General features: G+C 41.2%; 1 protein-coding gene across 1 annotated transcript; it reads right to left on the reverse strand.

The window, feature by feature from the left end:
- Window positions 1-3,311: 3,311 nt before the first annotated feature.
- LOC140194723 (neurexophilin-1) lies at window positions 3,312-97,500 on the reverse strand. Its single transcript, XM_072251983.1, has 2 exons — window positions 97,169-97,500; window positions 3,312-5,093 (listed from the first exon to the last, which is right to left on the reverse strand). Exons 1-2 carry the CDS (start codon window positions 97,220-97,222, stop codon window positions 4,332-4,334), a joined length of 816 nt encoding a protein of 271 aa, XP_072108084.1. The 5' UTR covers window positions 97,223-97,500; the 3' UTR covers window positions 3,312-4,331.
- Between the last annotated feature and the right edge of the window lie 46,679 nt (window positions 97,501-144,179).

Here is a 144,179-nt window from a genome sequence, read left to right on the forward strand (position 1 = left end):
CATTAACGGAAGTTAGAGAAATCAATGTTCATGCCATCAGATTGGAGGCTACCCAGACGGAATATAAGATGTTATTCCTCCAACCTGAGTGTGGCTTCATCTTGACAGTAGAGGAGGCCATGGATTAACATATCAGGATAGTGCACCATCACTACACTGGCTGTAGACTGTTCATGTGCGTTCCCTTACCACAGGTAGATTCTGTACCTCTACAATGACCTACAGTATCAGCACTTGAGCTGAGGATTCTGTATGGAATAAAGAGATAATGGTTCCTTCCTTCATTAATTTGCCAGCTTTGACTATCCAGAATAAAAAATGATGTGTGGTGGAGAAGGGGGGAAAGATACTTACCCTGCCTGCACTTGTAAATCAGAAGAGATTGTACATAAAACTGTGATGGGATGTGTATTATGAGAAGGAAAATGTGATAATTCTTTTATCTTTGATAGCTTGAGCCTCACCGCAGGCTCTACAAGGGTTGGTCGGACTGTGGTCATCACCATTAGCTTTGATGAGGGTTCCAAACTGCGTCAATGCCCTCCACCAGTCATTATTTTCTCTTGTTTTCTCCTGAGGGAGAGAGAAAACTGGGTCATCAGATATTGACCAGCTGATTGGATGATGTAGCTTTGAGAGTGGAATGGTTTGGCAGTATGCACCAGTTATGAAATGCCGGTGGAATGTCGCTGCATTGCTGGATGAGTCAAGCAACATGATGCGCGTGTATTCTAACCAACAGAAATTGGTGGTAGCTCAGTAAACATGATATAGTTCATGAGCCGTGTCCAAGGCCAGCAGTGTAGTTGGTAGCAAGTGAAATTTAAAAGTGCATTCATCAATTTTGGCCACTCTTCTTAGGGATTTACCCTTTTGTCATTGCATCATATCCCTGGAGCTGGAATCTCCTGTACACTTTTATCAATGTCTTTGTATCCAGAGGACCACTAGTCCCCTGTGAATACAAGGCATTTCTGTTATTTTGTATTCCTTCTAGCTCAGTACCTGATAACCTTGAAACTCAGTCTCCCCTACGTTATGCCATTTCTCAATGTTTATTTCACATGTGTCAGCACTTGCACCCCTCCCTTCTGTAGGAAGCAAATGTACATTTTAGCTGGGGATAGTCATTATGACTTTGCTTCTCCTTCTGCTGGGACTCAATATTCAGCAGCGTGCGAAACACCATCTGGAAAAAATGAAGTCAGAGGGAAATGATTCCTTGCATTTCAAGCAATGGGAATGCGAGAAACTAGCTTCTTAATCCCCTCAGTTATTTTCAAGGCTGTCAAAAGAGCCGCCCTTCTATCTTCAGCAGAGATATAAGATAGCAGTCCAGAACAGGAAGGTGATTTTTACCCATCCGGGTGCTGCATGTCAACTTTCCTGTTTATGTGAATATTTAAAAATATGCTTATAAAGGCAAAGTAGAAATTAAAAGTAATTGTAAGGACTATTTCACTGGAATTTCTGTTTTTCTCTGATTTTTACCTTCAAGCTTCATCAGTAAATTATTGGATAACATCAGATGAATTTTGTACGGTTGCTATTGACTTCAATGGTATTGTAAAAATACCTAAACCTTTAAGACTAACTGGGCTAAATCTCAAAAATATACAGTCAAATGAAATAATTAAATAAAAATGCTGCGGCATTTCTAACAGCTCTTTGTTGTTAGAATGGTAGATTGATTATTTAATTGCTAGTAGAGATCAATTGGAGTCTAATAAATTAACTGAGGTGCCTGCCATGTCACAAGCCTTCAGAAACAAGTTTCCTGAGCATGACGATCGGAATAACTCTCTGCAGTATATTTGTATCTAATTGTTATAATGTAGTGCTATCAACAATGTGATCCAATAGCAATGACACCTTCAACCTCTCAAAGTCTGTTCATGTATACAAGGCTCCTCAAGAGAATATCAGCTATTTCCCTGAAGTACTTCTGAGGAAGGTTGTTGATAACCCTGCAGACAACCAAGGAAGTTGAAATTCTCTCAGGGAGATATGAGGCAAGCATTTTATTGCTTTTAGGCGATTGCCCAATTCTGTATGTGTATGTGTATATATATACATATACACACATACACACACATGCGTACTGTATACTCCCCCGGACCACCCCCCCCCCCCCCGCCACACTCTCTCTCTCTCTCTCTCTCTCTCTCTCTCTCTCTCTCTCTCTCTCTCTCTCTGTCTCTCTCTGTCTCTCTCTCTCTCTCTCTCTCTCTCTCTCTCTCTCTCTCAGTGACCGCTTTATTAGATACACCAGTACATTAATACAAACGTCTAACCTGCCAGTCATGGGGCAGAAACTCATTGCATAAAGGGATGCAGACATAACCAGAGGGTTCAGATCAAACAGAATGCGGAAGAAATGGGATCTTCTTTACTTTAACCATGGAATGATTGTTGGTGCCACATGGGATGATTTGAGTATGTCAGAAACTGCTGATCTCCTGGGATTTTCATGCACAAAGTTTACAGAGAATGGTGTGAAAAACAAAAAAAAACAGCCAGTGAGCAGCAGTTCAGTGGGTGAAAATACCTTGTTAATGAGAGAGGTCAGAGGAGAATGGCCAGACTGGTTCAAGCTGGCAGTAAAGTGACAGTGACTCATATAACAATGCTGTACAACAGTATTGTGGAAAAGAACATCTCTGAATGCACAACACATCTAACCCTGAAGTGGTTGGGCTACCTCAGCGGTCGACCACAGACGTACAGAAATATGCTCAGTGGCCAGTTTAGGTACTTCCTATCCCAAATAAAATGGCTACTGAGTGTGAGTGGGTAATCTACACATTATTCTTCATTACAAATCCTTTATTTTTGATGTTTCCAGTGTGTAATATGAACTATTGTGATATCTTAAGCAGGAGTAACAGCCTTCAGACAACTTCTGATGCCTAGTAACTGCAAATTTCATGTTTCATAGTATATCAAATATTGCACTGAGGATGGAGCCACAGAGTGACATAAAAAGCTGACTCATCTGAATACTAATGCCTTTGAAATGTTTTCCCCATTGTACAGTTTAGGTAGGCAATGTATTAAAGGGGAATCACTCATAACAATTTATATAAATTATTAAATATTAGAAACAACTAATTAATTTATAAGCAGAAGCCAAACTATACCTGATGAAATTATAAAAATAACTTATTATGGAATTAAAAGTTCAATTGGTGTGCAGAACATTCTGTCAAGACTTTACACTTGGTTTATACTATAATCTGTGATTCCATACCTCGCTCATACTTTGACAAATTTTGCATTCAGTCAGAACAATTGATATCAAATTGGCTGCCTAGTTTACACTTTCCTGATATTTATTTCCATTTAAATCAAAGAAGATATATGATGTAAAATGCACAGCCAGCTTACAATCATAACAGTCACTCAACTCTTTTACCTGAGCTTCTTTACCGATATTACACCTTTATAAAAGGCCAGTCATCATATTTCTTTCTGAAGTTTGATAGGATGTTTGATTACTATGATAATGATTGGACCCCATTTTGGTACTTAAACAATTAATGTTCGGTTTTAATTGTTGTGTTCAGTGGAACTGCAAGTGTTACAATACTCTATTCTTATTGTCTGCTGTTCAGCCTGTGTCTGAAGAAAAAGCTGAGTTCAAATTAGTCAACTTTGTCAGCAGTTGTATATAATTGCCAAATACTGAGGGTGCTGCAACTGACACGGAGGGTGCATCACCACTCAAACAAAATTCATTGTAAGTAATTATATCAGCAGCAATATTAAATTTTTGGTTTGTGGAAGTTTGTTGCTGTTTGGGTGTCCACCTCATTCAGCAAGATTCAGCCAGGTAAAACCCTGTAGCAAAAAAAAAATCATATCCACACATTCATCAATTAAAAGAAGAACTCCCTGGAAAAGTAGCAAATATTGTTAATGTGACATAACTAGGGTGTATCCACATTTTCAAACTGAAATCTATTAGTATTTTATTCCTATTTACATACCATCTTTCAGAAATAAAATACTTTAATACAGACAATGAGTAATATGGCATATGTATACCTCTTAAATTGTTTCTTCACCAGTTACATTAATTTTAATAATTGCTTCTTTGTACATGAGTTTCTTGTAAGCTATAACTGCTACACAAATAAAAGATTATTTTTCATTGCATTTGCTCTTTAAACCCATAAACAAGCAAGAGAGACGGTTATACATTAATGTTCATAGGTAGGTCAAATAACACTGGTTAACTATATACAGTACAAACCATTCATACAAATGAAGACAAAGATATAGAATTCATTGCAGTAACATAATTACAGTAACCGTTTTATTAGACACACTCAGCCAGAGGGGAAATAAGGAGTGTCACTGTGGTAATTGTAATCGGGACACACCTTCTGCACTAGTTTGTAATCTGTACTGTAGAATGAAATATAAATACATATGACTTTAAAAGGTTTGGAGCAGAGCCATGACACGTGGCTTTGGGTCTGCTCCTGGTAACAAGTTTTCGATGGATCATAGTTACAAAGTGTAGTCTTCTTCGCCTTGTCTACTTTCTCGTACTCAATGCGGCAGTTAAATGTCTTTGAATCTTTGGCATCAATCACCGTCTGTTGAGCCAAGTCAAATTCCACAATTTTTGTAGGGGGCACCAGGCTGACGGAGACATTCCCCTGGCCAGTGGAATTGTGGCGGAAGTAGACGCTGAAAGTACCATTCCCATGGTCCACTATTTTGCCAGTGATGAGTAAGTTTAGCTTGACAGTTTTGATGTTAGAATGAAAGTCTCCCCAGCCGAACATTTTCTTGAACTTTCCTGTTTTTACTATAGGGCGTCTCTTAGCACGAGGGTGGGGCTCCTTCTGATCTGAGGCATTTCGTAACCAATCCCAAATATCCTGGTCCGAATAAGGTACTGGAGTTTCATAGTGCAGGTCCACAGCAGTAGCATTCTCTTTGCCAGATAATGTCTGTGAAAGCAGGCGACTGATAGACAGATCCTTGCTACTTTCTGTCCATATGTGCTTTTGTGTGTTCTTAGGGCTGCCAGTTTTTAGAAGTTCTGATTTCTGAGGGTTATTTCCATGAACACATATTACCTATAATTATGAAAAAAAGAGTTAACAATGAATTTTTGTTTCAAACACATCCAAAATATGAGCAGATAATCTCACTTGCTATGCTGATAATATTATTTTACACAAGATGGTAATGACAAAAGGGTTTGCATTTCAAATAGAACTTGAACATTTTAAATAAATACATTAAACTAGTTTAAATATAATGCAGTTCTCTGTAGTGCATTGATTTTTCAAACCAAATATTGTAAGATTCCATCTTACAGAGCAGTCCAAACAAACAATGAGATAAAAACGCTGTTTTACTGATGAATGAATATAGGCACAGGAATATGACAAACACTTTCCCATTTACATTTGCACTTGCAACAAGTGTATAGTCATTAGCAAGCACTTCATTTAACGATAGCAGTTTGAGCAGATGGTAGAGCTGCCCATCAGACAAAGAGAGTGAGCCCTCAATCTTTTGACTCAAATGTGGTGACCAGACCTAAAGAAGTCCTAAACATTTGCTGAGTTAACAACGTCTTGTCTTGATTAATAATCAGCACAAGATAATATATTGCCCAGTTGAATTCAAACCAGCATGTTCCACTACGGGGATAAGCAACTGCTAGTCACATCCAGCTGAGAAAAATAGTGCCGCAGGAACAAATTATTGAGACCATGATATTTCTCATTCCACCCCACCGACAACCTGATCCAATCTCCATCTTCAAAACTATCACACCACTTGACATTCTAAAGCCAAAACCAAATAAAACTCATTCACATGTTGAACTAATTCAAATTGTGGCCTGTGATATGTGAATATCTGCCTGCTGGGACTTACATTAATAAATGTGTCTTTAACATTTGATAATTGTTCACCAAGCATTGGCAAACATACTATAGAAAGCAGGACACATGAGGAGATATTAGTGCAGATGACCATATGCTTGCTCAAAAGGTTGATTTTAAGGATCTTGAAGAGAAAAAAATGAGATTGAGTTTGGGGTCCATACCACTGATGCATCTTTGCAATGGCATAACGGCTAAATTCAGTGACCCCCAAAATTACACAATTAAAATTGTTGACAGCCCTACTCAAAGATGTCACTAACTGTGACTAGGTCTTAGAATAATACAGCACAATACAGGCCCTTTGACACACAATGCTGTGCCGAACATGTAGTTACTTTAGAAATTACCTAGGGTTACCCATAGCCCTCAATTTGTCTAAGCTCCATGTACCTATCCAGGAGTCTCTTAAAAGACCCTATCGTATCTGCCCCCACCACCATCACTAGCAGCCCATTCCACGCACTCACCACTCTCTGCGTAAAAAAAAACTTACCCCTGACATCTCCTCTGTACCTGCTTCCAAGCAAATTAAAACTGTGCCCTCTCATGATAGCCACTTCAGCCCTGGGAAAAAGTCTCTGACTATCCACACGATCAATGCCTCTCATCATCTTATACACCTCTATCAGGTCACCTCTCATCCTCTTTCACTCCAAGGAGAAAAGTCCAAATTCACTCAACCTATTCTCATAAGGCATGCTCCCCAATCCAGGCAACATACTTATAAATCTCCTCTGCACCCTTTCTAGTTTCCATATCCTTCCTGTAGTGAAGTGACCAGAACTGAGCACAGTACTCCAAGTGTGGTCTGGCCAGGGTCCTATATAGCTGCAACATTACCTCTCAGCTCTTAAACTCAATCCCATGGTTAATGAAAGTGTGTATGCCTTCTTAACCACAGAATCAACCTGCACAGCAGCTTTGAGTGTCCTATGGACTCAGACCCCAAGATCCCTCTGATCCTCCCCACTGTCAAGAGTCTTACCATTAATACTATATTCTGCCATCATATTTGACCTACCAAAATGAACCACCTCACACTTATCTGGGTTGAACTCCATCTACCACTTCTCAGCCCAGATTTGCGTTCTATCAATGTCCCGCTGTAACCTCTGACCACCCTCCACACTATCCACAACACCCCCAATCTTTGTGGCATCAGCAAATTTATGAATCCATCCCTCCACTTACTCATCCAGATAATTTATAAAGATCACGAACAGAAGGGGTCCCAGAACAGATCCCTGTGGCACCCCACTGGTGACCGACCTCCATGCAGAATGTGACCCGTCTACAACCACTCTTTGCCTTCTGTGGGCAAGCTAATTATGGATCCACAAAACAAGGTCCCCTTGGATCCCATGCCTCCTTACTTTCTCAATAAGCCTTGTATGGGGTACCTTATCAAATGCCTTGCTAAAATCCATATACACTACATCTACCGCTCTACTTTCATCAACGTGTTTAGTCACATCCTCAAGAAACTCAATCAGGCTCGTAAGGCACAACCTGCCTTTGACAAAGCCATGCTGACTATTTCTAATCAAATTATACCTCTCTAAATGTTCATAAATCCCGCCTCTCAGGATCTTTTCCATCAACTTACCAACCACTGATGTAAGACTCAGTGGTCTATAATTTCCCAGGCTATCTCTACTCCCTTTTTTGAATAAGGGAACAACATCTGCAACCCTCCAATCCTCCAGAAGCTCCTCCGTCCCCATTGAGGATGCAAAGATCATTACCAGAGGCTCAGCAATCTCCTCCCTCGCCTCCCACAGTAGCCTGGGGTACATCTCATCCGGTCCTGGAGACTTATCCAACCTGATGCTTCTAAAAGCTTCAGCACGTCCTCTTCCTTAATGTCTATATGCTCAAGCTTTTCAATCTACTATAAGGCATCCCTACAATCGCCAAGATCCTTTTCCATAGTGAATACTGAAGCGAAGTATTCATTAAGCACCGCAGCTATCTCCTCAGGTTCCATGCACACTTATCCAGTGTCACACTTGATTGGTTCTATTCCCTCATGTCTTATCCTCTTGCTCTTCACATACTTGTAGAATCCTGGGGTTTTCTTTAATCCTGTTCGCCAAGGCCTTCTCATGGCCCCTTCTGGCTCTCCTAATTTCATTCTTAAGCTCCTTCCTGCTAGCCTTATAATCATCTAGATCTCTATCATTACCTAGTTTTTTTCACCTTTCATAAGCTTTTCTTTTCTTCCTGACTAGATTTTCAACAGCCTTTGTACACCACGTTTCCTTTACCCTCCCATCCTTTCCCTGTCTCATTGAAACGTACCTATGCAGAACACCATGCCAATATCCCCTGAACATTTGCCACATTTCTACTGTATATTTCCTTAAGAACATCTATTCCCAATTTATGTTTCCAAGTTCCTGCCTGATAGCTTTATATTTCCCCTTACTCCAATTAAATGCTTTCCTAACTTGTCTGTTCCTATCCCTCTCCAATACTATGGTAAAGGAGATAGAATTGTGATCACTATCTCCAAAATGCTCTCCCATTGAGAAACCTGACACCTGACCAGGTTCATTTCCCAATACCAGATCAAGTACAGCCTCTCCTCTTCTAGGCTTATCTAATATTGTGTCAGGAAACCTTCCTGAACACACCTAACAAATTATACCCCATCTAAACCTCTTAGTCTAGGGAGACGCCAATCAATATTTGGGAAATTAAAATCTCCCACCACAACAACCCTGTTATTGTCACACCTTTCTAGAATCTGTCCCCCTATCTGCTCCTCGATGTCCCTGTTACCATTGGGTGGTTTAAAAAACACCTAGTCACGTGATTGACCCCTTCTTGTTTCTAACTTCCACCTACAGAGACTCAGTAGACAATCCCTCCATGACTTCCTCCTTTTCAGCAGCCGTGACACTATCTCTGATCAGCAGTGCCACGCCCCCACCTCTTTGACCTCCCTCCCTGTCCTTTCTGAAACATCTAAATCCTGGCACTCTAAGTAACTATTCCTGCCCGAGCCATCCAAGTCTCTGTAATGGCCACAACATCATAGCTTCAAGTGCTGATCCACACTCTAAGCTCATCTGCTTTGTTCATGATGCTTCTTGCATTAAAATAGATACATCTCAAATCATCGGTCTAAGTGTATCCTTTCTCTATCACCTGCCTATCCTCCCTCTCGCACTGTCTCCAAGCTTTCTATGTATGCGAGCCAACCACCCCTTCCTCCACTTCTTCAGTTTAGTTCCCAGCCATTCTGGTTTGAACCCTAACCTCTCCCCAATAGCCTTAGCAAACCTCCCTGCCAGGATACTTCCGTCTAATTGTTAAGGGTCTTATTGTACTTTCTCTACAGGTCATGACTGCCCCAAAAGAGGTCCCAATGATCCAGAAATCTGAATCCCTGCCCCCTGCTCCAATCCCTCAGGCATGCATTTATCCTCCACCTCATTCTATTCCTATACTCACTGTCAAATGGCACAGGCAGTAATCCTGAGATTACTACCTTTGAGGTCCTGCTTCTCAACTTCTTTCCTAACTCCCTATAATCTGTTTTCAGGAACTCCTCCATTTTCTTACCTGTGTCATTGGTACCAGTATGTACCACGACCTCTGGCTGTTCACCTTCCCACTTCAGGATATCGTGGACGCAATCAGAAACATCCCGGACCCTGGCACCTGGGAGGCAAACTACCATCTGCGTTTCTTTCCTGCGTGCACAGAATTGTCTGTCTGACCCCCTAATTATAGAGTCCCCCATTACTGCTGCCTTCTTCCTTTCCCTACCCTTCTGTGCCACAGGGCCAGACTCTGTGCCAGAGGCTCAGCCACTGTTGCTTCCCCCAGGTAGGCCATTCCCCCCCCGACAGTACTCAAGCAGGAGTACTTATTGTTAATGTTGCAGGTAGGATTACGAAGATGATAACTTTAGAATTGTTCACTGGGATTGTGGTGAGACTAGTTGCTTTCTTGATAGGTGAGCTCAGAGGGACTTTCTTCATCATTCAGTATTTCAATGTTTTATTGTACAAAAATCACACAATTATTCTGATTCAATCTAAAAATGAGAGAGCAAGATTTACTTTCATTGAATTTTTTTGCCTTGTGATTAGCACCATGATCATATGGACACCAAAATAACCCCAAATTCATTTCATCTACTACCAAGTGAAATTAAATAAGGATCTGCCAACATAACTTGCTCTATTCATTGGCAGCTTGTAATGTATTGCTGTAACATTGCCAACCTCTTTCAAAATGAGGGCAAACCCCCTAAAGGCAGCAGTGTCTGAAGATTGGAGCAATGGAACGCACAGTAGAATCTACAATAATCTGCCACACCACATGTAATTTTAAAAGAAAATTTTTGGAATAAAGAAAGACTGACTACTTGAGATTGTCTCTGGATACTGCCCACAACAATTTGAAATGTAGTTCATCACCTCTCTCCAGAAACCCATGCAACTGGCTCCTGACTTATTTTTGTTGTTTGATGGTGTTGCCTGATAAAATGTTTTCAAGACTCATTCATTCTTCTGTAAAAGCACAATATGTCATAGTGGTAATTATAAAGCATCTTTCATGTCCATGCTGACAAGTAGGCACCTATCCGTTTCCACCATGGGTACAACTCTCCTCATCCTTGAGGACATCTGCAAAATGCAATATCTCAGGAAGGTGGCATCCATCATCACGGACGCCCACCATTGGGGCTGTTTAAGTTTTTTACCTTCTTAATGTTGCCATTACTCCATTGAGAGTAGGAGAGATTCAAACAAGAGGACATGAGTTGAGAGTTAAAGGGCAAAAGTTTAGGGGTAACTTGAGGGGGAACTTCTTTTACTCAGAGAGTGGTAGCTGTGTGAAACGAGCTTCCAGCAGAAGTGGTTGAGGCAGGTTTGATATTGTCATTTAAAGTTAAATTGGGTAGATATATGGACAGGAAAGGAATGGAGGGTTATGGGCTGAGTGCAGGTCGGTGGGACTAGGTGAGAGTAAGCGTTCGGCACGGACTGGAAGGGCCGAGATGGCCTGTTTTTGTGCTGTAATTGTTATACGGTTATATGGTTATCTCCCCCAAATGTCCCTCCTCCCAGAGTTCTTGATTTCCCAATGCTACTAAAGGAAAAGGATGACAGAACCAAAGCTTAGGAAGCTTTCTTGGGAAGCTACCACTAATAACGGAAAGTGGATCTCCCCACTGCAAGCACTTCTGTTCTCTAAAACGTCTGCCATATTTAATGTATTTGTAGCAATATCTAGCAGGAGAGACAGCACAGTGATGAATCAATGTGATGTCACAATTGATGGACATTTTGGGTGGGAGAACTTCGGGACAGTAGTAAATGGCTCATTGGACAACATCCTTCACTCCTTTTCTCTTAAATTTATCACAATGCAGAACAACTTGCTGCTGCTTTCAGAATCCATGTTGGGTTACACACATTAGTAAATGTAATATATATATATCCCATGTCAGGTTCAAAAGCCTTACACAACTCACGAACAGCAAAAGAAAATAAAGAAGTATCAACACTTTTTGTTTTATTACATTCAAGTGAAACATAATTGAAAATATGAGATTAAACTGCTCATTGGTCACTCTGTTAAAAGGACAGTTGACTTCTCAACTTTCATTAGATGATTGATTTTGTTAGTAACTTAGTAGAAACATCAGCCACATAAAAATTGGTGCACTATGAATGTCTGACACTAGATGGCAAAAGAACATTTACAAATAATGTATATAAAAATACTAAACCAACGTACTGCAACTATTTTAATAATAGATCTACTACACTAATAATCAGTCATTTTGATTTGCTAAGTTCAATATCAGTCTCTTGTGAATGGAACATGAAAATATAAATGAACAATTGGTTGATGTTTGAAAATATCACAATTCCAACAGCATTGACAAAACCCTTAAGAGTGCAAAGAAACATGCTCTTGAAGTTATAAGGAGTTACAAAAGATTAGAATGGAGTTAGAGACAGCCTCGAAAACAATGGAGAGGGAATTAGCAGCCGCATTATACCTTACAATAATGCGGATGTGGTAGCGAAGGGAGGGGAAGCAGATAATGCAGCAGAAGGAAGGATTTACCTGAGTAATTAAAACAAAGCTTTCTGAAAGGTTTGCAGAATGTCAATAGACAGCTGGACGATATTGAAGAACAAGAGCACCATTGTCAAGGGAGGAGCTACTCCCTTGGTAAATACAAACGTATTTTTTTTAATCCTGAGAATGATTTTCTTATTCTTCAATATCCCCACTGACTTCGGTTAATCTCCTGCTCATGATCACTGTGGAGTGGAGGAAGAGTATTCAGAATGGTACTGGTCCCCTCCTTCTGGTTACCATATAGTCTTCCCTCAGTCAATGCCTCAGTGCTCCTCACTGTTCAACTGCACTTGTTCCGTAACAGTATCACTATATTCTGCATATAGTCCTGATGAAGGGTCTCAGCCCAAAACGTTGTCTATTAATTCCCCAGATTCTGCCTGTCTTGCTGAGCTCCTAAACTAAGTTTTCACTACATTCCCATACTTGTGACAATAACAAACCAATACCAATAATATATCAAGAAGCAGTAAAAGTAGCAAGGGTCCTCAGGATACATTGTGGGTGAGAGACTTCAGTGACCAACATCTACACTAGCTTGGTAACTTCTCCATTAACTGAACTTGAGCCGTAAGTCTGAATAAACTACTTAGACTGCTCTTCCCTATCTTCCCTTGGCAGGTGCATCTCTTGATGATGGCATTTGTAGAAGTGACCACTACATAAATCTTGTAGAGACAAATTCCATCTTCAGACTGGGGACACCCTCTATTGGGTTAAATAGCTCTAAGTTATACTAGATGGGATAGACTCAGACCAAATCTGACATCACAAAACCAGGCATTCATGAAGCATTTTGGACCATCAGCAACAGCAGAAATGTTCACTAACAAGGTATGTAATTCTATGATCAGCCATATCCTTATGGTACTGCTAGTATTATGCCATACATTGAACCCAGTTCAACGAGCAGAGCAGAAGACAAACCAGGAACACTAGCAGTCATATCTAAAAAAAAGGTGTCAATCTTGTGAAGCTCCAAGATGGAGAAGGTGAGTGCAATTCAGCAAAAACAGAATGCAACAGACTAAAGCAGAAAATGCTAGAAACACTTGGCAAATTTTCCTGCCTCTAAAGAAAGAGAAACTGAATTAAAATTTCAAGAGTGAGACCTTTCATCAGAATGGGTTACTTCAGACTTTCATCATCTTCTGTGTTGTTTTTGGATTTTCAAGAAATAGACAGAAATCTCACAACCAATGGATTAGATCAAATCTCTGCAGTCCTAGCACATTTAGACAAAAATGGTGGTGGAGAACTAAGAATCTAATAGGAGGAGGATGCTCCAATAACATCCTCATCATCAATGATGGCAGGGCCTACCACGTAACAAAAACTAGGCTGAAACATTCATAATTGTGTCCAACCAGAAGTGCCTATCAGCTGACTTATTTATGCCAGCTTGTGAGGTCAGCACCATTGCAGATGCCATTCTTCAGCCAATTTCAAGTGATACCAAGAAACTGTTGAGAGTACTAGATAAAACAGAGGCTATCAAATCGGAAAACTACCTCAACTGTGGTACTAAGGATCTGTGCTGCTCCTCTGGTAGTGCTGTTTACAGTGTTGTTACAATTCTGGCATCTACCCAGCAATGTGTAAAGTTACCTTGCTATGACTTATGTACAAATCTGTGCTGGACAATTGCTGTCCAATCAATCTACTCACAATCATTAGCAAAACAATGGACAGTGTCGTTGACTGCTAGCAACAGGCATATAGACACCGATACCCTGCTCACTGCTCAGTCAAAGCTTCATCAAAACCATTTGACTTGGAATCTCATCAGAGCCTTAGACCAAATGTGGAACCAAGAGCTGAATTCCAGAGGTGAGATGAGGTGAGAGTGACTGCCCTTGACATCAAGACATAACTTGAAAGAAAGTGGCTTCAAGCAACCCTAATAAATGGTCAATGGGCATCAAGGGAATTAAATCCCAATGGTTAGAGCTTTATCTCACAAAGAGTGATGGTTACTGTCAATAGATATCAATCATCCCCTGAGACATCGTCACAGGATAGTATTCTAGACCTGCTTACCTTCAGTTACCAGATGAACGCCTTTCCTTCAATAATTTGTCACGATGTTCCCCGGTGATTGCATTATGTTCTAGCCTAGTCACAATACCTCACCATATACACAAAATTACGTCATGTGTACGTAGTAATTAACATTCATGCCACTAAACTGTCAGGCAAAGATTATCTCCGAGAGAGTCAAATAAGATTCAATGGCACCAAGATAGTACATATTGCAATGAAAAAGAAAGGCTGTCATAAATGATTGAAAGAAGATCATTATTCCTGGAGGTCAATGCTGAGTAGAGATCGGGGATCGGGCATATAAATGTTGTGACTGCAAGAACATGAAGAGATTGGGGTGTCTGAAATCTGAAGTGAGCAATTCACCTCCTGACAACCCAGATCTTATCCACCACCCACAATGCACAAGTCGTAATGGAATTCTCTCCACTTACCTGGATAACTGTAGATCCAACAACCCTTAAGAAGCTTGACACCATGCATGACACTTCAGACCACTCAATTGGTGCACCCTTCACCAATGTAAGCAATAATTCCTTCCATCACTGAGGGCGCAGTGGCTACAGTGTGTGGTGTCTACAAAATGCATGGCACTGCATGTCCCAAACCCACGATCACCACCACAAGGAAGGAGAATCACACCAGGCACAAGGGAACACCACTACCTGCAGGTTATCCTCCATGTCACACATCATACTGACTTGGTATATCACTGTTTCCTCATTCTTGCTGGATCTAACGACTGGAACTTCCTCCCTAATAATATTGAGGAAGTATCTAAACCAGGACTGCAGACGTTTAAGCAGACAGTTCACCCCCACCTTCTCAGGGGCACTTCAAAACAAGCATTGAATGTTGACCTCAGCTGAAGGGAGTCAATGTTGACCAGCGATGGAAGGTCATGGACATAAATACTGCAAGAACAGGTGACAAAGCTGGGGATCCTGAGGTGAGTAATTCGCCTGATGAAAACCCAAGTACTCTTCACCATCTACAAGCAACAAGTCAGGTGTATGACAGAATAACCTTCAGTTGCCTGGATGACTGCAGCTCCAATATCTCTTAAGAAGCACAATGCTATCCTTGACACTGCAGCCAACTTGTATTTAAAAAAATGCATCCAGTTTTGAAGCCTCTGAAATGTTAAAATTTGTTCTACTGAATTAAAAAACCAGACTTTGCTGCAATAACCAGGCTTTTGTACCTCGTTGCCGATAGTAGCAATGAAAAGAAGGCATGTCCTGGGTGATTTGGGAGCTTAGTGATGGATTTCACAATATACCAATAAAATAACATTCATCATATTAACTTCTAATGTTCTCCACTATTTTGCCAAAATATGAAACAGGCTAATGTTTCCAGTGGGGATAGGAATCAGAGTTTACTTTAGAATCTCACAACCTCACTTCAAACAATTTTGCTCAGTAATTCTATCAGCCACATACTATGATTAAAAATCAGAACAGAATGCCTCTTTTGTTTGTGTAATTAACATGAAACTTTTTGTCTTAAGATGAATGCTACCCATTTACAATTATTGCAGATTAAAACCAACAGTAGGCGGTTTGAATTATAATATCATACTGGTGTTCTGCAATAAAAGAGTAATGAAAGCAATTTGGAGAATGGATTTTACACAATGCAAGAGCTAAATGCATCAACACTCTACCACAAAACCTTTTCCTCTCTCAGGAAATTGTAGTTCATTACCTAATTTAGTGCACCACAGTGAGACATTTACCTTCTTTGGATTTCCTGCAGTGTCCTAGAACTGCAGTATGTTAGATGAGTGACTTCACCAAATATCCATTTGACTACAGAAAATTTTAAAATAATTAAAAATTATTGAAGTTAAACCACTGACATTCCAACAGGGGTTTAAGCACAGTGCACTGGATGAAGATTCAAAGTACATTTATTATCAAAATATATTTGCAGTATACAACCCTGAAATTTATCTTCCCAACAGACAGCCATGAAACAAAGAACTAGGGAACCCATTTGAAGAAAAAAGCATCACCCTCCACTTTCTTAAGCGCAAACAAAAATTGCACAAACTGCAACAAACAAAATGAGTGAAAACACAAGATCAAAAGGTATATTTCAGTTCTGCTCAGTATCCATTATCTACAGGCCACCCTGATTCAAAATTGCCCAAATTAACAATAAAAAAAGAGCCACCAGAAACCAGAACATCTGATAAGCCACGTTAATTTAAAAGCTGATAGAAAGATCGTGAATTTGGTTATTTGTAACTTTTTATACAAATCTCCAACAATAGAGTTATAGAGTAATACAGCTTGAAAACAAGCCCTTTGGCCCAATTCATCCATGATGATCATAATGCCCATCAACCTTGTCCCATTCACCCAACTTTCCACCCATGTCCTTCTGAACCCCTCCGATCCATTCAAATATCTTTTGAATATTGTTATTGTACCTGTATATATAAATAAAATTCCACACTTCTGACTAGAGTACCAAATGAGACTTCCTTCACCATCAAAATGCTATTTGTCCTGTCCTTTGTTGGTGAGTTTGGTGGGTATCTATTGTACAAGGACACCTACAGTGAGATCATACGAGAATCTGCAGATGCTGGAAACCTAGAGTAACACACATACATAATGCTGGAAAAATTCAGCAGCTCAGGTAGCCAAAATGGAAGGAAATGAACAATTAATATATGGGCTGAGACCCTTCATTGGGACTGGAAAGAAAGAAAACAGAAGCTGGAATAAAATGATGGGAAGAGGGGGAAGAGCATGGGCTGCCAGGTGATAGGTACATCCACTTGAGAGGGGCAAGGTAGGTAGATGAGATGAGGGAAGTGGAGCTGGGAGTAGGAATGATGTGAGAAGCTGAGAGTGGGTCATTGGAAGAAGCAAAAGGCTGAAGCAGAAGGATTCTGATAGGAGAGGACAATAAGATCTGAAGTGAAGGAAGTGGGGAACCAAAGGGAGGGAAGTGTGGATAATGGGCAGGTCATGGGGGTGGTGCAGGGGAATTAGAAAGGGTGAAGGGGCCAGAGGAATAAGGGAAAACAAATGCGGAGGGACGACAGGGGAGGAGAAGTTACCAGCAGTTAAAGAAGTCAGATCTTGTAAATACAATGTTTTTGGAGGAGCAGAAATCTCAGCAGCATTAAATAGAACCCTTGATGTCCACACTGCATAAGTAACAGAAAAGATCTAAGAAGCTGCTTTTACAGTCTGCTTTCGGCTGTAACAAGATCCTCTCTAAAAGACAATCTTATTCCTGGAGCAGTTTTCTTTTCAAAAGTAATAATTTTTAAATGATTTAGTTCCATGGCAACCTCCTTGCAATTTCTACTGATTAGTAGCCGTTGACAATTCCATGGGCTTACAGTTTGTTTTGGCTGGTCACAAGTGTTGGGATATCACTCACTAAGGGACATGTGCAGAGTCTGACCTGCCACACATCACAACTGTGCAAACACTGCAATGAGAACACCCAAATCCCATCACTGTTGAAACGGAGCACGTTCTGTGAAGGGGTTTGGGAAATTAAAATCTGGAGATAACATAAATGTCTTCTCACTCTCACCTGCTGTTGCAAAAGAATATATGAAACATAGGGGCTGATTGTATCCGTCCAGGAAAAAAAATGATGTCAGTCCTGCTGTCAATCGGATTTATTTCATGTCAAACTCATTGGCTTGATAATTTATGTACAAGCCGTTGATTACTTTCTTGGATTAACTAATAACCAGTATGCCTATTTAAGATTTTGCTTTATAAATGAGCATGGAACATTTTTGCAGTATATTTTCATATATTGATGAGCCACAAAATACAGCTGACAAGTTAAGACTACAAAGGAAAGATGAGGAAGTATTTGCTCTCATAATCTATTGCTGTAGCTCAATAGCAACTAGCAACTCTGAAGAGTTCTGCTGCTTGTCACCTTGAAGAAAGAGAGGAAGAACAGAAATTAACCCTCTAGCTGTAATGCAAGATTGTGATCAATACTTCCACTGCATCACTGTATTGGAAGCTTTCTTGTTAAATCATGGGTCATATTTTATGGATTAAGGATTATTTTGCAATATATGAACTATGTAGGCTAACTAAATCCTTATCTGTTGTACATCTACTTTGAGTTGAGCAGAAAAAGATGATGTAACGTCACTTAAAGCTGTGATAGTACTACACAGAAATGTGACCTATTAAAATTAAATTTAATAAGTATGATCTTATTATATAATCTGTGTGGTCCAGGTAATTACACAAGGGCACAATTAGAACCAGATCTTTGGAATATCTGGTGAAAAACCTTATGACTGTTCAAAAATGTCTGACGTATTTTCACAGAGCCATTTTACTGTCGTAATACTTTTTAGTTTGTCATTAAGTTATGGATGTGTATCGGCACATTACAATCTCAGTTTAGGGGACCAATCCAAAATGGAACCTGGAAGAGTTAGAAATTTGTACAGAACAAAGGAGAAGCTGCATCGTGGGGCAGCGATGGTGAATCATAGGGAGTTACTCCTTCCAAGCGATAAGAAAGGAAAAGCAGGACATTAGAGAGAGCTTATAGATTCACAGTAGGAAACACCCAAGCAAACTAAGCATATATGTAGCCTAATGCATCACAAAGGTATCCTCTCTAACCTATTCTGTATAGTCATTTCCTTCATTGCATTTTTTCACATCCCCACATAATATCCATAGAAACCATAGAAAAACTACAGCACAGAAACAGGCCTTTTGGCCCTTCTTGGCTGTGCTGAACCATTTTCTGCCTAGTCCCACTGACCTGCACACGGACCATATCCCTCCATACACCTCCCATCCATGTATCTGTCCAATTTACTCTTAAATGTTAAAAAAGAACCCGCATTTACCACCTCGTCTGGCAGCTCATTCCACACTCCCACCACTCTCTGTGTGAAGAAGCCCCCCCTAATGTTCCCTTTAAACTTTTCCCCCTTCAGCCTTAACCCATGTCCTCTGGTTTTTTTCTCCCCTTGCCTCAGTGGAAAAAGCCTGCTTGCATTCACTCTATCTATACCCATCATAATTTTATATACCTCTATCAAATCTCCCCTCATTCTTCTACGCTCCAGGGAATAAAGTCCTAACCTATTCAACCTTTCTCTGTAACTGAGTTTCTCAAGTCCCGGCAACTTCCTTGTAAACCTTCTCTGCACTCTTTCAACCTTATTAATACCCTTCCTGTAATTTGGTGACCAAAACGGAACACAATACTCCAGATTCGGCCTCACCAATGCCTTATACAACCTCATCATAAAATTCCAGCTCTTATACTATTAATAATGTACCAAGAGCTCTCTTTACGACCCTATCTACCGGTGACAACACTTTTAGGGAATTTTGTATCTGTATTCCCAGATCCCTGTTCTACTGCACTCCTCAGTGCCTTACCATTTACCCTGTATGTTCTACCTTGGTTTGTCCTTTCAAAGTGCAATACCTCACACTTGTCTGTATTAAACTCCATCTGCTATTTTTCAGCCCATTTTTCCAACTGGTCCAAATCCATCTGCCAGCTTTGAAAACCTTCCTCACTGTCCACTACACCTCCAATCTTTGTATCATCAGCAAATTTTCTGATCCAATTTACCATATTACCATCCAGATCATTGATATAGATGACAAATATCAATGGACCCAGCACTGATCCCTGTGGCACACCACTAGTCACAGGCCTCCACTCTGAGAAGCAATCCTCTACTACCACTCTTTGGCTTGTTCCATTCAGCCAATGTCTAATCCAATTTACCACCTCTCCATGTATACCTAGCGACTGAATTTTCCTAACTAACCTTCCCATGTGGGACCTTGTCAAAGGCCTTACTGAAGTCCATGTAGACAACATCCACTGCCTTCCCTTCATCCATTTTCCTGGTAACCTCCTCGAAAAACTCCAATAGATTGGTCAAACATGACCTACCACGCACAAAGCCATGTTGACTCTCCCTAATAAGTCCCTGTCTATCCAAATGCTTGTAGATTCTGTTTCTTAGTACTCCCTCCAATAACTTACCCACTACCGACGTTAAACTCACCGGCCTATAATTTCCTGGATTACTTTTCGATCCTTTTTTAAACAACGGAACAACATGAGCCATTCTCCAATTCTCTGGCACCTCACCCGTAGACACCGACATCTTAAGTATATCTGCCAGGACCCCTGCAATTTCAACACTAGCCTCCTACTTTGCTACTTCATTGCTACATCTGCCCCTTTGGATCGCACTTCCTCATAAATACTTTCAGAATATGCACTGTAACCAGCATGTGCCATCGTAATCATCGCTTAGTATTTGCTTCGCCATTTACAGAGGAGGTAGAGGCACCACGACGTTGACATCTGTGACTTATAAATGGGAATATTTGACCATGCAACCACCTGGTGACCAGAATAAATATCAGCATGTCACGTGATATAAATTTAGCAGAACATGTACTATAATCATCTTCATAATGCCAAGTTACTGTATAGAGTACCATTCGTCATTTGTTAGCATCAATTCATATTTTCTTTACCTGGATTTAATAAAGTGATTCCTCAGAGAATCCAATATCTATATACAAGACTCATACATGCCATGTACCAGAAATATTGTGGTCCATTGCACAGTTCTTTTAGTTGTCAACTTCTGGCTTACAATTCAAAAGAGAACACTAGGGAAGGCAGAGAAGACAAAGGCAACTCTGGGAATAAGAATGGAAAATGCTAAAAATACTCAGCAACTTTAGCAGCATCTCTAGAAGGAGACAGAGTCAGCATTTCAGATTGAAGATCTTTCATCAGATTTCCGGCATCTGCAGTTATTTGATTTTCAATTACTCTGGAAAGCTAGTTGGGCGCAGATGCAGATACACAAGGATATCAACATAAAGAGTAAATATGAAGGGGGGCAGAAGATAGCAAAGACAATAAACAAATGAACCAATGCACGCCTTGCCCACGCCCATGTAAACTTGGATACGCTCACATCTGCTGCCACAAAGAGGCTGACAGACATCTTAGCCATGAATTTATAGCAGACCACTGATCTATGCTGAGCAGTACGCCAACAGTGCTAGAATGAAGTTTTGGTTTGTGAGGAGGATTATTATAGAGACGTAGAGTAAGACACAGAAATAGGCTCTTCAACCTATTAAACCTGCATCAACCATTGGTCATTTTAACCTAATCCCATTTTTTATTCTCCTCACATTTGTTTTAACATTACACACTTCAAACGTGCACAGCACAGTAAGCTCAATTTACAGTGGCCAAGTATCCTCTCAGTAGGATTCTATCAAGCAAAGATTATTGGCCAAAAGCAATGCTGGATTCGAGCCAGGGATCTCAGCATCAGCACAGTGGGGCAGATGGCTGAGCTGCTGCTTCAAAGCTCCAGAGAACCAGATTAAATCCTGACTGTGTAGAGTTTGCATATTTTCCCTAGGAATGCATGGGTTTCATCGAGGCATTCTAGTTTCCTCCCACATTTCAAACGTATGCTGGTTAGTAGGTTAGGGAGTTAATATGCTCAAAATGCCAGTTGATCACAAACACCGTTTGACAATCAGTTTGTTCTGACATTATCATATTTAATTTTCTTCAACTCCACAATTCATTAGGCACTATTTCCTCTTTGAAGAGATATCTACACCCACTGGGAATTTCAATATGTTCCTCCATCCACTTTCCCAGTGGAATTCTCCAGAGAACTAGATTTATCTTGACTGTGTGTAGTTTCCATAACTTTACTCAGGCCACATGAGTTTCATCCAGGGACTCTGGTTTGCTCCCACTTCTCAAATACATCCTGGTTAGTAGGTTAATTGAACACTGAAAATTGACCTCGGTATGTAGGAGTGGTAGAATCTAGAAAAAGTTGATGAAAACGTTAGGAGAATAAAAAAGAGACTTATGAAGAACTGTTTGATGGTCAGTTTTATGACATAGAGATTATACCATGAAAGAGCAGCTTCAGAAATGCAGCACTGTGGGATAATTCCAATTATTGATTGCTTTTATTTCAGGCAGATAAATGTTATTGTCACTTTATTGCATTTTAAGGATGCATAAGAGACACCTAATTTACAAGGATTAATGTACAATTATTAGATTTTAGTTTTAGAATAACAAATCTTTTCATGGAAGTTCAAGATCTCATTATCATACCTTCTTCCACAAATCTGAGAGCTTTGGATTGAAACAAAGAAAAGTCTGCACTGTAAATAGATGAAATAAATCCTGGAACAAGATTTGTGCCAAACGCTGCTTTGAGAATTAAACCATTTTCTTTTTCAGAGATAATTTGCAGAACTCCAGTAATTTTCTCACTGTAAATCAATGAATATTGGTCCGAGGGAACTTGCCAGTAATAAAGATGCCCTGAAACCATCCTTCTGCAAGCTGAAATAGCTACCCAGACTATAATAATAGATGGTCCTGAAGCTGTGTGATGCTGCAATTTTGCATGTCAGAGATTCCTATATTAGAAAATTATATTAGCATCTTCTGTCCAACTTGTCTGTTCTCATAGTTCAGCTCAGGAATTGCAAAATTAAAAGGAAATTCTATTTGGGGAAACAAAGGATGAAATGTGCTTTGTTACCACCTCCCATCTATGCTTCACACTCTATTGTGATCTTAATGAGCAGTCCACTGTGTCAGAATGCATGAGCCTACATATCTACTCATCAACAGGATCTCTTGCAAGCCATCATCACCTGTTTGCTGCCAAACTCAGTTTAGATACTACACTATCTCTCGACTGCAGTCATTTCCACAGCCAGAAGCCAAATGCTAAATAATAGATATTTGTTCTATCTTGGATTTTGTGCCATTAAGTATATTCCATCTTACAACTAAAATGAAATCAGTACATTTCTTATATTCAAGCCACAATTTCAGAAAGCCCAAGACTTGTGAGGAGTTCTTTTTTCATAGGTAGTTTCAGAAACTCAGTCCAGTATGATCTAAATAATGGCAGTCATAATCTAAATAATACCAGCAGACAATATTTTTAATATTGAATGCAATCAGTAGTCTCCCCAACATCAAAGTTTTCATCACTGAAGTGTTGAGAACAAGTGACCTACGCACTTTAAAGAATGAATTGTGCTAAGCAGATTTTAGTAGAGTTTGATTGGCTGAAACTCAATCAATATTTTCCATATGGTGTAAGTATCCCTGGTAGGAAAATGCACAAGACAGGGTGGTATTGAGTAGAAGAACAAATGGACAGAAGACTTGCAAAGAGTAATAGCCAAAAGAACTGGCAGACAGGAGAAGTTGTTATGCTTAAAATGCTAGTCGGCCACCATCACTGATCGACAATCAATTTCTTCTGACATTTCTTCTGACTATTTCCCCTTTGACGTGATATTTGCACCCACTGAGGTGTTCAACATGATCCAACACCCACTTTCACCGTGGAACTGTTCTTCCAGAAGTGTTGGGAAATGTTTATCTACATGTGTTCCTGTTTTGATTTGAAACAGAAAGTGCTGGCTCTACTCAACAGGTCAGGCAGCATCTGTGGAAAGAGAAACAGTGTTAATGTTCAGGTCCAGGACGATGCCTCGAAAATGGGAACAATGAAGTACAAGTAAGGTTTTTAAGTATAAAGAAAGTGAGAGAGGGAAGAATAGAACAAAGGGAATATCTCTGACAGGGGGAGCCCAAGTGCATTACATATCAGAATTGGTCATGCGCAATGTATTGTTGCAACAAATCTAAAACCCATCTCATCCCTTAGGTAAGAAACAGATTACTCTTTGTTTACAGATGTCCATAAATTGATTTTCTCATAATTTCAAAAATACACAAGAATCACTTGATACGGTAACCAAACATCCACAGCCTTTTAATAAGTAGAATCAAAAGCACGTCTAACTGATAAGAATGAACAAAAGGTGGAAACAGAAAGGGACCTAGCAAATTCACAGTCTGAGTCCATAGAAGAGCATAAGCCAAGTTGTTATAAAGACACTGTCATCAATATTCTGAAACAACAAAGATCAGGTGCAACTTGCAGCTTCCCTCCACCTCATGTAACTACTCTTTAGGACAGTAAATTGCCCAAAAGCAACTGATATCAATGCAAACTTCATGCGCCTTTGCAATAACAGGAACTGCCAAGGAGTTAGAAATAAACTGCACTCTCTACTTATATGTGCTTCATACTTTTCTTTTAAATCTCCAATACTTTGATCTTTCTGAGTCCATTCAAGGAGCTCCAAATATTTTCCCAATTTTTGTGCACCCCTGTGACATGCCCCCTTAAATGTCTTTAAGTTCCACTTCCATGCAAAATTCTTCATTGATTCATTGAGGTTATTTAAGGATCTGTCTAAATTGTAGCTAGACTAGGGAACAAAACGTGGTTAAGCCAAATTATGTACAATCGGATTCAGGAGGTTACTAATTCAGGTCCATGTTCAATACATGCACTCCAGAAGGAGACCATAAATTATGTTGTCTCTGCCCTGTAATACATCATTTAATAAAGTGATTGTCCCATCCTCAAACATTTCAAACTGTTGTATGATCTCTTTCTAACATTCTTCATTGCGATTGCCAATGGATGTTAATCCTTTCTTCTGTAGATTTCTCAGGGGGCCATTTCTCCTATCTCCTCTTCCCTATCAATGTAGACTTCCAGCTGTATTTAAATGATATTATGATTCTGGGAAACAATGCCAAAGTTAGCAAGCAATTCACCTTGGCACCAACAGAAACCCCTGAACTCCAAATTGGCACTAGAGGTACACAGGTGTAATTGTGGGGGAAATTGTATAGGATGTTGGCAACAGCTTTAGTGTTTAAATTTTTAAATGATTAAAATTCACACACAATAAGGACCTCACAACAATCTCAATCAATAAAAAATGGTCCTATATATGTGTGTGTGTGTGTGTGTGTGTGTGTGTGTGTGTGTGTGTGTGTGTGTGTGTTCTAGGTAACCAAGTTTCCAGGGAATGGTACAGAATATATGGAAGGGCATATTGGTTTCAAGGGATTTCCGCCAACCAGTTGCTCCCAGACACAGCTGCATTAGGTAACACTCCCCTGGCATGATTGAGAGAAGGAGCAGAAAGCAGCTGGTACAAAGAAGGAGGGAGAGACAGGCTGTCAGCAGAATACTGCTATGCTTCCTATTTGGAATCAGCAAAGTCAATTCATTACTAATCCCAATCCTTGGAACTACTTTTGGTATCTATTGAACAAAGACACTTTAAAATATTAATGTTGGAGAATGGTTGGTTAAAATGGGTAGGTGTGATTCATATGAATCTCCTGGATTGGGTAAAGGTCCGTATCATCACTAATGCTATTATTTTTGCCTCCAAGAAGGTTGAGCAACATGGTTAACTCTGAAGCTAATGGTCACTGCACCTCAAACTACCTCAGATGCTTGAAAATAGTTTCCACCTCAAGTAGTATGTAACGAACACCTGTGGAAGAAGATTTCCAGGCTGCTAGTGACGTTCTTTTCAAACCACAGAGAAATCCACTTCTCATTCCTTCAACTGAATTATGTTTGGAATGTCTTCAGTTCCAGTTTAACATGAGAAAGCTTTTGTCACCCTATTGTTAAATAAAAAAATTCTCCTTGTGACCAAATGGTTTTATGTTCAAATGCTTTTTGAATACGTTGATCAGCTCTTCAAATGGCTTGTCTTCAGGCTGGTCAGGAGCAATGAAATGTTTACTATATGTTGCAAGATTACAGACAGTGTACAGAAGTATTCACTTTTAAGCAACTATTACAATTTCATTTTCCTTTCTTTGAACACATTTAGTTCGGTGCAACCCCACTTGATGCCCTCTGGCTTTCCCAACTAATTCTAGCATGATATATTTTTAGACCATTACATAAAACAAAGATACTCAGTGTTTAATTTCTTTGACAATATGCTGTTTATTTCCCCTTCCGCCAATATTATAGTCAAATCTGTAGCAGATAACATTGCATAACACATCCCTCATCAGCACTATATTAACTAGATAACTATGACTGTGAAACAGGTACTAAATGTTTACACATGCATGAATGCTATGACATGGATTATTATACTGTACATGCGTCCAATGTCCTACTTAAATAGGTAAATAAGTAACTGTGTTTCAGTGTTCTTTGAGTGCGGTGTGCTCACTTCAAGATTGAGAAAAATATAATGAGGTAACAAGTACATTTCAGAGGCTTTGTATGTCTGAGCTTCAACTGTCACCACACTCACCTGCAAAAAAGCAGATGCAGGGGGCCATGCTAACACCGAAAATGTAACAGTGGGAATTATCTTACAAAATGCTGAGTTCACTGTGACTGCAGCACAAGGCCTTCAGTTACCAATTATAGGATCCAATTAAACTGACAGAGTCATTTTGCATGTGCATTAACACAAATGTAGTTGTACAATTTCTAACACAGATCTCAAGGGAATATTGGGGTTTTAAAGGAATATGCTATTATCTTACCCTTAGGGGAGTAGTGCTCGGTAAAGCATTTAACTGCTTCTGCATGACTGGAAACATGTGAGTTAAAAGCTGTAGGCCTCAGTAACCTTCGCTACCACTAAGAATGTATTGCAGGTACTGAACTAACCCTGTAAGTCTTTGTAAGCCATGTCAGACAAGATTCCCCGGTGAACATGATCTGCCTTAGGCACTGCTCCTTCATCATGATCAGGTAGCCAGTTCAAGTATAAACACCCCATTGCATAGTTCTACATGACAAAACTCATGCCTCCATTGCCCTCTGGATCCCATGCTTACCTGATCCACCACAATACAGCTGGCCATCTATACTCATTATCATAAAAAAGTAGTCCAATATGATAAATATGTACCATCTCCACAATGAGCACAAGAAATTTTATTACTTATTTCTCAACAATATGTCTGTATTTGCATTTTAGATGAACTTGCCTTAGCCTCATCTGCTGTCAAAATATGGTATTACGAGTAAAATCAGCACCATTGTATTACATAACAAATCACTAATATAATACTTCTATTTTCTTTGTCACAATACAGTATAATAATTCATTCAACATTTCCCAAGGCCTCACCATTTCCAAAAAAAAAAATTATATAATGACTCCTATCACTGCAATTCATCATCAGCTCAAGCTGTCCCTAACCAAAGCAGGCAAGAAAAAGAATTGTACAGGTCAGCAAAAGGCACGCTGCAATATTGGTTCACACCATACTAGTAAGTATTCTTTTTGCTGCCATGAAGCATTGCAAATTATAAGTTATGAACAGATATACCATTCATAACATCAGACAGAAGTATGCATTAAATGATACAGGAAATGGATGTGTACAGCTCTGAAACCTTAATTATTTGATTCTCTGTCAACGAGAAAGGAGTTAAACTTTTCCAAAAAATGCAGCTGTAAATGCCAATCAGTAATGAACAGTGGATTATTTAAATGATGCTTATGATGCAAATATGTGAGCAGATCAGCTGTGATGTTCAAATGTGTGCAGATGTGATATGGAAACATAGATTGCCTAATACATGTTTGAACAAAATAATTGCATTTTATTGTGATGATTAGATTTTAAACAAATTCATTTATATTTTTAGGAAGTACATTTTTTTTGTAATTATGCTCCCTTTTAATGTAATTCTCAGACATTCCTTATCTCAGAACCAGGGAATCTTTTACGCAAATAAGTATTACATGATCAAATGCGTTATCTAAGAGTTTGTGAATATTTAACAAATGCAATTGAGATTCATGCGAGTTATACCTACATCCTTTCACCAACCTTATATTAACACCATAGGAGGTGGAACTCCTTCCTCCACTTCTCATAAAGAAACGTTAAAACGTTTTAATTAACAGGAGAGAAATAATTTTGTTACATATAACATGGAAAGTGTTTCTCCAAGTTCTAGTGCTGGCTATTTAATTAAGTCAAATTATCAGTAAATGTGCCTACTAATAGAAGAAATGAGTGGCCCAGTACCAAAGGTTTACCCAACCAGTACGGATTCCAAAGAAGTGGTAAACTCAGCATCACTAAGGATCCATATTTCTTAATTTAGACTCTGATTGTGTAATACTCTTGACATGATTTATTTTGGTTTGTTTAACGACAAACCCCATTAATCAGGCCTCTCTGATCATTAAATTATGCTCCTCTCCAGTTTACCCTCTCCCCATAATAATCAGAAATGTCTCTCTCTAATCCGTCATTATTCATTACTGCCTACAAAACCCTTCCACGAAATGAACAGATCCGTATTAAATTTCTGCTAAGTCATACTTGGGTGCAAGAATGACAGAAAATAACCTCCTTATATCAATCTCAGTTACCTTTACTTTTTTCCTGTTGCTTTATTGGAGAATGCACAAGTACAATCCTTTTATTCATAAATTTTACTCATAAAAATTTTATATATTTATAAAATTTATAAATTTTACTAATGGTGTCATCACTAAACTGATACTACACTGATTGGCCTAATCTCCAATAATAATGAGGCAGCCTACAGAGAAGAAGTCATCACCCTGACACAGCGTAGTGTCTCCCTCAACGTCGCAAAAACAAAGGAGCTGTTTGTGGACTACAGGAGAAATGGAGACGGGCTAACTCTATTGACATCAATGGATCAGGGGTTAAGAGGGCGAACAGATTTAAGTTCCTCGGCATCCACATCACCGAGAATCTCACGTGGTCCGTACATACCAGCTCTGTGCTGAAAAAGGCACAATCGTGCCTCTTTCACCTCAGGCAGTTGAAGAAGTTTGGTATGGGCTCCCAAATCCTAAGAACTTTCTACAGGGGCACAATTGAGAGCATTCTGACTGGCTGCATCACTTCCTGGTACAGGAAATTTACTTCACTCAATTGCAGGACTCCTGCAGAGAATGATGCGGACAGTCCAGCGCATCTGTACATAGAAACATAGAAAACCTACACACAATACTGGCCCTTCGGCCCACGAAGCTGTGCCGAACATGTCCTTACCTGAGAACTACCTAGGCTTACATATTGCCCTCTACTTTTCTAAGCTCCATGTACCTAGCCAGGAGTCTCTTAAAAGACCCTATCGCTTCTGCCTCCACTGCCACCGCTGGCAGCCTATTGCACGCACTCACCACTCTCTGCATGAAAAACTTACCCCTGCCATCTCCTCTGTACCTACTTCCAAGCACCTTAAACCTATGCACCCTCATTCTAGCCTTTTCAGCCCTGGGAAAAGCCTCTGACTATCCACACGATCAATGCCCCTCATTATCTTGTACACCTCTATCAGGTCATTTCTCATCCTCCATTGCTCCAAGGAGAAAAGGACGAGTTCACTCAACCTATTCTCATGAGGCATGCTCCCCAATCCAGGCAAAATCCTTGTAAATCTCCTCTGCACCTCTTCTATGGTTTCCACGTCCTTCCTGTAGTGAGGCGACCAGAATTGAGCGCAGTACTCCAAGTGGGGTCTGACCAAGGTCTATATAGCTGCAACATTACTTCTTGGCTCTTAAACTCAATCCTGTGATTGATGAAGGCCAATGCACCGTATGCCTTCTTAACCACAGGGTCAACCTGCGTAGCAGCTTTGAGTGTCCTATGGATCCCTCTGATCCTCCACACTGTCAAGAGTCTTACCATAAATGCTATATTCTGCCATCAGATTTGACCTACCAAAATGAACTGTAGATGTGAACTTCACACTATTCAGGACATTTACAAAGACAGGTGTGTAACAAGGGCCAGAAGGATCATTGGGGACCCGAGTCACCCCAACCACAGAGTGTTCAAACTTCTATCATCCGGGAAACGGTACCGCAGCATAAAAGCCGGGACTAATAGACTCCAGGGCAGCTTCTTCCACCCAGCCATCAGACTGATTAATTCATGTTGATACAATTGTATATCTATGTTACATTGATTGTCCTGTTGTACATATTATTTATTATAAATTACTATAAATTGCACATTGCATATTTAGACAGAGATATAATGTAAAGATTTTTACTCGTCATGAAGGATGTAAGTAATAAAGTCAATTCAATTCAATTCATTTATTGCCCATTCCAGAAGATGTTGTTGAACTGCCATCATGAACCACTGCCACTCGTTTGATGATAATATTCCCACTGTGTTGCTGAATATGATGTTTCAGGATTTAGTTTCAGCAACACAGAAGGAACAGTGCAATACTTAAAGCGACTTTAGAGCAAACTTGCAGTTAGTTAGTGATCCTCCATTCACCAGCTTATCTTCTCCTTCTTCACATTGGAAGTCCAGGATTTGGGAAGAAATTTTGGCATGTGACAGAACTACATTTTGTATTTGACACACTCTGCTGCCCCGGTATGTTAGTGGTGACGGCAGTAAATGTTTAGAATGGTAGAGGGGTATCAGTCAAGGGAGCTGCTTTGTCCTTTAATAATATTCTCTTTGAGTGTAGGTGGAGATACAATCAATCAGGCAAGTGGTTATTATTCTACCAAACGTGCCTATATGTCTGCATATCCACATGCTCCAGATGCTGTTGCCAATATACGCCAATGTGTTGTGGGTAGCAAACAAGACTACAAGCTATTCTACTAAATATAGTTTTTATGGACTATTATCACTGCAACCACAGCCTATAATTCCCTTATGGAGCTGTGCCTTTGAACCTTCAGTATGTTTTTCTATGGTATCCTGAAGAATTCAGCGAACAGGACTCTCAAGAAAGCTGGTACGGCCACAGCCATTGTTGGAGCGGACTTTGAACAGATTAAAACTTCGAACTGGATTGAAGCGGCGGGGTCTGAGCTAGATGACTCCATATTGATGGAGGAGGTCACAGTGATGATAATGTCAATGAATATTAGGAGAACGTGGTTGGACTCTCCCTTGATGGAGATGATCACTACTTTGCACTTTGCAGCATAAATTTTCCTCATCATCTCAATCTTGTATAAATCTTCATGTAGGAAGACATGAACTGATATGTGACCTAGGAGACTTGAGCAGAATTGACTATTGTGTGTTCATCAAGGAATATCCCTAATTCTGACCTTATGAAAGGAAGAAAATCATTGAATGAAGCTCTGAAAATTTAATAGAAGGAAGAACACACCGGCATTTGCTATCAGTAAATTGGTTTTTATTTATATCTTTTTTAAAAAATAAAATCACATGCCCAAACATAAATTGTTTTCTAAATGCAGCAAAGTATCATCTGCAGCTTGGTTCTGGTATCATACAGCCTTCAATATACATTTATATCTTTGTGGCAGTGTTGCTAGAAAACTGAAATGCATTGCACTGATACTGCTGTCCAGGTTGAGTATTTTCCTTTGGCAGCTATAGTACCACATCTGCCTGCATCTAATGTACTATAATCATTACTCCCTGGTGCGGGAACTGTACCTCCCTCAATCACAGGATTCTGCAGAGAGTGGTGTGGACAGCCCAGCACATCTGTAGATCTGAACTTCCCACTATTCAGGGCCTTTACAAAGACAGGTGTGTGAAAAGGGCCCGAAGGATCATTAGGGATCCGAGTCACCCCAACCACAAACTGTTCCAGCTGCTACCATCCAGGAAACAGTACTGCAGCATAAAAGCCAGGACCAACAGGCTCCGGGACAGCTTCTTCCACCAGGCCACCAGACTGCTTAACTCATGCTGACACAGCTGTATTTCAATGTTATATTGACTAGCCTGTCGTATATGCTATTTATTATAAATTACTATAAATTGCACATTGCACATTTAGACGGAGACGTAACATAAAGATTTTTACTCCTCATGTATATCAAGGATGTAAATAATAAAGTCAATTCAATTCAATTCATTACCAGAGGTAGCAGACTATCTTGAGACAGGGAGTCATAGGTTGGATATCTGTGCTTAATCTAACCACTCTATCACTGTGAACTTAAATCCCTTCAAGCATGCATCTAAGTGCCCCCATTTCATGAAACAGAACGCAAAGTGGGCAATCTTTTAAGTAAGTTTTACAAGTAAATTATATTTTTATAAAAGTGCTGACTGACAATACAGAAATAATCGATTAAAACTCAGCCTCAGTCTTGACACTGGAATTCAATGTGCCCTATGTATTGTATCAGACATACTGGAACAAATCCACAGCTAAGTTGAGCATTACATTCATGAATCAACATCCAGATTCAAAGGTCACAGATGTTGACCTCTGTAGCTTTATGATTCATGCTCACTTTTCATGAGCTCTGTGATTTACTTCCTCTCCTTGGCTGACCATAGCGTGCGGTTTGAGCCACAGGACTACCAGAGACATATTCTCATTTCAAGATGTACAAACCTTTCCTATGGCTGCCTTTTTGTCCTCCTTCCATTTTAACATCCTGTCATTGATCTACATCTACATGAAACACTGCCGTAGGAAAGCAGCATCCATCATCAAAGATCCTCACCACCCAGGCCATGCTCTCTTCTCACTGCTGCCATCATGTAGAAGATGCCAGAGCCTCAGGACTCACACCACCACGTTCAAAACCAGTTACTACCCCTCAACATCAGGCTCTTGAATAGAAGGGGATAATTACACTCACCTGCTCCATAATTGAAATGTTCCTACAACCAATGATCTCACTTTAAGGACTCCTTATCTCATTTTCTTGCTATTTATTTATTGCTATTTATTTATGCTTGCAATTGTACAGTTTGTCTTTTGCACTCTGGTTGATCCTCATTGATCCTGTTATAGCTACTACTCTATAGATTTGTTGAGTATGCCCACAGGAAAATAAACTCAGGGTTGTATATGGTGACATATATGTACTTACTTTGACTTTGATCTCATATAATTATATGTAATGCTCTGGGAATTAAGTTCAGCCAATAATTACAAACAGAAAGCAAATATCAAAGTTACTGAAAATCATCAAACAATATTACAAATATCATCATGCATAAGTTGGCTTCTGCTGGAATGCATTCTGGATCAGATTGCCGTTATTCCCTTATGCAGGAAATTACACAGACTAAGTTATAATGATGCGGGAACAGGTCCTTGTTGAGACATCATATTCACAATGCCCATAGGAATACATTATACAGAATTCATCTTTGATCATCATATTCCATAATATCATTAATAAATCATAGCAAAACAAAGACACATGGAAGTGAAAACAATATAATAAGATGAACCAATAAAATGCACCCTATACTTCCAATCTATTAAACTTCTATTGCTATGTTTAATTTTCCCTCTCAACTTTTTTAACATTGCTCAAAAAGTTCCCTGCTAAATTCTTCCAGTTGTTGCTTCAATTCTGAAATAAAAGCACAAATTGCAGGAAATACTCAGCAGGTTAGGCCACATCTGTGGGAAGAGAAACAGAGCTAACATTTCAAGTAAAGAAACCTTTTGTCAGACCCATTGAGTATTTCCAGCAATTTCTTGTTATTATTTCAGATTTCACACTTTTGCAATTTTTATTCTGATTTTCACTTGTATCACTCTGCTTTTCAATTACCTGACGCCATTCTCAACTGACAACCACATGCTTTGCCAAAGCCTTTCGTCAATTATCAGGCGCTGGATCCACATTTAGGGCTTGGGTAGGACAGACCTGCATTCTAACATCTGGGGGATATTGGTTGCTCTGCCTAAGTATATTCATACCTAACCTTCCTCTCCATGTTTGTAAAAGGATCGCCATCCAATGCTGGTAATGATGTCAGTAGAAATAGAAGCACAGGGATAACATCTGCAGTACTATAGCTGCTAAAAGTAAATATCTGGAATATAAGACTGCCATCATCAGCAGCATCAGTGCAAACCACTTAAGCTTCGTACCAACAATCCCATAACACTATAATTTTAGTTTGAAGCCTGTATGACACTAAAACCAAGCTGCATAAGATATTCTTACTACATTTCATTCAGGAAACTAGGTTCCTAATTTCCCCTTTCCACCACTGGAGTTAACACTGAACCTAGGTGTGAGCTCACATGATCAACTCATTAAGAACAAAACTAAAATATCCAAAATTTGGTAAATTGGCAACCATGTGCATACTTGCTATTCTCTGATACAGTTTCTGATTGCATCAATGCCTTTGTTTCTTTACACTGGTAACACTTCTTAGAATTCAAATAAAAAACTGAGAATAAAACCTTTAGACATGAATGAATCCATTCACCTCAAATTGCAAGCTATTCAATTTAAGTTTTTTTTCAGTACAATGACTCATTTTAAAAGTTTCTTTTTTTAAATTCACATTGCTGTGAAGAGCAAACTACACTAACTACTAAATTTATTATAATCTCCTTCTTTGATTTTCTTTTAAATCTACTGATTCACATGATGGACTGCATGCATTTAACAAAAATACTAAAATTTTTGTAATAACTACTTTTAAGATGTATTAATAGAAGTACATACATTACCACTCAAATATATCAATAAATATTTTCATTCCAAATGTGAATATATGAAAGAAAGGATAAGCAGGGCAAAATGTTTGGATTATAAAGTGCTAACAACTGAGCAGAATGCAGGAGAAGAGGCTGATAGGAAAGCCAAGTATGAAATGCGAAAACAGAAAGTGAGCCTGAAATGGGTGAATCAGATGAAGAAGGCAGGGTGTGGAAGAATACTAACTCCATGGCAACCCATAGATAATGAAATGTCTGTACAGACAGTTTCTCAAACTGCCGAGAGCTTTGTACCTTTACAGGAGCACTGAGATAGAAATATTGACTATGTGTTTGGTGTTAAACTGATGGTTCCAAGGGTAAGAACATGTTTTTGGCATAGTTTTGAATTTTCAATATGAAATGATAGTCTACATTTAAAGTAAAACGTAATTGAGATGTGAACAGCAATCTATGTAGTCCAGAAACAAATGATATCTTTCAGAAGGATTGCCGGCTGGAAGTTAATTTCTCTTTGGTAGTATGGAAGGAAGCAAATCATGGCAATGTTTGGTCTGGGTGCAGTTGGAGGCTGCAGTCCTGATAAATACTGGTGTATATACTTTCTGACAAGCATTATACTAAATAATATGCCATGATATTTGTTTCAGGGTTGAAAGATATTGCTTTAACTGGTATTTGTAAAGCTTGTGAAGGCAAAGGGAACTAAGTGAACTTACAACCATGATCCAAGATCGGTATCAAGAGTATAAAGGTTGGAATAAGGCAAAAAGGGGAAGATGTAAAACATCAGTACTACAGAAACCTAGAATAAAGTGTTGGATGAAATTAATGAGGAAGCTTGAAAAACAGAGAGCAGGTAGGAAAAGCCAACCCGCAGAATTTCTAAAGATGTTCTTAATGAAGGCAAAAGAATAAACATAAAAGCACTTAGCAAGGTTAATTAGAAAATGCAAGCTGGGTTTATGAACGGGAAATGATTTTTGACCAATTTATTGGAGAAATACTGTAACTTGCAATGTTGATAGAAAGGAGTATACATAGAGTTCCAGAGGACATTTAATCTGTTGCCTTATCAGTAGCTTTTAAGGAAAACATAAGTTAATGGTTTAGGAGGCAACATGTTGGAATGGACGGAAGATCAATTGGCTGGCAAATAGCAGAGAGTAAGCATAAATAAGTATTTTTCAAGTTGCCAAGATCTAACAAGTGTCGTAGAATGTGGATCAGTGCTAGGGGTGTTATTATTTACAAGCTAAATCCACAACTTGCATTCTGACTGCGTTCATCACCACCTGGTATTGAGGCTCTAATGCCCAGGATCAAAAGAACCTGCCACAAATACAGCAACTTTCACAATATATTTCATAAACCTGATTCTGATCTTCTGAAGGCACCAAAGATGTGTGGACTTCTGGTTTAAGATGGTACTGGTGAAGTCCAATAACTACTAATCGGTGGCAAACAAAACAAAGAATACAACTTTGTACCTTATTACTAACACTTTTTCTGGTAAATGATCACTGCAAACAATGGAGAGGCGAGGTAAAGTCAACAATCGAGGCAAGCTGAGGCAAGGCAGAGTTGAGGATCGAGGTGAGACAGAGTTGAGGGTCAAGGTGAGCAGAGGTGAGGAAGAGTTGAGGCGAGCAGGGGTAAGGCGGAATTGGGGCGAGACTCGTCCACCAAAACCAAGAGCAAGGGAAGACCAGAGACTTGATCGATCTAAATTCCAGGCTGAAGGGTCAGGTACGGTCCTAAAAGTGGCGGTGGGTTCCAGGCCCAGAGCATACCAAATCGACAGGGCCCGGGTCCTAGAACAAAGAACAATCCGATGTCTGGACAATTTAAACACCAGGACAGATTGAAAAAGCAGGGTGTTGACACCAATGGCAAAGGTGGGCCAGTTCTGCTCACTGCTCAACCATGCTTGCTTGGCTCTGTGCTGAACTGAGGCTATGGCAATCTCCAAACTTCGAGTCTGCGATGCATTTTTGTTCTGAATGCTACTTGCTTACCTTTATTGTTTGCACAATTTGTTTTTCTTTTTCATGTATAGATCTGGTCTCCTTATTCATAGCAAAACATTGGAAGCAGTTCAGAGAAGGTTTAATAAACTTATATTTGGAATGGACAGGCTGTATTAGGAAGAAAGGCCATACAAGTTAGGCTTGTATCATCCAGAGTTTAGAAGAATCAAAGGCTGCTTCACTGAAAAGGACATAGTGAAGTAATTTGACAAGGCAATTGTGGAGAGGATGCTTCCTCCCATGGGAGAATCCAGAACTAGAGTTTATTGTATGAAAATGAGTAGTTGCCCATTTAAGAAAGAGATTAAGTTTTTTTTAATGCTGGTGCATGTCTGAGAGGCCAGATAGAAAGGGTGTCCTGCCACACAGGACAGGATATTTGGGTGGTGGAAAAGGATAGATATGACCACCTCTGACCTCTAGCACATCCCCTACACTCATATTAGTTTTCCCAATTGGCAGGCTCACCTTCTGAAAGACAATGCTCTGAAAATAAAGTGTTGGTGTGTGGTTTACAATCCTCTTTGAGGGCCTGGTGGGGGAGCATCCTCCACAGAGTACAGACTCAGGAAAGCAGCCCTCGCCTTTTATCATCTTGATCAATTGCCAAGACAAACAATAGATTCTGTTGGAAACCCCCAAGACGCCAGTGTGATTACATGTTTTGAGCCAAAAGAAAGAAAGCAGAGAAGCCGCCCAGGCTGTGAGATCAGGGCCACCAGCTGCCAATGTGGCACTAAGCTTCCTGTTCTGAATAAATGCACAGGGAGCTCAGGAGGACTAAATGCAATTGCTCGAGGTCACGTAATGATTCACTGACCACGGAGAGAAGTAGGAGAATTGCTCACAGAACCAATCAGCTGCAGAAGTCCTAATAAATGGGGATTGAGCAGAATAGCATGATTCCATCAATTTTTACATTGTTAATTAAGCACAGTCCATGCCAAGATCACTTGAATCTAATATACTCGCAAACAACTACTAGATAAATCAGTTGAAGTATTCTAAAGACCAGTCTGAGACAGACCAAGCTGACTTTCTGGACATCCGGCACCCAACAGATCGGTGTGACCCAGAGTACGATAGAGCAGCACTGGGCTCCCACCACGGAAATGGCTGGCTACAACCCCAGAATAGCTTTGCCAACCATGACATTCTGCTCCGAGGCTGAGTGGCTACCAAAGGCGTTACTTAAACAGGCAGTAAATATCTCTAGCATTCACAAACTTTCTAAAAGACTCAAGAATTATTGATTAAAATATTTAAAAAGTTAAAATTATTAGATTAAAAAGTACTTGAAAATTAAGTGCTCATACACAGTTAAACTAATTAAAGGGATTTAAATATTTTGACTGAAAGTTAAAAGTCTATTTGCCACTGTTATTATGTTCCCAGTGATTTCACTAGGACTAAGCTACTTGCACCAGGTCTAACCTCACCTTACAGCTGGAAACCCAATGTGAGGGTTCAAGTGCAGTGCAGGTTTCCAGGGTCTGAGAGCAAACTGCATCAAAACCTGCATTTATGGTCTATCCTCAAGAATCCAGAGGGACTCTTCGGGTTGCTTAGATTTTGATCAGTAATTTATATTTCTTTTTTTTTTACATATTAAGTAGATTTTGAATGTTTTGGGGTATTCAGAAGAACTTATAAGGTGACAAATGGTGTCAGACCTTAAATGTTTGTTTCCTTTCTTTTCCCACAGATGCTGCCTGACCTACTGAGTGTCCTGAGCATTTTCTGTTTTTTTTTGTCACATTTATAACATTGACAGCTTTATCAACTGGTGACGCTAGAGTCAGGGACTTCCAAAGAAGCTAAAAGGAAAGGATTTGTTTCAACCCACTAATGTCACTCCATCATGCTGTTTGAGCCACTACTGCTACTTATGCCCTTGTTTCTCAATCCTAGGACCTTCTGCACAAGCAAGATTGACTTTACAGATTCAGTTTAGTAATCTTGAAGGAAGATGTGGGCTTGAACTGCCAGCTTAGTAAAATCACAGCCTCTCTACCCAATGGTGTCTCTTGCTGAGATAGCCTAATTTTATTAATGCTGCTCATCCAGACAGTTGCATTAGGGATTATCAGGTGGGAAGTTTTCTCAAACAGTCCAACAATATTAATCTACCAGGTGAATTTTGAGTTTTCCATCTACAATCCACTCAAATGCAATAAACTGAGTATCTGCAAGGTATTATGTGATATTTCAGTGACTGTAAAATTATTCCAAAGTTTCTCATTTGGGAAATGGTGATGAGTGCTATCACCAAGACAGACAGAAATAACCATCAATGGTACAGTAATTCAAGGATATAACATCAAAATAGGGCTAAATATTTAGCTTCCAGTAATGTGGTGCAATGGATCAGATGGCTTCATTTTGTTCTCCAGAATCTTGATTTTTCTAATATCTATTTTTGGTTGTTCAAATAATCGCTTTTGTCACTGCCATCGGTAGCAAAGAGCTCAGCCGCTTGGCATGGTCATTTAAATGTTCTGACTATGAATGCAGTCAGCAAAAGTATGGATGGCACCTTCAAGGACATAAAATGCAGTATTCAAAGATACAGACATACCTGATATCAGCAAGTCTGGAAAGGGATCAAATACATGCTCCCACTCCTAATGTAGAGGATGGGATCCCTACTATAGAGAACAAGTCTCCTTTTTGCATGCTCACTCACAATTCAATTCTTCTCCTGGTAGCAGGAGGGATAAAAGAGTTACATTCAGTGAGCCTAAGTACTGTTAAAGCATGTCATTGTCTCCTACTGGTTATATAAAAATATTGGAGTTAGAATTCTGGAATATTCGTGTAATTTTACAAGACAGCATTTGATATATACAACACAAGAGACTGCAAACACTGGAAATCTTGAGCAACACACACAAAGTGATGGAGTCAAGCAGCAAATTAAGCAGATTCTATGGAGGGTAATAAACAGTCAACGTTTCAGGCTGAGATCTTCATCAAGACTGGACAGGAAGAGGGCACAATCAGAATAAGGTGGTGGTGGAGAGTGGGGGAAGGAGAAAGAATTCAAGCTAACAGGTGATAGGTAAGACCAGCTGAGGGGGGGAAGATCCGTGAGTGGGGGAAAGGGGATGAAGTAAGGACTAAGAGGAGATAGGTGGAAGAGGTAAAGTGCTGAAGAAGAAGGAATCTAATAGGTGAGGACAATGGACCATGGAGGAAGGATAAGGAAGAAGGAAACCAGAGGGAGCTGGCAGGAGAAGAGAAGGAGTGAGAGGGCAACCAGAAAGGGGAATGGAAATAAAGAGAAGGAGACAGGGAAGCAATTACCAAAAGTTAGAGAAATTAATGTTCATGCTATCGGGTTAGAGACTTCCCAGGCGGAATATGTTCCTCCAACCTGAATTTGGCCTCATCATGGCAGTAGAGGAGGGCATGGAAGAATATGTCAAAGTGTCAATTTCAGGAAGTGCTGTTGAAACTTTCAGACTATACTCCATCTGTGGGCAGTCATTGCATACACACCCTGCAGTTCTTCAGCCATTATTCTGAGGAATCTGTCTGCTGAGAGCAACTCCATTCATTTCAATAGAAATGCCGACAAGGTGATTTTTCATATGATTAATCACTTTTACTTAAAAGTCTTTTGGTTTCAAACACTTTAAAATGTCTGTTTCTCAATCAATATTAATAGTTCGATTAGTTTTTAATAGTCTTTTAATGAGTATGAATGTCAGAAAAATGCCAGTAACATCCATAGTCTTTGACAGTTTTGACAGCTGGCTACGACAGAGACATAGCATTTCTAACTATGAAAATCTTTTATAGACCTTTTGTGATTGGACTAAGTTTGGGCACACTACATGATAGATAGCATTCGGAAGATTATGTGCTGCAGAGACACTCACTTTGAAGATCCAGGTATTTCAGCAAGGAATTTTTCACCAGGAATCCACTCAAGGTATAAAAGAAATCATGAAATATTTGCAAATGCAGTGCAATTGACCATTGCAAATGCTGCTTTCAAAGCATAGCTAAGCATTCAGTTTCTATTCCCCTAATTGCAATGTGCATATCAGCAGTACATTGATTTCATTAATTCAAAATGACTAGGCACTGATCTCTGTCTGCTTCTGAACTGCGCCGAGAAGTAATAATCTTTCGCACTCCAATTATGCACATGAGAACAAGTGTGGGCTATTCTGACCCTGGGGCGTTTGCTGACATTCAATTAGATGATGGGTGAGGTGTGCTTCAACTCTAATTATCCACCTGTGATCCATATCTCTTGATACACTTACTTACAAAGATCTATCAATCCACGTCTTAAATTTTATGTAGGACCACAAGCCAATATCTTTGAAAGACCATTTTCTACATTTTCACTTCTTATTCTTAAATCTATATATTAAGATTGCTTGGAGTAAGAGCCTTGTCAAGTGAAACTTTGTAAAATATTATGATTTTATCTGTCTATCTGAGAATGTAATAAATTATACACTGGCCTGAATGCCAGTGATAATAAAACAAGAAAAGTCGGGCAGCATAAGCATGCTTAAATAACATCAGTGCAGGAAGCTGCAAAGGCTTTGCCATTAATTTATTCAAAAGCAATTTATAGTATTTGTATAGATTCATTCTTCCTGATATTCCCACATCATTGAGTTTTACTCTTTGCTTTCCCTTGTAGATAAAAACCTATAGAACTTGATGTTCATGTACACTAGGAACTCCTTGCATGTGAATCAAGATAGTCATAATCATGAAGTTATTCCATTGGAGAATGGAATTGTGGTAAGGTTGAAGAATGGCATGGATGTGGGTAATATTACACATAATTTCTTTATTTGAAGGTAATAGATGTGGTAGTTGTAATCAGTACTCACAAGCATAGCATCCTGTCTGATATTTTTTCTCCTATCTGCCGAGCTGAATTCATTTACAATGTCTCTATTGCTGCCCAGCTAATTCATCACAGGCCAATGAGACTTAACAGCTCGGCCTCAGCAGCACACAAACAATAATTTTAACTGCTGAATTAAATTAAAGTTTGAAACCCTGAAGAAAAACAAGAAAACACAGTTATTATTAGCAATTTGTTGAGACAGTATTGAAGATGTTTCTCTTCAAATATATTAATGTATTCATTTTATATTTTACCTCTAAATAACCCCTATTTTTGAATAGCTTTCTAGTACCTTCAGACTGCATTTATGTTAAAGAATACCAGATCTACGCTACCATCTGAACCTAAAGCTAATTTCAAACTTTGTCAGCCAGCAGCTCCTGAAAAAAAAATTTCTCTGACTCCTTGTCAAGGTCAAGCGAAGAAAATATTGGAAAGAATCTGAAATGGGCAGTGGTGCCAAAACCTTCTGGGTTAAGTGCAATAAAAGACACTACACATAGTGTAGAAGATATGACCAGTGTGTAGATTAAAAAGCAGCTGTAAACCATGCATTCAAAAGAAAAAAACAAGCCTTGGTAGATTATATGTGCCTTTTAGATATTAGACTAATAAATACCATCTCAGTCACTACAGATTATCCTTATTGACTCTTTTCTCAATGAACTGAAGTGTAAACATGGAACTCTCTTCTGCATCCCAAAAAGATAGGATAAAACCATCACCCATTTTAAATAGCCCTGTGACACATGAAAGCGAAGTGAATGATCATTTGAAGCAGAAAGTGGCCAATTTTAAATCACCTACAATATTGTCAGTTGCAGTATTTATGCTCCTGATTGATCACACAAGCATTATAACAAGCAGAACCAACCTAGAAGCAAATAAGTATGATGCAGTTTCCATTACTATACCTAACGAAAGGAAGTGAGGAAGATGTTTTGTGATGCTAAGGTAAACAACCAGTATAAAGCAATACGAAAAGAAAGAAACTGTATAATGGAACTCTTTGGAAAAACACATCCATGTAATATCCTCTATATTTTAACCATACTGTTGACTTGATTAAGTGTGTCAACTCAGGTACAATACAAGCATGCTTCTTTAAAGCACTTTGGTTATAGATACCATATAAAAACATCTTCATTAGCTGGTGTATTTTTTTATTCGCTATGTATACTGCAATACAGGAAATCCTCATAAAGAAGAGGCAAGCCAAGTTAGTGAAGTGGCAACTAGGGAGTACTTTGGTTCCAGTGTCCACAATTCTATTAGCTTTAAAATAATTATCAAAAAAGATTGAACAGATTCACAGGTTAAGATCCTGAACTGGAGTAGGGACAACACTGAGGGCAATAGACAAGTTCTGGATGACTCTACTTAAAGGCAAAGAACAATTGAAAATTGGGAGGATTTTAAAAGGGTCATATCAAGAGTCCACGGGAAGTGTATTCTTCTTAGGGCAAAGGGTTGACATACCAAGCTCAGAGGACCCTGGCTGACAAGAGATATCAAGGCTCTGGTGAGGAAAGAGAAGGAAGCATAGACTGGTTTAGGTAGATGGGTACCAATGAATCCTTCAATGAATTTTAAAAGTTTAAGACTAGGTTTAAGAGGAAGATCAGTACAGCAAAAAGAGGATATTAGATGGATTTTGCAGGCAAGTGTTAAAGATAATCCCAAAGGTTCTTCAGTAATAGTAACAGTAAAAGGGTAACTAGAGACAGACTAGGTCTTTTTGATGTCCACCCAAACCACTTATGTGTGGAGTCGCAGGAGATGGCTGAGTTGTTTAATGTCCACCTCCTTGATGTTTACTAAGGAGAATATTATGAATCCCAAAGATATTAGGGTAATAGTCAGTGAGGTCTTAGATCAAATGCATATTATGAGCAAGGGTGTTTTTGCAGACTTGAAGCATATTAAGATAGACAAATCCCCAGGATCTGACCAAGTGTATCCTTGGACCTCATGGAAGGCCAGAGAAGAAATCACAAAGGTGCTTGTAGAGATACTTGCTTCATCATTAGCTACTGACAAAGTTCCAGAAGACTGATGGTTGACAAATGTTGGTCTATCATTCAAAAGGATAGCAAGGACAGGCCAGTAAACTTGACTTCAGAAGTTACAGGAGGGAATTCTGAGGGATAAAATCTACAATCACTTGAACAGTCAAGGCCTGCTGAGGAATAGTCAGCTTAGTTTTGTGTGTAGGAAGTCATGTCTGATGAACTTTTTTTGAGTTTTTTTTTGAAGAGAGTCCCAATCTGGGGTCAATAGACCAATCAGTTAAAGACAGGGGTCCATGACATAATAAAGGTTGGGAAACCCTGAGATAGATAAAAGTAACTCAGGGCGCATTATCTATATAGACTTAAGTAACAATTGTAAACAATTAGCAACTTTGCTGATGATACTAAATTGGGGGTTTTACTGATAGTCAACCAGATTACAATAAATTGCAAGGAGATCTTGATCAGCTGGAGAAAAGGGCTAAGGAATGGAAAATAGATTTCAACTTAGATAAGTTTAAGGTGATACATTTTGAACAGTCAAATCAGGCTGGGCCTTGTACAGTGAATAGCAGGGCACTGATGAGTATAGTGGGATGGAGAAACTTGTCCCAGCCACAGACATTGTCACAGAGTCTGGGCACTTTCACAGGTGGACGGCTGAAAGGAGACAACAATCACCCACATGAGAATGCACTCCTTCCAGCCAATTACAGTTTCTTGTAATTGTATTCAACTCTATTCCTTGTGCGTTAGTCTTGTCAAGTCTTGACTGAAGCACCACGGTGACAAGGCTCCCTGCTTAGGTTAGACCACATTCCGGGAATGAAGGTTAGTGATTTTAGACAGCCGCTGTTAAATGAGAAGTTTTAGTTTAGCTCTAGGTTACTGCTTTCAAGACACAGTGATGGTGTTTAGTTTGAGAGTTTTCAGTTAGCTGCCCTGTTGGCCTAGTGTTTATTATTTTCCCTTGTTCTGTATAGTTCTTATTAAAACTGAGTGAACTGTTCATTCATGTCTGCATCTCTCCCCCTGCCCTTGGGTCATCAATGAGCTCTTGCCAGTACAAGTGCACAGTTCACTGAAAACAGCCAAGCAAGTACACAGGGTAGTGAAGAAGGCACTTAGCATGCTGGTCTTTATCAGCCAGGGCACCAAGTTTAGAAGGAGGAACATGATATGACAGTTGCATAAGTCATTGATGAGGCTGCATTGTAATATTGTGTATGGTTTTGGTCATCCTGTTATAGAAAAGACATCATCAAGCTGAAGAGGGTGCAGAAGAGATTTACAAGGATGTTGCCTGGACTGCAGGGCGAGGTTGGACACATCTGATCTCTGTTCCCCGGAGTGTAGGAGAAAGGGAGGTTACGTCATAGAAGTTAACAAATTATGAGGAGTATGGATAAGCAGTATAGATAGGGTTGGAGAATCTAAAACTAGAGGGCAGAGTTACAAGATAAGAGGGGAGAAATTTAAATGAGACTTGAGAGTTAACTTCAGAGGATAGTGAGTACCTACAATGAGCTGCCAGAGGAACTGGTCAAGTCAGGTGCAATTATAACATTTAAGAGGTATGAATAGGTGCATGTTGGGGAGGAGCTTGAAGGATTATAGGCAAAATGCAGGCAACTGGCACTGGCGGAAAGGATGGTCTGATCAGGATGGACCAGAAGAGCCTACAGTGTTTCCATGCCATATTACTCTATGGTTCTATATACCTTAAAGAAAATGATGTACCATGTGATATAGATGCTTGATACATACTATCACTGCTCTGAGTTAAGCTTCATTAGCAATCAACAAAGGATGCTTCCTCTTAATCTCTATACTGTTACTCGCCTCTCTACCTGTGATATTGAGAAGAATCATGAGAAGATTACATATTGGTGACAGGTTTTAGGAAATTGCTCTTGAGAAAGGAGCAGAAATTAACCAGCCTTACTCCCTCTATTTCACAGTTTCTGATGGTACATCTGGTTTTCAGAATGCACCAAGCAAATGGATATAGCAAGCTGAGAAGGATTATTAGTATTGGCTGAGATGGCATCTTCTGTTGGGATATGATAGGCTACCAGCATTAAGATTCTACACAATACCTTAGCAGTAGTGCATGGCAAGCAGTTATTTTGAAAACAGGCTGCTCTGAGGTTTTTTGGAGACTCAGAACAAGGGCTGCAGACAGCCTGGTAGAAGGTTGTTAAGGAACTCATCTCATTGCAAGAGGCTCTGCTCACAGAGAAGAAACAAACAACAGGTACACGACCTTGAGTGGCACCACTCCTGATCTAGTTGACATTCAAATGACAGGAATTCAGAGATCATAGAGCCCCGACCATACGGCAGAAGAATATTGCAAGGACAATACACCCCAGAAATGAAAGACTCCAACAATCAGGAAAAATTGATGTCAAAGTGTTTTGAAGTGAAATAAAAGTCTACATGGTGACCTGGTAGAATTTCATATTAGCGCTGGAAGGGGTTGACAGGGTGAATATAGGGAAAACGTTTCCACCAGACTGATGCTGGAAGTCTTGAGTAACACACACAAAATGCTGGAGAAACTGAGCAAGTCAGGCAGCATCTACAGAGGGAAATAAACAGCTGACATTTTAAGCCAAGACCCTTCATCATGACTTCATCGGGACTTCATCAGGGTCATAAATATGTTAGTTACTCATACTCTCATTTGAAATCAGGAGAAATTTATCCAGCAATTGATTAAAGTGAGCACTGCTACAAGACGTTGAAGCAATAACTAAGAAGCAATTAAAGGGAAATATGGGACTTAAAGGAATCAAAGTTTATTTTATTGGAATGAGCTGCACTAAACATTCTGATAAACGGAATCACTTTTCTCTATTGTTTACGCTTTAAGTAATTCAGTAGAATTGTTCTTGGAATAATATCATTAGCTTCACAATGTGTCAGTGTGTTAGGATTAAACTAATTGTCTAAAATGGCACTAGAAGTGTAACAAGCAAACTAGAAGATCAGCCGGCTCTCTTAAGGAAGATAGAGTCTTGCACACACTGAAATTATTTATATATTTATTTTGTTATTGAGATACAGTATGGAATAGGCCCTTCCAGCCATTTGAGCCACGAGCGGAGCAACCCCCGACTTAACCATGGCCTAATCACAGGAGAATTTACGATGACCAATTAACCTACTAACCTTTACATCTTTGGACTGTGGGAGGAAATCAGAGCACCTGGAAGAAACCCATGCAGTCACAAGGAGAATATACAAACTTTTACAGACAGTGGCAGGAATTGAACCTGGGTCACTGGTACTGCAAAGCGTTGTGCTCACCACTACGCTACCGTGCCACCCTTACTGGATGACAGTATTGGACGATGAGTTGTAGTTCTTCACAGAAACAAATTACTTCGAAAAAATTCCTGGTTTCTAAAGGACATGTCAACAAAGAAGCAGCTGCTGCATCCAAATGTCTAGTTGGCCTAACCAGTCCATTTATGCATATGTTTCTCATCATATTTAAACTTCCAGTTTAAGATGGCACTACAGAAGTTGGGCAGCAGCTTACTGGTAGTTCAAAAGGGAAGAAGTACAACTAAAAACTTCATTCATAATACTTTTTCTGAGGTAAATTGTGCTAGACTATCAACACAACAATGAAGGGCGAGCGAAGGAGAAGCTGACTCAAGGGATAAGCCATGCTGGTGAGTTGCACAGTCGGAGTGTAATGTATTCAAGACAGTGTCACAGACAGATATGGTGTCGCTGTCAGAGATGGAGTTGGAGCCAATGATTCAGAGACGAGTTAAGTCGGAGGAGTTTCAATTCTCATCCACCTAAATCAGGTGTTAGGTTAGATCACTCTAAGAGCCAAGCTGATTTGGAGAGGTCAAGGATGGCTTTGGACAGGGTGGCAAGTTCTAGGCCCAGAGTGAGGGTTAAGCCAATTTTGCTCACTCTCCCACAATGTTCACTCCTCTCACTGCAGCGCTGAGGCTGTGAGATTGCTCCGGCTGCTATGTGGTTCAGATCTGCCAGCTTTGCAGTAATTTGCCCTGCTGTGTGATGAACTGAGACCGAGGCTTTGGGCCTACTCCAGCTGTTCTGGGGATTTGGACCTACAGATTCAATTTAGTTTGGAATGCTGTTGCTTGCTTCTATTGTTTGCATGATCTGTGTTTTTTTTTCTCTTTCTCTACACATTGGCTGTTGGTCTTTCTTTTTTTAATTGGGATATTTCAAGTTAAATGCTTTGTTGCTGCCTGTAAGCAGACGAACTTTGAGAATAAATGTACTTTGAATCCTGTGATTAAATCCTTTGCACATTTATTTGCATCCTTCCCATATCTCTTGAGGAAGCAGAAGTTCAGATTTGAGCACCAAACTTCTGAAAGGATTCATTAGGCTATGACTATTGGGAATGCAGTATTTTGCAGTGTAGCTGACACAAACTTTCCATTTCCCATATTTATTCTCAACTTGCTGACTATTCGTTGCTAGTAATTCTCTTACACCTAGCTTCTCAAAATCTTGATGAGACACAAGGGAGACTGTAGATGCTGGAAATCTGGAACAACACGCACAAAATGCTGGAGGAACTCAGCAGGTCAGCCAGAATCCATGGAGAGAAAAGAAAAGTCGATGCTTCAGACCAAGGCCCCTCAACAGGCTTGGAAAGAGGGAGAGGGAGCAGATGAACAGCAGGACGGGGAAAGCAAGTGGGAATTATGTGAGAAGCTAGAAGGTGATAGGTAGGGAGGCAACAGACTGAAAAAGAATCTGATAAGAGAGGACAGTGGACTATGGAATAAAGGGTGGGAGGTGGGGAATCAGAGGTGCCCTCTTTTTTTCCAGTCTTGATGAAGGCTCTGAGATCAAAACATTGCCTGGTCATTTCCCTCCATAGTTGCTGCCCGACCTGTTGAATTCCTCCAGCATTTGTTGCATGTGCTTCACAAAATATTTCCATTCTCTATAACACATTAGTCAAATGTGCAGTGGATTACTCTGTACTTGAACGAACTAACCACACTTTCAACGGCTCTCTGTGCTCAACATGATCTACATAGTTTCCTGAAACTTCTGCTAACCACTCTAGCTTTGACATATCTATGTGTGGTTTCCTCAGAAACAACACCTCATCTTCCATATGGGCACAGTGAAACCTTCAGGACTCACTGTCATATTCAACAATTTCAAGAAACTTAAATTTTTGTTTGTATTAGAGATGATTAATACCACTGTAGGTTGTCTATCTACAATATTAGATGCATAGAGTTATAGAGAAATATGGCATGGGTAAGGCCCTTTGGTCCAATGAGCCTATGCCAACAATCATGCCCAACCAGTTAGTCCCGATTTCCTGTGTTCAGCCCATATTCCTACCCTTCCATGTACCCATGCAAGTGTTTCTTCTATTGTACCTGCTTCAACCACTTGTTCTGACAGCTCTTTACATATACTTACTACCCCCTTGTGTGAAAAACTTGCTGCTTGGGTCCTTTCTAAATTTTTCTCTTTTCACCCTAAATCTACGCTTCCTATTTTTAGACCCACCTACTCAGGGGAAAAAACTGTTAGCATCGTCCTTAGCTATAACCCGCATGATTTTATAAACTTCTATAAGGTCACCCCTCATTCGCCTATGCTCTGAAAAATAAAGACCTTGTCTGACCAACCTCTCCTTATAACTCAGGCCCTCTTGTCCAAGCAACATCCTCATATTTTCTTGACTCTTTCCAGTTTAATTACATCTTCCCTATAACAAAGTAACCAAAACTACAAGTGCAGCCTCAACAATGATTTAAACAACTGCAACATAATGTCCCAACTCATATACTCAATGTCCTGACCAATGAAGGAATGCATGCTCCTAGGTCCCTCTGTTTCATAACACTCCCTGGTGTACTGTCATTCATAGTATAAGCTCTACACTGGTTTGATTTCCAAAAATGCATCAACTCACACTAATCTGCATTTTAATCCACTTGGCACACCAAGACCTACTTCTCTAAATGTTAGATCCCCTGTAACCTTACTGATCATTCATATCCAAATCTTTAGTTTATTTTTTAACTATTAGCTTAAATTTTCTCTCTCCATAGACATTGCCTGATGTGCAGAGCATTTCCAACATGATCCTTTTAGTTTCAGATTCAGCAACAGTTCTGACCTGCATTCCAGTTTTAACACGTCCTTTTGTTCTATCTCCTCTTTAACTTCCTAATAATTTATTAATCAGAAAATATTGTAAACATTGGAATCAGTTAGGCAATCCTAAAATTATTCCACAAGAGATATTCCCTTTGTCTTTTCCAATCCTGCACCACCCTCTCTCCAACTTAAAACTAACTTGTTTTCTCTTTTTCCCAGTTCTGATGAAAGGTCTTCAACCCAAAGTGTTAATTTGTTTTCTCTTCCCGCAGATGCTGTCCGACCCATAAAGTATTTCCAACATTTTCTCTTTTCAGATTTCCAGAATTTGCAATTACCGTGATCATTATTCTTTTCTTTTCTGTTTTTTTCTGCGGCTGAGGGGCTCAGGGATTGTTATTATCACTGTCTTTTTCTGCAAGTGAAGGGGTTGGGATTTTTATTGTTGCTGTTTTTTTCTGCTGGGGAGGGGGTGAGGATTTTGGTGTCTGTGAGTTTTGTTTCTTTTCTGTTTTGTGCTGAGGGGTGGAGTTCATATCTTTTCTTTCATCAACTCCGTGGTATCTCTATATTTCTTGGCTGTCCGGAGAAGACAAATATCAGAGTTTTATTGTACATGCATACTTTGACAATCAAAATGAACCTTTGAACCTTTTTATTCACCACATTATCATCCTGGATGAAGCAGAGGGCATCATTAGCTCCCAATTCTCCGATTGAAAAACTAATAAACTGTAAGTGCATTCTACATGGCCCCCTAGAATGCATTGCAGCAACTCACCAAGGATCAAACCTTTACCACCTACACACTTAAGAACACCAAAGCACATGGGAACACCAACTTTCCGTGTTTTGCACTAAGCACACAACATCTTGAATTGCAGATGTACCACCATTTCATCACTAGTGGTTGTAATTCTGGACTTCCCTCCCAAACCGTGCCATATTTTACAATGACTTAAGAAAGTAGCTCACCATGTTCTTTTCCGATGTACTAGGGCTGTGCAATAGATAAGTGTTATCCAGTTCCTTTCTTCACTCAATAGTCTTATTAAACTTTAATGCTGAATGGTTGAGTTTCTATTGGTGAGGGTGGGCAGAAACTCAGTCAGATAGAGTGAACTGTGAGAAATACACTCAGAGGTCACTTTATTAGATACATCTGTACACCTGTTCGATAGTGCTAGTATCTAATCAGCCAATCATTTGGCAGCAACTCAATGCATAAAAGCTTGCAGACATGGTCAAAAGGTTTAGTTGTTGTTCAGAACAAACATCAGAATGGGGAAGAAATGTGATCTATCTAAGTGACTTTGACTGTGGAATGATTGTTGGTGCCAGACAGGGTGGTTTGAATATCTCAGAAACTGCTGATCTCCTGGGATTTTCCTGCACAACAGTCTCACCAGAGAATGGTGCAAAAATATAAATTTTAAAAAATCCAGTTCAAAATGTCTCATTAATGAGAGAGGTCAGGGGAGAATGGCCAGAATGTTTCAAGCTGACAGGAAGGTGACAGTATCGCAAATAACTACACGTTACATAAATATCCTATTTTATCATGTGCCTCCAAATACTCTGAAACCACACCCTTAATGATAGACCACAACATCTTCCCAACCACTAGCCTATAATTTTCCTTTCTTCTACCTCTCTTCCTTCATGAAAAATGAAGTAACATTTGCAATTCTCCAGTCTTCTGGAACCATGCCAGAGTCAATTGTTTCTTGAAAGATCATTGCTAATGCCTCTGCAGTCTCTTCCCAGCCACCTCCTTCAGAATCCTGGGGTGCAGACCATCTGCTCCAGGTGATTTATCTACCTGTAGAACTCTCAGTTTCCCAAGTACCTTCTCTCTAGTAATGGCAACTTCACTCTCTTCTACCCCCTGACATTCTCGAACTTCCAGCATATTGCTAGTGTCTTCCATAGTGAAGACTTACTCAGTTTGCTCATCATTTCCTTGTCCCCCATTACTATCTCTCCAACACATTGTTTTTCAGTGATCCTATATCTACTCTTGCATCTCTTTTACTCTTTATATACCTGTAGAAACCTTCGGTGTCATCTTTAATATTATTGGCTAGCTTACCTTCATAGTCCATCTTTTCCCTCATTATGATATTTTATGTGCCTTCTGTTGGTTTTTAAAGGCTTCCCAATCCTCTGACTTCCCATTAATTTCTGCTGTATTACCGATATATGCCCTCTCTTTGGCTTTTATGTTGGCTTTGACTCTCCTTGACAGTCACGGTTGTGTCATCCTGCCTTTAGAATATTTATTCTTCTTCTTTGGGATGTATCTATGCTGTACCTTCCAAATTGCTTCCAAAAACTTCAGCCATTGCTGCTCTGCCATCATCCCTGCGAGCATCCCCTTCCAATCAACCTTGGCCAGCTTCTCTCTCAAGCCTCTGTAATTCCGTTTAATCTACAATGATACTGATACATCTGACTTTAACTTCACCCTCTCAAATTGCAAGGTGAGTTCTATCATATTATCATAACTCTTCCCTAAGGATTCATTTACCTTAAGCTCTCTAATCATTTCTGGTTCATTGCACAACACTCAATCCAGAATAGCTGATTCCCCTCTCCCATGGGCTCAACCATGAGCTGCTCTAAAAAGCCATCTTGTAGGCATTGTACAAATTCCTCCTCTTGGTATCCAGCACCAACGTGATTTTACCAATCTACCTGCATACAAACATCAAACAAGTCAACAAATTCAAATATCTTGGCAGCCTAATAACAAGTAATGGCAGGTGCGACACAGATATCAAATACAGAATAGCAATGGCGAAAGAAGCTTTCCAAAAGATGAAGACCATATTAACAGACAGAAAGATGAGCATGCACACTAAAAACAGAATACATGTACTGCAGTGCTACATTTATTCTATCCTGACTTGCGGAAGTGAATGCTGGACCATTTCTCCAGCAATGGAAAAGAGACTAGAAGCAGCTGAATTATGGTTCTACAGGAGAATGTTAAAAATATTATGGACCACACACACATCAAATGAAGAAGTTCTCAGAAGAGCCCAAGCGACTCGATCACTCATACCAACAATAAGAGAAAGACAAGACCCGACACATCATGCGGAAAGATGAACTAGAAAAACTCATACTCTCTGGAAAGATTGAGGGGAGTAAACCTAGAGGAAGACCTCGGCTTATGTAGATCAAAAGCATAGCCAACTGGCTACACATCAAGGAAATGGAAGTCATCCAAAAAACGAAGGATAGATTTATATGGAAAACCATGGTCACCAAAGTCCACATCGGATATGGTACCTAGGCAGACAGACCTGCATATTGAAATCCCCCATGATGATCGTAACATTGCCCTTTTGACATGCGTTTTCTATCTCCTGTTATAATATGGAGCCTACATTTTTACTACTATTTGGAGGCCTGTATGTAACTCTCATTACGGTCTTTTTACTCTTGCAGGTTCTTAGCTCTGCCCACAACGATTCTACACCTTCCGACGCTATGGCACCTGTTTCCAAGGATTTAATTTTATTTCTTCTACCTACCTACCTGTCCTTTCAATACAACGTGTACCTTTGGATGTCAAGCTCCCAACTATAATCTTACAGCCAAGTGATGCCCACAACATCATACATACCAGTCTCTCTCTAACTGTGCTACAAGTTCATCTCCCTTATTCCATATACATCATCTAAGAAATGATGCACTGGCATTGGGGAAGGTCTAGAGGAGGTTCCTGAGAAAATATACTGGGAATAAAAGGATTAATATATGAGGAACAATTGGTAGCTCTAGGCCTGTACTCAATGGAGTTTAGAAGAATGAAGTGGGTATCTAATATAAACTTATAAACTTTCCAGATATATAAAGGCCTAGATAGAGTGAACATGGAGAGGGTAATTCCCATAATGGGGGACTCTAGGACCAGAGGGCACAGCCTCAGAATAGAAGGATGTCCCTTTAGAACAGAGATGAAGAAGAATTTCTTTAGCCAGAGGGTGGAAATCTATAGAACTTATTGCCAGAGATGTCTATGGAGGCCAAGTCATTGGGATATTTAAAGCGGAGCATGATAGGTTCTTGATTATTAAGGGTAGTAAATGTTAGAGGTAGAAGGCAGTAGAATGGGGTTGAGAGAGAAAATAAATCAGCCATGATTGAATGACAGAGCAGACTCACTGGGCTGAATGGCCTAATTTTGCTCCTATGTCTAATGAACTAGGCCTCATTTCTCCTTATTTCTGTCTAAAACAGCATTCTGCTGATCTTGAGTCTGTGACCACCATCCTTAGCTGGGGAACATTCACCCCTTTGCTCTGACCGGAGGGAGGAGGGAGGAAGGGGAGATGAGTGGTAGGTCTGCCAACAGGTATACCTGTAAGAAATGTTCATGTTCCTCTTTCCTCACAAAATGTACTTAAACAATGTGATACATTGTGAGAACTTTTCACTTGTTCTCATTTACCAGTTTCTTGAAATCTTCCTGACGTGGAACACCATAAAATGCAGTATCCTTGTGAGACATGAGTGAACCGCTGAAAAGCCAAAATTTTACTTCCATTAAAATTGGATATGAGTGGATAAGAAGGAGGTTTCTTTTTAGATTTTTAATACTCTGATTTTCCATCAACTTTAACCCATCTATTTTATGCCTTGAGGACACAGAATTCAAAAAAAACACAAATTGATTTTTCAGAAAATCTATGCTATTAAAATTATTCAACTTGTTTGTATTGTTGAAATCTGATTGTGAACGGATCACTTCAGGAAGGCCAGTTTATACCTTATGCAAAAATAGTCAAAAATAAGGGTGCCCTGGCTAGATGGAAAAATAACTTTCAAAGATGGATGTCACTTGTGTCCCAGTCCCAAACCCCATGTTATGACACTGTACATTGGGAATTAGAAGCAGCCACAAGATTTCTCTTCCATTTAATGAGATCATGGTTGACCTGTAACCTCAGCTCAGTTTCCAGGTTGTTCCTGGTGACCATTCATCCCCTCGCTTATCAAGATTCTTTCTACCTCTGACTTCAAAATATTGAAAGACTTGAGGAAGAAAGTTCAAAACTCACGACCCTCCCCCCTCCCCCAGTTTGCAAATATTATTATTTCTGCCATATTTTACAATAATTACCCTCATTTCCATATTCTCCCACATGCAGAAGTATTCTCTCCACATTAGTCATGTCAAGGCCTTTCCGGAACGTACGTATGTGTCAATACCTGTCGCACTCTTCTAAACCCCAGCCGAGTCAGTCCAACATTTCCACATGAAGCCTACTTATTCCTGGCTTCCATGTAATGAAAACCTGCCGGAAGATTTCAGTGGGTCAAACAGCATTTGTGAGAGGATAGGAATTGTTGATGTTCTGGGTTGAAACCCTGCATCAAGTTCAGCCCTCTGAGTTCTTCAGCAGCATTGCTTATTGCTGCAGCTTCTAGCATCTAGTCTCCTGTGTCCCCATCAGTGTAGTCAATTTTCTCTGAATTGCTTTTACATTCTCTTTATATAAGAAGCCAGTACTGTACACAGTAATCCAGAATTGGCAATAACCACTACACCACGTAACTCAATTTCCTATACAAAATAATCTATAACAGGGATGAGACACTTTACTTTCAACAGTTATTAATAGTTCACAGAGATCAAAATGCATTGGTGTATTTCTAACTATTTACAGTCTTAGTATTTACAACTTCATAGGTAATGTTAATTTGTTGTGACAGTTATAGACTCACATCAGCAATATATAAAATAAACGAACAAAGCAATGCAATTATACCACATAAAAGAAATCTCTCCTGTTGCCTTTAATCTCATTTAAACATAACAAGCTCCAGCTTCAAAATAAGCTGTCCAAACTCAAATTTATTTAACATCAAAGAGAATTTTTTCAGAAATAAATTAAAAATGAGAGGTAACCAATAACATTACATCATATGAGCATATTATTTGGGAGTTGGAGCAACCTACTTGGTTCCTCAAGCTTGCTTTGCCCTTCATTAAGACCACAGCTGTAATCTTGGCTCTGCGTTCCTGGCTATTCCAGTAACCTATCTCCTCCTGCTTATCAAAAATCCATCTGCTTCTGCTTAAAAATATTCATACTTTATTTCTACAGCCCTTTCAGGAGGAAATTTTTAAACTAACATGACCTTCTGAGAGAGAAAAAATACTCCCTTCCTCTCTGTCTTCAGTGATTGGTCTCTTATTTTTAAACAATCACTAAAGGAACCACACATTCCCCTATATCCATCCCACCCTCATCCACCACTTCTATGTTCTAGTGTGCAGAGTAGAGCCCTTCAGGCTACGATCTTCATACCGGCCTTTTTTGCTTATTAACACCAATCCCATGCAACTGCATTAGGCCTGCATCTTTCTATGGTTTGCCTACTTAAGTGCATGTCTAAATTTCTCCGAAACACCATGATTTCCTGATATCAACCCCTCCGTATGTTAAAAAGCAATCCCCCTTAAATCCCGTTAAATCTCTTTCCTCTCACACTAAACCTGTGCTTCCTTGTTCTCATGCACGAGAAAAAGATTTTATTTATTTTTATTTTATTTAGAGATACAGCACGGTAACAGGCCCTTCTGACCTAACAGGCCCATCCTTGCCCAATTACATCCATGTGACCAATTAACTACTAACTTACACATCTCTGGAATACGGGAGGAAACCAGAGCACCCAGAGGAAACCCACGCGGTCACAGAAAGAAAGTACAAACTCATTAGATAGTGGTGGAACTGAACCTGGGTTGCTGGTAATGGATTGGCATTATGCTAGCTGCTTAATTACAATACCTCCCCTATATTCGGACCAACCTTATCGATGCATCTTATAATTATATTTACTTGTATCAGATCACCGCTCAGCTCCAAGTCCTTCTACCGAGACAAAATACCAGTTAATCTCCTTTGCACCCTCCCCTGTGCAAATACATCCTATAGTGTGGTGTCAGAAATTAACATGGTAATCCAAGTACAATCCAACCAGTGTTTTGTTAAGTTGCAGCACCATGTCCCAACTTTTATTTTCTATACTCAACGTAGAAAGGTAAGCATGCAATATGCCTTTTTTTTCACGTTATCTTGGCTCTTTCAAGCAACTATAAACTGGGACCCCAGGGAACTTCTTTCCATCAAAATTCCTTAGCTCCTTCCCATTTGCTGTACATGTCCTACCTCTATTTGACTTGCCAAGAAGATCACCTCACATTAGTTGGGATTAAGTTCCATCTCGTCTAGACGAAAATTATACATATTCCATCGAATATATAACATGAAACTGCACAGCACTGGAAAGGGACCTTCAGCCCATCATTATGACAATATAACTATGCCTACATCTGACCTGTATCATTCTATCCCATGTGTCTGTCAAGATGCCTCTTAACTGTTGTTAATCATTCCTGCTTCTACTATTCCGCTGGCAGCATGATCAGGGAGCTGCCACTTTGCCGTGTTAAAAAAAAAGCACCCTTACAAACCTCTGTTAAGCTCTACTCTTCTCACTTAAAACTATGCAATTTAGTATTTAACATTTCCACCTGGGCTAGAAACTATGACCATCTACCTTTCCATGATTATATAAAGTTCTAACACTCTAGAGAAAACCATCCAAGTTTGTCCAACCTCTCTTCATAACTAATGCTGTCCATTCCAGGAACCATCTTGGTGAACCTTTCTTCCTGCTCTTTCTCCTTCCTGTGTGCAGAAAACCGAACTGCACACAAATATTCCAAATGTGGCCTAAACTTCTATACAGTTGCAACATGACTTCCTGACTTTTGCACTCAATGCCTCAACCAATGAATGCATGCATGTCACGAGTCTTCCTCATCGCTCTCTCCACTTGTGCTGTCACTTTATGGAAGCTATGACTTGCACCCCAAGTTTCCTCTGTGCACCCATGCTCCTAAGGGTCCTGTCATTTACTGTATAATTTCCTTTTGCATTTGACCTCCCTGATTACAACATCTCACACACATCCAGATCAAACTCCATCATTTCTCCACCCAAATTTTCCGTACCCTTTGACATCTTCTACTTTATCCACAACTCCACCAATTTTTGTATCATCTGTAAAGTTAACTAATCAGACCATATACATATTAATCTAGATCATTTGTACATATCGTAACCAACCAAGGTCCCAGAACTGATCTTTGTGGAACACCACTGGTCACATGCCACCAGTCAAAGGGATACCCCTCCATCAATATCATACCCATTACAATGACCCAGCTGCACTCCAGATGTGCTTTCATGATTAACCCAGAGAATGGCAGCATAACCTCCTTCATTATGTTTTAAATGCCTGAGCAATGAACAAGAACATTCTGTTCACTTTGTAGGTTACTTGCTGTACCTGAAGACAGGCCTTTCATAAGTCATATATTATCAAACCCGAATCACTCTGCATCTGAGTTCTGCATCACTCAATATTTAAGTAATATTCATCTTTTTTATTATTTTTCCTTTCAAAATGGACAGTTTCATATTTCCTCACATTAAACTTCATTTGCCAGATCTGTGCCCGCACACTTAATCTTTCTATAACCACTGTAGTCACATTATGCTCTCTTTACAAATGATGTCCTTTCCTACTTATCTTGAAGTTCTTTCTTCCCTGTGTTTCTGTCAAATGAAGGACTATTAGTTAATTCTGCTGCACCAGAACTGAAAGTGTAGAAATAACGATATAACCAATTTTGGCTGTTACAAATAATATCCAGCACTAATAAGTGCTATAAATTTGCAACTGAATTGATACAAGTGAGGTTCAAAGCAATAGAGAGAGTGCTTTAATAGATCCCATTAATAATAGCAACTATCTGGCAAGCTAAAAAAGAACTGATAAAATATTAGATTAGAGCAATAAAATAAAGTTACAAGCCAAAAATGAGATATTTCATCTCTCAAAGTTATATTGATGAGAACTGTTTATATGCACCAGCTCAATTTTCTGGGATATGGACCTTATACTGACATTGTATGGTCAGGGCAGGAATAAATGCAGCTTTACTCAGTATCTAGCATCTACTAAAGTCGAAATTTACAATTTGCAATAATTGATGTTAAACTCCAAATATTAATGAAATAGCAAGTTGTTACATCCAATTATTTTCCAGATATGAAGAAAACTTGGTTGTACTTCAGCACATTTAGAGAATTCTGAAAACCAGTGCTTACTTCTAAGGCACTGTCTGATCTTGAAAAACTATATTTTCCCAAAACAAAATTTAGATCAAAATCCAATAATTAGTCAATTTGTGACCTAAAATGTACAACCATACATCAATAAAAACACCATTCTAGATTTTGCAATAAAAATAAATGTAAAGATATTAATGCTCACACTTGTTTAGGAATAAACTAAACAGACAATTCCAGTGTGTTACAGGAATAATAATATACTGCTATATGTGTTGGCGCATTGCCAAGTGGTTAAGGCATTCGTATAGTGATTTGAAGGTCACTAGTTCGAGCCTTGGCTGAGGCAGCATGTTGTGTCCTTGAGCAAGGCACTTAACCACACATTGCTCTGCAATGACACCGGTGCCCAGCTGTATGGGTCCTAATGCCCTTCCCTTGGACAACATCAGTGGTGTGGAGAGGGGAGACTTGCAGCATGGGCAACTGCTGGTCTTCCACACAACCTTGCCCAGGCCTGCGCCCTGGAAACATTCCAAGACGCAAATCCATGGTCTCATGAGACTAACGGATGCCTAAAAAATATATATATTGCTATGTGCACTTTCCACCTGTAGACTTGGTGTACACTACCCAGGAAATTGTTCAAGTGTATTACAGACCCACCAGTAACCTGTGCAGTTGCAGCATACCACTCTATTTGCCTTCTTGTTACAACTACAAATTTACCTACTGCGATTCATGCACAAGCACTCCCAAGTCCCTCTGAACATCCTGCAATCTTTCACTATTTAAATAAAAATCCGATCTTCTAGTTTGCTTTCCAGTGATGACCTCACATTTACCAATGTTGTAGTCCTTCTGCTACACCCATGCCCAGTCGATTGGCCTACTCACATCTCTCTGCAGACTCTCCATATCCTCGGCATGATCTGTTTTTCCACTCAATTTACTAAGCAAACTTAGATGCTTGGTCCCCTCTTCAAAATAATTAATGTATATCATCAACAGTGGTGGACCCATCACCGATCCCTGCAGCCCTCTGCTTATCACTGACTGCTAACTAGAGAAACACCTGTGTATCCCACTCTCTGCTTTCGGTTGGTTAGCCACCCCTCTATCCAGGCTACTACATTACACCCAACTCTATGCATCCTTATCTTATGCATAAGTCCTTTATGTGGCACCTTATCAAATGCCTTCTAGAAATCCAAGTTTACAACATCCACCTGTTTCCTCCTATCTGCTGTATTCATCATATTCTCAAAGAATTGCAGAAAGTTTGCCAAATGGAATCTGCCCTTCACGAATCTATGCTGTGTCTGCCTGATGAAACTACTTCTATCCAATTCTTTTGCTATTTCCTCCTTTATCCATTTTTCTGACTACAGACATTAAGCCTACATTCTTTTTTAAACAGTAGTGTGACATTCACTGTCTTTCAGTCTGCCAGCACTTGCCCAGAATCCAGAGAATGATAACAAAAGTATCTACTATAACATCCACCATTTCTTTCAGTACCCTGGGATGCATCCCATCAGGACCAGTGGACTTGTCAAACATTAGTACCACTAGTTTGCTCATCATTACCTCTTTCATGACAATGATTGTATCCAAATCCTCACCTCCCATCAGATCTATGACATCTTTCTTTGGCATGTTAGATGCGTCCTTCATAATGAAGACTGACACAAAATAGTCAGTCAAGGTTTTGGCCCTTACCATATTAACGTTCTCATCTTCTAAAGGACCTACACTCACTTTAGTCACCCTTTCCGCTTTATATAATTATCAAAACTTTTACTCTCTGTTTTTGTATTTTGTGCTGGTTCCATAATAAATCTTTCCTTTCCTTATTGCTTGCTTAGTAGTTCTTTATTGTTTTTAAAGTTTTTTGCCCCAATCTTCTGGTTTCCCACTGCTCTTGGCAACTTTGTGCTTTTTAGTTTGACGCCTTCTTTTATTTCCCTAGTGATACAAAGCTGAATCTTCCCATCCTGTCCTCTCCCCACCTGCCCCTCCCCCACTGCTGATTATTCATCTCCAAACATAAAATGTAGCTCACTGCTCTGCAAATCGTGAACATTTTCCACTCGCTTCCCATTGTTTTAAAATTATTAATCACCATATTGGTTCCATGTTAATATCTATTCAATTAAGCCAAAATTGTTTCTACATCCTACATACTTTGAATTATAATAGTTCAGCTTCTACATTACTGTCAAAGAACACTATCTATGCATTAATATCTCCAAATCCATTATACATACTCAGTGGCCACTTTATTGTGTGCTTCCTGGAGGACTGCCACTAAGTATATGTTCATGGTCTTCTACTGATGTAGTTCATGCACTTCAAGTTTTAATGTGTTGTATGTTCAGATGCACTTCTGCGCACCACTGTTGTAACTTGCAGTTATTTGAATTACGTCCACTTCCTGTCAGCTTGAACCAATCTAACCATTCTCCACTGACCTTTCTCAGTAACAAAGCATCTTCACCCACAAACCTTTCACTCGCTGGATGTTTCTTTCATTTGTTTTATTTTCTGCTCCATCCTCTGTAAACTCTAGAGACAGTCGTGCGTGAGAATCCCAGGAGATCAGCAGTTTCTGAGATACTCTAGCTACCCCATCTGGCACCAACAATCATTCCTCAGTCAAAATCAATTAGTTTACATTTGATAAGATACCCTATGCAAGGCTTATTGAGAAAGAAAGGAGGCATGGGATCCAAGGGAACATCGCTTTGTGGATCCAGAACTAGCTTGCCCACAGAATGCAAAGAGTGGTTGTAAACAGGTCATATTCTGCATGGAGGCCAGTGACCAGTGGAGCACCTCAGGGATCTGTTCTGGGACCCTTGCTCCTTGTGATTTTTATAAATGACCTGGATGAGGAAGTGGAGGAATGGGTTAGTAAATTTGCTGATGACACAAAGGTTGGGGGTGTTGTGGATAGTGTGGAGGGCTGTCAGAGGTTACAACGGGACATTGATAGGATGGGCTGTGAAATGGCAGATGGTGTTCAACCCAGATAAGTGTGAGGTAGTTCATTTTGGTAGGTCAAATATGCTGGCAGAATATAGCATTAATGGTAAGACTCTTGGCAATGTGGAGGATCAGAGGGACACTCAAAGCTGCTACGCAGTTTGACTCTGTGGTTAAGAAGGCATACAGTGCATTGGCCTTCATCAATTGTGGGATTGAGTTTAAGAGCCGAGCAGTAATGTTGCAGCTATATAGGACCCTGGTCAGACCCCACTTGGAGAACTGTGTTCAATTCTGATTGCCTCACTATAGGAAGGACGTGGAAACCATAGAAAGATTGCAGGGGAGATTTACAAGGATGTTGCCTGGATTGGGGAGGATGCCTTATGAGAATAGGTTGAGTGAACTCGGCCTTTTCTCCTTGGAGCAACAGAGGATGAGAGGTGACTTGATAGAGAGGTACAAGATAATGAGGGGCATTGATCATGTGGATAGTCAGAGGCTTTACCGCAGGGCTTAAATGGCTAGCATGAGAGGGCATAGTTTTAAGGTGCTTGGAAGTAGGTACAGAGGAGATGTCAAGGGTAAGTTTTTCACGCAGAGAGTGACGAGTGTGTGGAATGGGCTGCCGACAGCGGTGCTATGAGCGGAAATGATAGAGTCTTTTTAGAGCCTCCTGGAGGGGTATATGGAGCTTAGAAAAATAGAGGGCTATGGGTAAAGCCTAGGTAGTTCTAAGGTAGGGACATGTTTGGCACAGCTTTGTGGGCCGAAGTGCCTGTATTGTGCTGTATAATTTCTATGTTACTATGTTTCTATGTTTCTTCCCATTCTGGTGTTTGGGCTGAACAACAACTGAACTTCTTGACCATGTCTGAATGCTTTTGTGCATTAAGTTGATGCCATGTGTTTAGCTGATTAGATATTTGAATTAAAAGCAGTTGTAGGGGTGTACCTAATAAAGTAGCCACTGAGTGTAGCCTTTCCCATGCCTCCAAATTCATTCCATTGAAGCTAATGCCTCAAGTTTCAGAGGCAGAGTACAATGTAGTGATGCAACTATAAAAGTATGTTTAGCATGACTGATCAGATCTGAACCTCTAAGCAAGTAGCTTCTAATTAATCAGCTAACCCATTCAAACAGATTGAAGTTTTATCTTCGAAAAACCTTGCATCATTCTGAAAAGTCGCACAGCAGACTATAATTGCTGGTTTCCCAGCCCCAGACACTTCCACTTGGGTATCTGTGTTTGTTCCTTGACGGAGGGAGAAATTCAGTCCCTTCCCACTACCCCATGACAACTCAGATACATCCTCCAGTGTGCCAAACATTTGAGGCATTTCTTGTTAACCTTCTCGGCATAACAAGAGCAACAGTTAAACTGAGATGCCACAGAAATGAGAAAAAAAATGTGAGTACGAGGAAATTCAAGTGCATGATACATGTTTTTATATAAATCCATTTGTGAGATTTGAGCAAAATGAATCTGGCATTTCTGTACATATGATAAACTTATACACAGAGACCACTGGTCATGCAGAAGTGATATCAATCAGTGTCCAACACATGCTTGCTGTTATTTATGTGCGAATGGTCTTTCTGGAAATCACGTGGCCTCAGCTAAAGTTTGCCTTTTTGTGGCAAAATAAAGACCTGCTTTAATATATGTTGAAGGATATGAAATAAAAACAGAACATGCCAGAAACATTCAGCAGGTCAGGCAGCATCTGTGGGAAGTGAAAATGGATTAATATCTCAGGTTGGAGACTCTTCATCAGAACTAGGAAAGAGAGAATAAAGGAGAGTTTTATATCCAGCTGAAGTGGCGGGAGTGATGGACAGGGCAAAGGGAATGACTGTGATAGGGCAAAGCCAGGTCAAATGAGTCAATGAGAGCAGTTAGAGGGTGACTACACATCATTATCTGTATTATAAATTGTTTTAGAATGTGCCCAGTAGTGTAGGTTGCTCTAATAGAGAGATCAAAACTGTGTCAATATCAGAAATGGGAGACCTGAAGCAGAAATTTCTCCAACAAATACAAACACAGGAAGTAAGTTATCTAAACTTTGAGAATTCAATAATAATTCCAGAAGTTTGCAACATTCCCAGACAGAAGATTAGATGTTGTTCCTCAAGCTTGCATTGAGCCTGATTCTAACAGAGGGGAGACCACGGAAAAATAGATTAGAATGGAAAATGTGATTGACAGGCAATAGGAAAATCCTGCAGAATTAACATAGGCACTCCAGTTTTTTCATGCATTTGCAATGTCCAGCTTCAGAAATTAAACAAAGACCAGTTTTCTGATTATTAATTGGTTATTTCGAGAGTTCACAAGCATTATACTGAAGGCTTTCAGAAATCGCTTGAATTAAGTTTGCATAAATTAAGTATGACAATGCTTCTTAAGTCTGTTCTGTGTGCAGTCACTGATCAAAACATTTGGCAAATATAAATTTGAACTAATTATTATTATTGTATTGAAAATGATAATTTCTCCAATTACATTTAACTACCCAGCTCATCTGCTGTTGGCCAGCCAGACTCAATTGGCTCTGTACCTCTACAATTAATGTTTTGTATAGTTATACTATAATATCATTGTTCTTCCATTCTATGCCCTGCCTAATGAAGTTTCCTTTGTGCCTTTTTTATTCATCTTGTCTGTCTATGCTGCTGGATTCAGAGATCCATAGACATGTCCATCAAGGTGTCTCTGTTCCTTAGTACTTTCTAGGCCCTATAATTGTGCATATCTGAACCAGCTAATTCCCCCAACATACATCTACTCTGTTTTTCAGAATTAAATCCCATCTGCCATTGCTGTGCTCATCTTGCACAACTCACAAAAACCATTCATTCAGCTAATGACCCTCCATTTAAAATCATCTTTTTAGTAATGACCATGAACCTGCTGGATTGTCATTGAAATCCATCTGGGTCACTATTGCCCTTCAGGGAAGGAAAGCTATTTTCCTCACCTTGATTGGCCTTTGAGACTCAGGCCTGTAATAATGTCAGACATCCCACCTCTCCCGGAAGTTCCGGGAGTCTCCCTGATGCCCGCAAATTATGTAAGATGTCTTGGAAATCAATTTTTTGAGAGTGAGCGAGAGAGAGCATGAGAGAGAGAGAGAGAGAGAGAGAGAGAGAGAGAGAGAGCGAGCGACCACGAGAGAGACCATGAGAGCGAGAGAGAGTGACCACGAGAGAGAGAGAGGGAGCGCGCGAGAGAGAAAACACGCACCATGGCAGAGTGTTCCAAAAAAAAAGAAAATATAAAACGTACATCACCCCAGACTACGCTAAAGTGTACCCCTGCCTAATAGGGGGTCAAAAATAATGACAGTGTTGCTCGCTGCACTGTTCGCAACAGTGACTTTTCTATTGCCCATGGTGGGTTAAGACTGTAAAAGACATGTTGAGGTGAGTTTAACAGGTGTCATTCATTCATTAGCATAGCTAACGTTATTTAAACTAGCTGGCTAGCTGCTAAGGAGCTACTCTATTGCAGACATCCCACCTCTCCCGGAAGTTCTGGGAGTCTCCCGCAAATTGATGGTGCTACTTCCCTGAAATGAGTTTTTGCAGGGTGGAATGTCTGCAATGTGGTTCACACTTAACTGCCCTGAAAAACAGCTTAGCAAGTAACTTGGTTGTATTATGACCACCATGACAAGGCAGGAAAATAATAAACTAGGATTGACCAATTGCTTGACCACAATGCCGACTGAAAGTACAGAAAAGGCAGGAAATTCTCAGCTGGACAGGCTGCACCTGTAACTTTAAAAACAATTCAAGGTTTCTAACCAAGCAGTTTTTCTTCCACAAATGCAACCTCACCTACTGAGTGCTTCCGACAATGTCTGTGATTATTTTTTTAAGATTTCAGTGAACAGTGAAAAAGGCTGTTTAAGGCCACAACAGAATCTAGATCAACTGGGAAAGTGGGCAAAGAAATGGTAGATGGAATTTAACTCAGACAAGTGCAAACTGACTCATTTTGAGACACTAAACCAGGGCCATACTTACAACAGTAAATGGCGGAGCCCGCGAGGGGGTGAGGTGGGGAGCTGCTGTAGAGCAGAGAGATTCAGAGATGCAGATACATACCTCCCTGAATGTGGCAACGCAGGGAAGCAAGGTGAGGAAGGCTGTTGGCACCTTTGCTTTCACTGGATAGGGCACCGAGTATGAGAATTAGGATGTCATGTTGCAGCAATAAGAGACATTGATGAGGCAGCACCTGGAATCTTATGTTCTGGTCACTATACCTCAGGAACGATGTGATTAAGCTGGAGAGGGTATGGAAAAGATTTACAAGGATGTTGCCGGGACTGGAAAGCCTGACTTGTGTAAGTGACTGGATGGGCTTGGACTGTTGTCCCTGGAGCTAAGGAAGCTGAGGGGCGAACTTAATGTGGTTTATAAAACCATGAGGTCCTCCTCTGGTCAGGGTCGACTATGGAAGTGGTGTCCCAGCTGTCTAAGAGGTATACAAGTCAGGGCAGCACGATATGGGAGCACGCTATTGCCCATGTAGCAGGCTCCCCACACAGCTGATAAATCCAAAGGAACGGCAGAGACCAAAACAGTTTGGCACCAGTGGTGCAAGAGTTGCCAGTCATCATTGAATACAACTTATGACTGCCTTCCAGACTCCAGCTGTGGATTTTTCCTCAGGGATTACTCCCAAAGCCTTCTCCATGAGTAGGTATAACCACAAGACAATAGAGGTTTGAGATCAGAGTTCTCCTTCTCCTAGATGAGTTACCAACCACAGCTGATGAACCCTGTCTGCACAAAGCAACTGGTTTTGAGGCACCAGTAACCCACCTTTGCCACTTCTCCTGTCAGTAGAAACAGTTCTGCTGGGCTCAGTAGCTAAGCTACACGTGAAGGCCAGGAGCTGGACTTGGTTGGCAGAGGCTATTTGAGACACTTGCCATTTAATAGGTAATGGGAGTCATCCCCATTACCCACCACCCCACCTTCCCCCAACTATAACAACCTTAAGGAACCATCAAACCACGAGGGGCAAAACAAATGTGGACAATTTGTCGGGTAGGAAAGTCTGTAACTAGCAGGCTTAGGTTTAAGATGAGAGGGGAAAAATTTAAAGCAGTTCTTCATAGTGAAGAAGGTAATTATAGATTACAGGGAGCATCTTGATCAGTGAAGTAAATGAGGAGTGACAAATGGATTTCAATACAGATGAGTGTGAAGTGTGGTATTTTGGACAGTCAAACTGCCAAAGGACCTATATATACTATATCTATATACACTATACCTATACTATGAATAGGAGAGCAGTGGGGAATGTCATGGAACAGACAAGCCTAAGTGCGCACAGTTGACTGAAAGCTGTGCCAAGAGCTAAGTTATTGATGAGGCCACTCTTGGAGTACTTGTACAGTTTTGTTTCCCCCGCTACATGAAAGATGGAGTTAAATTAGGAAGAGTGAAGAAAAGATTTACAAGGATGTTGGCAGTCTTAGAGGCCTTGAGTTATAGGAAGGAGTTGGCCAGGATAGATTTGTATTATGTGGAATATAGGCCTTACAAAAGTCTTTAAAATTATGAGAAGTATAAATAAGGTGGGTGATAACAGTCTTTTCGCCGGGGTAAGGGAGATCAAAACTAGTGTGGCTTACAGTACGTATGCATACATACATTGCCATGATGGATTTAATACAGCAGCCTAGGAGGTCAAGGATGTAACTTTGACTGTGGAATTCAGTCTACATAAGTCTCTGTGAAGTTAAAAGATAATACTTATTCCTCAAGGGTAGAAGCAAAATTAAAATATATTTCAATGTATATTAAATCGCATTGGGATTTCTAAGTGACATTCTGGATAAAACAATGTTAATTCACATGTTGGAAGGTTTGCAGTTTACAGGTGAGAAGGTGATGGGGTGAAGTAATTGAGGATCATAATTTTTTTTGGTGAACTTGAGCTTTAGCGGATTGGGAGTTGGGAGCCCAGCTGAGAAGTTCTGGACGAGTTGGGACACTGTTGTAAATGATGGCACCATTGGCTAAATTTGAGGCGGGGAAATAGTGTTGCAGATGGAGAAATTGCGAGATGAATTATGCAGCCCCACTGTGATCCAGATGCAAATGATCCTGAGAAGAAAGAAAGTCCTGAGAATGTACAAAAAGTTAGAGGTGTTGCTCTGATTTTCACCTCAGTAGGACTCTGCCAACAGCATAGGAGGAGAAAAAGAACTTTGTATCAGGTCTGATAATATATCAATACTGCTAAAACTTAAGTTCTTTACAGATCAAGCCAGAATTGTGATGATCATATTATAATATATTTTGGATCCTGAATTGGTGCTTATGTTGCTAAAAAGCTTAAAGTATATCTTAGCTTTCTGATAAAATCAAGTTTTCATTTCAAGTCACATTCAGCCTAAACAGAAATTCCACAATCATTTATTTTGATTTTTTTCTAAATTATTAGTTGTCTTTTAAGTGTTTTAACATTATTTTTATATTAAGAAAGGAATTGATTAGTGCACATATCTATCACCTGGAAATGGTTCATAAAAGCTTTATAAATTAAACTTCTATGATTTAAATTCAAGTCATTCATAGTTGGAGGACATGACGCCCCTGTGTTACTTTATGATAAATTAACTTTCATCTTAACAGGTTACCACTCTTAAATATCTCACAGAAACACTTTTTAAAACAAGAACAAGTTAGGATTACGTCAATAGATTATTGTTATTTGATAAGACATTTGGAAAATTTATATTCTGATTATGTAACGGAATTAGGAGAAATCTTCAGTCATAACAAATAAACTCTCCTTGGGCTTCCAGCCAGGTCCAGGTATTGATTTTAACTGAGGTGTCAATGGCAGACTCTACTATCTTCATCACAGAGAATGCCTGGGCATACATAGTCCAGTGGTATTTATACTCCCATCATTCATCCCTCTGGATTGGTTAGTCCTCATCCAATCAGATTTCCACTGTCCCAACTTGTTTACAATCAATTTCCAATGCTTACTTAGAGTGAGATCTATGTCTTTGTTATATTGGCCAGACGGGATACATGGTGGAAACTCACATTAAGGAGCACAGGAGGCATATCCATTTGGGTTACCCAGGGAAATCAATGACAGCAGAACATTACATTTGCAATGGCCATAGGATTGACTTCAATGGCATAAAATTACCTTGCTGTGCCAGTGACTTTTGGAACAACCTGATGAAGGAAGCCACTGAAATAAAAGGATTTTAACAAAGACTAAGGTCTAGATCTGAGGAAGAACAGGAATGTGATTGGAAACAAGGTGGGATAGCAGAAACCTGAATGGATGAGGACTAATTGATCAGGAGAGACAGACGATGGGGGTATAAATACCACCAGAGTAGACATGCTCAGGCATCATCCCTGATGAAGATGGCAGAGTTTGTCATCAAAACGTTGGTTAAAATTCATACCTGTATCTGACTGGAAGCCTGAAAAGAGTTTATTTATCATATATGCCAGGAAAGCACTAGATCCTTCTTCAATCATAGCATTCGGTTCAAAAGCACGTGTACTTTCAAACAAAATTTTGCAACAGTTTTCCAATTACAATAGGGAATTCTGTTTTCTAACTTCTGTCTTTAATCTACCACTAGGTCTATAGAAAAATAATTAATACAAAAATCAAAAATATTGCTATTGGGTACTCCAGAGAAACTCAACAATGGTTAGGCTATAAGAAATGTGAACAAAGTAACAAGCAGCAAATGATACATAAACACAATTGATACAACTCAAAGCTCTATTGGCTAGTATCTTCACTGGTGTCAATTCTCCACACCTTCTATCTACTACAGATTCCCAAACCCCAGTTTAAAATCTAAGATATTTTAACTACTGTGTTTGTTAAGTCTACACTACTCCACGTAGCCATGAGCATCATTCAGGTGCTCCCAGTGCTTCTGGCATATTTTCACAGTAACAACAATTATCATGGAAAACAGGTGAAATAACAGAATGTTAAACCAATCATACTGTAAAACTTCCAATAATAGTGTGCAATAAAAATAGAATTTAATGTATTCAGTGACCAAAAATCTTTGCACTTGTTAATACTTTTTGTACATAAGAGAAACATTGCCATTATATAATGCCAGTCATTAGACACGATATTCATGTGAACCACCAATAAGTGTGTGCATCAAACTTCAGAGATACAGGCATGGAGTTATACAGAAACAGGCCCATCAGCCCAACTCATCCATGGCAACCAAGATACCCACCTAAGTTAGTCCCATTTACCTGCTTTTGGCCCATATCTCACTAAACCATTCCTATCTATGTACTCATCTAAATGTCATTGGCCATCATGTAAAATTTTCCGGAATCTTTCAAAAGACATTGGTTGGTTTTGATACACAAAAAGCAGTATCTAATATAATTTTATATTCAAATAATGTCAATTCTGACAAGTTATCTAGCTTCAGAGAGAATGCAACTGCTGTAGTATGTCTAATTTTCATCATAATTTCTTTTTTGAAAGATATTATTGCTGGAGAGGATGTCGTAGGAGGATTGTTGCATTACTTCTGCTCATTGATTTTTGAATTATCAGAAGAGTTTGGCTGCCTCTAATGCTTCCCTTCAATAAATGAAAAATAAATGTTGATTTAACAAAAGCATTTAAGATTATAAAGGATTTGTAGAATTGTGTTTGAATTACTCATCCAGAAAGGATTGAAAATCATAATTTCAACATTTAAAATGAATTGAAGTAAATTCTTTCCAAAATGGTGAAACACATTTTGCACAAAATAACAAGTTTTGTGTATCAAAAGACTATTATGGGAGCTGGAAACTCATGATAAAGCTTGCAAGCAGACTCCAAAGATTCAAATATAATCATATTTAGAAATCCCAAATTGTATGAATGATCCTTCAGAAAATTGTAACTACAATAGCATTTGTAGGAAGTTTTAGTTCTAAGTATGGTATAGTATTAGTTGTTCAGTAGTTAAGAGAAAATTCTGAGGGGCAGGATTAAAGATGAATGAAAGGCAAGAATTGATCAGAAGTGGCCAGCATGGGTTTCTCAAGGGAAGATTCTGTCTGAACAATCTTATTGACTTTTTGAGGTGCTAATTGAGTGCATTGTTGAAGGAAATGCAGTAGATGAGGATTACATAGATTCACATAATGCCGTCATCAAGTTCCCTACGAACCAGGGCAAATTAGCAAATTTGATCCAAAGGTAGCCTGACAGTAGGAGAAAGAAGGCGATGGTAGAGGGCTGCTTTTATGATTGGATGTCTGGATTAGTGGTGTTCCACAGGAATTAGTGCTGGGAATCCTGCTATTTAGAATATACAATTCAATGATTTGGATCTGAATGTAAGAGGGGTGATCAATAAGTTTGCAGGAGACACGGATATTGATAGAGTTTTTTGACAGTATAGAGGTTAGTCTTAATAAACAGAGTGATATCAGTTGTGACGACGAACCAAGTTATCAGAAGATTGATACTGATGAGAGAGATAAGGGAGACAATGGAGAAGTATTCAAAATGTTAATGAGAGAGGAGAGAGATTAATGAAAAGAGACACAGTTCCGAGTATTGACAGACCGGTTGCTTTGAACCTGAACTGTTTGAAGTTTGATGAACAGGCGATACTCCAGTAGGGGGATAAAAGGAACAGGTTCGCTAAGGCACAACAGACACCACGAGATCATGAGATAACGAGACCCTGGAAAAGCGGTGTGCCCCCACAAGTTGGTGGAAGCTAGAGGTCTGGTCGCGGGAACCGACCATGGAAGCACAGGGTGAAAAGGGTACGATCGGTGGGAACCTGATGTGTGTGTCTGCCCTTGCCTGGGTGCCGGGTTCACCGCGGAAGAACGGTCGTATCCGGAATGGAGGGGTCACAGTCGGTGACCACAGAAGACATTAAAAGGGTTCGCCCGAAAGCTAACTGCGAAGAACAAAGGTCTGTCTGAAACAGATTTGCATATTATCTCTCTCTCTCTCTCTCTCTCTCTCTCTCTCCAACGGCACAACAGCGATTACTGCAAACTGTACTAAGCTGAACTGAACTCTGCGTCACTTGAGACTGATCATTTTACCCCTAGACTGCGATAGAGCTTGTTTGATTCCTATTACCCTAGTTCTGTGTACATGTGTGTTTTATCATTGCTAACCTGTTGCATTTATATCCTTACGATTAGAGTACTGTGTTACTTATTTCTTTAATAAAACTTTCTTAATTCCAGTAATCCAGACTCTAACTAAGTGGTCCATTTCTGCTGGTTTGGCAACCCAGTTACGGGGTACGTAACATAGTGTGTTGGTGAAATGTGCTGAGAAATTGCTGATGGAGGTCAATCCTGAACTCCAAATGAGGTTATATATTTTGGGAGTACTAAAGGGCTAACATATACATAATCAAAGTTAAGTTCCTGGGGAAAATTGAGGAACAGAGGGACCTTTGTGTGAAAATCCAAAGGACTTTGAAATTTAATAATGTGGTTAAGCTGTTAAGAATGCAAATGAGATACAGGTCTTCATTAAAACAACACACATCAAAGTTGCTGGTGAACACAGCAGGCCAGGCAGCATCTGTAGGAAGAGGTGCAGTCGACGTTTCAGGCCGAGACCCTTCGTCAGGACTAACTGAAGGAAGAGTGAGTAAGGGATTTGAAAGTTGGAGGGGGAGGGGGAGATCCAAAATGATAGGAGAAGACAGGAGGGGGAGGGATGGAGCCAAGAGCTGGACAGGTGATTGGCAAAAGGGGATACGAGAGGATCATGGGACAGGAGGTCCGGGAAGAAAGACAAGGGGGGGGGACCCAGAGGATGGGCAAGAGGTATATTCAGAGGGACAGAGGGAGAAAAAGGAGAGTGAGAGAAAGAATGTGTGCATAAAAATAAGTAACAGATGGGGTACGAGGGGGAGGTGGGGCCTAGCGGAAGTTAGAGAAGTTGATGTTCATGCCATCAGGTTGGAGGCTACCCAGACGGAATATAAGGTGTTGTTCCTCCAACCTGAGTGTGGCTTCATCTTTACAGTAGAGGAGGCCATGGATAGACATGTCAGAATGGGAATGGGATGTGGAATTAAAATGTGTGGCCACTGGGAGATTCTGCTTTCTCTGGCGGACAGAGCGTAGATGTTCAGCAAAGCGGTCTCCCAGTCTGCGTTGGGTCTCGCCAATATATAAAAGGCCACATCGGGAGCACCGGACGCAGTATATCACCCCAGTCGACTCACAGGTGAAGGGTTGCCTCACCTGGAAGGACTGTTTGGGGCCCTGAATGGTGGTAAGGGAGGAAGTGTAAGGGCATGTGTAGCACTTGTTCAGCTTACAAGGATAAGTGCCAGGAGGGAGACCAGTGGGGAGGGATGGGGGGGGACGAATGGACAAGGGAGCTGTGTAGGGAGCGATCCCTGCGGAATGCAGAGAGAGGGGGGCAGGGAAAGATGTGCTTAGTGGTGGGATCCCGTTGGAGGTGGTGGAAGTTACGGAGAATAATACGTTGGACCCGGAGGCTGGTGGGGTGGTAGGTGAGGACCAGGGGAACACTATTCCTAGTGGGGTGGCGGGAGGATGGAGTGAGAGCAGATGTACGTGAAATGGGGGAGATGCGTTTAAGAGCAGAGTTGATAGTGGAGGAAGGGAAGCCCCTTTCTTTAAAAAATGAAGACATCTCCCTCGTCCTAGAATGAAAAGCCTCATCCTGAGAGCAGATGCGGCGGAGACGGAGGAATTGCGAGAAGGGGATGGCATTTTTGCAAGAGACAGGGTGAGAAGAGGAATAGCCCAGATAGCTGTGAGAGTCAGTAGGCTTATAGTAGACATCAGTGGATAAGCTGTCTCCAGAGACAGAGACAGGTCTTCATTAGTCAGGGCATTGAATAAAAGGGCAAGGCAGGAAAGTAATGCTCCATCTTTGTACTGTAAAACATTGGTCAGACTTCTGCTAGTGTATTGTGAGCATTTCTGGTCACCACATCAGAGGAAAGATGTGATAGAACTGGAGAGTGTGCAGAAGAGATTCACCAGAACGTTATCTGGGACTGAACATTTCCGTTATGAGGAAAAGCTAGGTCTATTTCTCCTGGAATCAAGGAAACTACGAGGGAACACCATTGAGGCATATTAAGTTTTGAGGGATAAAGACAGGATAGACTGTCAGAAACTTTTGCCTGGTCAGAAATGAAAAAAAAATTTGAGGAGATAAACTTAGGGTAAGAGGGAAGAGATTTAGTGGGGATCTGAGAGCAACTTCTATTCACCCAGAGATTGATGAGTATTTGCAGGATAGAGTGAAGGAGGCAGAGTGGCTGAGAGCATTGATGAAATGTCTAGACAACACTTAATTCATCTAGGCACAGAGGCTACAGGTTACGTGCTGAAATATGGGATTAGATGGATGCCCATGGTCAGCGTAAATGTGGAGGTGCAAATGGCCTGTTTCCACGCTGTATGATCATGTAACTACCAGAGAGTAACAGATGCAGCATTTATGACGTTTAGGGGGCACATTTTTATACAACTACGTTTTTAACATTGAATAATGGTTCAGGTTCTTCTTGCTTTTCAGTGGAGCTGCAGTTCACATGGTGTTGCATCATTCTTTATCCAAGAGAAATTTGCATATAAATGATTCACAGTGGTCTAATGCTGAGTAATGCATATGCACAGTAATTCCCCAAGTTTGTGCTATTTCTTAGATGCATCTACTGAAACCCACTGTTATACTTATCGATATGGCTCTCTACCCAGATCAGGGGTTCCCAAATTTTTTTATGCCATGGACCAATACTAGTAAACAAGGGGTCTGTGAACTCCAGGTTGGGAACCCCTGACCTAGACATAAAAAACTAGTTTACACTCGACAATTGATACATCCATAGCCTAATGTTTCCTGAAAATGTGAAAATGAGATGATAGGGTTGGATAACAATTTTTTAATCTCTATTGACACTGTTCTCAGTGCAACCAAAATATTTTGTTGCACTTGTGTAGGCAATCCATCACAAATTCCCTTCTGATTTTATTTCTCAAGAAGACTCAGTAGCTCAAATGGTGCTCCAGGTGTGAATCTCTCTGCTTAATGCAACAATGGCAGAGGAGGAATGGAGTCGAGTGATTTTGAGAGTGAGATGGCATAGATATTTTGTCCTAAATTATCTAATAAATCTCTAGCAAATTATGCAACGCGGAAAGAAGTAAAATATATTCTAATATTATATATGTCCTATGGTCATTGCTGGTTATTTTGGGCAAAGAAAATTTTAACTATATTTTTTTCAATTTTGTAATGACATCAAATTTCTTATTGCAGTCTCGATGCCTTGCATTGGCCCTGCAGCCCTGTACCTCTGAAAATGTCTTGCTGTAAGTCAAATGTAAGAATTTAAAGACCCTTTGTAAAGGCCACTTTTCTTTGCCAATGACAATGTATTGAAGCAGCATACGATTTTTTCCTACATTTTTGCAGCTGAGATTATCAGTTCAGCTGGAGAGAGCCAAACACAAATGCTCTACAACCAACATACCATAATAGAAGTGTTAAGTTAAAACCCAAGCTGAACCCAAGGACTTAATATTTTCATGGCCAAACAAATTGATTCTATATGGTGGGGTTTCAGGCTTGGCTGGATATTCTGTACAATACTGGCCAGCTCTACTGTGGTGACAGCATACATCACCTCATTGGGGCACTCACATCTTTGCTTCTTCTTTTAGCTGAGTTGAAGATGTTTACTAGCATAACTGGGAAAGTATTATAATAAGCCTGTGTATTTCTGGAAATTAGCGGTTTCATTCATAAAGAGCCGGCCCAGTCTCAACTAACCCAAACCTAATCTAAGCCGGTCCTGTCAGATTTGTGTCAGGCAATTAGACTCTATTTCAAATACTGTTTAAATTGCAGTAGTTATTCCACTGATGTGGATTTAGAATTCTGCTTAGAGGTCATCAGAGCCATTTGCAGAAGTGGGGCCATGCGAAGCACCCCAGAGCTGTAATTTAAATTTTATGATAATAGGTTGTTTACTTCCAACTTTACTTCACTAATTCCACTTTAAATTATAATTGTTTCGAAAGACTATTAGAAATACAGCACACATGATTAAAGCACATCTTTTAACAGGCAACGCCTCCATTAAGCTTCATAAACTGAGTTGAAGAATGGTAGTCTGGACACACTAAATAGTGCTAAGGGATTTTTTAAATCTACTGGCAACTAGTTTAATATTAAAAAGTTACACACAGACAAATCAGCCATCCTGCAATACTGTGCTGGTATGTCATGTTAGATTATACAAGCAGGTAACTGACAGAGACTTGTATTCATTATATTTTGGCCCAAGTGCAAAAAAAAACTCCTGTAGCCAAACATACATGGTTCAATGCACTCAGTGGCCACTTTATTAGGTACACTTGTACACCAGCTTATTAATGCAAATATCCAATCAGCCAATCATGTGGCTGCAGTTCAATGCGTAAAAGCATGCAGACATGGTCATAGGTCCTGCTGTTGGCAGACCAAACATAAAATTGGGAAGAACTGTGATCTAAGTGACTTTGTTGGTGGAACAGTTGTTGGTGCCAGATGGGGTGGTTCGAGTATCTCAGAAACTGTTGCTCTCTGCAGAGTTTCATGCACTCCAGCCTCTAGAGCAGGGGTTCCCAACCTGGGTTCCGCAGATGCTTTGCTTAATGGTATTGGTCCATGACATTATAAAAGGGTTGGGAAGTCCTGCTTTAGAGTTTACAGAGCATAGTGCACACATACCAATTTAATTTACTCACTACATGTCCATAACTTAATCTGTTTCTTGAAGGCTGAAAAGGATGCATTTATTTTCTTCTCTAAAAAGAGTTTTAATTCTGTGAGGGAATTATTCATTATTGTTATCAAACGTGCTTTAGACAAGTTGATAGAACTGGGCAGCAATAAAATCCTGGCAGAGGTGATGAAATGGGGTTGTTTGGTGGTCACAGGATGAGGGGAGAGGAAGCCTCATACTAAACTACTATTTATTAATTTCACACAAAGCAGTCCAAATATGTTTGACAGAGTAAAGTATGGTGTGTTAGCATCTGTGATCTGTTTCCCATAATTTAACCTAATTTAATATACAACCAGAAAGCCTTGAGGTATAAGACTCTATTATAGTCAAAATTACAGTTAAGAATTCCAGCTAAGACTTTGAATAAACATCTCTATATTAAACGTTTCATTTTGGTCTAAAATAAGGTGGAAGTAGAGATGGGAGTGAGAGGAGTATGGGTAACTCTGGAAGAACTCAAGGTAAGAAAACTCAAGTCTCCCAATTAGATTCAGTGCAGTTTATAAAACCAACACTATTGATTAGAAAGGGATTGATAATCTTTGGATGCAATCACCAGATAAATATCTATGATTTTATATTGTGCGATTGTCAGAAATATTTATATCTTAATGCAGTGATGCAATTCACAGTGACATTTAGAGTAATTACATTAATAAAACTAGCTCTAAATTCATTGGCTGAACACTTGGCAAATACTGAGTGAGTCAGTATGATTAAACAATTCGCAATACAATCACTGTTGAAGGAGGTTTCACTGCAAATGAAAAGTAAATGGCACCCTTGTAATAAGGTAGCTGACCTGCCATGTTTGCAGCCTTTTATTCAAATGTCTGGCACCTCCAGTATTTTGCCTTTGTAAGGAACATATGTCTTTAATGAAACATCAGTAATTCAAAGCAATGTTTATGTTTTAATTTCAGCCCATAAACCTGGATGGTTCTCATCACTCCCTCAAAACTATTCACGGCTATTCTTTTACTCCCCATGTTTTAAATTCAAATTAGTCTTTTGGAGCTTTGAAAATTCTTACAGAATCTCATCAAATGATTCTACGGTACTCAGTTAAAATGTAAACAGCACTTGCAAAGCAACGTATTATAATAAAATTACATCTGTGCAATCGATCTTTACTCTTATGGTGAACATTAACCATTTGATAATAGAATAATGTTCAAATTTTTTTAGAAACTATCATCATGTATTTTGTAGTCAACACCTGCCACACCTAGGTGTTATGCTACAGTCATTCAGTTGTTTATTTTCCAAAGAGTATTGCTCATAAAATTTATCTTCTTGCAAAGATACTTATGTTTCTGCCTTGTAAATGTAAAACAACCCTGTTTATAATCTGTGTACCAAAGTTAATATTAGACTTCTGAGAAGTATAAAGTGGTGGCTGTTGGAAATCTGAAATAGAAACAGTATGTCTGAAATATTGGGAAAGTTAGGCAGAATCTGTGGAGAGAGAAACAGTTAACATTTCAAATCAATACTGCATCATCAGAACAGACTGTTATCTGACCGCAAGAGCCTTGTAATCTTAAATCCAAGTGATTCTTATTGAGTTTACTAGCACTTTAATTTTATTGTGATCATAGCATGTATCATTAATAATTATGGCTATATAGAAGTAAGTGGTTTATTTACAATATTAATTGGGATTTATGATTGTCATGCCATACATATCGTACTTATTAATGGAATGTTTCTATGTTCCAGAATGTGGTGAGATCAGGCACCTTGAATTAAATGAATGATGAATCATAGACTTTGGCCTGACTTTAGGGTATAGTAATGCAGTCATTATATCGCTTCCAAATCACTTTCAGTTGGTTTTGGATATCTTTTCACGTGAAAGAGGGAGGAAAATCAAATTGAACATTTCAGTCTGAACCTCATTTATCTGAGGCCTCCTATTCAACCCCAGCAGATGCTTTTCTCATGCCATAGAAGTTATTTATTTATTTATTTGTTGAGATACAGCATGTAATAGCCCCTCCTGCCCTTCAAGCCAAGCTGCCCAGCAATCCCTGGATTTAATCCTAGCCTCATTTAATCCTACACAATTAACCGACCAACTGGTACATCTTTGGACTGTGTGAGGAAACCAGAGCACCCGGAGGAGTTCAGGGAGGATGTACAAACTCCTTACAAACAGCAATGGGAACTGAACCCTGGTTTGCTGGTACTGTAAAGTGTTGTGCTAAGCACAACTCCACAAGCTGGTTGCACGGTGAGTATACTGCTGGAATAGAAATTCAAAGATCCCTGTGAAAGGCGTGACCATAAGGCCACTGGATTGTTTTTTTTTCCCTTTTAAAGCCAATCTGATTCCCTAAAATTCCTAAGGAAAGAAATCTGCAGTCATCATCTAAATGTGACTCCAGACCCAGAAAAATCTACCCTCAAACGATGCATCATCATATGTTTACCAAGTAGACAAATGCACTTCTCCTTCATGGCAGCTTCATTGCACGTGGGTCCTAGCCGAGTTTTCACTATTGGCATCTTAGAGTGGCAAAAGCAATATAATTGACCAAATAAGTAGAAGTCAATCACTCAGATGCTAGTCAGAAATAATCATTCCAAAATCAAGGTTACCAGCATCGCCTACTGTATATTACAAATTTAGGAATGCAATAAAACGACACTTACAAGAAAAAAATTCGAAAGAAAAGGCTGTACAGTTGAAATAGAAGCAGAGAAAGCTGGAAATCCTCAAGCAAGCTGCACCCATGTAGAGGTACATAGGGTTAGCACACAGTCCCAGAAGTGGCAAAGTTTAGAAATATAAAGGATTTTAAACAATTGCAGAGGGAGAAATAAAGAGCAAAAAAAATGAGAATTTGTAGGAAATGGGAGGGATTGAAATACAAATAGAATCACAGTATAAGGTTTTCAGACAATGGAAATAGAAACAGGAAGAGTGAGGAAGCAAATTGAGGGGAGGAGTGATGATTAGTTTTAGGTGTCAGTTATTGGTGACTAGACAGTTCCCTGAAAGATTGATGCAGCAATTGTGGAAAGAAAGGAGAACTGACTGTGGACTTGATGAAAGCAAGACAAGGTTCAAATTGTTCAGACTGGGACAAGTGTTCAAAGAAAATACCAGTCACCCGATTAGTTTTAATTCTGCACCTATTCCCATTCTAACCTCTGCTCACTTTACGGGACAGCAACTGTTGATTCTACCATTGCCATTGGTACCACCTGCAAACCAAATATTTTTAATTACACCATCACCAGTCGCCTGTGCCCTTTACCAAAATCCCTACAATATCTTTTGTTTTCCTCTATCAAAACCCTTCCCTTACGCCATTTCTCTTCCATTTCCCTACCCCTCAGCCCTTTCCTTGTCTCTGCATTTGCTTAAGACCTGCTCTATCTCAAACCTTTTCTGTTAATGATGACCCATTACAATTGTGTCATTCCCTATAAATGTCCTGCCAAGCCTTGGCTGTTTTTTTTTTGTTCTCCTTTCTTTATTGGGCATGAGGCTGTGTTATTCCAAGGATAAGCTTGGCACTGCATGAACGTAAACCATCCGTACATGAAGCAGGAGCAGATCGCTGAAAAAAATCCAGCAGAGGGCACTACAATTAGGTACCATTTCTAAGATGGACTCCTTAGCCTTTTGAAAGTGAATTACTAATCCTCGTGGAGAAGACAGAGCAGACTGTCAGGCAGACAGTCAAAACTACTTGTATAGAATATGACATCTGACAACATCAATAACGCAACCCATTTTAAGCCAAATTAAATCAAAAGATATTTCACCATTGTCCCCACCTCAGCCTTCCAGGTGGGGTGGAAGGCTGGAAAACAATGCGAGAGCATTGCCTGGCGTTAGTGTCAGAGAAAAATTTGTTCTGCAGAAGCCAGGACTGATTATCACAAGTGCAAGCAATGAGAGGAGAGGTGATCACTTAGGGGATAAGAAGTGGATAAAACCTGATGCTATACTCAAATCCTGTGAAACACTGTCCCACACTAATGTAGCAAGAATCCCTCCAAAAGACCTGCATGACTGAGGCAGAGTAGAAGCTTAGAGCTAAGATGCATATTAAATTAAATATGTCAATAAAGATTGCATAATGCTGCTCTGAAAAAGGTAGTCACTCTGGTTACAAAAGTTATTTATCGTTACAACATATAAAAATGTTAATCCATACCTTGGAGACAGCAATAATCTGACGGTTTTCAAGACATGCATAATTTATGGAGGTTTCATGATATTAAATCCAAATAGAGAAGTGTGAAAAGTGTTGTAAATTAAGGTTGTTGCTTTAAAGTAGAATATTTTCCTTCCTTTGCGCCAGGATACTGAATGGAGTTAAATAACAATTAGCTTATAATATTTTCACAATATCCTCAATTACAATTTTATTTCATTGATCAATGCACCATGAATCACAGTCCAGTCTGTCAATAACCATGTATTCAATGACAGCTACTCTTCAACAGCTGCTCTCTGAAGACACATTGCATCAATAGAAGATTAGTGTTCACAGGATTGTGTTAAATTACCTTGGATCCCTTTTTATTTTCTAACAGGAAGCGCTACAACAAGAGACAAGTAACGTCTTGCACTGTGTACAATCAGTGTGGTTGATTGCTGATCCTTTTGAAAGTATTGCATTTGGCAGGTTATGTATCAGGGGCTTGTCTCTGGTCGAGTCTTAGAAATTGACTAATAAGTGTCTGTTTAAGATGACTTCATGGAAGAGCAGTTGGGCTAGAGGAGGAGACAGTGTTTTACGGATTACAGTGAGATAAATAGGTTTGTTTTGTTATATGTTTCTACCAGCAAAAATAAAACAATGCCATCTTAAAAATAAATGTCATACATCTTACTGTGTCTGTAATGTTTCCAATATGAGATGTCCTTTCACAGTATTATTTAACCTGTTCTTGGTCCACTGCAAAGTTATAAATTATAACTGAAACACTCAGACATTTTATTGTCTATGGCATAGACTTAATTACTGAATTGTAGATTTATGGAGCTATAAATTGCAAGAGCTAATTAACAGCTGATAGGAAAAGAAAGACGTGGAGTTTACGAATCCACATAGGTTTCAAGCATTATCGAGATGCAAGTCCAAATCCCATGAATGCAATGAAAGTTACGTGAAATCATGAGATTAAATTGTTAATGTTTCAGTAAAAAAGCTCATTACAGCAATGAAGTAGTCATTAGCCAACTGTTCTGGGACTCGCGGTTGCATTATTGTGCATCTGAAGTAGAAATCCAGAATGGAAATTTGCCTACTGATAACAATTAGAATAGGCGACTACTTATTATACTTGGTGTCATGTAGGTAACAGAATGACGAATAAAAAGTAAGCCACTAAAAAGTTGGGAAAGAAAGATACAATTATGGAAGTAAATAAAGTAATACTATATGCAAAAACTGTTCATATTCATATTGCAATGATCACGTCTTAACACTGTATTGGTGGACACACTTCCTCCATAATTCAAGTATATTATAGAAGAAGATTTGGTGCCATTTATTTGCAACAAGTCAAGGCCCTTATAGGGAAAATAGGGGTAAGGATGGAACATGAATGTTCAAACACCACAAAATAAACCCGAGTAGTTCATTCAATTTAATAACATTTGATGGTTTGTAATTGGATACTACATTAATTGCTTTAAGTTTTAATGGGGCCAGTAGGTCAAGTGACTTGTATGGTATGATACGGAACCACTTTACTGGAATTTACATAAGAAAAGCCCAGTAAAGCACTTTAATCCAATACATTAGAGAAACACAGTTTGGATGTGCAGATTTGCTCTCTTCCAGTTAAAAATAAGAAGAACAGCAGATTTTTGAGACAATTTAGTTTTATTTTTCATTCAGTTACAGAACCATGTCGACACTTTGCAGAAGCTTCCATCCAGGATCAAGGCATCTGAGTTCAGTCCTGGCATGCTCTGTAAGGAGGGTGTATGTCCTCCCCACAGCTGCTCCAGTTTCCTACCACGGTCCAAAGATGTACCGGTTAGTACGTGATTAGGCTAGGGTTAAATCGGAGCTCATTGCAGCTTGAAATGAATAACTAAATAAAAATAAACTCCCTTACTGAAACAACAAAGTTTTTTGGCAAATTCTACACTAGTTTTCAGCAAGTTTATGGAAGGAGGTAAACACATGCATCAAAATAATAAGATTTAGAGCAACACACATAAATTGCTGGAGGAACTCAGCAGGTCAGGCAGCACCTATGGAAGAAATAAACAGTCGACATTTGGGCCGAGACCCTTCATTAGGACTGGAAAGAAATTCAGAATTTGTTTATGGATAGATTTAGGCTGGAGTTGAATTCATAATTTTCACAAAAGAAGCTCAATTTATTAGTAGTGCTGCCCCACAACTACTTGCAACCATAATTTTTGAGAACTTCATGTTCGCTCTGTGCAATGAGAGTGATGGAAATGGGAAACCAGTGATGTTCATGGACAAGGTAATACTGTGTCACTACCACTCCCTTGGTGACCTTTAGAATGTGGCAAAATCATCTCACAGAATGGGTTTCAAACAGCAAGTGAGATGGACGACCGAAGGATTGGTCAATAAACAAAGTTTTAAGCTTGCAATGACCATGAAGTGATCAGGTCTCTGACACTGAGTCTGGATCTGCGGCTCAGAACAGAAAGGGCGGGGGGGAGGGGTAGGTGTGCAGTTAGTGACAGGGGATTCCATAACTAGAGAGGCAGAAAACACATTCTAGGCACGTGAAAGAGATGTTCGGATGGTATGTTGCCTCACAAGTGCCACTGTTACGGATGTCTCAGATGGGACCATGACATTCTAAAGGGTGGGGGGAGGTGAACAGCTGGAAGTCATGCTACATGTAGGCAGGAAAAGGGAAGAGATCCTGAAGATGGAATAGGGATTAAGGCAGAAAGCTAAAAAGCAGGATTTCCAGGATAGTAATCTCTGGATTGCTGCCTATGCTATATGCCAGTGAGGGTAAGAGTAGGATGATCTGGCAGATGAATGCGAGGCTGAGGAACTGGTGAAGGGGGTCAGGGTTTTGCTTCAGACCTGGATCATTGGGATCTCTTCTGGGGAAGGTAGGACCTGTAAAAACAAAAGATGGGTTACACCTGAACCCAAGGGCACTCTTATCATTGGGAGAAGGTTTGCTAGAACCACTGGGGAGGGTTTAAACAATTTAGCAGGGTGATGGAAACCTGAGTGATAGGGTTGAGGATGAGGCAGTTGCTGTACAAGTCAATGCAGTGTGTAGTGAGGCTATGAGAAAGGACGGGCAGATGATAGGGTAAAATTTCAGTCAGTGACATGAGTTAAAGTGTGACAGAATGTTAGCTAGCCAGTACTATAAAAGGAGATACAAGGTGTTTTTTTTCTTTTTTTTTTAATTTTTTTTAATGACACAATACATAACATATAATGGATTACATTTTCCTCCATTTTGCTTCAGTATCGTACCCCCAAAACAAACCTCCCCCCCAACCGCCCTCCCCGAACATATCATGGCAGCTAATATATTTACAACACAACAATTCACAAATACAAGTACAGATATTTCACAACCATACCCCCACAGTACTTCAAGAAAATGGCTCACACACATCTGCAACATGTCAGATGATCCAAAATACACTCATCTTTACAATTCATCAACCACCCTGTGAGGTAAATTATAAGCATGTTAAATGGGAGGCAACTTCCCAAGTACAATCAAATGCCCTCAACTAGCAGGTAATTCCTTAAGACTCCCAAAATATGATAAGAAAGGTCCCCATTTCGAATAGAACTTTTTCACAGACCCCCTCAAAGTGAATTTAATCTTTTCTAATTTCAGAAAAAACATTACATCTTCTAACCAAGCAGCAGCAGTTGGGGGAGTGGCAGATTTCCAAACCAGCAAAATTCTCTTACGGGTCAATAGCGATGTAAATGCAACGATATCCGACTGGCTTGCATTTAAACCCAAATCATCATCTGCCACACCAAATACAGCTATAAGCAGGCAAGGTCCCAGTGTCACCCCCAAATCCTCAGTGATAATTTTAAAAACCAGTGCCCAATAGTCATCAAGCTGAGGGCATGAACAAAATGCATGTACTAAACCAGCCGGAGAGAAGGAACACCTGTCACAGCCAGCGTTTGTCCTAGGGTATATGTCTGCCAGTCTGGCTTTACTTAAATGTACTCTGTGTAAAACTTTAAACTGTATGAGCCCCAGTCTAGCACATGATGATGAGAAATGAACCCTATTCAATACTTTTGCCCAATATTCCTCTGCCAGATCCTTACCGAGGTCATCCTCCCACCTACTCTTAGTTTTGTTTAGATCTTGAACTCCCAAAGACATCAGCTGAGAGTATAGTTCAGAGATCAGCCCTTTATTGTTAAAGCTAAGAGTGAGTTTTTCCCATAACATAGCAGGTGGTAGAACAGGAAAAGAGGGAAATTTTTCCTTGACAAAGTGGCGAATCTTCAGGTATTTAAAAAAATGATTATGCAGAAGGCCATACTTACCGCGCAGGTTATCAAAACTATCAAATATGTTATCAGTATACAAATCCTTAATGCGCATAAGACAGTTCAAACCCCATTGTCTGAAAGTTGAATCGAATGTGGAGGGAGGAAATAAATGTTTTTTATGAATGGGGCCCAAAACTGAAGCTGATATGAACTTATAGTGGCAGTGAAATTGATTAAAAATGTTGAGGGTGGAGAGCAGGACCGGGTTAGATGTAAATTGAGAGGATTTCAATGGTAAGGAAGAATATACCAAAGCTGGGAGAGACGAGGAGTGGCAAGACCGTGACTCAAGCAGGCACCAGATCATATCTGGCCGGTGCAGCCAAAATAATACTTTTTGAGTGTTTGGTGCCCAGTAATAATGAATAAAGCAAGGTGTTTTTTTCAGATATAATATATAAACAGTAAAAGAGCCGAGTGGTTATCAGACCACTGGAAAATGATGCTGGAGAGGTAATAATGGGGGAAAGAAATGGCAGAGAAGCTTAGTAAGTCCTTTAGCTCAGTGCTCACTATGAAAGACACCAGCTAATGCCAGAAATGCAAGAGTGCTAGGGGGCAGAAGTGAGTGTTTTGCTATTACTAAGGAGAAGGTGCTTGGGAAGCTGAAAAGCCTGAAGGAAGATGAGTTACCTGGACCCGATGAACTACACCCCAGGGTTCTGAAAGAGTTAGCTGAAGAGACTGGAGAGGCATTAGTAATGATCTTTCAAGAACCACTAAATTCTGGAATGGTTCCTGAAGACTGGAACATTGATCATTGCAATCCACTGTTCAAGAAGGGAAGGAGGCAGAAAAAAAAAGGAAATATTAGGCCAGTAGCCTGACTTCAGTAGTTGGGAAGATGGTGGAGTCTATTATTAAGGATGAGATTTGGGGATACTTGGAGGCACACGATAAAACAGGCCAAAGTCAGCATGGTTTTCTAAAGGGGAAAAGACAGACAAAGAAGAGCCAGTGGTGTTGTTTATTTGGATTTACTGAAGCCCTTGACAAGGTGCTACACATGAGGATGCTTAACAAGGTAAGAGCCCAAGGTACTATGGGAAAGATATTAGCATGGATGGAAGATTGGCTGACTGGCAGGAGGCATAGAGTGGGAATAAACCAGGCCTTTTCTGGTCGGCATCCAGTGACTAGTGGTATGCTGCATATGTTGGTGTTGAGACTGCTTCTTTGCCATTGTATATCAATAATTTGGATGAAGGAATGGTAGATTTCCATCCAAATTTCCAGACAAGATGAAGATAGGTGGAGGAGCAGGTAGTGTTGAGTATTCTGAGCAATTTTGGAGCCCTTACCTAAGCAAAAATGTGCTGTCATCAGAGAGGGTCCAGAGGAGGTTCACAAGAATGATCACAGGAATGAAAGTGTTAAAATATAATGAGTGCTTGATAGCTCTGGGCCTGTACTCACTGGAGTTTAAAAGAATGAGGGTGGATATCATTGCATCCTATCAAATATTGAAATGCCTGGATAAAAAAAGGATGGGAAATAAAATCTGAGAGATAACATGGTATAAAGTCCAAATATAAACCTGATCCTCATTTCAGTTCCTCACATAGCACCATCGATGACTGCTTTGGTGCCAATCACAATCAGTCATAATAGCATTTTAACATTATAAAAATGCAGTTCATCAAAATTGTTATCAGACCCTATTGTTCAGGATAGGACATTGTACTTTGGTTTGTACCATTTGAGCAGGACCAGGATCTGTTGTTCTGCAATTAAACTATGTAATTTATTCTTTTCATTTGAAGCACATTTGTGCACAATTCATTGCAGAGATAATTTTATTGGGAAGTCTTTCAAGAGAAATTGCATTTCCTTTAATACACAAATGAAGATATACAGAAATAGTAGGCAATTTCAGTATCTATATATCTACATTGACTTTCCAAACTGACTTCACATATTATTCAGTAGTGGCTCATCCACGTATTTAACGGTAATTAAGTTATTTTTATAGTTGGGAATATACCTCTACAAAGCACTGCAGAAGAGATTTGTAGCAACTCTTGCAACAAAGACTTCCAACCCTAATGAAATTATGGTTTGTTTTAAAATTATCAATCCCTTCCATGTTGCGCTACTTCCTTGTAACTGTATCCCCTTCCATTCCCCTGCATTCCTTTATTTCCAGTTTATTTTATTGGTGTTGGAGTTTTCCAATTATTTCAAAGTCAAACTTGAATTCCCTCTCTCGATTTTGCCAGATTTCTCTCCCCCAACAGGTCGATTAAACAGCCGTCTCTTCCAACAAGCTTCTGTTTATCGGAGCCTAAGGTTTCCTTCCGTGAATTCGAGTCAAATTTATTTTAATTGAGAACACGTGAAAAAGCACAATGTCCTTTGTTGTAAAAGGGTTAGCGTTTAAAACAGGGATACAAAACTGCGCACAGTTTTGGCCTCCTTATCTAAGAAAGGATATGGCGGCACTGGAAGCAGTCTAGAGGAGATTCAGGAGCTAATTTATGGACTGAGAAGGTTATCCTGTCAAGAAAGTCTAAACAGGTTGGTTCTGTATTCTTTGGCGCTTTGAAAAAAATGGTATATGAATATCTTGAAACAGATAAGATCCTAAGAGGGCACGATAGGGTAGATGTTGAGATGTCGTCACTAGTGCAGGAGTCTCAAAGGAGGGGATATTACTTCAGGATAAGGAGCCAGCCATCTAAAACCAAGGAACATAGTACTTTTTTTTCTCGCAGATGGCTATGAAGCTGTGAAATTCAAAACCCAGGATCACTTTGAGACCAGATCATTAAACTGGAGACAGGTGGCAATTTGGAATGTTTGAGGATTGATAATAAACTTGGGTGAAGGCCTAGGGTAGATCATATTAAAGAGTGGGGCAGGCTTGAGCGACCAGGTAGCCGACGCGCCTTTTAATTGTGTTCCAGTTTTACTGTGCTGAAAATGCGAAGTTGTTATTGATCGATGCTGGATTCCTAACTGCGTGTCTGCCGTCTTCTGGGTTAAGAACTGAATAGTTTGGGAAGCTTTGTCTGTTAAGAGATCACAAAAGTTGTTTGAAAATACAGAAGTGCATTTCAACCAATAAACTTTCAATAGCGTTAAATGTCGACGGACTTCGCGTAAATTAGAAGCCCTTTCAATATCTATTTCATTCAGTATAAATATCATGCCATTTTTCCTACATTATCAGCATTTCGAAATGGTAATGAAACGTTATCCTCAGAATGATGGTAGGCGAGGTAACCCGAGTTCCAAAGTTCGAAACCAAAGCAGGTAGGTGAAGACAGATGTTGGGATCTGCAGCAACATCCAAGCAGCTGGAAGAACTCGGCGGGTTAGAGAGCATCTCCGGAGAGAAATGGACAGTCGACATCTCGGATCGTGCCTTCTCATTTATCAGTTGTTTGTATTTCCCTCTATAGATGCTGCCTGACCTGCGTTTTTTGTAGTTGCTCCAAGTAAATAGATGTCGTGTAGCTGGCGTCTTTGACCCAGGAGCCACGATCCTGCTGGGTACAGTGGTAGAAAAGGGATTACCCGTCGAGCGGGCTTTTGTCTTTTGAAGCTCGAGGCTACTGCTCAGAGTTACAGATAGGACGGCCTAGTTCCCTTTTCACAGCGGAGCGGCGGGTGTCCTGTCCTGCTGACTGGTAGATTCGAAAACGTTTGCCTGTCGACCAGCGAAGTACCTCGAGTCTTTCATATTTTTAATAAATAGCGTGTGGCTTTGTCGGTCACTTTTCGCACTTTTCAAGACTTGCGCCTATTTCGGGGCAGGTAAACCACACCGCTCCGTCACGTTCGCTGAATCAGTAGCACTTCGTGGGCCAGCTCTCTGCGACATCCCTGCAATTTTTCTCTGTCATCTTCGACCCGCATTGCTCATTAACTCACCTCGCGTTCTTCTAGAGTCATCTGGCGCTGGTATTAACCAATTCGATCTCCAGAATCCGTGAGCAAGTAGGAATAGCAAGGTTGTGATGAGTGCCTTGTATCTTCATTGGACTGTTACGCACCTTGCCTCAGAGTATTGTTTGTCTTTACCACCTGGTTAATCAGTATTACTTTCCTTCGCCTTTTCCTCTCCAAAGGCAACGTTTTGTGTGGGAGGGTTTAATCAACTCTGTTTATAGCTCGAAAATTGCGCGGAATTGTTTGCAGACAGTAGTTAAAGTGAACAAATCATTAGTATGTCATGAGGTTGTCTTTCACGCATATTGGAAGAACTGCGTCTAATATGCTTGGCATTTAAATTTATGGCCCTCAAGAAGACACATAAATAATGAAGTTTTGTTTATTTGTCATGATGCTTTCCACTAACTTAAAACGTGTTTCTAAGTACTTTCATGGTCACGTCGTTAGAATTTCTCAAAGTGGTTTACAATTAGTGGAGTCGCTTCGAGAGGCAATCGCTGTGCGCGCTTTTTTGTTATGCAATGATAACATCATTTTAGTTACGTAATTGCAAGTTGTCGTACACTATTGAGTACAAGTGTAAAAGGCAATAACTGCGATGCAACTTACTATTAAGGAATAAGACTGAATATGTTCATTTTACAGTAGCAATGATTATTATATTTGTTACAATGATCGCTCTAAGATATTGCTTGCTATATCTATTAATAATGTGTTTTTGCCAACTTAGGAAATAATAGTTTGGGGATTGTGAACGACTAACATCTCCCTTCTCCGTTTCCACTTCTGTTACTCCTTTCTCATTCAGTGTAAACCTACCAATGTATGTATATACAATAGTTTGTCCCGGTATGGCGCAAGTCCCGTGTTCCACCACAATTAAGTGCATTGGGAGAAAGTCAGAAAGATTAGCATTGCAGTGAACACGATAGAATTTGCAAAATAAAAATGGGACCAGTCCTCTGTAGTTAAAGATCACAGGAATTTACTTTAGAGGGAACTTATCTGGTCACCGATTAGATCCGCGTAAAGTGATGCTTGCGGTCCTTTGAGACTTCAAGTGCATAAATGGAGCAAATGCACAATCCAATCACAATACACGCCATTGTTAATTAAATGAAATACTCAGCAACTCAGTCTGAACCTGTGAAGAAGAAACAGCTCTAATATTTCATAAAAATTTTGCCATGAAAGATCACTGAATTAAATTCTGTTTCTCTCGGCACGGAGCTGTTGAATAGTTCTGGAGTTTTATATTTATATTTCAGATTTCCAGCATCCGTCGTATTCAGTTTTGGCAATTCGATGAATAATTGTTTTTTTACAGCAAATAGTTAAATACAAGCTTACACAAATTTTAAAAGAAAGGGTCATTTATGTTACTCAATGCAATCTGGATTGTCCTTTGAATTTTGTTTTAATTTCAAGGGAACTTCGCACAGGTTGGCATTTGCCTTAACGCGCGTACTTTCAATAGTTTTACTTTTGGAATGAGATTCCTCCTTTGTTATTGTCTGCTCGTCTTGCGAGTCTGGGTCCTGAACTGTGTGTTATTCCCTTTGTTATGGCGTTTGGGGTCGCGGCTGAAGGTGCACTCTTCATAAACCACAATACCCCGCCAAGAGTATATTAACTAACGTCGATATGCGTTTGTCTTGTCACATCAGCTTTGCCATTCTCTGCAGCACTCGGTTGCCTTGCGTTTAGCAAACAAGCGCTTCGTATCTCGTTCTCAAATATTCAAACTGGAAAGCCCATCGAATCAGGTAGCATCCGTGGAGAGGGAAACAGTTAACGTTTCCGGACGACAAACTTTCATTAAGAAAGTCATCGACCCGAGTCTCAAGATTTGCGCTGCCTCTGAATCCCGGTTCTTGAAATTAAAATATTTTTAAGATTTTAAATGTATCAAAATCAGTTCAGTTATGTTATTCGTGAGTGGGGTAGGAAGGCGAATGGTACACTTAGTCGTTTATTCCCGGGAGTACACTTTCCTTAGTTAAATGTGCTGAACCTGATGCACGTGGACAGCATTCTTCTGGTCATACGTAGCTTTCAAGACTCCCAGAATTTAACTATTATCTCTGTTCATTTCTCTAATCAAAAGAAGAAAGAATTCTTTTAGGAAGAAGAAAATTTGAAATCCACTATTCGGCAAATGACAACTGTGGAAATTTTAATAGCACGCGAAGAAAACTTCAAAAGCCTGTACTTTACCAACCAGAGTCAACGTTAAACCAACATGATCAAATTCTGTTCAATTCTCAATACATACAATTCTGTAAACTGGCGTCCGTTTATAATTACAGCAAGTGGTCGATTTAAAAGGGTGACAAAGCACTTACGTTGAAACAGAGGTTCTCAAAGAAAGGCACTTCATTGTGTCTCAAAACTCTTATTTCTTAATTTAAATGGAAGACCACACGCATTTTTTAAATAAAGTTCGTGTTTTGCCATACGGTTAAGAAAAACACAAGGTCGCCAGTCTACTGGAATACTGGTCCCTGCCTCCTAAGTACATTGGCTATCATATAATGACAGTGAAAAATATTGTTTTGTATGTAAAGATGATCGCATCGCTGGGACATTTAATAAATCAGCGGAATTACTAAACGAGCACTTCTCTCAATCGTAAATCCAGAAGCCAATCCATCATTTTGTCTTTTCCATTTCAAGACACTGTAATTAATATCCATTAAATAAGCATGTAATGTGAATGGTGCATTGAATATCCATTTCAGTGTTGCATTTAAATGGGCGTTAAAGAGGCGAAGCTTTTACATGGCTGACACTTTTTTTGGCCTAGTCACCGAAATCTTCGCTCTCCTTCTGCTTTAAAAAAACACCTTCAGAGTCCAGCATATTTGACGGGAGTGTTTTAGAACAAGTAGGAATGTAACATAGCTAAGGACACAGTTTTGGAAAGACCCGGTGCAGTATCTATCAAATATCATACTCATTTGTTCCCAGTTTAGATTATTATGGCTTAAGAGTACTGACGGAATGTTGCACTTTCGTGGAATTGGATAAGAAATTTTTGAATTAACAACGGGCATTCGCAACAATTACCGCCACCGGTAATGATCCCACTGGCCTACAGTGAGGTTCAGAACCGAACAGAAGAGTCGGATGCCACTTTTAAAAGAACAGTACAATCGCACAAACAGTGCCTTTATTATATCACCGGCTAATGGATGACTGGTTGACAACTCTCCAAATAATAGCCATTCCATTTCCCATTATTAATTACCGGGATTCTTACTCTGTATGCATCAGTCTTTCACCCTGTCATTTTTATGCACAAGCAGATCACCAATCAGCTTTGAAGAACGTTTAGAAATCAAAAGAATATCTTTTGAATCAGTTTTCCTATCTTTTATCTAATTGCATCACAAATCTTTAGACTTGTGGGAAGCAGAACAAACAGAAGAAATCGCTGATAATATTCATCCGGGGAACGTTTTCATTAAAGATAATTCATTCGACTTTCGAGCTGAATTGATTGACTGACAGCAGAGCGCCTTATATATGGCAAAACAATAAAGGGTTGTTTAAAACTTTATGTTGATAAAATGCAATCTATAAACATGTCAGTCCTGAATATAAAATTTCTTAACCTGTGATTACAGAGCGATGTGTAGGTCTCTGTTTGAATTACAAGAGTCGCGGCGTAGGACACCAGGATAATCTCGTATTGTGCACAGGAATGCTTTGTTTCCTGCATGCCAATGGACAGATCAGCAATAATTGGGGATGTCAAGATTGTAAAGGGTCGGTCGCAATGTGTAGAAACAGCAAGCTTCCAATATTCCCGCTCCCATTAATTTTATTTCCTGTGCCATAAAGTGCGCTGTTAGCCCAAAATGTGCCGAAATTAATCGGTCGCAATAAGCGCCAGAGACTTCGATTTCTTGGCTGCATCTTCATCAAGTTTATGTTCGTCTTGTTCTGTCGATTTCTACCCGGAAATCCAAATGCTGCCCGGGAAAGAGAGGTAAGTAAGTGTCCTCTTAATGCCACCCATGCTTTATCTTAATCACCTGGACTTGGGTCACTGGCGTACCAATACTACGTAGACTTACGGCCAACATTTCAACGTATTTCCTGTCTTGGCGAAATCTGTTCGATCGATAGCCATTTATCCACTTCATTTCAATATAAAACACGTTTTTACGGCTGAGTTCACCAGGATTCCAAAAGAACCAAATGCGCGCCACTATTATCAACTTCAAAATCTCCATAAAATGAGCTAAGACAAAATGACAACACATCGCATGAGGAGCGTTGGAGGGAAATTAGCACGTATGCATTTAGTTAACATATTGGACACACTGGTTTTTACACGTGCATCCAGGCCTCCATAGGCAACCAAATATAATCACATTAAAGCCGTGGTGCTGTTATATTTACAGTACTAGTAATAGTACTGCAGCCGCCTTCGAGTTGGATTTGGCACCTGGTGATGCAGTCAACAATTCCGGTAGTATGGAACAGTAGAGAACACAGAACAGCGCCAACCATTGATCTAATGATGACGAGATATCTCGGGGATGGTGACCATGCCAACAAGTAAAAATAATGAACCACTTCTAAAATCCGAGATGAACCAACTGCGTTCATACTTGCAGAAAAAAAAGGTTTTAAAATTGAGCTCAAGTGTGTACGTAGAAAATAAAGCGTTGTATCTCAAGATTTTTAAAAAAGGATAATTCATATAGCCTTTGTATATTACCATTCCATCGCTATCTACAACTAAACAATAGCAATCAAAAATTCCCAGTTTGTAAATTTGTTTATAAATGTCGGAGGCGATATCGGTGAGGGTAAACGATCATTACCGCCGACAGCCGATACACTGCCAAAGGAAAACATTTGTCAATTGTTTGCAGAAGATGTGAGTTATGCCGTTTGGCGGACAATAGATGTACAATTAAATACTGCTTTAATTTGCCATAAATGCACCCGGAAGAATGCAGAGTGATGTTCTCAATGTGGCAATAAACTTCAGTGAAGCATTGATAATTTGGAATTTTTTTCTGATTTAATGTCCCAAACTGTAATTAAATGATATTCTCTAATGATTACCGAAAGTAGACACGACCTTTTCAGGTACATGTTGCATTAATTGTGGAGTCGACGGTACAAAGGAAAACCATTCAATTATCCTTTTAGGCACCAAAATAATTGCTACCCGGATCGGAGCAAAGCTGTGGTATTGCCAGCAAAAATAAAGTTGAGAAGAGCACAATACTATATATCGATACATTTGCTTTCAAGCGCATATCCTCTATCTTTGTGGCCAGTATATAGCGTGTCCACCCTGAGCTTTCATGTGACGGGAATCCTTGCACATCTTTGTCCCAATCTGAGTTTTGCTGGAAGGAATGACTTTGGGCTCCTGCCCATTCAGACAGCGAGGCGTGCGCCATATGCTTCAGGCGCCTCCCAGATGATTGTCTTCATCCTGTTTTTAAATAAAACAGCTGTCCATTGCTTCGTCATTTGCTTTTCTTGCCCAAGGCTTGAGGTCTATCCGAGAGTTGGCTAGTGTCCAGGACTGCGTCCTTTAAACCTGCGGATACCTCGTAAGAGATATTTCTGGCCGTGTGTGTATGCCTCCTTGCGAACCCAAACAGTTGGGGTGGGGTGACAGTGGGAGGTGAGACGGTGATGACTAGAACATGACTGTTAGCTGTGAAAGAAAACTATCTATTCTTTAGACAGAGTATGACAACTCCCATGCCATTCTATTATAAAAGTGCTAGTTTCTCACATAACACACTCGTTACATCTCCACTGTTTTTGTCGTTAAGCTTAAACACAGCAGAATATGACCCCTGTCTAAATCTTTCAGAATTCAGCAAAGTTTTATTAAAAATGTCTACTTCTTGGTAACATATTTTCATCAAGAATGCGAGGATAATATTTTGACCTTGTCGAATAGCGTCAGTATTAGATATTGTAGTTTATAATATCCTGAGTGATATAAAATTATGTTTGATAACAATGAACGTCCCCGTGTTAAAACATAATATTTTTTCGATAGGGTGAATAAAGGAGCCTCACCTATATTGCGCTAGCGTGTGTTAATTAACCCTTTATCTAATCCTCAAAGTCAAACCAATAACTGATGTGCCTTTGCAGCATCCACGAGAAATCCGACCATCACAAGCCAGCTTCTTGTTGCCGATGCGTTTAAGACAGAATCTAGAATCATAGTTCATTCAAATCCCGTTTGTTCAATAGGTCGAGACCTGCACGAATTCCCTAAGCAATTTAATCTCTTTTAATTATTTTATTACCGTCTTTGATACATTTCTGCCATAATTGAACAGATGATTTTTTGACTTGCAATATCAATTCTGTTAAATGTATACAATTCTGATGCAACGAATCATTGGAAACTTGATTTCACAAGTAGGGTGTGAGAATTAGACAAATCTTTCTGTATGATACATATACTTTATACTTATTGTCACCAATCAATTGATACTAGAACTTACAATCATCACAGCGATATTTTATTAACGAGTTTACAGCCAGAAAGCATTACACCTAATGAAGTCTGTAACTAAGCGTTAATTATATCAGCATAATTTGCGAAAGGAATTATTTTGAAAAGCTTCCAGCTCACAATTGGAGGAAAATGAATGCGGCTAACCTGAAAAGAGGACGTGAAAACAAACCGTGCACCAATGCGGCAATTCCAGAATAAGGACTGCGACCTTTGATGTGGTTGGACTTTAAAGTTATCCAATCGAGTTTTTCTTGGGGAACATTTTATAAAAGATATTTAGAATTATGAGTAATTGTGATTTTGGTGTCACTGGTCGGTTAAACTGTTTAATTTCTCTAGCAGCAATAATGTTAGAAAAGCCAAGTTGGTACAGCTCAGAAGTTAAACATTAGATAAATCCGGCACGAGTGCCATTTTTAAACGGAGTAGAGTGGGCGCACTATTATACATGAGGTTGCAGTTGTTTCCCTTTGTTTTACAATGGAATTTTCGAACTTATTTTCTCATATTCTCAGTCGTTTGCTTTCCTTTCCGTAACTATACTTTTGCCCCTTTTTCCTTGGTTTTACTTTGGTGCTGCTTATCCGAATCGTTACAATATTTATCCAGTCTTTCAGACAAGTTGAGGACCAGGTTAATTAAATGGATCGCGGAATCTTACCAGCGAAACCTTTTACTTGCGCAATTTAAACAACCCGATCATTTGAGGGCAAATCAGTTACAGGTTTAAGGTCGAATTTCAAACTCAGAATTCCACAGATGTTAAACTGAAATAACGCGTTTATATCCATTGTACTAAAAAGGCGCTGGGTTCCTAGCAACAACATGTACGCTTTCCGAACCCTTCCGCGTCCAATGGAGTATGTCTATGAATAACATTCTGCTATCTACCGCACTCTCTGTCGGCGTAATTTTGTAACTGCAACCACGGCCCCTCTCCATTTCAAGAAACAACTCCACAGAGACCACCAGTGTAAGTAGCCAGAACTCCACTCGTTCTTCCACACGGTTTGTTTGCCGTTATTGCAGTTATTAGGAAAAAAAAGCACTGATTGCAAAGACTTTGTGCCACATAAAACGCAAATAAAATGAAATTATTTATAAAATTATTAATGAGGTTAAGGTACGATAAATCGGATGGTTATTTTGCAGTAAGTATATAGTAGCAAAAGTTATTGTCTTGTGCTTTAGTGATACATTTCAAATTACAAAATCTGTATAGGTTGTGATGATTCAGAGTGAAAATTGAGCCCGCACATTGAAACTACTCGTTGTGTTAAACCGACCTAAAGTGCGACCAACTCTGCGAGGAGTTCCTTAAATTCCACCCACCCCCTTTAGTTATACTCCGGTCAGTATCCCCGCTGTAGGTATCATCCTTCTCACGTTGCTGTCAAAGATCAGCAAATTTGAGAGCATTTGTTTTCAGACCTAGGAACTGAATGAAATAAGGACTTCGAAACGACTGTCATTTACACGTCCTTTTATTCTGCTCTCAGCAGAAAACTGCATGTTTGGTATAAATACGAAGTTTGCCACTCTGTTAAGGAACCACCGAGCTAAACGCTGTTATTTCTCCTACGACATCAAATCTCTAAGTGACTAGCATCAGACGACATTCCGTATTTCATTTTCAAGTGTATAAATGTAAGGAGCAACATAGTCTATCATTCCCACATTTCTTATAATGTTGAAGGTATCAAGCATTCAGAAACTTACCAGGTAAAGAGTGCTCTGAAGGAGAAGGACAGTGTACCAATAAACAGCCTGCATTCTCCCCTCTTAAACTTCCTCTGCTTTCCCTTTGCTTCTTAACATAGATCCACCTTGTATCCGCCAGAGTAAAGAGGGATCTTTCACGAGCCTGTACATCTAAACAAAAATGAAATTATAGACCCCATGACCACTAGACAAGGTTACTTCAGATAAAAAAATACGATTAAATGCGAATTAATCCAGCAAAACAGTGAAGCAATCTCATAATTCAGTGCCTGCCAAGTTTCAATTCAGGGACGATTAAATCTGATCATTGGTGATCAGCCCCTCTTTGCCACCGCCTCAACTCGCTTGCAAACGCCAATCGAGCCCGCGCTGGCTGCACTCGAGCACGTCACTGCCCATGACATCGGGCAGTCGGCTGCCAATCAGAGGCCGGCAGCTGCCACCCTCCGCCCCTCGAACACCCCGACCCCTAGCCCAGCAGCAAGGGAGGGGAGGGGAGAGCAACGGCCCTGCAAAGGGGGAGGGGGGTGGCAGAAAAAGAGAGCGAGAAACCGCAAACCCACCACGGCAACCACAGCGTTCACACGCGTGGCTCGTTTATTAGAAGAGATTTTTCTAAATCTTTTCTTCATTGGTACAGGTGCTTCTAGAGTGCAGACTGGCAGAAGAAAGTAGATGATCTACGCACCAGAATTTAGCTTATTTGCTTCGTGCATGCTTTTTGCATTATCGCATCTGATTAGCAACAACAACGTTTAGTACTTCCCGACGAACGTTTCTATAATTTACTTACCAGTTCTTGTAGCCACTGATTATAATTATTAGATTGCTAGGATTTCATCAGATGAATTATAATGTTGACTTTTTTTAAGATGTTAATCACATTGTTATTATTTTCTGCAGATGGATTAGATTATTTCCTCTCATTAGGACTTCAAATTGAATTGTTATCATGCTAATGTTTATGCATTTCCCACAGATAGTTGAACCAGTCCGTGACATTATTTTGAAGCACCTCGAGTACATTTTGCATTGTTCTGCACAGATTATTGTTTTGTTTGGGTGTCATGGACTGAACATCACCGCCACACTCGGATCTGAGCCTATTCATTAGTTGCACTCTTCTAACTCTAAAATACCTTTCTCATTGTTTACACAATCAACATCCTTTCTGAATTGCTGTCACCATTATTAATAATATATAATTACTGGAGTGTTGTCAGACGGATAATAATACCTTTTTGATTCATTTGAACTGAGGTAATGATATTAAGGTATAATCCATCTCTTTCAGTACATTGGAGTCCATTTTTACGTGACTCTGATTTCATGTCAACAAAATATGCGGAGAGGGTTTTTTTCTCGAATGGGCATTCAATCTGCTTACATAATTATGGTTTAGGAAACTCTCCAACCTGCTCATGCGGTGTGAGCTTCATCGCTCCCTCGTTCGTGCTGCAAAAATACAAGAACTGGAAAGCTTAACAATATATTGGACAGTGCCTCTTAACCCTAATCCACATCGCACCTAAACTCGCACGCAGATATGAGGGAGTAGGGCTCATTCCCGTGTACGCTGGGGCACTAGGGTCCCGATTTCACAGCGGAACTCTGACTGAGTGGCTGGGCGCTGCAGAACAGAATATTATACGGTAGCTGCAAAAGTCGGAGCTCAGAACAGAAAGGCGGGAATGAGTGAAATCAACAATAACGTAATCCGTGCCTCCCGCTGCATCCCATTAGCTGATGAGATCTGCATTCGCTTCTTGTTCTTAATCTTTTAAAAATGCACTTGGAGTAAATGGAGATCATGTAATATATGATGATCATTATGCACGAATTCACTCTTCACTGGTACATTTGCATATGAGTTTACGGGTGGGTGACGGGCCGTGGAAGTTCCCCATGCAGATCCGCTTTCTTTAATTCCAAGTACAGTACAGAGAAACGACTCCCTCAAGAGGAGAAAATCTTCATCTTCAAGTTTCGCTATAGACAGCTAAATATCAGAATGTGAGAATTTGTGGTTGGAAGTATGGAAACCGAAGTAAGCAGGTCACTTAAGGTTCTGCCTAGGAAGACACATAACGTGTTAAAACTATGATACTGATACCATCCCAGTCTCTATCAGGGAGGGGATCTGACAGCACTGGCCATAAGCAGGGAGGTACGAGTAGGGATCCATTTCCGAAGCTACAGTATTTAAATCTATTAACCTGGCTCTGTGCGGAATAGAGGGGAGGAATGCTTTCTATTTCGGGAGCATAGAGGTTGCCTGATCATCGTACGAAGTGAGATAATGTTTTTCTGAGTATATTGAGAAAGCTGGGTGCGGGAACAGAGGCCGTGTGTGTCCACAGACCTTGAAAGGTAATCGAAGATGTAGATAGGATAGGGCATAAGGACTGAGTTCCTTTGTCAGAATATAACTGCATGATGATTATTGACAGGTTTGTCTACACCATCAAGACCACAGCTTGAGTATTTCGTACAGTTCCGAAATTCATATGACCTCAAAGACACGATTGCACTGACGAAGGTGCAGAGGAGATTTGTTAGGATGTTACCAGGAATGTAGAATTCTCGCAGCAATTGGAATAGTACGGGCTTGTTGTCAGAGAAGGTTAAGGGAAGGAAGGGCGAGAGACCAGAGCAGGACGTAGAAGGCGTAGTGAATAAAGTGTGTTTTTGACTGTTTCCTTTAACAGAGGGTCAAAAACAGACAGGCACAAATGTGAAGTGATTAATGAAAGAATTAGAAGAGGGATTTAAAAAGAGCACTCAGAACGTTGTAAAGGTCAATAACTCTGCCAGAATGGGTGGTCGGGATAAAAAAACTCAGCACATTTAAACTGAATTTGATGCGCACTTTAAAAGCCAACCTGCAAGGCTTGAATGCCGACAGGCGGGACTGTGCCAGGCATTGACAGATGGGCCAAAAAGGCCTTTTTTCATAAAGATTTTCTGTGATTTTTGGGTGTGTTAATGTGACAGCACACGATTCAAATGTAATCAATCAAATTTTGCTCGGGGTTCCGACATCTGCAGTCTCTTGCGTCTCCAACTGTAATCGCCGTCCCCTTAGAGCGTGGGCTCCAGAAACCTTGATGGGGACCCCGAATCAGAAGAGAGAAACATCACTTCTCGAGATCTACTCCTCTTTAAATAACATGAACAGGCACAAACGTGCAGGAAAATCCGAACGGGACGCCATGAGTTGGTTTGGAAGCGGCGACGGAAATGTGCCGATTTCAATTTGGCACCAGACGCTTCCTGGGAACACCGAACGGCGAAAACCTGACACCTTCTGTCATCATTAATATTGCTGGTAGTGTGGGAAGTGCAAAGAATTGTGTGACGTCAAATGTATAATACAAACACTGGGTGCGCTTGCTAACCCCTTGAGATTTACAGTGACAGAGAATACTGTAGAACGCGTTGTTGTCAGGCGCACGGTCTTTTTGGCCTTTCTGCAAAGCATATGTCAGCGAAAATAAATCTGAGTGCAGTTACTTATCATGAATTATAGCCAGATTACAGTCATATGCAAGTTTCTTCCCACCGCCAGTGTAATGAACATGGGTTGCTAATCAGTGCGCGGAGTCACCGTATTGCACATGAGACAAACTGTCAGAGGTGAATGCACTTGGTTTACCTGTGTGCGCTCCGACCTTGGAAACCTCAATTTTCCCGCCCCCTATCGACACGTCGATCATCTAAATTAATAGAGAAGTTGCTCGCAGTACCAAGTGGTGGCTTCCTTTCGCTTTCCATATATGGATGCTCATTATACCTGTTTTTATTTGGGTAATGCTAACCTAGATGTGACTTAAACCCCCACATTTGTTTTTGCTGATTCAGCTATCCCTCCTGTTTTACGGTAGGACTGCCAAATGTGCCCTAATCCCCATCTGCTCTAGCTGCAGCCGGCAAAGCTCTGCCGTCCTTTTGTGTGTCTGATCCATTCAGAGTGCGTGTGATTTTATAGGAAATGAGCGTTTCTCAGATACCAGAACCCACGTTTAAAGAATGACTGAGCAATGTATTGCCGCGCCTGTGTAAAAAGGACAGATTAATTACTTCACTCCGTCGTCTCCCGCCGAGCTGCTCAACATCCCCATTAGTGGTCTGACAGCGCCTCGGTGTGGCTGCAGACTGTCAACAACGAAATACTTGAAGCTGGTTGAATTTTTGGTTTTTTTTCCCCCAATTGTGTTCGTTTTTTTAAATCTTATTTCATTCCTTCCAGAGGTTATTATAACACCGAAGGAGACCAGTCGGCCCAATGAATCTAAACTGGCTCTGAGAGCAATCCATCAGTCCCATTCTCTGTTACTAATTCCCTTTTACATGCCATTCCCAAATAAAAACAGCAGATGGGTTTTATGTTTCAGAAAATCCATAGCAACTCATTTATTGTACTCCAAACATTGAACACAAAGCGCGGTAAAAGTACTTTACGTAATTACGTCTTCACATCAAACCTGACTCTTAAAGTGAAACCCAACTATGTTGGTGGTTGTGAATTATGCACATTTCCACCAATTACATTACCCTACACAGCACCCACCCCCGCCCCCCAGAATTAACTAAAACCGGCATTGAGAGCCTGTCCAATACTCAAGTCCTATGTTCAAAGGATGGAGGCACAGCAGAGGCCTCTGGCTCCACCCGAGGTGTGTTGACCTGCTCATGGTCATGTCATGATGGCATGGGCATGGTAGCAGAAACCTCCAAATCTTGATGAGCCAGCAGTCAAGCAAACTTACATGTGGTGGTGCATGCCTTTGACGGAGTCATTGTGGGGAGCTGGGTAATGACCCAAAGACCCTGACATCCACAAGCTGGCAGTTCTTATTATTGACTAGGGCCCACTGATGCAGAGTGTCACCCAGGGCCAGATTTAGTGGGGCCAGGGCCCCTGGGCTGGAGGCCCTGATGGGCCCCTGCCGACAACGTAAAGTGCTGCTGTACCAAGCAAAAAAAAAGGCAAGAACAAGAGCAAAGGTCGTACTGGTGTAAGTATCAAAGCTGTGGACCAAGACACTGGTTTAGTACAATACGTAGGCTATAAACTTACAGGCCTTGAGAGGGAGGATGGAAAGTAACGCAGATTCTTAGTTTGAAGGACAGCATCTAAAGTACTCAAAAATTGACCTAGGCTTACTTGGCTTAGTAAGTTATGAGGGAGACGAAGTACGATGTACCGAATCTTACATCTTTATTTAGCTATTGCTGCACATACCATAGGCCTTACCTCAAACAATGCCAAAGCATTTTTATCCGGATATTTTTTCTCTACCATGTGTTCTGAGAAAGTAAAATGGAAATGAGAGACAAAAAGGCCCAAGAGAGGTGGCACTATGGCAAACTAGGAAACTTGACAATACTCCAATAATCTTTTTGAAAAATGAGATCTAGCACATACTAACCTATTGCTGTACTGTGTGACTTGCAGAGTAAAGACCACTTATTACTTACTAAGCTTGTAAACAGTCAACTATTAGCCTATTGCCACAAAAACAGGAACAGCACTGACACACAAGCCTAGATATTTACAAAGTCAGGTGCTTGTTTTTCAAAATTAAAGCCTAGTTCTTCTGGATTTCTTCGCAACAAAGTCCTTGATCAGATCACTAAAATCCAGTTTCTGAACAAGATCACTTTCAAGTGACATCAGAGTAAGATGATTCAGCCTGTCCTGTCCCATTGTGGATCTGAGCCCATGTAGTTGCCGTTATCAGGCCTGCCAAATACGTCACTGGAGCCTCCGCTAGCCAGTCCCCTCTCAACTAAAAACTTCACAACAGCCACCACTCTTCTCAATACGTTGGTCCAGTAGACACACTCTGACTCAAACTGTTTTTGCAGTTCTGTATCTATTTTTCTGCTGTCAGGTGCTAGTGTAATGTAGGTCAGTATCGTTTTCCCGTGGCGTTCACTATTTTCATGCTCTCCTATGCGCTCAGCGGCATGTTTCCAGTTGCTAAAGCCAGTTTCGAAGATGGACTGACAGTTACCATCACTGAAGATGCGGCATGCAAAACAAAACACACAGCCAGTGGAAGGGGAATAGAAGAGCCATTGCCTTGATATGTACTCACCATTTACCAGCTTGCGTTTGAAGTGAAATTTGGAGGGAAAAAACATCTCTACTGTTTGTATACTCGTTCCGAAGCTTTGATATCCACATCCTTATTCTGGCAGGACTCCGGCCCTTTCCTAGCCCAGTACGCTCGGACTGAATCATCTAACGCTTCCTTTCCCCAGCGAGCAGGATCAGTGTTGTAAGGATCCTCAGTAGTGGTAACGTTAGCATTAATGGTGGCCCAACTTGGTTGTTCGGAGGCCTCTGTGGTTGGGAATCACAAAGTCATGCTCTCTCCTCTTCAACGTCAGCTGCTGACTGTGCCGAGGACAGTGGTCCTGTGCTAACACTAGTGCTAGCACTAGCTGTTGAACAAGTCTCCATTTGTCCACCGGTCTCAGACTGTGACAAGAGTGATGGAACTGCTGCATCATCAAGAACAGACTTTAAAAAATTCTGTCAATTTCAATGTCCTTTTTAATGCTTCTTTCTTGCAGTCCTCTTTTTCTTGTTTCTTTTTTCTTTTCTGTGCTCCACTCATATTTTTTTTTTATCTGTCATGATGACAGCTACCTATTTTGGGCCCCCCTGCAGCTCTGGCCCCTGGGCTGCAACCCAGCCTAGCCCTGCCTAAAGTCCGGCCCTGGCGTCACCTGTCACGTCCCATAAGTCTGGACCCTACAGTCACTGGCAGCCTCGAGCGAGGATTCATCGCTGTTTGCCTTCTCATCAACAGGCAATGCTGGCAGCACACTCACTTGAGCACCCGTGTCACACAGGAAGCGTTGCCCTGAAAGGGTGTTTGTAGGACACTCCGGCAGCTGTGACACACGGTGCTCAGACCTCTGATATCCCAATGCACTGGCACTGTCAATCAATTGATTTGCAATTGATGCTGCCAGCATGTCTTTGGGAATGTGGGAGGAAACTACACATTCACGCAAAGAACAGGCAAACTCCACACAGATAGATCCAGATCAAACTTATATCCCTGGAGAAGTGAGGAAGAAACACTGACTGCTGTGCAACAATACTGTTAACTTGTATCAAAACTTGCATCGAAGTCAAAAGAGCTGGTTATTGACTTCAAGAAAGGAGGCATATGCTCCTGTCTGGATCAATGGGTTGAGTTTGAGAGGGTTGAGAGCACATTTTCCATAGATGCTGCCTGGCCTACTGAATTTCTCCAGCATCTTGTGTGTGTTGTTTTGAATTTCCAGCATCAGCAGATTTTCTTGTGTTTGTGAGATTGAGAGGGTTGAGAGCCTAGGAGTAACCATCACCAGTAGCCTGTCGCGGTCGAACTATGTAGATGCTTTGGTCAAAAAAGCTCACCAATATCTCTAATTCCTCAGGAGGCTAAAGAAATTTACCATGGCCCCATCGACTCGTACCAATTTTTATCTATGTAGCATAGAAAGCATTTTGATATGGCAACTGCTCTGCTCGTCATTGTCCAATACCTACTCTCACCTCTCTTTTACTCTTTATATCTGAAAAAGTCTTCTGGTGTCCTCCTTGATATTTTTGGCTAGCTTACTTTCATATTTCATCTTTTCTCTCCTTATGGTTACTTTTAATTGCCTTCTGTTGGTTTTTAAAATCCTCCCAACCCTACTAATTCTTGCTATATTATATGTCCTCTATTTTGCTTTCATGCTGTCTTTGACTTCCCCTGTCAGCCATGGTTGCCTCATCCTCTCTTTAGAATTCTTCTTCATCTTTGGAATGTATATATCCTGCACCTCCCAAATTGCCCCCAGAAACTCCAGCCATTGCTGTTCTGCTGCCATCCCTTGCACTCAACTTTGGGCAGCTCCACGCTCATGCCTTTGTAATTCCCTTTACTCCTCTGGAATGCTGATACATATAACTTTATCTTCTCTTTTTGAAATGACAGGGTGAATTCAATCATATTATGATCACTGCCTCCCAAAAGTCCCTTTACCTTAAGTTTGCTAATCAAATCTGGTTCATTACACAACACCCAATCCAGAATTTCCTTTGCCCTAGTGAGCTCAACCACAAGCTGCTAGACAAAGCCATCTTGTAAGCATTCTACAAATCTCATCTTTTGGGATCCAGCACCAACCTGATTTTCTCACCCTAACTGCATATTGACATCCCCCATGACTATCGTAACATTGCCTTTATTACATTTCCATTTATTGTTGAAGCTTTCCATATTCCTGTATTGTTTTTGCATTCAAAATGTTGAAAAGTTATTAAGTTTCATAAGACAAAAATAAATCAACTCAAAAACATAACATTTCAAAATAATTAACAGCATTGACAAATGATGTAGGTAATTAATTTGCCTTATTTTTGCCGCCTTGTTGTCAGGCCTGCACTGGCAGGCACATCCAGACTCCACCCAGCTAACAGGGCTCACCTGCCACTCTGTGTGTGCAGCTTGGAATCCCTACCGAGCTTATCTCTCGCCCCTTCTATACCGCAGCCATTGACAGATGGCCCTTGGGGCCTGGAACTGGTCAGAGTGTGCACATGAGGATATGACAGCATTGTGAGCCCAGCTGATTCCTCATTCCACTCCTGAAACCCAAGCCATGAATGACTGAAGCACTACAGCAGCGCTTCATTTGACCGTCACAGTCACCAGCCAATGCAGGATTCTTCTTTGTCGAAAAGAAAGATGGGGGTCTTCATTCCTGCATAGACTACCATGGACTCAACTAAATCACTATTATGAACTGCTACCCTCTCCCTTTGATGGATAATACATTTGAAATACTCTGTGGTACCCAGTTCTTCACCAAAATTGATCTATGGAATGCGTACAACCTGACCCACATCTGTCAGGGAAGATGTTTATAACACTCACTGGCCACTACAAATACTTGGTAATCCCTTTTGGACTTTCCAACAGTCCAGCCATTTTCCAAGCCTTAATCAGTGAGATCGTCTGACACATGCTACACAAGTTCATCTACCTCAATGACATCCTCATCTTCTCCAAGGGCCCCCAAGACCACGTCTGTCACATCCATTCAGTCCTTCAGCACCTTCTCCACAACCAACTGTACTGCAAGTTAGAAAAATGCTGGTTCCACACCATAGTCATTTCCTTCCTGAGTTATGCCCTTTCACCCCAAGGCATAACTACGGACCCAGAAAAAGTGTGCACCACCGTTGAATGGCCCCAACAGCACTCCCTCAAACAGCTAAAGCATTTCTTCGGCTTCTCTAACTTCTACCACCATTTCATTCGAAACCATAGCCAAATCGCTGCTCCACTCACCTACCTCATAGATGTCACATACCATGCTTTTAAGGAGCTCAATTCACCACCACTCCTATTCTTTGCCATCTGAACCTTTCCACAACTTCTGTGATAGAGGTGGATGCATCTGACATGGGTGCCGGGGCCATCCTCGCCTTACGAGAACTGGGGTGATATGGTAGAGTAGTGGTTAGCACAAATCTTTACAGTACCAGCAACCCAGGCTCAATTCCCACCTGCCTGCAGGAGTTTGTACACTCTCCCTGTGACTGCCACTGTTTCGTCAGGGTGCCCTGGTGTCCTCCCACTGTCCAAAGGTTGGTAGGTTAAGCAGCTATTGTAAGTTGTTCCGTGATTGAGCTCAGGTTAAATCAGAGGATTGCTTGGTGGCGTGGCTTGAAGGGCCAGAGGGGTCTAGTCTGCTCTGAATCTCAATAAATAAATAATTACATGAACTGGATGAGAAGACACGCCCTTGTGCCTTCTTATGTAAATTCAACTCAACACGGTGCCATTATGGAGGAGACAGGAAGCTACTCACCATGAAATAGGCCTTGGAGGAGTGGAAACACTGGTTGATGGGAAACGCTAAGATGGTGGACCTAGCTCTCCGACATGTAGTTTGGCTCTATGTTTTCCCTCAGGACCAGGGCCCTCAATTCGTACCTCTCTTCCGGTGAGCTTTCTGCTCACTCCTCCACGCCTCAGTGAGTTTGTCCTTTAGCTGTCAGCTGCAGACTAACAATCGATCGGAAAGAGCCAATCAGCAAGTGGAGAAGTTCCTGTGATGCTTCAGCACCTCTAACCCTTCCACATGGAAGGAGCATCTGCTCCGGACCAATCAGACCCACAATCTACACAGCTCCTTTGCCGCAGGTATGTCATCCTTTTAAGTGCTTCACGGTTACCCCATTGTTCCCTGTGCAGGAGCCAGTGGTGGAGGTCCCATCCACCAGGGCCACGGTTTGCCAAACCCCTGGAATGCTGGGAAGAAGACACGGTGGGCCATCCCAGTTACCAACTGTGCCTTTCAGAAGGCGAACTGTCATTAGTACCCAGCTTGACTACTCCACATGGGCAGCCTGGTCTTGCCACCCACCCAAGATCTACCCCTGCACAGCAACTCCCACAAGCTCGCGCCTTAGTTTATTAAACCCTTCAAGATTACTCATCACATCAGTCCAGTCACTCACTATCTCCAGTTGCCACTGTCCCTCAGGATCACACCTACCTTCTACATGTACTGTTTCAAGCCTGTTGTCCATGGACGACTCAACCCACCTGAGCCTGCACCTCTGGAACCCAGGGTGGTGGAAGGTGGTCCAGTGTACATCATTGCCAGTTGTTTGATTTGTTTTGTTGTGGGCAGGATGTTCGGTACTGGGTCAGCTGGGAAGGATATGGCTCAGGTGAGTGGTCTTGAATGCTGTCCAGTTTTATCTCAATTCCATCACTCATCCAGACCCATCCAGGTGGTCCTGGGCCTTTGGGTGCCAGCCATAGGATAGGGTGGGGGGTGTTCTGTCAGGCTTGCACATGCAGCCACCTCACAGTCTCCACCCAGCTAACAGGAATCACCTGCCACTCATTTCCAAATCATCACCTGCAGCCTATTTAAACCCAGCTCTCATTAACAGCCCTTTGTTCACCCACTGAACCAGCCAACCTCAATCTTTGGATACCTTGTTCCCTCATTATGTGAAGTATCTGTTCTCTCTTTTTTGTGCCTCCCTCATGGCTTGTTATTTTGCAGTTTATTAACTTACTACAAAATCGCTTCCACTGCTCTGCTTTTGGGTCAAGCCTCCTCCACATTTCTTGATGCTCCTCTGCAGTTCCATAATCCCTATTAAATAGATGGGACCTCAGATTAAATAGATGCCACTACCATTGATGCATGCAAGGTTTTACAGCAGATGCCCAGCACACCTGTTGATGAGCCTCAGCAAGCTCCTGCTGTGCCACTGAATTGCATGGGAATTCAGCAGTGGAGCAGAGGTTGGATATCATCACTGGGGTTTGCCTGATACACTTGGGAACTCTGTGTTCAAACAGGAGTCAAAAAATATACTGGAACTTGCGTTGAGGAGTGCTGGTAGTTTGACACAGAACTGCCAACAAATCCCCTGGGGGTGAGGGAATAAAACAGATATTATGAAAATTAGACCTGCTGCTCATTGTTCCCTGCACCCCCCCCCCACTTTCTGCTTTCTGCAGGGATCACTTCCCATGCAAACCCCTTGTCCATTCGTCCCTCCCCACTGATCTACCTCCTGGTCCTTATCCTTGGAAGTGCTACACATACTCCTACACCTCCTCCTCACTACCACTCCTTCCAGGTGAGGCGACTCTTCACCTGTGAGTCTGTTGTGGTCATCTACTAAATCCAGTGCTCCTGATGTAGCCTCCTGTATACTGGTGAGACCTAATGTAGACTGGGAGACCACATCACTGAGCCCCTACGCTCTGTCCACCAGAAAAATCAATATCTCCCACTGGCCACCCATTTTAATTCCACTTCCATTGCCATTCTGTCATGTCCGTCCATGTCTTCCTCTACTGCTGTGATGAGACCACACTCAGGTTGGGTTATATTCCATCTGGGTAACCTCCAACCTGATGGGATGAACGTTGATTCCTAGAACTTCCAATAATACCCCCCCACTTCACCATTTCCCATTCCCATTTCTCTCTCTCACCTTATCACCTTACCTGCCCATCACCTTCCCCTGGTTCTCCTCCCCCTTCCTTCTTTTAATGGCTTTCTGTCCTCTCCGAACAGATTCCCCCTTCTCCGGCCCTTTATCTCTTTCACCAATCGACTTTCCAGCTCTTTACCTCAGCACCTACTACCTTGTATTTCCTCCTCCCCTCCCCCACCTCCTTACACTGACCTCTCCAGTCCTGCCAAAGGGTCTCGGCCCAAAACGTCGACTCTTTCCTCTTTTCCATAGGTGCTGCCTGGCCTGCTGAGTTCCTTCAGCATTTTGTGCATGTGTGTTGCTTGAGTTTCGAGGATCTTCAGGTTTTCTCTGGTTTGCTCATTGTTGTTATTTCATTTTTCACTTTTAATTCCAAACCTCTATAAAAGCTGGCAACTTAATCTATCAGTTACTCAGATCCATGCATAAGCAATTTTAAAAGGGTTCTAAAACCTGCCTATTTTCAGAAATTCCACGGCTAATCAAAATCCTCCAAGCCTCTTTTTTCCCCCACTCACCATATGCACCCACAGGCCACTTTTTCAGATATTTCAAAGCGTATTTATTATCAAAGCATGTATACATTATACAACCCTGAGATTTGCCTCCTTATAGGCAGCCCACAAAAAAACCCAAAGGAGCCCATTAAAAAAGACCATTAAACACCCACTGTGCAGAGAGAAAAAAAAATCAAATCGTGCAAACAATAAATGTAAGCAAATAGCATTCAGAATAAAAGTGAGTCCACAGACGCGAAGCCTGGAGCACCCAGAGTGGGCCACAGCTTCATTTCTAGTGCAGAGCCAAGTAGACTGCATGGAACAGCAAACAGAACCAGCCCAAGCCTTGCCTCTGGTCCGGACATCCTGCCTTTTCAATCTGGCCCAGCGTTTAAATTGTCCAAACATCAGCTCATTCCCCACTCTGTTGCTTCACTATGCTCTGGGCCTGGACCCCACCCCACATTTCAGTCTGTACCTGACCTTTCCAAATCGGCCTGGCGCTTAGATTGATCAAACCACGAGTCGTTCCTTACCATCAATTTTGCTGGACAAGCCTCAGCTCTGCCCTGCCTCCACAATATACCTGTTCACCTTTTCATTAATGCAGATATCCAGTCAACCAATCATGTGATAGGAACTCCATGCATAAAAGCATACAGGTATGGTTAAAGAGGTTTAGTTGCTGTTAAAACCAAACATCAGAATGGGAAAGAAATGTGATCTAAGTGACTTTAACCACGTTGGTACGAGATGGGGTGGTTCGAGAATCCCAGAAACTGCTATCTCCTGGGATTTTCATGCACAACAATCTCTAGAGTTTACAGAGAATGGTGTGAAAAGCAAAAATAAAAAATCCAGTGAGGGGCATTTCTGTGGGCAAAAATGCCTCATTAATGAGAGAGGTCAGAGGAGAATGGCCAAACCGGTTCAATCCGACAGGAAGGGGACAGTAGCTCAAATAACCATGCATTACAACAGTGACGTACAGAAGACCATCTCTGAATGCACGACATGTCAAACCTTGAAATGGGGACTACAGCAGCAGAAAACTACACTGGGTTCTACTCCTGTCTATTTCCGATAAAGTTGACCCTGAGTGTAAATTGCAGCGCTACTAACTAGGATGTTTTAATTTGTATTTTAATGACGATATTACTTAATTTTCACCAGTACCTATAGTATATCTGTCTCCTGCACTAGGCTTCTTGTGACTATCAATTGCCAAACAGGAGTGTCTTTCACAGAGAGCCCATTGTTACAGTGAGGTCAAACCTAGCACCGAAAGGCTTTAAAATATCATCTCTCCTTTGAGAGGTCAAACTGCGGAATTGAGGTAACACACTTGAGTAATGAGTGGTTAATTATAAAACACATACATAAGTGTACACCAGTGGCTTCGGTCTAGAGCAAGTACTTTGCTTGTTAGGACCAATTGCTTTGATAAAGTGCAATTTCAGATTGTCTTTTTCTTAAAGACAATTGTTTTTAGTGTACAAAGGAGACCCACAAATTTGAAACTAAAATGCTTAATATTTTGTTCTTATGACATTTTTTAAGGTTGAATTGTTTTGTGGTTATCAGCCTTGCAGCAGTATCTAAGAAACTGTGCGCACAACAGGCAGGAGCTAGGCTAGCAATTCATAACAAGGAAGCCTTGCACGTGACTTGAATGGATGTTCAGAAGTCTGCTCTATGGGTGGCTAATTCATTTTATTAGGAGAGGACATATATAATATTGTCTTTTATCTAACATTTACAGAGGAATTAGCAGATGTCCTGAGCAATTTTGAAGGCAGTTTTCATATCAGACTGGAGTTATATTGCAATAGTATAAACCTCAGCTGTCTTACGACTGTCTCCCAGAGAAGGTAGTACAGCACTTGACTTCAATGCAGTCTGGAAGCTGATTTCCATGTATATTCACAATTTAACATTGATGGGCTTTGAATAGTAAAAGTGACTGCAAAAACTGTAAAGGCATGTAATCAAAAACCTTGGCAAACTTCTATAGATGTGTGCTGACTGGCTGCATTATGGCCTGGTATGAGAACACCAATGCCTTTCAGCAGAATGGATTCAGCCCAGTACATCAAGGGTAAAGCCCTCCCAACCACTGAGCACATCTACATGAAACATTGCTGTTGTAAAGCAACATCCATCATCAAAGATCCTCACCACCTAGGCTATGCTCTTTTCTAACTGCTGCCATCAGGTAGAAGGTACAGGTGCCTCAGGACTCACACCACCAGGTTCAAGATCAGTTACTACCTCTCAACCATCAGGCTCTTGAACAAAAGGGGATAACTACACTCATTCTATTTCTGGTGCTCCCACAACCAATGGTTTCACTTTAAGGACTCTTTATCTTCTTTTTCATACTTGTTATTTATTGCTATTTATATTTGCATCTGCACAATTTGTTGTTCATTGATCCTGTTTGCAGTGACTGTTCTACAGATTTGTTGAGTATGCCTGCAAGAAAAAGAATCTCAGGGTTGTATGTGGTGACATGTATGTTCTCTGATAATAAATTTTACTTTGAATAGGAACTTCTTACTAATGATTATGAAGTTTGAATCCTGTTAATAAACTGGCCCCTCTCCTTTCCTATGGAACCATTATATTTTGTTCATCAACAGCGTCTCTGTGTATCTGCTTGTATTTTCTCTTCAACCTTTTGAAAACTATTAATGCACAAAATTTAATGTATTAAATAAAGAAAAGAGACTGCATGGAAATTTTATATGGAGAAATGATGTCATCAAATCAAAATAATTTCCAACTAAGATTGATTTAGTCACTTATTTCTATTAAATTTGTAACAAAAGGACTGTCAGATTCAAGAAATGGAAATACTTAATAAATATCTATCATATCAGATGAGAATTTTATCCAATATACAATTTAATGCAAGCATATTTTTCAATTTAGACCAAGAAATTCCTACACAGCTTTATATTTGCACCTAGAATAAATTAACAGAATATTTATTTCTGTCCTTCTTGCTTTAGAGGGCACATCGCCCGCTCACCTTTACTATTTATTGGTGAGATAATATTCAACTCACTTGTGATTTGTGTGGCCATTGTCAGAGATCTTGTAAAGACTTACATCAAAGGGAAAAGGGCATTCTTGATTGTGCTTTTAAGATCAAAGCTTTCATTCAAACAAAAAATAGTTTTACTCACTATTAAATTCTTGTTGACAAAATTGTGCATTTGCTGTAATTTGTACTGAGTATATGGCCAGGAGGACTTCAAAAACCAGCAAACCAACAATGGTTAACATATTCTAATGACAATTCTTACTTTCTTCATGGGTCTTGGGAGAGATGTTAGACAATTGCTCAAGACGTTCAGAGATCTCAACCCTTTGTTCAAGAAATGTAATGGGGATAACCTTGGGAATTATAGACCAGTGAGTCTTACATTAGTGCTGGGCAAACCATTAGAGAGACAGGATTTTCAGGCATTTGGAGAAGCATAGTCTGAGTAAGAATAGTCAACACTGTTTTGTGAGGAGTAGATCGTGACTGAATTCTTTGAGGAAGTGACAAAACATATTGATGAAGGCAAAGCATGCCTGAATGACTATCGACCTGTGGCTCTGATATCAATCGCTATGAAGTGTTTCGAGCGATTGGTTATGGCACACATCAGACACGGCCTACCGGTCAACCTCGACACTTTGCAATTCGCCTACAGGAGCAACAGCTCAATGACAGATGCCATCTCTCTGGCCCTACATTCCTCCTTAGAACACCTGGAGAATAAAGACTCATATGTAAGGCTCCTTTTCATTGACTACAGTTCTGCCTTTAATACCATCATTCCAAATAAACTGATTCCTAAGCTCCGGAACCTGGGTCTTAGCACTCAGATCTGCAGCTGGATCTTCAGCTTCCTCACAGACAGAGCCCAGGCTGTAAAAATAGGGGACAAGCTCTCCTCCACAATCACTCTGAGCCCGGTGCCCCTCAAGGCTGTGTACTCAGCCCCCTGCTGTACTCACTGTACACCCACAACTGTGTAGCCAAGTTTCCATCGAACTCAATATATAAATTTGCTGATGACACCACAATTGTAGACCATATCTCGGGTAATGATGAGTTTAAGTACAGAGAGGAAATTAAGAACTTGGTGGCATGGTGCGAAGACAATAACCTATCCCTCAACGTCAGCAAGACGAAGGAATTGGTTGTTGACTTCAGAAGGAGTAGCGGACTGCACAACCCCATCTACATCAGTGGTGCGCAGGTGGAACAGGTCAGAAGTTTTAAGTTCCTCAGGGTCAATATCACAAATGACCTAACTTGGTCCAACCGAGCAGAGTCCATTGCCAAGAAGTCCCACCAGCGCCTTTACTTCCTGAGAAAGCTAAAGAAATTTGGCCTGTCCCCTAAAACCCTCACTAATTTTTATAGATGCACCGTAGAAAGCATTCTTCTAGGGTGCATCACAACCTGGCATGGAAGTTGTCCTGTCCAAGACCAAAAGAAGCTGCAGAAGATTGTGAACACAGCCCAGCACATCACACAAACCAATCTTCCGTCCTTAGACTCACTTTACACCACACGCTGTCAGAGCAGTGCTGCCAGGATAATCAAGGACACGAGCCACCCAGCCAACACTTTTTGTCCCTCTTCCCTCCAGGAGAAGGCTCAGGAACTTGAAGACTCATATGACCAGATTTGGGAACAGCTTCTATCCAACTGTGATAAGACTACTGAACGAATCCTGACCCGGATCTGGGCCGTACCCTCCAAATATCCGGACCTGCCTCTCGGTTTTTTTTTGCAATACCTTACTTTCCCTTTTCTATTTTCTATTTATGATTTATAATTTAAATTTTTATTATGTTTACTATCGATTTGTACTCCAGGGAGCGCGAAGTGCAGAATCAAATATCACTGTGATGATTTTACGCTCTAGTATCAATTGTTTGGCGACAATAAAGTCCCTGTTTCCATGCTGTAATTGTTATATAGTTATAATCATAATAGTAGATGGAGTGTATTCTGCTAGAAGGTTGTCATAGGTCACAAAGGGATATTGATAGGATGCAGAACTGGGCTGAGAAGTGGCAGATGGTGTTCAGTCTGGAAAAGTATGAAGTGATTTACTTTGGAAGGTTGAAGATGAAGTAGAATAGAGGGTTAGCAGCAGGATACTTAACAGTGTGGAGGAACAGAGGGATTTTGGAGTATACATCCATAAATCCCTCAGAATTGCAGTGCAAGGTGATAGGGTGGTTCATAGTTCAAGTTTAATTGTCATTCAACAATACCTAAGTACAGCCAAACGAAACAGCTTTACTCTGGCCAAGGTACAACACACAGTACAGTCACACAGAGCACAAAACACATATAGCACATAGAAGATAGAAGGCACATATAAGATATCAGTAAAATATGAAAAGTATATAATCCATGAATGTTGCAAAAATCTGCAGCTGAACACAATACGGCTTGTCTTCTGCAAAGCGAACACTAAGGGGCAACACTGACTCCAGCTTGGACGCTGCGCAACACTGCCCCTGTTGGAGCACACCGACTCTGATGCCTCTCTCCTTTGTGGCTGTAAACAGGTGACACTGCAGCTTGGGGCCTAGTCCCCACTGTGACCAAGGCCACGCATCTTCCCCACCGTCTACCAAGAAATCATTGAATCAGACTTGCAGCATTCCACATTAACAACGTCCAACAGTCTTGCAAAAACAGAAGTGACTAAACCGATCGCTTGCTGTTAGAATGCACACCTCCTTCACATACTGATGCCACTCCTCTGATTCCAGCAGCAGCACAATTCACACCGAGCCCGGCCTCTCCAGTTTCTCTGCCAGTGAACAACTCGCTGATTGGGTAGACCTGCGGTACTTTGAATTCTTAATGTCCAGCAGGGTGTTAAGATTGTAAAAAACGTTTAAAAGGACAATAACACCTTTGGTTGACCCCGTAAAAGCCACTGCGAATGACCATGCCACCATCTTACCCGAGAAAGGCACATGATGTGCTGACCTTCATTAGTTGGGAAATCGAGTTCAAGACCTGCAAAGTAAGCTCGATAAAATTCCAGCTAGACCACACTGAGTGTATTGTGTTCAGTTCTGGTTGCCTTGCTATTGGAAGGCTGTGAAAGCTTTAGATAGGGTACAGAAGAGATATACCAGGCTACTGCCTAGATTAGAGAGCTTGTCTCATGGGGATAGGTTCAGGGAGCTGTGGCTTTTCTCTTTGGACAGAGGGAGAATGAGAGGGAACTTGATAGAGATGTATAAGGTGACAAGAGACATAGATAGAGTGGAGAGAGGGAGACTTTTTCCCGGGATGGAAACAGCTAATTCAGGGGGCAAGACTTTGAGGTATTTGGAGGAAAGTATAGAGGGGGATGTCAGAGGTAGGTTTTTCTCACAGAAAGTCGTGTGTACTTGTAACACACTGCCAGGGTGGTGGTAGAGGCAGATACGCTAGAGACATTTAAGAGGCTTTTAAATAGCCACATAGATGAAAGAAAACTGGAGGGCTTTGAGAGGGACGGGCTATATTGATCTTGGAATAGGTTAAAGGGTCAGAACAACATCGCAGGCAGAGGGACCTTTACTGTACTATAGTGTAGTGAAAGCCATGGTGACAGCTTTCCCTGTGAACATGCAGAAAATGTTCTGAAATTGAATTATATTGACCACAGATGATGGGATTTGAATTGGCTCTCAGGGTCCCAGGAAACTAAACATTTCAGTGATCTCTGGAACAATCTATTGGAACCAAACAAACAAGAACATATAAACTCATGAGAAATTAGATTTTCTTTTTGTGCAATTTAACAACTGACAATCAAATCAAAATGGTGGGTGGAAATTATTTAACTGTGGGCACTTTAAGTAAATTGGATTTTTTTTAAAATTGTGAAAGCATCCAATCATAATTTACCTGCAACAATAATTACTTAGCACATCTCAACCAGATTAAAAAAGGCAACAGTTCGCAAGATTAGTCCTGCTTAATGTGCAAACTGATGCTTAATAGCTGAAAGTGAAAGTGAACGATCCTGCATCTTAGTTCCAACCTCTATATAAACATCTGTAAACATTAAATAAGAGTGGATGCAAAAATTAACTTCCTTAGACTAGTTGGCGGACATTATGTTTGCACTGTATCCAAGCATGAGGAATAAGGTATGTTATGCAACGTGCACTTCAATTTTCCACGGTAATTAAGGGAACAATTATGACCCCTTTATAAGGAAATGAGAAGTTACACATATAAGAGTGTCAGGAAATGCAGAGGACGCTTGACCCAAAAGCAGAGTAGCAGAGACAATTCAGTGGTGAGTGATAACTTTAATAATAAACTGAAAAATAATAAGCCACAAGGGACCATGAAACCAGAGAGAACGGGTAGTAAATATCAGAGGCAACAAGGTAACTGAAGGCTAGGATCAACTGGTTGAAGCTGGCTGGTTCACTGAGTGAACAAGGGCTGTGGATGAGAGCTGGGTTTAAATAGGCTGCAGGTGATGAGTTCAAAATGAGTTGCAGGTGACTCCTGTTAGCTGAGAGGAGATTGTGAGATGTCTGCCTGTGCAGGCCAAACAGGACCCTCCTACTACGACTGGCACCTAATGGCTCAGGGTGATCTGGATGGGTCCGATGGAACTCCTTGATGAGAGATGGATCCAAGATGAAACTGGATGACACCCAGGACTTCTCTTCTCGGCCATACCCATTCCGGATGATCGGGTACTGCACACCCCTTCTACAATGACATGAATCCATCAACCAGCGAATCACCTACACTGGCCCAACTTCCACCATCCTAGGTACTGGAGATGCAGGCTCAGGTGGGTTGAGTGGTCCTTGGACAAAGGGCTTGAGGCAGAACACATGAGGGATGGGGGCAGCTGGAGATACTAAGTGACTGGATTAATCCGATGGGTAATCTTGAAGGGACCAATGAACCAGGGCGAGAGTTTACTGGAGTCGGTGTGCAGGGCAGACCTCGGTTGAACAGCCAGGCACAGTCCCCAGGCCAGGGTAGTCAGGCTGAGTACTGCCAGTGGTTGGTCTGGTGACAGTAGGTACAGTTGGCAGCTGGGATGTCCCTTCATGCCGTTTTCCTAGCATTCAGCAGCAGCAAACCATGGCCAGCTGGATGGGACTCCACTAATAGCTCCTCCACAGGGAGCAAAGGGGGTTTTGGTAGCCATAAAGCACTTCAAAGGCTGACATACCCATGGTAGAAGTGGTGTGTAGATTGTGGGACAATTTGGTCCAGAGCAGATACTTCTTCCATATGGCAGGGTTTGAGGTGCAGAAGCATTGCAGAAGCTTCTCCACTTGCTGTTTGGCTCTTTCCAACTACCGTTTGCTCTGCAGATGATAGCCACAGGACACCGAGTTGCAGGGCAGGGAACAGAAGACTCACCAGAAGCAGGAGATGAATTGTGGACCCCAATCCAAGACAATGTCCTGAGGGAATCGGTGGAGGCAAACTACATGTTGAAGTATCAGGTCCACCATCTCAGCAGCTGACAGAATTTTGGGGAGGGTAATGAAGTGTGTCGCCTTGGAGAATGTGTCCCCACTGTCGTGAGCACCATGGCCCCAATGGAAGGCAGCAAACCAGAGATGAAATCCATGGGGATGTGGGACCATGGAATTTAAGGGAATCCAGAGGGCTGCGGGTTGGAGAAATTGGATTGGGCACATTGAAGGGAGTCAGCAATGAATTGATGTACATCTGTGATCATTGTGAGTCACCAGAATGGATGTTGAAGAAAATCCAGAATTCATCATGTACTGAGAGGGGCAAGGAGTGAAAGGATATGACAATGTGGTCAGGGGTGGGGGGGGGGTCCTTGGAGAAGATGAGGATGTAGTCAAGGTAGACAAATACATACCTGTGCAGCATGTCTCAGAGAATTTCATTAATGAACCGATGGAAAGAGGCTGGGCTGTTGGAAAGTCCAAGTATTCATAGTGGCCAGTGGGTGTTATAAATGGCTTCTTCCACTCAGCCCTCTGGCAGATGCAGATCAGGTTGCATGGTTCCATAGGTCCAAGTTTGGTGAAGATCTGGGCTCTGTGGAGTGTTTTGAATCTGCTATCCGTCAAGGGGAGAAGGTCACAGTTCCTAATGGCTATGTGTTGAGTCCATGGTAGTTGATGCAGGAACAAAGAAACCTGTCTTTCCTTTTGACTAAGAAGAATCCTGCATCAGCTGGGGACCGGGATGATCAAATGAAGCCAGGCTCAGGTGTAGCTATTCTTGGCTTGTGTCTCAGGAGGGGAGAATGGGAACAGATGGCCTCGGGGAGGAGTGGTGCCCGGGAGATGGTCGATTGTGCAGCTGTGTAGTTTATGAGGCAGCAGGGTGCTGCCTTCCCTCTTACTGAAGACAATGGCAAGGACGTAGTATTCCTGTGGGACTTCGGTGAGGTCCAGGGCTTACTCCGTCTCTTGGATTTACAGGGTGAAGACAACTGAGGTGGGACCCGAACTGAGCAGTGAACTAGATGACCAGGTGAAGTGAGGGTCGGAGGGGGGCAGGAGTAACCCGAGATGAGAGGAGTGTTGGGTGAGTCAATCCTGAGGAATTGGATGGACTCACGGTGCTCTCTGATGTCAAAGTGCTCAGGCTGTGTGCACTCTCTGACCATCCCCGACCCCAAAAGACATCTGAAAATGGCTGAGTTGCAGAAGGGGTGAGAGAGAGGCTCGGTAGGAAGTCCAAGCTGCACACGGAGTCGGGTCTAGAAAGTTGCCTGCTGCACCGGAATGCACCAGAGCCTCTTGCATACGTACAGCGGTCCGAGTGTGGAGGAGGACAGAGAGAGTGAGTCGGGCTGTGGTGCTGGAATGAGAAGGCAGGGGGAGCTTACCAGATGGAAGGCCCCTCATCTCTACCTGGTGGTGCCACTTTCCTGGTCACAGTGGGCATTTAACGCGTTGGTGACTGGCAGCCCCACAGTAAGTGCACAAGTTGTTCCTCCACTGATGCTCACGCCCTTGGGGTGGTAAGGGAGCTGTCCCTGACTGCACGGGTTCTGGAGGCATTCCGGAGGGTCTTGCAGCCTGAAATGGTTCTGGGAATGGAACTAGGGGTCCAGCTGAAGATCAGGTGGGCGGATCCATATGACGCTTGTCAATGCGGAGGGCCAGAGCGATGAGTCATTCAAGATCAGTGGGCATCTCCTGGGCAGGCAGCTCATCTTTCAAGCACTCCAAGAGGCTGTGATGGTAAGGAGCCAGCAGCGCTTCTGCATTCTGGTCACACTCCGCCACAAGGGTCCTGAGTTCCACGGTGTAACGTAGCACTGAGCCTGAGTCTTGGCACAAAGGATCTGATCCACTTCCCAGATGGTTGAAAACCCGGCAAATCTCAGTTGCAAAATCCTCACATCTGTTGCAAGTGGGGATCTTATTGTTCCAGTTAATAGCAGCCCAGGTCAGAGGTCACCCAGACAAGAGTGAGATGATGAAGGCAATCTTGGCATGGTCCATAAAATACAGAGACAGCTGGACCTCCATTTGCAAGACGCACTTGGACCAGAAGTTGTGCACCGGTTTGTGGACCATCAAACATCCAAGCACCAGAATCCGGGACTCCAAGGGGGGAGGTTTACTGGCACAGGGTCGCTGTCTCAAGACAGAGAGTTGGTTGAGAGTGGTGGACAGATCGTCACTGGCTTCCTGCTGCTTCTGGATCGTGTGTTCATGTCAACGGACAAGTTCCTTTAGCTGGGTCAATGGCTGGTTCACCCATCCTGTCAGGAAATGCAGCAGAGCCTTAACCCAAAAGCAGAGCAGCAGAGACAGTTTAGCAGTAAGCAATACCTTACTGGTAAAACTGCAAAATAACAAGCCACGAGGGGACACAAAACAGATACTTAACAGAACAAGATAACAATTGGTTGAGGCTGGCTGGTTCAATGAGTTGACAAGAGCTGTGGATGAGGACTGGGTTTAAATAGGCCACAGCTGATGCATTAGCAAATGAGCGACTGTAAGCTGCATGGAGACTAGGAGGTACCATCCTGTGCAGTCCTATTTTGTATTCTTTTCACTGTTCATGCACTCTATGACACAAGTGTGTGGTTATGACCCAAATGCAGTGGGAGAGATACTGAAGCGGGTGAACAGTTCACTGATTTTTAATAAGCACTGTGCAGGATAAAGGAAAAACAATAACGCTCAGCCAACAGGACAGTTAAATAAAACTCTCAAACTAAATACTAATGCCAGTACTGTGGCTAGGAAGCAGTAACTTAATATGAAACTTATACTGCCCCTTTACAGCGTTAATTAAAATGTTAGCCTTCTGTCCTGGAACAAGACCAAAAGGTAAGCAGGGAGTGTAGATGTTGATGTGCTTTTGGTCAAGCCTCAACAGGACTGGAATGAGAGTAAGTGAGTTAAATACCACCGCAATGAAACATGAACTGACTAGAAAATGCATATTCATGAGCGTGATTGCCAAAAATCCATTCCTCAGCCCGCTGGCAAAGGTGCGCAGATGCTGCGGCGGAGTCCACGGTTGTGACAGGGCCCCCCGTTAGGCACAGCTCCTCAGGGACCAGAGACCAATGTCTGCCAGGAGTTCCAGATGAGAGCCCAGAATGTCATGGGCCAGAATCTTGTAATCTTGAAAATATATTATTTGATTAAACATTCTTGTTCATTTAAATAATTAATTACAGGTTATATGTAAAAATACTTTAATTGCATACGTCATCATGCTATCACACTTCTCGTAAAGTAAAGATGAAGTAACATCTCTTTTCAGACTCCCTATGTCTTTCTTTGAATACGTTTGATGTTTTGAAGTTACAAAACATAACACTGGCAACAAGGTATGAATTTTAAAACAAACCCGAGATGGCTACCAACCTATTAAAGTGGAGTGAAATGTTCGAACTAAACAAAACGCAGAGGAACATCAAGCGTAAAACATAATCCAACACGTGCAGCATGTTGGTCAAGTTTAAAAAACACAATGCAGCATGTATTCATGGAAGGGAAGACATGGTAGAGTTTTAAAAAGTCAGAATTCAGAGGTTCATAAAGAGTGAGTACTGAGTGATAATAGTCATAAAAAAAAATCAGAAATGGTTGGCAACATCGGAGAGATTAACCGGTTTGATTACACAACAGGCAGTTTGTTCATGTATACTGAACAATTGGAACAGTATTTTGAAGCAAATGAAGTAGCCAATGGGAAGCCAATTTGTTGAGTTCATTAGGTTTAATGGCAACACACACAAAATGCTGGAGGGACTCAGCAGGCCTGGCAGCATCTATGGAAAAAAATACAGTCAACGTTTTTGGGCCAAAACCTTATGATTATGAGGACACGCAGTCCCCTTTTATTGTCATTTAGTAATGCATGCATTAAGAAATGATAAAAATGTTCTTCCAGAATGATACGAAAACACATGACAAACCGACTTAGAAACTAACAACCACCACATAATTATAACATATAGTTACAACAGTGCAAAGCAATACCATAATTTGATAAGAACAGACCATGGCACAGTAAAAGTCTCAGTCTCTCAAAGTCCCATCACCTCTGGCAGACAGTAAACCCCCAGCGCTGCCAACTTGCCAATGCAGCATCCCGGAAGCATCCGACCACAGTCCGACCCGAGTCCATCTGAAAAACTTCGAGCTCTGACCATCTCCCGACACCAATGTACCGAACACCATCTCTGCCGAGCGCTTTGGCCCCGGCCCCAGCCCTGGCAACAGACGATACGCAAAACCAAGGATTTAGGGCCTACGTCTCTGGAGATTCTCGATCGCACAGTAGCAGCAGCAGCGAAGCAGGCATTTCAGAAGTTGCTCCAGATGTTCCTCTGTGCTTTCACAGCTGTCCCCCATCAAATCCGGATTGATGCACGGCACCCCTAGTTACACATATTGATATTAATTTGGAACAGCCGCACGCGCTGCGTCGCGTCGCCATCTTCTCCTCCCTCTTCACCTTTTGGCAGGACTGGAGAAAAAAGGCTGAGGAATAGATTTGAAAGGTGGGGGGAGGGGACAGAGGGACACCAGGTGATAAGTGAAACTTGGAGGGGGAGGGATGAAGCAAAGAGCTAGGAAGTTGATTGGTGAAGGGAGGCTATGGAAAATAGAAAAGGTGGGGGAGAGGAGGTGCAACAGAGGGAAGCGATGGGCAGGCAAGGAGATAACATAGGAGAGGAACACGGGGATGGGAAACGTGAAGGTGGGGGGAGGCATTACTGGAAGTTTGAGAAATCGATGTCATTGCCATCAGCTGGGAGGCTACCCAAGTGGAATATAAGGTGTTGTTCCTCCAACCTGAGTGTGACCTCATTATGACTATGGAGGAGGCCATGGATGGACATATTGGAATGGGAATGGGAAGTGGAATTAAAATGGGTGGCCACTGGGAGATCCCACTTGTTCTGGCAGATGGTAGCACGGCAGGAGGATGGGATAAGAGCAAGACGTGCATGAAATGGAAGAGATGCGGTTGAGGGCAGGGTTGATGGTGGAGGAAGGGAAGCCCCTTTCTTTGAAGAAGGAGGACATCTCCTTCATTCTAGAATGAAAAACCTCATCCTGAGGGCAGATGCGGCAGAGACAGAGGAATTGAGAGAAGGGGATGGCTTTTTTACAAGTAGCAGGGTTGGACGAGTTATAGTCCAGGTAGATGTGAGAGTCCATTGGTTTATAATAGAGATTGATAGATTGAGAAAGGGAAGAAAAGTGTATGAAATGGACTGAGTGAATTTGAGGGCAGGGTGGAAGCTGGAGGCAAATTGGATGAAATTGAGGAGTTCAGCACGGGTGCAGGAATGCAGTCATCGATGTAGCTTGGGAAAAGTGTGGGACAGTCATCAATGTAGCTTGGGAAAAGTGTGGGACAGTCACCAGTGTAGGCTTGCAACATAGACTGTTCCATGTAGCTGACAAAGAGACAGGCATAGCTGGGTCCCGTGCGAGTGCCTATGGCTACCCCTTCTGATTGAAGGAAGTGGGAGGACACAAAGGAGAAATTATTTAGAGTGAGGACAAGTTCTGCTAGGCAGAGGAGAGTGGTGGCGAAGGGGAACTGGTTGGGTCTGGTGTCCGGAAAGAAACGGAGAGCTTTGAGGCCTTCCTACTGGGGGATGGAGATGTATAGGGCCTGGACATCCATAGTAAAAATAAAATGATGGGGGCCAGGGAACATGAAATCCTTGAAAAGATCAAGAGCGTGTGAGATGTCACGGATGTAGGTGGGAAGGGACTGAACTGGGGGGATAAAACAGAGTCGAGGTAGAACCTCAACTCTGAGGTTTAATGGCATACTGTTTGCTTTGAAGTTTAACTGCTCCAACCAAACCATCAGAAATTAGCTTTCCTGATTTTTCAAAGTAATGCAAGAACACTTAGAATCAAAGATATTGTTGATTGTAAACACGAGGAATTCTGCAGATGCTGGAATTTCAAGCAACACACATCAAAGTTGCTGGTGAACGCAGCAGGCCAGGCAGCATCTCTAGAGTGCAGTCGATGTTTCAGGCCGAGACCCTTCGTCAGAACTAACTGAAGGAAGAGCTAGTAAGAGATTTGAAAGTGGGAGGGGGAAGGGGGTATCCAAAATGATAGGAGAAGACAGGAGAGGGAGGGATGGAGCCAAGAGCTGGACAGGTGATTGGCAAAAGGGATATGAGAGGATCATGGGACTAACTTCCACTAATGCCCCACCTCCCCCTTGTACCCCATCCATTATTTATTTATATACACACATTCTTTCTCTCTCTCTCCTTTTTCTCCCTCTGTCCCTCTGACTATACCCCTTGCCCATACTCTGGGTTTCCCCCCCTCCCCCTTTTCCTTCTCCCTGGGCTTCCTGTCCCATGATCCTCTCATATCCCCTTTGCCAATCACCTGTCCAGCTCTTGGCTCCATCCCTCCCCCTCCTGTCTTCTCCTATCATTTTGGATCTCCCCCTCCCCCTCCCACTTTCAAATCTCTTACTAGCTCTTCCTTCAGTTAGTCCTGACGAAGGGTCTCGGTCCGAAACATCAGCTGTACCTCTTCCTATTGTTGATTGCAATATGTTTTAAGTTTCATAAGCGAATCAAAAGGAAGGAGAGACCATTTCAGTGTAAATGGCTGAATTGAAGAGATTGTTGGAGCATTGCTATTTCACTAATGAGCTTAATGATGCACTGAGAGATTGTTTAGTTTGTGGAATCGTGCAAGAAAACACTCGTAAATGGCTCCTAACTGAAGCACAGTTTACATTCAAATGAGCAGTGGAAAGCAGTGTTTCAATGGAACCACAGACAGGGATGCAATTGAGTTGCAGTCAGGAAGTAAAGTGAATGTGAATAAAATTATAGCTTCTAAACAGAAACCAGGCCAGCTGGTGGCGCAGTGACATCAGCGCTGGATTCCGGAGCGAAGGTTCCCGAGTTCGAACACAGTCAGGCCACTCCTGGGCACGCCTTCCATCCGTGCCGGGTTGAGTGTCGAGCTCGCAACTGGACCTTGTTAAAAAAAAACTGCGCTGTGAGAAGGACGTGGGGGACCACTCACAGAATCTTTCCTCTAAGACAACCACTTGAAAAATGGTCACCAAGGCTCTGGCAGAGTATGGCACACACAAAAAAAACAGAAACCAGCCTGGCCAATCAAATTGTGTTACAGGAGCTCACATACACCAAACTAATGCAGATTTAAAGGCAAAACATGCAGAAACAAAGTAGGATACATAAGAGCAGGTCAGGCAGACAAAAATAAATGGATTACACAGAGGAAAGAAAAAGATAAGAAGTCAAGATGCAGTTTCAAAAAGAGCACTGATCTGCATGCTGTTGACGAAAAATATAATAATGATGAGAGTGTCACAGGACTGGGTAGCCTTGAAATTTACAATTTGAAAACAAACAGGAGACAAGCAATATGGCATATGCCAGAAGTGAATGGCAAATTAGTTAAAATGGAATTGGACACTGGCTCAGCTGTATCTACAAAATAAATTTCAATGGCATTTCAGAGATACTGAACTGAACCTTGTTAGTATCCAACTAAGAACAGTATTGGAGGAAAAATAACTCCTGTGGGAATGACATTGAAACTGAATTACAACAACCAACAAGCCACCTTGAGCTTGTATGTGGTAAAAACAGAAGGGCATTATAGGGACATGATTGGCTGAGACAACTACAATTTCATTGGATATCCATTCACCAATTTCATGCCACATCCCTGCAATGAAACTAACTGAAAGTGAATGAAGGAAGGTACTGAATGATGCCACAACTGTCTCCATGCCACACTCCTTGAACCATTGCCCAACAGAGGATAAATGGGTGTTGATGCCAACCTCTGTGCGTCTAGCTGGAAAGCCTATTGGACCAAGGAAGAACCATACTGCACAGAGGAATCATGAAAGTAACAAAAGCAGTGGTTCAACTATGACCGATTTTGTAGGCAACATATCCAAGAAAGATTCCAATATGCTAATCAGGCAGTCACTGGCAAAGTGTGGCTTGGTTTTAGGTTGGAAGAGAGTTCAAGGAGCTTCATAAAAATTGCAAGCATTTGTCGTTTGTGAGTATAAAGAAGCAAAATCTACTCTGTGTGCATTAAGGTTATTGTATGAACTTCAAGAGGGAGACAAAAAAGCTGCATGTAAAAGTAAATTTAATTTTGCTGCCTGTGCCACGTGCTAGCGAGTATAAGAATAACATGATCAGGCTTATTAATGTGTGGCTGAGAGACTGGTGTAGGGGGCAGGGATTCAGACTCCTGGATCACTGGGGCCTCTTCTGGGGGAGGTACAACCTGTACAAAAAGGATGGGTTACACCTGAACCCAAAGGGGTCCAATATCCTAGCAGGCACATTTAATACAGCTGTTAGGGATGGTTTAATCTAATTTGGCAGGGGAATGGGAAGCAGAGTGATAGGGCTGAGGAAGGGGAAAACAGAAATAAATCAAAGATAACGTAAAACAGAGATGATATAAAGGACAGACAGGAGATGAGGCTTAATTAAAGCAAGTGGCATGAGTTACAGGGCAATAGAGGTGTGGTGCAGTTAAAACAGAAAGCAACAAATACTGGACTGAAAGTGTTGTATCTGAATGCACGCAGCATAAGGAATAAAATGGATGATCTTGAAATTCAGCTACAGATTGGCAAATATGACGTTGTGGCCATCTCTGAAACTTGGCTAAAGGATGGCTGCCATTGGGAGCTGAACGTCCAAGGATATATGGTATATCGAAAGGTAGGTTAGTAGGCAGAGGGGGTGGTGTGGCTCTGTGTATAAGAAATAATATTAAATCATTGGAAAGAGATGACATGGGATTGGAAGGTGTAGAGTCTCTATGGGTTGAGTTAAGAAACAGCAAGGGCAAAAGGATCCTAATGGCAGTTGTATACAGGCCTCCAAACAACAGAAGATAGAAAAGGCATATCAGAAAGGCAATGTCATGATAACCCAGACATGTTGTTTCTGAGCACGCAGTAAAGAAGCTCTCTTCATGTGCACTTGTAGTGCTGGACCAACTGTTCTGCAAGAGGAACCCCCAAGTCAGCCTCCAGGTTAGAAGAGCACTGGCTGGAATCCTTTCTGCCATTCAAAGGGGCACATGCCAGTGGAGGACAATTGGAGGTTATTGTGGGCAACCTCTGCCCAATCCAACTGGAAGCTCAGGACATGGGGTGGGAAGAGGCAAGGCAGCGCAGGGTTGCCTCCAATTCCTGATTCACTCTCTCAGTCTGACCATTAGTTTTGGGATGGAAACCAGATGAGAGGCTGGCTGTGGCTCCCACAAGAGAACAGAAGGCATTCCAAAAATGGGATGTGAGCTGTAGTCCTTCACCAGACACTATGTCTTGAGAGAAGCCGGGTAGCCTGAACACATGCTGAATCTTGAGAGAGGCAATCTATAGAGTCGATGGGAGTTTAGGGGAGCAATGAAGCAGGTGGACTTGAAGAATCAGTCCACAACCACCAGAATGGTAGTGTTTCCATCAGACAGGGGCAAGCTAGTGATGGAATCCATGGAGAGGTGGGACCAGGGGTGGTGAGACACAGGCAGCAGACATAGCAGACCCACAGGGCACTGGCATGACATTTTGTTCTGGGCACAAGTGGGACAGGCAGAGATGAAGTTGTGGATGTCCTAGGACACAGATGGCCACCAAAATCATCCCTTGATAAATATCTGGGTTTATTGAATTGCTCGATGGTCAACCAGACAAGAGAAGTGACCCCACTCCAACACACAGGGGTGCACTGTAGGAGGGACAAACACTCAGTTGGGAGGTTGCCCACCTGTGCCTGGATCCAACTGCTGGATGGCCCTCACCTCTGCTTCTTTCCCCCAGATTACTGGAGTAGCAATGCCCGAGCGAGGAAGGATAAGCTCTGGTTTGATATTCCCTTCGGATACATCAAGCTGCCAGGAAAGAGCATCAGCCTCGGGATTCATGGTAGGAGAGGCTGAAGAAGAGAGCCCAACGAGTTTGAAAGGAGTCGAGTCTCTTAGCATCTTGAATGTAGGAGAGGTTCTTCTGACCTGTCCCTACTAAAAGGAGGTGCTCTGCCCCCTCCAGCCAGCGTCACCATACTTCCAGGTCCTCCCTGTCGGCCAGACGTTCTTGGTTCCCAGTATTATAGTAACATTCAGCCAGAGTAAAGTATAGGGAGGGAAAAGCAGAGGAGTGTAAGCAGTTATCTGCAATAAAATGTTGACAGAGTACAGCTCCAATGCCGACATCTGATGCATCCACCTTGATGATGACTGGACGGGAGAGTCTGGCTGCTGCAGCACCATCCAGGGTCACGGTGAAATGTTGATTACGCTTGGTCTGCTTCACTTGTCCAGGGAGCCCTGCAGAGGTCTTCTTGGTGAATGCATTTATGGGAGCCGCAATGGAACTGAAGTTTCTGATGAAGGAGTGATAAAAGTTTGCAAGCCCCATGAAACTCTGCACATCCTTGACTATAGATGGTTAGGGCCACTCTCGACTGCCTGAGCCTTACACAGGTCCACTTGGACACTGGAAGGGGTGAGGATGTAGCCGAGAAATGACATCTGTTCTTTGTGGAACACACACTTCTCTGGCTTGGCATTGTTACAAGAATTACTCCTTGTAATAATGATCGGTGAGGCACAGAGAGGGAATCTGCATTTACTGACAAGTACCTTTATTGTTTAAACTAACAAGTACGTGAATTCCCGCTTCGCACACCTGCTAAGTTTTCCTGACTCTCCTAAATAGAGAAAGAATAGCAAAGGTATCACCCAGGCAAAGGAGTCTACGCTGGCCAGGCATTCCTCATAGTCCCGATTCATTCGCCACGTGTTCCACACAGGGTTGCTCACGCTTGTATCTGCGATGGTTGTTCTTTGAAGTTACCGCTGACAGCACACACTATTAGATTATGAAGACACGTAGTCCTCTTTTATTGTCATTTAGTAATGCATGCATTAAGAAATGATACATTATTTCCTCCGGTGTGATATCACAAAACACGGGATAGACCAAGACTGAAAAAACTGACAAAACTACATAATTATACATATAGTTACAACAGTGTAACAATACCATAACTTGATGAAGAAGTCCATGAGCACAGTAAAGTTCAAAGTCTCTCAAATGTCCCACATCTCACGCAGACGGGAGAAGGAAGAAAAACTCTCCCTGCCATGTCTGACCACAATCCGACTCTGAGTCACCCGAAAACTTCAAGCTCTGATCAGCTCTCCAACACCGAGTACTGAGCACCATCTCTGTCCAAACGACTCGATCTCCTCCTCGGTCACCAAAAGCAGGCAAGGCCGGGGATTTTGAGACCTACCCTCCGAAAGATTCCCGACCACACAGTAACGACAGCAGCGAACGGGCGTTTCAGAAATTTCTCCAGATGTTCCTCTGTGCTTTCACATCCATTCTCCATCAAATCAGAATTGTCCACGGCCCCTATTTTACAGATATGATATCATTTTTCACTGGAGGGCAGCGCACACGCAGGCACGCCGCCATCTTCTCCACCCATCTATATGTCCATTTTTATATCCATTCCTGATCAATTCAAATATTGCATTCCAGTGTGATTGGGTACAGGTCATGTGTCTGGCCTTTAACACCTTGTTATTGGCTCTGCTCCAAGCCAGCATCAATTTATTGCCCTCTTCCCGGCAAGTGACACTCAATAATTTATGGTTCTTTGTTCTCAATCAGCTACCAGCTCAAATCATGCAAACAGATACTGACTCCAACAGTATGTTATATCCAACCAAAGAACATCTCACAAATAACTTCTTATATGGAAATGATCTCCAGTCCAGCAGATCAAGCCAAGCAACTCAAGCTCACAAAATGGAAAACAGAGTGTCCTCACTCTGGCAGCTTCCATCCTCAAGCAGACAGCAGGAACAAAGACAATTGGTCTGTCTGCTTCCATTGTCCTCAATTCCTTCTACTTCACCGATTTGTAGACTGTTGTTCTTTCTGGCCAAAAGTTATTCTTGAGATGCTGTCCTAGCTGCAGCAGGAAGAGATCAGAATCTCATCCAATTAGATGGAAAGAACCTGAACCAGCATGTCCTGGAACACATCGTTGATCAGGCCCTGAAAAAAAGTGGGGGCTCTAGTCAGAGCAATTGGCATCATAAGGTACTAATAGTAGCCAGAGGAGTTGTTGAACACTGTCTTCCACTCTTCCCAGATACAAACCAGGTTGTAAGCATTACGCAGATCAATCTTGGAGAAAACAATTGCTCCTTGGAAATACTCAAACACAGAGGCAAGCAGGGGGAGAAAGGAGCAGTTCTTCACTATGATGTTGTTGAGGGGCCAATAATCAATGCAGGGATGGAGCTTGCCATCCTTCTTGCTCACAAAAAAGAAGGCTGCTCATCCTGGCAAGACTGGCGGACAGATAAATCCTACGGCCAATACCCCCTTGATGTATTCTACTACAGCCAGCATTTCTGGATGAGAGAAGAAAAAGAGCTGGCCCCAGGGTCAGGCAAGAGATCAATGCCACAGTCATATGGCCAGTGTGGAGGCTTGGAGGTGACCTTCTTCTTACTGAAGACCTCAAAAGGTCAGCATATTCAGCCGGAACACCAGAGAGGTCCACACGAACAGCTGGCACCAGAGGGAATACGCTGACAGGGGTTTGAGCTGGCAGAGAGGTAGACAGACATGCCAGTCCCCACTTTTGCTGCACCTTTAGGGACGAATTGGTCCTTGTGTTAAGATAGCCAAGGATGGCAAGGCACCAGTGGCAGTTCTGATGAGTCAACAAGATAGGAAAGCTGTTCCCTATGATTGTCTTCTGGAGGTTCCTTGAAAAGGTGGATCTTGCCAGTGCCCAGAGGCCAAACATCCAGAGCCTTGAGATCGATATTCTTTCTCAATTGCCAGGTTAGAACTCTCCTTCTCTGAGCCATAGATGCCCCAGAGTCAATACATACCTCAAGCTCCTGGGTCTGGGAACCATTCCCCGCCCCCCCCCACCAACAAGGAAGCTAGGAACATTTTGCAGTTAGGGGATGATAATTGTAGAGAGAGTCAACCTGCCAGAATTCTCCTTCCTGCTAATGGTTGTCCTCTTTTACTGGGCCTTGGGACATGATACTCGAAAGTATCCTGGATCACCACAGTAGATGCAGTAACCTGTTCTCCTGCACCAATCTTGTTACTCCTGAGATATATGTATGCACCCCAGATGCATCAGCTCCTCTGTGGACTGGATACTGGGCGATGAAGGGAGAGTGAAGACAGATGGTGATCCAAAGAGTAGGAAGCTCGGGGCATTCTTTGTCCATGCCATTTAGTCGCCCGGTTGTCAATTTGAATGGCCAGGTTTATCAGATCGTCCACTCATCACACTCTACAATCTCATGCCAAACCCCTGCACTCAGACCACACTGGAAAGCAAAGATGAGTGATCTCTCATTCCACCTCACCTCAACCACAAGCATGCGGAACTTTACCGCGTAGTCCCTCACTGTCCCTTTCCCTTGGTGCTGGTCCAAGAGTCAGTAGGCTGCATCCTAACCCCACGCTGGAAAGTCAAACACTCTCTTGAGCTCAACCGTGAATTGCTAGAAGGACTGGGCTGCGGGGGAACCTTATTCTCATAGATCGTTCTAGAAGCTGAGTGGGTGTCCATGTAAGAGCTTCACTATGCAAGCTATTTTATGCACACCATCACTAAGCTGATCTGGCTGGGCTTGGAATGTCAGCTCACACTGGGAAATAAAGTTGCTGCAGCTGTCAGGGTCACCAGAGTATCTGCCTGATAGTGGAATTCTCGGCTCTGATCTGGAAGCTGCTCAGGGAATCGGAGCATCAGTGGCTGAAACCGATGAGGCTGTTACAAAGAAAGACGTGGGAGATGCTGGGAGTGGGACTGTCCTGGCTGAAGACCGCTACTGCTGAACTACGACAGCAAGATTGGTGATGGCTGCTAACCAATTCAGGCTGTCTGTGGTGAATTGCTGAGCTGTCACTGTGAGTGCCGACATGTGTTCTTCCTGTTCAGACTGGGCTTGCCAGTCTGAAAGGAACAGCTGCACTGTGCCAGCCACCTCGGCTAACCCAGACTCCATTGACTTTAATTTCTCCTCCACCTGACCAACAAAGTTCAGTCTGGAAGGGGCTTGATGTTCTGCAAGTGGTTGTTGCATTGTACAAGCCATATCAGCCAAACCAGCCTCTCTCCTACCTGCCCAACGAAATTTAGAGCTGAGAACCACTGTTCTCTCTTCACTGGGTCCATTTTAGTTGGTCAAGACTTGCTGACTCAATTGTGTGGTTATGTCCCAAGTGCAGTGGGCGAGACACTGAAGCAGATGAATAGTTCACTTAAGAACTGTGCAGAACAAAGGAAAAACAATGAACGCCAGGCCAACAGGGTCACTAATTAAAACTCTCAAACTGAAAGGTTATGGCAACACTGTGGCTAGGAAACAGTAACTTATTACTAAATGAATTCTGCCCCTTTGCAGCGTTAATCGAAATGGTATTCTTCTTTCCCTGAACAAGGACAAAGGTAAGCAGGGAGCATAGTTGCTGCTGTGTTTTTGGTCAAGTCTCAACAAGACTGGAATGAGAGGAAGGGAGTTAAATACCACCACAGTGAGACACTATTTAGTTGGATCACGCATCCTCACGAGCGTGGTTGGCGAACCCATTCTGCAGTCCACCTGCAAGGACGCACCTATGCCGCACCAGCGTCCGTGGTTGTGGTACCCTGTCAGAATATTATTGATAACTCTTGTGAATCCACTCATCTCATAACAATTTAAAAACTTTTTATTGCTTTTTACCCAAATTCCTAGAAGTTAGATCTAAAGTAACTCTTCAAGTTGTGAGCATCCAATTTCAGGACCTTCTCTACAATGCCATTGATTCTTCAACGTAAGTTTTCCTGATTCAAATAGCTATTTTTTTTTTGCTATAATGAAAATTCTGTCATTCTCCACCAATAATGCATTTCACATTTCCTCCTGTGCCACCTGTGCTTGTGGACATGTTGTTGTGGCTTATCGCAATTCGTCATTCTGAACGTTGCACTTTCACTAAGGAATCTCAGCAATCTAGGACCATTAATACTAAGCTGAATATAATTGATAGAAGTTAAAAAGGCAACAGGTAGGTATTAGCCATTCTTTTAACCTCAAAGTCTCAATTGTGTGAATAATCCTTAATAACACTGACAAATTAAAAGTTACCACCTAAAATGATATCCCTGGAAATGCACATTGCGTTATAAATGGCAAAGTTGTTGTAATCAGAAAAATATAGGAAGTTTTATGTTTGTGCTTATATCAGACTCAATTGCATGTGCCCCTCGTGGTCTGGGAGAAAGCAATTTCATTGTGACAAGGCTTGAAAGAATGGGAGGAAGGTGGTGGACTGCCTGAAAGTGTTAAAGTATTCAAGCTATGGTTGGTTTGAACATTAAATGAAGCATGTAAATGTGCAAAGAATTAGTCCCCGTCGGGTTCGGGTGTAACCCATTCCATTTGTACACATCTTTCCTTTCTAGAAGAGATCCCAATGATCCACAAAACTAAAACCTTGCTCCCTGTACAAATTCTTCAGCCACACAATGAATTGTCATATCATTTTATTCTTAACTTCACTGAAGGTTCAAAGGTTCATTTTATCATCAAAGTACATATGCAGAATACAACTCTGAGATTCATCTTCTCTAGATAGCCATAAAATACAGAAAATCCATAGAATTAGTTGAAAGACATCAATCCTCCTGCACAAAGAGAAGAAAAAACAAAAACTTTCAAACTCCGATCCCCTCCCTTACACAAAAACTAACAGATCACCCAAACCCTCAGCCCACCAATCAGCAACAAGAAAGAATGGATGAAAACATGATAAAATCATAAAAACTGAAAGGGGCCAATATGAACTACAGTCCAATCCATGAATCCCAGAATTTGAATAACATCCCTGAGAACATTGGGATGCAGCAGCTCCTCCAAGGGCGCAAAATGAACAAGCGGCCTCTCCAAGGGAAGAGACACAACTCAGCAGCCTCTCTGAGGGAAGCAACATAGACCAGCAGCCTCTCTGAGGGAAGCAACATGAATCAGCGACCCCTCTGAGAGAAGCAACATGAATCAGCGACCCCTCTGAGAACCACTTGCTCACCTCCGCATTTGCCTCAATGTTTCAATCTTCCTTGACACTTTAATTGGCGAAAAATGTAGTCAATCGTGGCCTCTCATTTCATCTTTCAGCTTCTTCTCATGGTAGCTCGTTCTCACATTTCTCTTCTGGAGTTTGTGCGGGGACAGCAGAGCACTAGCTCACTCGATCGAACTACAGATTGTAAGCCACAGGCTTACAACAGTTTCAAAATCAAAGTTAAAATAAAAAAGAATAAGTAGAAGACATAGAAAAACTGAAATGATTGACTCTCTGGAAGATGTTGCACGAGGAATCATCGTTTGTTGCTGCCATCTTGATTGGGATTTGTGCTAGCGTGTGGCACAGGCAGCAATCCAGAGATCACTACCCTGTTTTTCAGCTTCCTATCTAGCTCTCTATATTCTCTCTTCAGGACGTCACCTCTTTTTCTACCTTTGTCATTGGTACCAATGTGCATCAAGACTTCTGGCTGCTCAGCCTGATGCTGTGTACCTGATCTGAGATGTCCTCGACAACTGAGAGAAGTACATCTTAGTACAGATTACGACAGACTGTGTTAGGAAGCTGGAGCTGGATGACCTTCAGCTCATTCTGGAGAATGAGGAGGTGTTAGATGGGAGCTACAGGGAGAGAGTCACACTAAGTTGCAGGAGGTAGGTAGCTGAGTGATTATCGTGGGGGTGGGGGAAAGGAATAGGCAGACAGTGCAGAATATCCTCGTGGCATCCCCTCAATAACAAGTACACATGCTATCCGGGAGTCTCTGTCACGTCCACAGAATCTCCTGTCTGTCCCCCTAACAATTGAATCTCCTATCACCACAGCTTGCCTCTTCTTCCCTCACCCCCCCCCACCCCCATTCTGAGCCACGGTGCCAGAAGTTTGGTCACTGCAGCTTTCCCCGGTGGGTCATTCCCCCAAACAGAATCCAAAGTGGTATACTTGTTATAGATGTTTATGAAATTATGTGGGGCATGAATACTAAAGGTAGTCAGAGCTTTTCTTCCAGGACAGTGGAATCTAGAACTAGAAAGGCAAGGTTTTAATAGAATGGAGAAAACTAAAGGACATTTGAGAGGTATGTTGTTCACACAGAATGTGGTGATTATCTGGAAGGAGCTGTCAGAAGCAGGCACAGTTGCAACACTTAAAAGGCAATTGGACAGATACTTAGATAGGAAAGGCATAGAGGGATAGGGTCTGATGCAATCAAACGGGATAAGGGTCGATTGGTAACCCAGTCAGCATAGATGAGGTGGATGTACTGAACAGGACGATTTCTGTGCTATATGGTTCTATAATTCTCTGTAGAATATCTGCTTATGGAGTATTATATCTGGAGTATTAGGGCTCAAAAGCCCTCTTTCATGTTCTAATATTATGCGATTTCAACATAAGCAATATAATGTTAAAGAAGACACAAGTTTCTTTCTTAATTCTGGGTAATAATCACATGCTTAATTAAACAGAAAATAAAAGATATCTATTGATGTCATACCTCAAATTATTTTATATTCTGCTGTAAACTGGTGTAAAGGACATCAGCTGTAGCAATTTGTTCAGGGATCTCCAGAGTAGCTCTGGATATAAACATTTCAGCTGTCAGTTGGAGTTATGCATAACACACTTCTAAAATACTCAATTCATAACAACATAAATGTGATTGACTACAGTATATAACAGGGGTATTAGGCTAACTTTCCTGGGCCTCTTTATTCATTGGATTTTGATCAGTTAATCAGCTTCTACATGATAGAGTACATCTGAAGGACTGAAATAATACGAAGAACACTGTATTAATAAAACAAAATGATCACTTCAATGGCATGTTACAATAAGAAATGGCAAGATTCAGCATAGATATTTAGTTATAATATATTCTGCCTGATAGGACATAAAAGTAGATCAGTATAAATAAAATAATTATACTCCCTTTGATGTGTACAATATAACTGTCCATTTTCTATGCTTGATGCTGTACCAGCAAATTATCTGATGTTAATTCTCAATTCTTTGGAAGCTACACAGTAGAAAAATGGCTGTTTCAGTGGACTATGTAAGTTCAAAGTCAGCACAGAAAACAAGGCTGTGGTAGATTTCAAGAGAATATGGAAGCCCCATCAGTCAGAAAGAGCACAGGAACCGGTTTCCCAATGAATTGGAAGCAAGAATAGGAATTGGGGTCCCAATATGTCAGAAGCAAGCATGGGTGAATTGAATACATATTTTAAAGGGTAGGGATAATCATGTTGTTTGGGGATAGAAATGCAATTGAAATTAATTAAATAGCTTAGACAAAGAGTAACGTGACTTTGTGGCCTGAATGGGTTTTCTGTTTTCCTTCTTTTTTATGACTCTTTGAAATCGGGGCTAATTATTGTGACTGAAAATTGAAAAACAGGCAGAAAGTTGTGAACTTCGGAAATTATCTTGGAAGGATACGTGACAAAACTGAATGCTGCAGCTAGCTCGGAGCTGACTGAATCAACTAATGGAATATGTTGCTAAACAGAATGAAGACTAAATTTGTTGAGGGTGGAAATAAGATATAGAAAGGGAAAGATTTGCCGAGTAATTGAAACAGAGAAATGATTAAATGCATGTAGTAATAATCATATCAATAAATCAGATTAATAAAAGTAAATTAATGAAGTAGAGAATAGCAATATTAAAATGAACCAAGATACATTTAATAAAAGTCTGCTATCAAATAATAAGTAATTTATGAGTGAATTAAAGAAACAAACAAGAAGCAAGAGTCATTAATTGCAAATTAATCTAAACTTAAGCTAATTTAGATCTTAATTAGTTCTCTTGTATCCAGAACTAAATTAAGGTAAATAAACAGAACCATTGTATCTGGGAATATTGAGAGTGCCCTGAACCACCACACATGCAGGAATGGTGAGACATTTCAGCACAATGTTGAGTGATGAGTAAGTGACACTTCGACAAATAAAAAAAAGCGGTGACATTTCTGTGTCATCTTCTCCAGTGTACAGTCAAACTGCGAAGGAAAACACAACTGTAGGAACTAGAGAATATGACTGTAGGTAGAAGGTAAAGGGAAACTTGGGGGAGAATGATGCTGAAATCCATTATGATATTAATAAGGGAAAAGGGTCAATATATTGATACCTTGGAGGATAAGGAGCAAATGTATATTTAAGTATAGGAAGAGAAGAAACATAAAGTTCATAGGATTTGGTCATTAAGGGGATCCTCTGAAACTATGATTAAAGCCTCAAAGAGGTTTCTCAATATAGTTGGAGGGAACTCAACCAAAGGTTTGGGATGGCACGCTGGCATAGTCATTAGCACAACACTTTACAGTACAGGTGACTCAGGTTCAATTCCTGCCACTGCCTGTAAGGAATTTGTACATTCTCCCTGTGACTACGTGGGTTTCCTCTGGGTGCTCTGGTTTCCTCCCACAGTCCAGAGATATACTGGTTGGTAGGTTAATTGGTCATTGTAAATAGCCCCGTGATTAGGCAAGGACTGAATCAGGAGATTGCTGGGTGACACTGCTCGAAGGGCAGGAAGATCCTCTTCCACGCTGTATCTCAATAAATAAAAATAAATAAATTTGTAAAGGGGGAGATTAGTTCAGAATCAGAATCAGGTTTATTGTCACTGAGTCTATGTTAATGCTCTTCTGTTACGAAATTTGTTATTTTGGAGCAGAAGTACTGAGCAATACAAAAAAAATATTGCTATATGTTCCAAATAAAATATAAGAATTAAATAGTGCAAAAATAGAGTGAAATAGTGAAATTAGTTCATGGTCCATTCAGAAATCTTATTGTAGAGGGGAAGAAGCTGCTCCTAAAACATTGAGTGTGTGCCTTCAGGCTCCTGTACCTCCTCCCTGATGATAGTAATGAGAAGAAGGCTCATCCTGGATGGTAAGGGTTCCCAATGATGATGTCTTCCTGAGGCACCACATTTTGAAGATGTCCTCAATAGCAGGGAGGCTAGTTCCCAGAATGGAACTGGCTGCAACCTCCTACAGGACTTTTTTTGATCCTGCGCATTGGAGCTTCCATAACAAGCAGTGAGGCAACCAGTCAGAATGCACTCCACAGTATATCTGCAGAAATTTGCTAGTGACTTTGATGACATAACAAATCTCCTCAAAGTCCTAGTGAAGTATAGACACTGGAGTGCCTTCTTTGTGAATGCATCAATGTGCTGGGTCTAGGATAGATCCTCTGAGATGCTGATGCCCAGATCTTGAAGCTGCTCACCCATTCCACTTCTGACTTTTAGGTGCGGTCTGGGGTGTGTTCCCTCAGCTTCCCCTTCCTGAAGAGTACAATCAATTCCTTGGTCTTTCTGACACTGAGCACAAGGTTGTTGTTGTGATACCACTCAACCAGCCAATCTATCTCACTCCTGTACACCTCCTCGTTTCCATTTGAGGTTCTGCCAACAACATTTATGTCATCAGCAAATTTATAGCTGGTATTTGAGGTCTGCCTAGCCACACAGTCATGAGTGAAGATAAAGTAGAGAAGTAGACTAAGCATGCATTCTTAAGAGGAGCTGTCACAGTCTAAGACCACAGCAATAATACAGAGAAAGAAAGGGAAGAAATTACCAAGAGTTAGATGCCAAATTCAAAAGCAGTATCTCAAAGAGCACAATCTCCATATTATTACCTGAGCTATTAAATAATTGACATAAAGATAAGCACAGCAAGACAGTAGTACTGGAACATTGTCAGGGGATATTGATGGCAACCCATTTTAATTAGCTCTGATAATCAATTGCATTGGATGAATGTGTAACTCACTATTTTCTTAATATGCAGTTAGATGAAAGTTAGTTTATTCACTGTTGTAAGTTGGAGAAGTTGCTGAAACTTTCACATGTGCTGGAGGATGTGAGAGAAGTGGTGGTGACATAGACACTGTGCTTTGGGTGATACCATGGGTGGAAGGTGACTTGTTGACAGAAATAGAAGAGTACTCCTTACACAGCTATAAGGGAACCATTGCTCGTGATTCTTTGGCCACGAGTAGCCCATTGAAAATGCAACGGGGGGGGGGCAATCAGGGTGAGGCATTTGATGAGAATAATGAGGATAAACATGACAACAACTCCATTCAGAGTAAGGACAAGTTATAATTATCACCATCAGGTTATAGCAAGGACAGAAATTTGATCAGGGAATTCACAGGAAGAGTTTTGGATAAGCAGGAAAGCAAGAAGAATTGGAGCAAGAGGCCAGAGATGTAGGAAACAATGAATGAAAGAAAATGAAACAGAAATGAAGGACAAAAAAAAAGCAATGAGAAGGAAATATGGATGTAGTGCAAAAATAAAGCCAAGAGTGCTAATAATGTTAAAAAGTCTAAAGCATTGTTTCTTAGTGCATGGCGTATTCACAATAAGGAAGATTAGTTAACAGTCCAAGCAGATGTATTTATGATATTTTGCCAGTTAAGGTGCATGGTTTCAAGGTGACCAAGGATGGGAAATGAACACCTAGGGATATACAATGTAAAGGAAGGATGGGAAAAAAGATGAAGTATGTATGCCAAAACCATGGACTCTGCCACGGAGTCTGGGTGCCCTCGCAGGTGGGCAACTGAAAGGGGCCAGAAATCTTGCTTGTGAGAATGCACATTCCAGCCAATTAAGGTTTCTTTGCAATTGTATTTAACTCCCTTCCTTTCGTTTTGGTCTTGGCGAGTCTTGACCAAAGCACAGTGATGGCAATGCTCCCTGCTTACCTTAGCCTACGTTCTGGGAAAGTAGATTACAATAGATTGGTGCTGTAAAGAAGTGGTAGTTGTAGCCCTGTTGGCCTAGCGTTTATTATTTTCCTTTTTTTCTATACAGTTCTTATTAAAATCTCAGTGATCTGTTTATTCTGCTGCTGTGTCTCTCCCTCTATGTTTGGGCTATTGCTGTGTCAGCAAGACTCGACCAACAAAATGGACCCGGTGGAGAGAGAGCAGCTGACCTCAGCACTGAATTTTGTTGTCAGGTAGGAGGGAAGGCGCTCACACAGTGTTACACCTACTACTAAAGCAGCAAGCCTAGCCCAAACTGAATTTTGTTGGTCAGATGGAGGGTAAGTTGGCAGAAATAGCCCGCACAGTGAGATAGTTACCTTCAGATTGCCAAGCCCAGTCCAAGCAGGAAGAGCAGCAGTCAGCACTCACAGCTACTATTCAGCAATTCACTACGGACAGTCAAAATCAGGCTGCAGCCATTACTGCTCCCAACTGCTGGCCTTCTTGAGGTCTACAGTGCGAAGTTGTTGTGCAGTTTTGTTGGTACATCTGAAGACAAATTAATTATATAGCATCTGGATTTATAATCAGGACACTTATTCCATCAACTGTGACTACTTAAATAACAAAAACAACTTAAAAAACTGTACAAGGTAATTTCTTAGCAATTTTCATATATATAAGCTCATTCATAGTAAACCATAATAAAATACTCAGATCAAATTGTGCTTTTGAACCCAAAAGAACAAACTTAAATGTAAGTATTGCCTTAAGGCATGAACATTTACAGAATAAGTAACAGAAATATTCACTGGTGATGGATATGTTCTGGAGATAATCATATTTATTTATTGAGATACAGGATGGAATAAGACCTTCTGGTCCTTCGAGCCACACTGCCCAGCAACCCCTGATTTAATCCTAGCCTAATCACAGGACAATTTACTATGACCAATTAACCTATCAACTAGTACATCTTTGGACTGTGGGAGGAAACCGGAGCACTCAGAGAAAACCCACACGGCCACGGGGAAAACATACAAACTCCTTGCAGGCAGTGGTGGGAGTTGGCCTGGGTTGTGGTACTATAAAGCGTTGTGCTGACCACTATGCTACCATGTTGCCCCAGTACCTGCCGATTATTGGTCTTAAATTTAAATTTAGTTCCTTCTTTGAGTTGGTGAGTTCTGCCAAGCCTTATTTGCAGACACTTTTGAGAATACTTGCAGTCATGATCGTTCATCATTACTTTCTTCAATTCTCAGTGTGCTGGGCCTATTTAAAATCAGACAATCATGAAATGTCACAGAATCTGTCACAATAAAGGAGTCTTTTCAGCCCAGTGAATCTGTACGATGTGACTGCAAATTATTTAAAGCATAAATACTTCCTGTGTAAAAAAAACCTTTTCCTCATAGCTCCCTTAGGTTTAGACAATCATCTTGAAGGTTACAATGAAAATGAATGATTTGCAGGATGCAATCATCAAAAGCATTGGTTGAAAGCAGTCGATTATCTGCACTAGGTGTATGTGCTGACCAAGTTCATTTACAGTCAATCAAAAGAACACAGCAGCATACACTAGATAACTACTAGGAACTAATACACAGTTTTATAGTACTGTTGTAGTTTTAGCAGTGTTCCTATCTGTCCATAAGTACTTTATTTATTAGTCAGTTAAGCGGTAGTTTGTCTTTTAAACATCTTTTTAACTATTTCCATGAAACTTTGGCTAATTGGGGTAGCCGCTTAATTGGGCCTATACATACTGGTTCTGATGCGTCCCAACAGTGGTGTATCTAAGGTATGGCAGGTATGGCACATGCCCTGGGCACCACTTGAAGGGGGGGGGAGCCACTGAGCAGTTTCTATTAAAGTCAGACAAGCCATCCTTGCATAGTGAAAAAAGGAATTTTCTTCAGATGTATGATCTGTCTTTGATTATCTTGGGTGAGAAGCACCAGAATGGCCTTATTTCAGAGCATTGTGTAAGAAGACCATGGAACGTTTCTTCACGAAGAAGGAAAGTGGAGCTGAAGGACGGAAGAGACGAAAGTTGGAGGCAGAGGAAGCCAAGAAGTTGAGCAAGTTCTTCATGCCCTTCTTTGAAAAGCCCAGAACAAGTAGTTCGACACGTTCCATGGAGACACCTGCACCTGTTACAAGTTTGTTAGAATCCAAAGGTGGATCAAGTACAAATGTGTCACAAGCCGAGGAGGAAGTCAAGTCAGATAAACCCGAGTATGATGAGATTAAAAGTGAGGCTGCCACAGAGAACGTGGACATGACAGGAGGGGAAGATGATGGTGGTGGTGGTGATGTTGAGTTTATTGACGAGATTTTACCTGACGAGATTGAACCTGATGACACTGAACCTAGTGAATTGGATGGTGTCAAAGAGCCTCAAACTGTCATACCAGAAGTGATTGAACAGCATGACATTGGACTTCTGAAGTTCGACAAGGATACTGGAAAAGCAATTTTGCCTGATGTGTTGAGAACAGAAATAATAAAGCTGGGTTCGAAGTATTTCCAAAACAGTGAGGACCCTTTCCTACCAACAAATAACCACTCAATGAACAAAACTTGGTTCAAGAGGAAATTGGGAAATGGTTGTGGTGAGGAAGTGACTCACTCATGGCTCGTCTATTCCCCTTCTAAAAAGTCTGCATTTTGTATCTGTTGTCTTCTCTATTCCTGGTGAGACCATCAATCCTTATTGGAGCAGGAAAGTGGATTCAACCAGTGGAAAGCATCTGAAAGGATTAGTGTTCATGAAAATGCCAACAATCATCGGGAATGCTTCACACAGAGGAAAGAAATGGAAAGAAATTTAGCAGGAAACAGAGGAGTTATTGATGCGGTATTCCAATCACAGATTGAGAAGGAAAAGCAAAGGTGGCATGATAGCTTGACGAGAATCCTTCGCTGCATAAAATTCCTTGCGACTCAGAACCTGGCTTTGCGAGGCTACAGGGAGTCACTTCAGCTAGACGATGACTCCAATGTGGGAAATTTCCTTGGTTTACTGAAACGACTAACCATCTTTGACCCTGTCATAAAAGAACACCTCACTCATTTGGAAAGTCATCCTGATTCCCCGTCTTATGTTTCACCGTGTGTCCAGAACGAATTCATCCACATGATGGCATCCACTGTTCACCAGAGTTTACTGAGAAGCATTCGTAAAGCCAAGTAAACAACAGGAATTCTGCAGATGCTGGAAATTCAAGCAACACACATCAAAGTTGCTGGTGAACGCAGCAGGCCAGGCAGCATCTCCAGGAAGAGGTACAGTCGACGTTTCAGGCCGAGACCCTTCGTCAGGACTAACTGAAAGAAGAGATAGTAAGAGATTTGAAAGTGGGAAGGGGAGGGGGAGATCCAAAATTATAGGAGAAGACAGGAGGGGGAGGGATGGAGCCAAGAGCTGGACAGGTGATTGGCAAAGGGGATACAAGAGGATCATGGGACAGGAGGTCCGGGAAAAAAGACAAGGGGGGGGGAACCAGAGGATGGGCAAGGGGTATAGTCAGAGGGACAGAGGGAGAAAAAGGAGAGTGAGGGAAAGAATGTATGTATAAAAATAAATAACGGATGGGGTACGAGGGGGAGGTGGGGCATCAGCGGAAGTTAGAGAAGTCAATGTTCATGCCATCAGGTTGGAGGCTACCCAGATGGAATATAAGTTGTTCCTCCAACCTGAGTGTGGCTTCATCTTTACAGTAGAGGAGGCTGTGGATAGACATGTCAGAATGGGAATGGGATGTGGAATTAAAATGTGTGGCCACTGGGAGATCCTGCTTTCTCTGGCGGACAGAGCATAGGTGTTCAGCAAAGCGGTCTCCCAGTCTGCGTCAGGTCTCGCCAATATATAGAAGGCCACATCGGGAGCACCGGACGCAGTATATCACCCCAGCCGACTCACAGGTGAAGTGTCGCCTCATCTGGAAGGACTGTCTGGGGCCCTGAATGGTGGTAAGGCAGGAAGTGTAAGGGCATGTGTAGCACTTGTTCCGCTTACAAGGATAAGTGCCAGGAGGGAGATCGGTGGGGAGGGATG

This window comes from Mobula birostris, chromosome 3 (assembly GCF_030028105.1).
Source record: "Mobula birostris isolate sMobBir1 chromosome 3, sMobBir1.hap1, whole genome shotgun sequence".
NCBI classification, from domain to species: Eukaryota; Metazoa; Chordata; class Chondrichthyes; order Myliobatiformes; family Myliobatidae; genus Mobula; species Mobula birostris.

What these genes read in the sequence shown, in the direction of transcription:
- LOC140194723 (XM_072251983.1), bottom strand. Translation starts at nt 97,222, where the DNA reads ATGCAGGCTGTTTATTGGTACACTGTCCTTCTCCTTCAGAGCACTCTT. An exon ending in TTCAGAGCACTCTTTACCTG is followed by an intron (nt 5,094 to 97,168) that starts GTAAGTTTCTGA and finishes TCATAATTATAG; the next exon opens with GTAATATGTGTTCATGGAAA.